Source organism: Sphaeramia orbicularis, chromosome 22 (genome assembly GCF_902148855.1).
Source record: "Sphaeramia orbicularis chromosome 22, fSphaOr1.1, whole genome shotgun sequence".
Taxonomy (NCBI): Eukaryota; Metazoa; Chordata; class Actinopteri; order Kurtiformes; family Apogonidae; genus Sphaeramia; species Sphaeramia orbicularis.
The window spans coordinates 24,450,112-24,594,290 of NC_043978.1; the positions used below are offsets into that span (position 1 = coordinate 24,450,112).

Here is a 144,179-nt window from a genome sequence, read left to right on the forward strand (position 1 = left end):
GCCTTTTTCCAAGTTGTTTGCTTCACTCGACCACCAGTCAGCTGCTAGTTTAGCATCATAGCTGAATATTTGAGTGGCATTTGGCCTCATATTCTATTAGATTAAAGTCCCTGTGTAATAACCCAGAGGTGGAGGAGAATAAATAGATGTGTAATGAGGCGAAATTGTGTTACCTGTGACATTCTGAGCAGGTTAATCAGCTGCTTTGTGTTCGTTTGGTGTGCATTTTTGATCTGCATGTCTTGGCATTTACTCCATGATGTGTACGTTTAAAATTATTTAGGAATATTGAATTGAGATGGTAGATATGTTTTTGTTGTTGATTTTTTTTTTTTTTTTTTTTCTGTTTATGGTGGGAATGATCGATGCTGTACACATTTAATTTAATGTAAGCAGTGTATTAGGTGAAAAGGATAGGCAAAAAAATAAGCTTTTGGTTCTAGCCTATTCCTTTTTTGGTTTTTATGTTCGTTTTAGTTATTGTGCTAAGAGCAATGATTTATGTACAAAGCAAAATAACTTCGTTCGTTCGTTCGTTCGTTCGTTTGTTCGTTCGTTCGTTCGTTCATTCGTTCGTTCCTTCATTCATTCATTCATGTGCTTGTAAACAACATACAGCAAGAAAATCCAATGAAAAAACTAAAAAAGCACCTGGAGAGCGCAGACCTCCACCATGAGAGATTAGTCCCCCTCCCCCGATCACCACCAAAATTTAATCCTTTGTTCCTTATGCCAGTATCAACATTTCCTGAAAATTTCATGACCCCCCCCCCCGATCACCACCAAAACTTAGTCATTTGTTCCTTATGCCAGTATCAACATTTCCTGAAAATTTCATCAAAATCCATCCATAACTTTTTGAGTTGTCTTGTTGACAGACAGACAGACAGATACAAACCAAAATAAATTAATTCATTCATGTGCCTGTAAACAACATACAGAAGCAAGAAAATCCAATGATAAAACTAGAAAAGCACTCGGAGAGCACAGACCTCCGCTAAGGCAGATCAGTCCCCCGCCCTCCCATCATTATCAAAATGTAATCATTTGTTGCTTGTTCCAGTATCAACATTTCCTGAAAATTTCATCAAAATCAGTCCATAACTTTTTGAGTTATCTTGCTAACAGACAGACAGACAGACAGACAGACAGACAAGAAAAGCACTCGGAGAGCACAGACTTTCGCCAAGACAGATCTGTCCCCCTGATCACCACCAAAATTTAATCATTTCTTCCTTGTGCCAGTATCAACATTTCCTGAAAATTTCATGAAATCCATCCATAACTTTTTGAGTTATCTCGCTAACAAACAAACAAACAAACAAACATGCACGCACACAAAGCAAAGTGATCACAATACCCCCTGGCGGAGGTAACAAACAAACAAACAAAAAACAAACAAACAAACAAACAAACAAACCCAGATGAAATCATAACCTCCTTGGCAGAGGTAACAAACAAACAAACAAACAGACAGACAGACAGACAGACAAACCCAGATGAAAACATAACCTCCTTGGCGGAGGTAAAAAAAAAAAAAAAAAAAAAAAAAGCATTAAAAAAACTGTTGCAACTTCTGTTTTGAAACCATGTTATTCTGTTTCTTGCCAGCTGCCTGCAGTCACTCTGGTCTTTTGGTAGTGAAAGAATAACTCAGAAATCTCTTTATCTGTATATACTGTATACAATATTTCCTCTCCATACGGGGGTCACTGAACTCTATCATGACAATCCCATCCCAACAGACATGACTGTGTATCTTAATCCACTGCCTCCTTGCGCGTTGCAGTGGCAGTGACAGTGACAGGCTGACACTTGTCAAAGTGGAGGACAACTTTAATATTTTCTGTCACTCTCGTCCACCATCGCAGAAGGAGAAGCCAAATCAGCAGTACGATGCTGGCATTTAATAACACTAAGCTCTAGATAAGCCAAATTGGCCACATTTTCAATAGCCGGTGATAAATCAATTTAAGGTTTGGCTGAAGGTGATAGGATTGTCAGAGTAAATTGCCAGTTTGTGTCGTAAACATCACAAGTTTCTGCACAAATCATGATGCTAATGTTATCAGCTATACAGGCATATTTAATAGAAATACCATATCCTGAATATTCTCACCACTGGGATAAGTCTTCTACTGCTGCACATGTAAACACAGTCTCATAAAAGTGCTCAGTCATTGTCACAGTCATAGTAAATTGCTGCCCCTGGAATGAACTGTTCCAACTATCTCCACCCCAAACAGTCATTACACAGTGAACTCTCTCAGCATGTGGGCTTGATGTTAGCCCAAATGCAAAAGCGTTCCCAGACTCAGGGTTGGGACCTAAAATGGGTCAAGGAGCTGTTTTTACTGGGTCATCAAATATCATAGGTAATGAGTAAAGCTGAGTGAAATTCAGATGATGACATAATATAAAAACATGACAAAAAAAAAAACAATGTTAAGACGTAAACAACATAAAACATGTAGAAGCTGAAAGGAGACAAAAAATACATAAAAGCAGTTTAGTAGAGAATGTAAAAGACGGATAGAATAGACTAGAGTAGACTAGAATAGAATAGAATAGAATACGATAGAATAGAATAGAATAGAACACGACAGGATAGAATAGAATAGAATAGAATAGAATAGAATAGAATAGAATAGAATAGAATAGAATAGAATAGAATAGAATAGAATAGAATAGAATACGACAGGATAGAATAGAATCGAATAGAATAGAATAGAACACGACAGGATAGAAGAGAAGAGAAGAGAAGAGAAGAGAAGAGAAGAGAAGAGAAGAGAAGAGAAGAGAAGAGAAGAGAAGAGAAGAGAAGAGAAGAGAAGAGAAGAGAAGAGAAGAGAAGAGAAGAGAAGAGAAGAGAAGACGACAGGACAGGATAGGATAGGATAGGACAGGATAGAATAGAATAGAATAGAATAGAATAGAATAGAATAGAATAGAATAGAATAGAACACGACACAATAGAATAGAATAGAATAGAATAGAATAGAATTGAATATCTGTATTGTCATTGTAATAAGTACAACAAAATTAAAAGTACTATCCAATCTGTACATCATACATACAAGTATATATAAAACCTACCATAAAAAGGTGAACTCTGCCAGCATTTACACTTATAATGTTTGTCAGTTTGAAAGATAATTTCACAAGTCAACAAATTCACAGTTTGTGACAAAGATAGCAAAGAAGCATCTATTTTTGTATTACATGGTTCAGTGGTCTGCGTCTTTCATCCCACCTGATACATTGCCACCGCCAAGACAGCCGCTGCCTCTGCACATTTTACCTACGAGATGAAAACGTAGGTCGTGATTAAGTTGCAGAGATACCTTCAGCAACTCAGAACAGACTGACTTTTGGGTGTGTACATTTACATATATTTACAGTCTACAGTTCAACAGTTTGAGCAGAAACTCCAACTTTCTCGGCTTGTATTATAGATAGATATAATTATCTGTGGAGGACCAAACATAAGGACCAGGACAAAGGTGGTAAAATTAGGAAAAATGAGAGTTTAATAAAGTTTAGAAAATGCTCAACAATAGTCAATTAACGAAATGAACAAAGATGGGCCCAACTGAGGTTAACTCAACGAAACTGCAACAGAACAAACACTGAATTAAAAAAAAATAGAAAGGGACGAATCCAAATCAAACACAAGGGGGAGGCATTACACTAAGAAATTAAACCAAACCATTAACTTAGTCAAAATAACATAAAAAGCAAATAATCATAAGTAGACACAAAATACTAACTATGTGAAACAAATGTGATTTAAAACAAGAAATTAAGAAACTAAACTAACACAAAAAAACATATAGTAACACCCCCCCCCCCCCCTCCTCCTCCAAGTCTTGCGGTAATAGTTCCTTCCTGCTTCTTAAATAATGGCCAAGCCCATTAGTCTGGGAACTCAAGAACACATGTATGTAAATAATTCAAACAAAACTAATACGTGTGCACCCTAATTACTATGTTTAAATAAAATAAACCGTGTGCTGTAATTATTAACTGTAACTTAAGAAACAAAAACTCATGAAATAACAAAAACTACTAACACAAGGTTGTGGTGGGTAAGGGATCCACCACATTATCTATTAAAATGACAAATATCACATGTATAAATGATGGCATAATTCAAAGGGGATTAAAAATGACTTGTCTCACCGTTGTCTCTAATGTAATATATTTTTCCATAATGAGGTCTCATGAGGAAAAGGCAGAACTTCTGTACTCTCGAATAGATGGTAAATAAGTATGATGTATCTACTCTTTTCTTGACTTCTAAATGACATCGTTGAAATCTCAAATAAAGTCAAAGGCCCAATTTTTGTCCTTAACCCATGAAGACCCAGTGGCACTTTTGTACACTCTCTTTTTAACCTTTTTTAAGTGATTTATCACCATTTGTCATAATATTATCCTCTCCATTTTGCATTGTTGTTGATGTCATCTGTGTTGTATAATGTTACTGTCTCTTTTTCTTGTAATGTTATGTTATCTTTTTCTTGTATGTTATGTAATGTCTTTTTCCTTTAATGTTTTCAGTCAGTGAAGAAGAATTTCCCCATGGGGACCAATAAATTAAATCTAATCTAATCTAATCTAATTTTTCAGTGAAAATCAGGTGTTTTCCAGTATTTATTTTACTGATTATTATATTTTAATCATCATGCTGATAATACATTTGAGCGTTCTCGTACCAAAAACAGGTAAAACTTGAAAAAATGTGACTCTTTCAGTAAAATATATCATTAACTGAACATAAAACAACTGTCTCCATCCACTGTCACTGATCCAACTTTTCTGGTGAATCAATGTTGTAGAAGATGACGATGTTTCCACGGTACCTACGGAGCCTCTGAACGTCCAAATGAGTCATATCTGACGACCATAAAAAAATGACAAACTATATTTTACACCAATTATTCACATGTATTGATAGTATTAGTCACTCTAAAGTTATTAAACATTTTAGATCAGTAGATGTTTTTGGTTACAGGTGTATATTTGGGTCTTTATGGGTTAAATAAATATCTGAACCTTTCACAGAATTGAATCAAATGTGAAACTACATATAGAAACAGTAACTTAATGCTACTTAACCCTTTCATGCATAAATTATGAAAACCTTAGTCAAGATTTTTTTCCTAAGTGTATTTATTCCTCTTTAGGCATGAAAAAAAAAAGTGATTGAAATTTTTTTAACCCTTTCAAGCATGAACTATAAGAACCTTTGTCAAGATTTTTTTCTTCAGTGTTTTTATTCCTCCTTAGGCATGAAAAAAACAATGCGAGCAAGTTTTTTTTTCTTATGGCATTACAAAAATATCCATGCATTTAATTTTTGAAGTAAAGAAACATATTTTTATAACCCAATATCAGAGTGATATGTGATATGAAAACAATGAAATAAAAACATTTTTAATGCTGCTAATCTGATGTCTTCTCACATTTTAACATATTCTAATGCCAGTAATTACTCACTTCATGGAGATAATATGCAAAAAAAAAAAAACTTCTTGTCTAACAAATAACAATTGATTTACACTTAAACATGTTAATGCAGATCAGGTTTATCAAGAACAGCAAAGTTACAGTAATGGTATGAATGTCAGTGTATGGGATGGTGCGTAAGTGTCCACTGTGTTGGCTGATATGGAACTAAAACATCAAAACCCATGAATATACAAGAGAACAGCTGGAGAAGAACTGTCCACTGTAGTGAAGTATGCATGAAAGGGTTAATGAACTTATTTTTTTTATGGAGTTACAAAAATGTCCACTCATTTGGACACCATACGTTTAATTTTTGAAGCAAAGAAACATGTATTTAAAATGCAATAACAGAAAGTGATTTACTGTGTGAAAACTATGAAATAAAACTGTTTTTAATGCAGTTAATCTAATGTTTGCTCACATTTGATCATACTCTAACACTAGTTATTACTCACTTCATGGAGATAATATGCAAAAAAAAAAAAAAAAATTTGTTTAAGAAAACGTTTAATTAAAGTCTAATAACAACTAGCAATTGATATACACTCAACATGTTACTGCAGATCAGACTTATATCACAACTGTAAGTGTTCTATCTGCACTCTTCTCTTTTATTTTATTTTAATAATTACACTGGGTTACAAAAGAATGTTTTTTGCAAGTTGTCTAGGTTTTTTCAACTGAATTAGGACCATTTTGCACCGCTAAATCCAAAAATGACATCTGTTTTTTTCAATCAGGTCAGGTTTTTTTGCTAATTTGATTTTGAAAAATTTGATCTTCTCCCAAAATTGATTACATTTTTGTGACTTTATTAGTTGATTTTGTATATAGTTCTCACCCAAAATAGGTTTTAAGAGAAAAAAAGCTCATTTTCTAACAGGATTCCTGTTAGGTACAATGGTGTATTCACCGCAGATGTAGCAGAATACATCAGGCTTATTTTTGCAAGATCTTCTAGTCGAAGCCATTTCATTCACCTGTAATATTAAAAAAAAAAAAACATTAATCATAAATTGGCAAAAGTAAAATCTTCAGAACTCGTTTATTGCAAGAAATATGAAAGAATTTTGTATCATATGGTGTGAAAATGCCCATAAATGTAAGCAAAAATGTTTAAAAAGCCAATATGTAGCATAGTTCAGAAAGTTGACCTGATTGAGCAAAATTAACCCTTTCATGCACAGTGGTCACTCCAGTGGACAGTTCTTCTCCAGCTGTTCTCTTGTATATTCATGGGTTTTGTTGTTTTAGTTCCATATCAGCCAACACAGTGGACACTTATGCACCATCCCATAATAATACACTGGCATTTAGACCATTATTATAACTGTACTGTTCTAGATAAACCTGATCTGCCCTAACATGTTTGAGTGGAAATCAATTATTATCTGTTAGAAAAAAAAGTTGGGTTTTTTTGCATATTATCTCCATGAAAAGAGTAATAACTAGCATTAGAATATGTTAAAATGTGAGAAAGAGATTTTATTTTATTTCATTGTTTTCGTATCACTTTCTGATATTGGGTTTTAAACATGTCTCTTTACTTCAAAAATCAAATGCATGGAAATTTTTGTAACTCCATGAAAAAAAAAAAAAAAACTTGATCACATTGTTTTTTTCATGCCTATGGAGGAAAAAAAACACTCAAGAAAAAATTTTTAACTGAGGTTCTCATAATTAATGCATGAAAGGGTTAATGTGATTTTTTGATTCAGCACACCAAAATTATCCTAAATCAGCTCAAAAAACTTAAACAATAAATTTGTTGTTGACCAGTGTTATTTATGTTTATTGATTATGTTATAACCGTAATTGTGTGTTTTTAACTTGCCTCTTTTCCATTTTTGTAAAGCATGTGTATGAATTGTACTATGCAAATAAATTTGCCTTATCAAGAACAGCAAAGTTACTGTAATTGTATGAATGTCAGTGTATGAGATGATACAACAAAAGCCATGAATATATAAGAGAACAGATGTAGAATAACTGTCCACTGTAGTGACCAGTATGTATGAAAGGGTTAAACTACTTTGTCCTGTAACAAGTGTTTGTAAAAGTCATTCAGCTCACACCTCCACAAAGGATGTGACACAAATCCACACCCCTCCACATCCCACTGATCACTTTAAGGGTTCATTCATATCGTATCGTTTCCATTCTTCGCACAACCCTTGTTTAAAGTTTCAAAAATGTGTCAATGTCACTTAGAAGTAAAGGTCTGTATTTATAGGTTTAACAGAGTAACATTTCTGACACTGAGCTCTATTAATTGAGCTCTCCACAGACATCTCCCTGCATCCAAAATAGGTATGAAGTCCATCGTGGAGGTGAAGAGGGACAAAGTAGGCCAAGGACTCTCACAGAAAATAGACTGCGACTCACTGAGGGAGCACAGCATCTTGGGAAGGAACAGGAAATAGGGAAGAATGTGGGTTAACAATAATCCTGGAAATTAGAAGAATATTAGTACAGTTCTCATGTGGTGTGATCATGTGAAGAGGTGCTTCAATTAATGTCTGAAAAAAGCAAATAAATTATATGTAATAATAGTTTCAATCCGGACTCAGTTATTGTCTTAGTGTGCTCTAAAACACAGAAAGGCCAGGTCTATCAAACTTAATGCTGTTATAATGTTAATTACATATTAATGCAACAAAATAATACAAATAACATCCATAAACTAAGCATTTTCTAGGTTTTCATAGAGCTGAAGTGTCTGCAATGTTTCCTAAGTTGGAAGTTCCCCTTAAGTGAAATGTTACCTTTTCTGTTGAAAATATGTAATTTTACTCAAGGTTGACTGATGGATTTTTACAAAGCTAATTTAACACTGATAGTTTCTAACAGGAAAGACATAAAACACAAGTCATTAATAGCCAAATTAAAATTAGACAGTGTTAGAAATGTGTTCTTGACTTCATAACAAAGCGGAAAACTGTAAAATTGAGCATAACATTGAACATGAACGCAACAAAAATACAGAAAATGCCTAAATTAACAGATCAATAAATATATATGATGAGTTATGTCTTTTTTTTGTGTGTGTGTGATTCACTTTTTATTGTTTTTTCGTTCTTTTCACCCATTAAACATTTTACAGTGAAACAACACGCTACAGTTACAGGGTGGGGAAGCAAAATTTACAATATTTTGAGGCAGGGATTGAAAGACAGTGTATGACCAATTAGTTTATTGAAAGTCATGAGAATTTATTTGCCACAAGAAAATTGACATAATAGAAAATTTTTCTATTCTATGTGTCCGCCTTCTTTCTCAATAACTGCCTTCACACGCTTCCTGAAACTTGCGCAAGTGTTCCTCAAATATTCAGGTGACAACTTCTCCCATTCTTCTTTAATAGTATCTTCCAGACTTTCTCGTAATAGTTTTGCTCATAGTCATTCTCTTCTTTCCATTATAAACAGTCTTTATGGACACTCCAACTATTTTTGAAATCTCCTTTGGTGTGACGAGTGCATTCAGCAAATCACACACTCTTTGACGTTTGCTTTCCTGATTACTCATATGGGCAAAAGTTTCTGAAAAGGTATGGATAATAGTGTTAGGTATGATTATGACATCAATATATGTTTGGTTTCAAAACAATTGACGTAGTGCCTGCTGAGAAAAAACAACTAAATGTTCATTGTAAATTTTGCTTCCCCACCCTGTATAAGAAAATATAGCAATAAAAATACAAAAATCAAATGTAAAAACAACAAACAAGAAAAGTTTGTTTTTGTGGGGTTTTTTTGGTTGCTATTTTTTCTTTTTTTAATGACAGACAGATAGATCTTAAAGTGAATATCCCTCTACCTCTTCCATTACCACTGGTATTAAACACTCAGTTGGTTTTGTTCGCCTGCAGTGCCATCATGTGGTGATACTGTCAATGACTCACTCCTCAGTCACCTCTCCAGTTCATTCCATGGACTTTATTGACAAAATCCCTCCAGAAACTTGTATTAACTTCATGAGACCTTGACAAATCCTGAACTCCTGCTCCAAATACTTATTAAAATCTGAATTTCTCAAGTTTGGCCCCTGTAGCTAGATGTCATCATTAGTATGTGTACTGGAAACCTCAGCTCCTGATGCTTATTTTGGACTAGATTGGGTTGGAATTTGCACCAAGAACCCTAAGGATAATTTGTAATATTACATAACTAGTATTTAAAATCTAATTAATAAACATGTGCCCAAATTGAAGAATTTTCAGTGTACAGATATGATTGTGGCTATTTTTTTTAATATTCTTGCAGCTGTACTTTATATTACATCTAAGTCATCAGCGGTTGCATTAAAACTGACAGCGACAGTGCTTAAAATCCCACATTTTCAGATTATTTCTCCGAGAAGGTTGATGTGAATTTCCTCGAAGCTCTATTTTCTGAATGGGAAAGTGTTTAAAATCCTTGCGCACATACATTTATATTACTCCATCATCATTTGATCTTTTCAGCATTTACTGACATGATTTTTGCATATTACTTTCTAGGGGCTCTTTGATTCTCAGTCAGAATAATTTCACCCCAATCAAGGGAAAGATAAGAAACTGCTGAGTCTTTAGGCGCACAAACTAATGATAAAATTCAGCTCTGGTTAAATATTTTAAAAATCTACATTTTTAGATTATACCTTCAGGTTTCCTATTCTCAGCTGCATTTGAATAGAGTTTATTCATCAGTTCAGATCTGCACTGTTTCTATTAAGCTTAAAGTTTTTTATCCATTTTATCCATTTATTGGTTTTTTTTCATGTCTTTACTTTTTATTGCTTCCCTGCTGTAATGCTTTTAATGTTTTGAGCACTTTGAATTGTCTTGTACATGTAATGTGCGATATCCTCTTCCTCTGCTTCTACTTGCTGGAGGGGTTGCAGGGACACAGAGGCAAACCACACCCACATTTTTTGATCCTGTACAAAAATTACAACTTTTTGGAAAGATGTTGGTACAAAAATAGAGCAGATTTTGGTTTTGGACTGCAGCAACCCATTTTTTTTCTCGCTTCTGCTGGGAGATTTTCTTAATGGTTCAACGGTGAATGACAGGTACCTCCTGAGGATTTTTGGCGCTACAGCTAAGAAAGCAATCACCCGAAGATGGCTCCGGCCTGACCCACCGGTGTTGGAGGACTGGATAAACATAGTGGATGAAATCCACAAAATGGATATAGATTTACATTTATGTTGAGACTGCAGGCAGAACTCTACATGAGAAAGTGGAAAAAATGGATTGCTTTTCTTAGGGACAATTAATGTGGGTGTTGACACACACAAAAAAAGATCTGCTGCTCAAATTTGATTTAATTTACATGGCTTCACTGATGCCACATACAGGTGCCAATTGTTAACCTTATTTTGAATAGTAACAAATACTTTGCCGAATGCTGTTTGTTTTGTTATGTTATTCTGTTTATGTTACCATTATGTCTTTGTTTTGTGTTAAAAAAAAAAAAAAGAAAGAAAAATGACAAATAAAGAATAAGTGTCAAAAAAAGAAATATGCTATATCCTCCTGAGACTCAGGAAAGTACAAGTTTTGGCTATTTTACATTAAATAATTGCCTTTATTGGAAACAGTACAATGCAACAGTTTTTTCCGATGCATTTTTAAAATTTTTATGGAATGTCCTTTGCAGTGGACAGCATTTTTTTTTCCTTAATAAAGTTGTGAAACTCTTGTCCCCTACAGAGAACAAAAATGCATTGCTGGGTCTCAGGAGGATATAAATAAATCTGCTTGCCTTTCTTCAAAAACTTAATTGCATTTTTTTTTTTTTCAGATGTTTTCTCTAGCTTCAACCGTTTAGGAATTGCAATCATTTCAAAACATCAGCCCATCTTTATTTACAAGTTCTTATCTGACAAAAAGTAAAATTTACAGGTTGTGACGGTACAGAGGTACAATGGTGACATACACTCAAACCAGATGAGAAACCAGCAGATACTCAAAACAAAACAAAAAATGTAATAGATGAACTAAGTATCGTGGCTCAATCAGGGCAGGTAATGCAGATGCTTGTGCATGTTATGTAAGGTAAAAACAGGTGCAGACACACAATGCACACACTTAAACTTGCATATAGTTTTTTTTCTGACTCACTGGTTTATATTTCATCACTACCAACCACAAAAAAATGTAAAAAGCAAGACATAACATACACTGGATGACGACATTCTTAATCAATCCAAACACGAGTTAACAAGCACAACTACTCTACATGGTTCCTAGTCATGAAGGCATAAACATGACATAAAAAAAAAACATGTGAGGGTTTTTTTTGACACGCATAACTGTATCTGTGTGATGAAAACAGGGTTGAGTGGAAAAGAAAGGGCACATTCAGGAAAACCAAAGGGTTTGGCTGGTTAAAACAAACCCATGGCACTTGGATCTAACAGAGGCTGTGGGGTAAGGCGTCGAAGAAGAAAAAGAAAATTCAATATCATCACACAAGCGTTTGTTTTTTTGTTTTGTTTTTTTAACAAAAATCGGCATACAGCATAATGTAAAAGCAACCAGAACTGAAACCACCTATTTAAATGTCAGTGACAAACGTGAAAGAGGTGGTTTCACTTCACCTCACGGGGGGAACTTTGTATCTAAAAAGACCTGTACCAGCTTGTATTGGTGGTTGCCTTAACTAGAAATAAAAACAGATGCAGATTTTACTCACACACTTCAGTAAATATATCCACTTTGTCATTAAGCATTCACTGGATCTACACACCACGCAGTTCAAACTATAGTATCAACATGTTCCCACTCCTTTTAGTCTTTTTAGAGAATCTGTCCTGTGGTTCAGTGACTATAGGTCTACGTTTTAATCACAGAGGACAGGCATTAACAAGTGCGCAGGAGCAAGCAACGTACATGATGCTGTACACATTTGCAAAACGTCTGCGCTGTAATGCAAATATCAACAGCAAAGCTCTGAAGTCATATTTTTGCTCCATATTCATAGCCTAAAAGTCCATATCTTCATTTATACTAGATCTCACTATTTGCACGTCAAATATTTTCAAGTATTGTGTAGGACCTCTTAAAGTATAACTGAAATGAAAACAAGGACTTTATGTGGAAAAAGTGAAAATAAAAGCTCAAACTGGACAGCGGTGGAACCGGTCGGATGATATATTCAGAATAAACTGACACATAAAAAGCCTTTTTTTTTTTCCCAGAGAGAACTGATCTGAACGCAGTGTTATTGTTGTCCCTCACACTGAACCAGCACTACGAGGTCCACGTTCGGTTTTGAGTGTCTGGAACCGAGTGTTTTGTTTTCTAACTCTGGAACGCAGCTAATGCCTTGGGTTTGACGAGAAAGGTTGTGGATCCATGCGTACATATTCCACAGGCAAAGGCCTAAAACGAAAAGACAGAAAACATACGACTACTGAGAACAAGGAAGATAAAAAATAGTTTGTAACTGAAAGAAACCATTTAATAGAGTGAAATGTAACACAACAAAAAAAAATCTTTAAAAAAAATCTAATGTGTTATCTGAAAACATACAAAAAAAGAAAACTAGAAAAAAAACAGCATTCTATCCTGACTTACATGGAGCAGCAGGATCATAGTGATCGCATAATTATACTACTTCCGTTTCACAGCAGCAGTATCCTCTTCCTTCAATACAAACTTTTTCCTAAGGGCTTCTGAAATCAGGGTGGCTGAATCCTCCTCTCTCAGGGATGTGCAGCCTCTGTTGTACCTACAAAAATACACAACAACATAATGGTTTAAGGTTGTGTCAAACAGTTTGATTATCCAATGAAATAACAGAAGCACTTCTTTCATGAGGATGGTTTCCCTGGTTTTACCACATGTACCGATAACACTTTGTACAGTTAGAAACTACACTGTGTCACAGACAAAACATGTTTTTCATGTTTTCTAGCTAATCTACTGTAATATCAGCCCAAAATGATAAGAAAATGCAAAGGGCTGTCCAAGGTCCAACATTTTAAGGCCAGATATTATTGTCGTCTAGTTGACTCTAGTTGTTGTAGTGTTTCTTTCACTAAATAGTAGGTTAATTATAGTCTGTCCTCTGTGAATAGTGCACTGGACCAATGAGAACAGTGCACATCGCATCATCTTTCAAAGCCCCATGAGAACGAATGTTCCAAGTAACTTTGTGCTACATTACAAAGAAGTAAAGAACATAATTATAAGCCTTTAAAGTATAGATAAAAATCCCCTAGAAGATGACAGAGTCACTTGATGAAAACACAAAACGGTTGATGATTCCGACTATCTTGCAAGATCCAGCTTGGAGACAAGGTAAACATTTTGTTAATTTATTTTAACAAAGTAAAACTTGAAAAGGTCTAAACTTCTCTAGCCTTAGTGCAAATGGCCTCAAAGTTCTGCAAAGTGTAATGTTAGGATACCTTCATGTTTCAGATGATAAGCAATGTTGGAGGTAAATATGTGAACAATGTATGAAATAATGTCTTTCATTCACAGAGTGGAATTTGTTTTTGTTTTTTTTTTCTCTTGCAACCAACCAATCAAAGTACTACCTACAGAGACAATTCTGATCCACTAACATTTGGCCAACCCAGTTTTACTCAAATGACAACGAATTTTTTTGAAGGAGGACCCCTAAACCCTACAGAAACCCCAAGACCGAGTCTGTTGAGTTCTCATACCTGTCTTTGCTCATCTTCATGCGATTCATATCCTTCAGGATGTCCATGACATCAGCAAAGCTGGTGGACTTGGAAAGTGACACTGTATCCTCCTCTGCCTCTCTGAAGTCCATGCTGGGCCTGTCCAGGTCAAATGTTGCCGATGCTGTCATAGAAACAGGCGGCAGAGGGTCAGGGACCAGCTCTGACACCATTGAGACGTCTTTCTCATCTTCCTCCTCCTCCTCTTCCTCCTCTTCTTCCTCCTCCTCTGTGACATCACTGATGACGAAGGAGGCAGCTGCTGCGGCGGCTGGCTGGTAGGGCGCCGTCTCGAAAGGAGCCAAGGAAAAACTCATGCTTGTGTCATCAGGGGAGAGCAGGTCAGGGGTCAGTGGGTTAGAACCTGTAGGACAAAAACATTAAAAAGAAATGTGGTGATGGTGCGTAATGTATGTTTAAGGAAACTTGAGAGACAGAATATTAAAGAAAACCAAAAAAATTAAGAGCAAAAAGTTGACACTCCATTACAGATTAAACAAGTGGTGCCAGGCAAACAACCCCCCCCCCGCCCCTCGCACGTATTGTAGCTTATTTTGGCATCGATTTAGCTGATGTCATCATGTCTAAGTGTGTAGTGGTGATGTCAGCATATCAGTTGCCTTTATATATGTGCCAAGTGTGAAGTAAATTGAAACAAAATTGATGTTTTCATAGACATCTGAAATTTCACCCATAAGTAAATGGGAGAAAAAAAGGATTTAAAAAAATTCATTAAAAATTTTAACTTTGACCTACTTTTCCCAAAAGGTAATCTCATCTATTCTGGGTCACTGGCAATCTATAAACCCAATTTGGTATGAATTCATCCAATAGTTTTGCTGCTAGAGTGTTAACAAACAAACCGAACCAAAAACAAGTTGGTGACAAAACATGTGCCACGTTCCTCCAACTCCACACCTAATCTAACTGTCTCTTCACTTTTATAAATGAAACAAGCTTTAACTGTTGTCCTCATGCATCCCGGTACACAAACACATTATAATTATCAAGAAATCTGGTCTATATGAGGTCATTCTTTTTAAAAATGGCTCATCGTATAGCTGCAAGTTAGCTGACTGCAGCATATCAGCAAAGTGAAGGTGTTTTAGACTCACTGACTAAAAAGAACATAATGTGATGCAACATATCCAATGTCAGCGTTTTGAGGGCTGGCACATCACCAGAAGCTTCAACACTTCAAACCTAATAAACATCACACAGAGGATAATGGGTAAAGTAAGCCAAGAAGAAAGGTGGGCTACATTCAGTGAACAAACTGAAATCACATACATGCTCAGTAGAGGATGAGACAGTAGTTTATGTGTAACAGTTTGATGTTACTGTTACACAAAATTGTTCTTTAAGAGTAAAACAGAATGCATGTCTAAGCAGTGACACTTAAACTGTTATGTGGAATTAATATTATCTCATGTTTAGTATATATATTCACGTTTATAATTCCATTTTATACTGAAACTGCCATTCATTTTTTCTTTTACGTGACAAGAGAAGGCAGCAACAAACCATCCTTACTATCTACACAGCTACTTAGATTGACAGTATTGAAAAAGTCCACATCACTACCTTAATATGTTCTTCAAAGCTACAATATTATATTTTAAAGGAACAGTATATGAATTAATTTCACTTTCTTATGTGTTTTTAGATGTTTAGCAACCTTGGCCAAACCTCCAATGAACCACAGAGATTATCTTTAGTCACTGACCTACAAAGTGATGCCAGAACATCTTAGTACCAAAACAGCTTTAGGAGAATCAGGGCAGCTGACTTGGCAACAAAGAAACACAGTCACATGACCGTAACTCTATGACAGTGGCTCAGTAAAAGCAATCCTAAAACTACATTACTCAAAGCAGGCAGTTTAAAGTAGATTAAGTTATAAATGAAGTCACTTCAATCATCTGACCTTGTGTCACAAGTTCCAAATTATTTTATCACCATGTAAATTCCACGTTTAAGACCTACAGTGGATATCTTGCTTAAGTTACCTACCAGAGTCACTAGCCACGATCTTAGCAATCTGAGCCCGCAGTCTGCTCAACTCATCCTGCAGGGCTGTTGTGCGGTTCAGGGCCGTCACCCCAGGCTTCCGAAGCCCCTCTACCCTTTTGCCTTCACGACGGAAATTGGGCACAGATGAGTTTCTGTGCAGCACCAGGAGAGGTGTTGGCCGCCATTCATGTTTCAGAGGACGTGTGTCACTCCTGAAATTGGAACAGAGGTGTGATTACCTTCATCAAATGCAAGCTTTTATTACTGAACCTTGACAGACTCCAGCTGAAGTATGACATCCTTCCTTTCATTACATGTACTGCCAACAAAACAATGAGTGAAATTTGATTCATCAGTCTACTTATGTTACCAGCCTATTAAGTACGCTCACCAAAGTAGGTAAACAATTTGCAGCCAAGTACTTATTTCATTGTCACTCTCCCAGCAGCTTCATTAGATGCACTGTCCAGAAAAAGTATGAGGTGAACATTTTCTCTTTGTTTTTATGGTGTTCAACATAATGCCAACGAAATGAAAGCACTATAATAAATCCTATAATTGAGTATCTTACAATGTTTAGTTTTCCCAATAGTGGAATCAGACATGGCCATAAAGTCATGTCTATAGGCTTCATAAAGACAAAAATCAGTACCAATCAAATCATAAAGAGCAAATATAATATGAGTCTTTTATAAGATAATTAGCAAATGTCACCTTTTTCCTGACTCCTCTCATCTCTCAGGGATTCATTATGTACTTACCGCACTCTGGCATATGTCTCCTCTTCATCTGCTACAATCCAGGCAATGTCTGCCAAGGTAGGGACCATGGGACCATCCATGGGGCGAAGAGAAGGCAAGCCTGGCAATTCCTATTGCATAAGGGGTTAGAGACAATATGTCACATAAGTCATGCACACAAGATCATTTTAGACACTAACAAGCAGCTATTTATAGCCCATACAGAAAGAAACACACAAGACCCATGGGTATGACATTCACCTGGAAACATGCCCTCTGTGGGGGTTTAAGAGGAAGAGTGGAACCTATTCTTCTCACGACACTACGAGTGGATCCATGTGGCTTGTTCTGCCAGATGGGAATAACTTCCTGCAAAGTACAAGGAAACAAACATATTTAGTCCCAACAATATCAAAGCGGTAATGGAGGAAAAAAAATGGCACTAAGTTGCTGTCATAACTCACAACTATAAAGCAGACTTACTGTATCTGTTTCCATTTTGATAGGTCAGTGTCATTCGCTGGGAAGATGCACACCAAAGCTTGGTGTTAACAGTGACTGAAGATGGAGCAGTTCAGCAAACAGATGTCATGTTAGTCCGATTGCCAGCTCCTGAGATAAGAATGATTAAGTGGTTAGGGCATCTGTTGTGTAGTGAAAGAAGCATTTGGTAAACTCAAGATGCCAGGTTTAGAAAGGAGGATTAACCAAATGAATGTATAAGCAGCTCACAAGTTGACTCAGTTGATAAATGCTTTACAGAAAAAGTAAAGGTGTATAGCAGTGTTGTTTTAAAAGAATAAACCAGAGGTGTGAAGCTCATTTTCTTTCAGGCCCAATTTCAGGCCCACATTCAGCCCAATTTAATCTGAAGTGGGCCGGACCAGTAAAATAATACCATGATAACCAATAAATAATGACAACTCCAAACTGTTTTAGAGCAAAAAAAATGACATTCAATTATGCCAATATTTACGTTTACAAACTATCCAAACAAAAAGGATATGAATAACCTGAAAAAAATGAAATTTGTTAAGAAATGGAAGTACAATCATCAATATTTTTGCCTCGACTTATCATTTATAGGCTACATGTGCATCACAGATCAGATCTACAAAGGCACAAAACATTTAGTAACAGGCATAATATTGTTAAAATTGTGCTTAATTTTCTTTCAGACATTTCAGGTTGTTCAAATGTGTTGAGGTTATTCACATTTAATGTAAACATTTTCATACTTTAATGTTTTTTGCACTAAATCAAAGACAAAAAATTGGTATTGTCATTATTTATAGGTTATTATGATACTATTTTTGAGTTTGATGCCCTAATTTTGCACTTTGCAAATTCATCCCACGGGCCGGATTGGAACCTTTGGCGGGCCGGTTTTGGCCCCCGGGCTACATGTTTGACACCTGTGGAATAAACTAAAGCTAGAAGATATAACCAAATATTATCAATTTAATTATTCTAAATATAATTACTGATTAGTAATTGATAATATGTATAATTTTGGTCCTGAGTTAAATTAAAGAAAACTGTTATTTGTGGTTATAAGCTCTTCTTTAAGTGAAGAACATGACAAACACTTAAATGTAGATAGATAAAATTAAGCAAAACAACAAAACTTATTGAGTCAGAAGACTAACTTTTTAACTTACCCCTGGACAAATTCTTTGGTAGGTTACCAAATAATAATAAAATCTAAATACATCAGTCATGTTTAACCTGCAGTTGTGTGATTCTTAAAAAGCGATAGAAGGAGACAAAACAGCCCCATCATCAGCCCCAGAAACAAAACAAAGCCTTTAATGTTTATCTGATCAGGTATAAGAGCTTCTGCAGCCCAGCGTAGTTTTTTACTTAACCAATGGAAAGACGGACAGACCTTAGAGATGACAATACAGACAAAATAAATCTTACAGTCAAAAGAATGTGTCACAAAACACACACGATTATCACTACAGATTTAACCCTCAGCCCAACGGTGATCATCTACATATGTCAGAAAATGGATGCTAGTGATTTTGCGACCACGGTAAAATTGAGTATATAAAGCCTTCAATTACAGGAAATGAGCAAATCGGCGTCCATTAGATTTGCACTCTCCACAACAAAAAAATGAACGAGTAAACAGCTCGACTGCAAAAACATAAAAGTGAGCACACGCTTATTGTAAGTAAACATTATTCCACCGATGCTAACATCAAACCAGAATAGCTAGTTTAATCGTTCTATTTCCAGTCTAAACACGTCAACACCTCATGCTAACACAACCGCTTTTGCTTTGCAGCGTTTTTGCAGCGACGACTGAAGTCAAAGAGATGCTTTAATTGGTAATATTTCTTGTAAATTAATTAGCCGGTTGCTAAGACTAACACACACAGGCTCCGTACTTTAGCCTTAGCTGTACCAGCAACGGCCCCAGGTTGACCCTCAACTACACAACACAGCACACATGTTTCTGCACGTTTCTTTCATATTTGTAAAATACAATAAAAAAATACGAAGCCGCACCTTACGGTAGATTCTGTCTGTATCTGAAAAAAGTGCAGAATTGAATAGTTTGTTAATAGAGGCTTCTCCTCTTCGTCTTTCAGACTTCAGTTGTGTTGTCGTTCTTTAGGCCGGAAGCCTGAGCCTCTCTGCTGTGATCTGATTGGCTGGAGGTGACACGCTTTCTTCAGTCTGGTAATTTCATCAGCGCCTCACAGTGGCGACAAGAAGAACTGCACCTCAGTCCAACATGGCGAAGGGTATGCCACAGAACAATTAGCTTGCACTTCTCTTTATAAGTTGTTGGACAGTAGCAAAAAAATATAGACAAAGAGATAATAGGATAAATATAAAAATAATTTGTTTTCAGTCAAACATGGCAGACAATTAATGTTATATGTACATTTTATTTTGGTGACTTTAAGCAGAAGAAATCAACAACAAACAAGAAATCATCTACAGATATGCAATACTTGTCAAGATTCCACAAATCGTCCTTTTCTGCTATGCTAAATATAATTCAAAATCATTTTTTAAAACTATGATTATGAATAAATGTAAGTAAAATAGCAATACTCAAATGACAAGTTGTTCAAGCAGGATTTTTAGCCAAAAATTGTATGACCCTTGACCAAGTTATAATCCATTGATCCTTGTGTGTAAGCGATTGTTTTTAAAGAAAAATCTTTGAGGGCATTCCTGGGATATGTGTTCATAAGCCTGAACATACATAAGTTTACAGTGACCTTGACCTCTTGCCATGTAATTTCTTCAGTCAATTTTTTCATCCAAGTGAATGATTAGATCAAATCTTTCTTTCCTGAGATCGGTTATTGCATTTTAAATACAATATAAATTCACCAATGGGTCGACAGACACGCCTTTCTTCTGAAGATGCACTGTACAGATGCATCTGAGATAAAAAATAAAAAAATTTCAAATTAAAAAATTGAAAAAAAAAAAAAAAAAATTAAAACAACTTTGTCCCTTCCAAAATTTGATTGAATTAAAATTTTTAAAAAAATTAATACGAAAAATCACATGTGAATGATCCTGTCAGTGTCTGTGTGTTTTGCTATATGAAACTGAGTCACTTATTTTATGAATATCTGTGAATACAATATTTCATGGAAGAGTGATGTCAAGGATTTTAAAGATTGTCTGTTCCGGTCATTCATTTAGATAAAAAGAGCCTTTTCATAGTTAAAAACAAGTGGAAATATATATTTTACATGTTGTACTGGCATTTTGTTTTGTAAAACATTATAGTCATAAATTTAGATGGGATTTTAAAAAAGAGCATATTAAAAATAAACTAGATAATTATATTGAAAAATTACGGGTGAAAACATTAAACATGGGTAAGGATATGAATATTTGTCTTTAATATTGTGTTTTATATTTGTTATATGACATGCACAATTTAATTAATGATGCTTTTTAATACAGGTCAAAAACTCATGCTCTTTGAATATAATTTCCTTAACGAAACTGTTTACTGACCAAATTGAAAAACATCACAGAACATTGTCTCATTTTACACAAGAAGTTTACGTTTTTTTTAATGTACTTGTAGCTAGGTATCAGAAGTACAAGAAAAGTACCTGTTTTGTACTTCCGGTTTTGCGGAATTAATATTTTCCGGTCTTCCGGGGGGAACTATCTTGACTCTTATCAATGAATCGGCTTGTAATCATTGGGCGGAGCGTGACTATCGGACTTGCACCGTTGTCTGCAGTGATATCATAACACTGCAATATGGAGAAGCGCTCAAATGACCGCCACCCGTCTCCATCCCTGGGCAACCGACAGGTCAGTGAACGCACCGCTTCAGTTAGCATGTTGCTCTTCACAGTTGTTGATCTGTGCGGCCTGAAGTGCTGATGTAATATATTTTTTTCTGCCATAGCAACTGTCTCGATCATTCTATAATGTCGTCTAGGAGATGCTCACTTCCTCCATGGTGATTACTGCACCTTGAATAGTTCCAGGAAGCTAAGTGTGAGCATTTTTAACCATAAGACTGGGGGAATTTCAGGAGCACAAGCTAAACCTTTTTTTGTTTTGTTTTGTTTTCTCAGAAACGACAGATGAAGGGATGTGAATGTTTTACAGGATGTAGCTTCATGCACCAGTGTCATCATATAAACATAGTCTTAGGTCATGTGCAAAAACAAATGTGTGATCACATGTAGTGGAAATAAACATGAAAGAGTGCAAAATGTATATAAGCTGAGATACTATAATAAAACCCATGTACACTAATAATATAGATTGATTGACAATCTGTTTGAAACCTGACTCCTTTACTCCACTGAGAGTCTAGTATACTTCCTTGTGTGGTCATGTGGCTGGAGGAACTGCTATTATCATCACTTTCCTCTTGTTAAATGAGCCTGGGAGTTTATGTTTCTGTCTTGCGTAGGTGCTCTAACTGGGCCAGAAAGAAGGCATGGGGAGTAAAAGGAGGAGGAAGGATGCCAGCTGAGCCCTTCATCCCACATCTCAAACCACTGCCAGCATCAGAATAAGAGGAAAGATCGGAGAAAAATGTCTCAGTCCGCTACAAGGCCGGAGACTTTAGGAGCCATGGATCATGAGCCTCAGAGGGACAAGACCAGGACCAGCTACTTTGGCAATGTCAAGACCAGGTCAGGCCTCTTAATATGTGGATTACAACAGGGGAAACAAAGAGCATGTGACAGGTTTGGCTCAAATTGGCCTCTCAGACTGAAATATGCTGCTCTGTTATGTGAGAAGGACGAGGTTGCATGATTTCTGATGAGCACAAAGCACGTACGAGACGACTAGATTCAATTGGTTGAGTGGTTTATTCTACTGTCTCTGAAGGACCGGAGCATCATGTCGATGAGAGATACTGTATCTTGCCAGGAACACCCACTCCCCTATAAATAACTCATATCACCCTGCAAATGCTGCTCTGTATGGTTATTCACACTTCCAACAATCACCGAATCTGTGTCATTGAGAGAAAAAACCTTCCAAAAAAAGAATTTATAGGGGGTGTTATGAAAAAAGGGGTTATTTTAGTCACTCACAGGCTAATGTGTACAAATAGACTAATATTTGACATAGTGGTATCAGAGGAACTTGAATCTGATGAAGGACTATGGTAATATTTGACGTCTTAACTCAAATTAAGGAGTTTGAGGGAAAATAAAAGGCCTGAAATGAATGGAATCAACTTGATTTTTTTTTTTTTTGCAGTTTCACATTGATTGACTTGTGTAACGTTTATTGATCCATATACTATTACCATTGCACATATACAATTAGACTGCAGCAAACATTGACTGGGCTTGCATTGTTGTATAGTGTTGAACTTTGACTTAAACTTTTATTGTTTTTTCAACAAACAAACAAAAAAAGAGGCCAATGCTTTGACTTACATATTGATATAGATACCTGTGCAAAGTGCGTAGAAAAAAGTACAAATAAAATATGAGAAAAAATACTACTTAAATGGAAAGATAAACAACCTCCAACATTTAAATCTTGGTTTCTGGATCTTTTACATCATTTAACATTGGAAAAAATTAGATATTCTATAAGGGGATGTGCCAAAAAGTTTTTCAATACCTGGCAACCTGTTCTGAGTCACATAAAATAGGTAGATCCCTCACTTGTTCCAGAGGAGTCTTATTAATACAAGTCTGTGACTAATATCTGTGTCCTTATTTATTTATTTATTTATTATTGTCAATTACCATCTTTTTTATGGTGCAACAGGGTGGGAATGTTCATAGGTTTGGGTTTGTAAAAAACAAAACAATTACTGTAATATGCTTTTCTCGATGACTTCATATGTAATAAAAACACTTTGAACAAAAAAAAAAGAAAAAAGAAAAAAAAAAAAGGTTTTTGAGCTTTGAATGTACTGCCGTGCATACATGGGCACTGCCACTTGGGGAATTCACATTATGCACTTAGGGATAAGCTTTTGCACTGGTTTCACTGGGGTGTGATGCCAACTGTCAGGTGGTCTAAAAACATCTCGTCTCTTTTTATGGCAATAACAATAAACTGAAATTGAAACTGAACTGAAATGATTCTATTTAGGTACTTTATTACTTCGACTTGAATATTCAGGCCAATGGTAAATTAATTTAGTGATGTGTCTCACAGTTAGTGCATGAATACCTCATTTGCAACAAGAACCATGTTTTGTTGGACCACAATGACCTTGACCTTTAACCTTTCATCATTTTAATCCTCAACTCCAAGGGAAGAAATTTTGTTTTTGAGAAATCATGTCAACAAGAATAGGATAGGATGAGAGGAGAGGAGAAACGGAAAACACAACTAACAGATTTGGCCTTGTCCAAAAACAGAAACATTTTATATCATTTTCTGCCAGGTGAGATTCAATAGATGCTCATAAGTTCAGAAAAGTGTTTGACTAGTATAAATATGACAAACACTGCCCACTGTAGCTAAGAGAATGGCAACAAATTAGGAGGAGTAGAGGGTTTTCAGCCTCAAACTACGCAATACTTTAGGGAAAAACAAATTTAGAATGACACCAAACTCATCATACATGATCCCTACAACAGGACCCATAAACTGTGCTCATACCTGAAAGAAAATTAAAAATAGGAAAAAGTGATAGAGGCAAGTTCTCCTAAATCACTTGGGGCATGTGGCATTTAAGAAGGATTTTGTTAGTATGAGGGATTTTTGCACAATGCTCTTTGATCCGTAAAGAAATCCTTTGCTGCATTAAGGTTATAGTAAAATATTTGACCTCCCAATAATGTTAAGAGGTAGACACACTCTTCATTGCTGTGTGTTTTAAATGGATTTGTTCAGAATGACTCCTATATCTTGCAAAATAACATAAATCAATAGATTTGACAGACATGCTGTAGATCATTTGAAAGTTAGCTAACAGATTAAAATTACAATATTGTATTTGAGTGGAAAATATTGAAGATTTGGGATTTATGTAAACTGACGGTGAAAAGATGAAAGGGACTTCAATAACCATCAAAACTGAAATGTCATTTAGGATCAAAAACAGCTTCAACAAAGGTGCATGTAAGTGAAAACAGTTCTGTAGGTTGTAATTTCCATTAATTCATTCTCATAAGAATCAGTAGAGTTCAGTTGTAAAGTTCACTCAGTTTATTATCAGTCATGTGCTCTGTAGACAGAATGAAGATATGGATATTTAGTCTTTTAGAATAATGTGGAATGGAAGTCCTTTCTATCACATTGCACTGTCATGCTGTTGCCTGTGAAACTGCTTCCAATAAAGAAAGCTAATAAAAGAAAAAAAAAAGAAAAACTTGAAAATTTGCTTACTCGTCTTTTTCATACCTTCAATCCTTGGCTTGAACTCCATAATGCTGTTTCATGACTAATGGCCAGGGTCATATGTGGGTCCAAACTAAACAAATTAAAAAACATTGTTTTAGGATTTATTATAAAAAAAAATAAAAAAAAAAGTTTGTATTATGAGTATAGCCATGGCCAAATGTTTTGGCAGTGACACAAGCTTTACTGCTCTAGTTTTTTAGGATTTTATATGTTTCTGTGGTACATTGAAGAACAATTACAAGCTCTTAATAAGCTCAGAAGACTTTTATTGGCAAATAAATCATTCATAAAGAGTCCATTTGTGTCAGTGCTTAAACTTTTACCCATGACTGTACATTTAGTCCAGTGGTTCCCAACCTTTTTTGTCTCGTGACCCCATTTTAACATTACAAATTTCTGGTGATTCCAGACATTTAAAACTGAGACTTTTTTTTGCAAAAATTAATTTGTTTTTGATCATGTAATAGTTTGCTCTACTATGTTGCAAATAAACATTAATTTTAGATGACATTTAGTCTATATAATGTATATTATTATGGACGAAGGCAGAAAAGCCAGGTGTAGATTACTGCACAAAGAGAGAATTTTATTTTCCTTGGTCGGAATATGTACAGTCTGTCCAGCTTGGATTTACAAGGCTGACAATTAATACTGAACAAACAAGAACTCAAACTATGAATTATGAAAGAGCTGCAGCATCTGAAACCGACCACAATGAACATTTGACAGATAAACAGTACCACAGTGCTTCAGTTTCAGCTTCATAGTTTGTCATGTCTTTTATGTATTGGGATTGTCTCTGTCAACTCAACATATATTTTTAATAGGAAGTTTTTGGTTTTTTTTTTATCAATTACTAGAAATTTCAGGCGACTCCATTTGAATTCCAGGCGACCCCATGTGGGGTCCCGACCCCAAGGTTGAAAAACACAGATTTAGTCTGAACGTAAAACCACAGATCTGTGTTTGTGCTGCTCCTCAGGCTGGGGTCGAAGCTGCCGGCGGGGGTCTCTCAGCCTCCACACTTCACAAAGAGGACATGGGAGATGCAGCCTCAGGCCCGAGCGCCACAGCAGCCCACGGCGAGCAGCCAGCGTCAGCACCAACCTATGGCGGGGAGGCCTCTGAACCACATCCCCTACATCAGAAATCCCAAATTGCGGCAGTACTACCTGCAGGGTGTGTTTGACATGCAAACATACTATTATTCCACATCTTTGCATAAAGTTGTTTCCATACCTGACGGAGCCATGTTGACCTTCAGTTCCTCTGGTTTTCATTGGACTGGCGCTGCTTCATATCTTGTTTTCCCATTATAGGAACCACATGGGATCAAAACAATGCAACGGTGAAGCAAGAACTGAGTGGATCATCAGATGACAGCACAAGCAGCACGGTTAGTTTCTGTGTTTGGGTCGCTTTATTTCACTTTTGCATTGTAGGCAAGGGAGAAATGGGAAAATGACATATATGGTTTAATTACTTCTTTATTTGCAGTATTATCTGTTTAGATTTGCAAGTTCCTGTGGTCATATCAGCAGGGACTTACACAATTTATGGTCTTTAAATTGGACGATAGTGAGTGTTCAAGGTTCAGAGGTGTGAGTTGAGTCTGAGTCGTCACAGTTGCTGTGTGGCATTATGGGAAAGCAGAGTCTATTTCAGAGCTTCTACAGCAAATACAGATGGAAAAATGCATGTCAGAGTTATGCTAAGGTATGTACATGTAGATTTATAATGGTTATAGTGAGGTATGAAGTTAAAAAGTTGGAAGAATTGGATTGTTTTTTGCCTTTGTTTGTGTAATTGTTCTGACTCCATGCAGATATTTATCTATGGAAATGTTGTTCATCATCTTTTCTTTGTTTTTGTTCTTTTCCAATGCACTAAATAATTGTTTCTTGTGTACAATAAGTGCATATACTCTTCTATTCTGCACTTATACAACACATATCCACTGTTTGGGCTTTATTCAGACATATCTGCACTTTTGCACCCACACTATTCTGTGGTGGAAGAATCTGTGAGGCACCAGTAATCTAATTTAAGTCAATGGATCCATCTGTCATTGCTGACGGTGGTGGAGCTGATGCTTGCCTTCATTTTCCCTTTTTGATTGGGTGGTTTTATTTTTAGATATTGATACAGATGGCTGACAAAGGGGGAAAAAAAAACAACATAAATGCGATATTCATAATGAAAATGTAGTCCTTCGGTCAGACTTATTGCTCAGTTTTGCTCTTTACATAATTTATAAACGTGGCCCATAATCAGATTCTGGTGTGAACTGGTCACGGCCTTGAGAGGTAAACACGAAGTGGTCAGCAAGGCACCATTCATGGTTTTAATATACACGTTAAGCTGCGGTGGATGGAAGTAAATATGTGAGCAGATGAGAGCTGGTTTTCCTTGTGGTGGTGCAGGGCTCTGACAAAAAGAGTGACATAAAAGCCTGAATTTTGACCTGAAAAAAATCTGTTCATCTGTATCTGTTTTCAGGCCACATGTGGAGTGCTCAAATCAGATTTATTGTTCAAATTTGATTTGTTTGATATGTCTCTTCACATTACTTTTGATTCCCCCATGAACAATAGACCTGCATGTATAGAACCAGTGGTGTTATATATACATCTGTAAAAGTACTAATACACATTAAAGAGGTCATATTTTGCTAAACCCACTTTTATTAGTCTTTGGTACATTTATTTGTATATTTGGATCCTAATAGTTCATAAAGTTTGAATTTGAACCCTCCAGGTGCTGCAAAGCTATCTTTATATTCATTCCAGCAAAAATCTAGTGGATTTGTACAACCTGTTTCAATTCCTGCTTAATTTGTTGCATTTTATAACTAGTTTCATCACAACATTTACACATATAAGGTCAAGACTTCCGACGAACATTTCTCAGAGTACGACATAATTGTTTGTCAGCAGCAGCGGTTGTAGTAAAAACTGAAAATATGTTGAAACTTCGAGCTGATTACCTAAAATGTTCAGCTGTTGGTTGTATTAACAAAAACAAGTGGCTGAAGGGGGTGGGTTGTGAAGTGGCTCATTTGCATTTAAAGGGCCAGCGCTCAAAACAACCTTTCTGGTGTCATTACTCAGGAATAGGGTTGAAGATGGACCTGTGGAGTTGAATTAATGAAGAATTCAGACCCAAGCATAGAATTTACAGTTTATGTAGACCATAGGGAAATGTTTTAAAATGCATAATTCCATTTAAAAAAGCAAAATATCACTCCTTTAAGAAAAGACTAGTGCATCAAAAACTTTATTTGGTAAAATTGTCAGTAATGTGTGAAGTAGAAGGGTCCCTGCATACTTGGTGTATTTGGATTTATCTTCCCGATCCATCGTTGCATTTTAACCACGATTTCAACTACTTCACAGTTTTTGACTCGCTTCCTCTTGTCTAGAGTTGTGAACCCAGTCTAAATCTAGTGACAAAAAGTCATATGAATTCTGATGCAACTGATCTGAAGTGGAAAACATCATATCCTGTATGATTTGTGATGATCACACTGCCATAGAGACAAACTGAGAGATGTTATGTGTCTCTTTTTTTGATTTGTGATAACAATGAGAAAAAACTGACATAACCTACGGAACCTATGACACACACCCACATGCTTTTATCTGTTTGATGATAATGAAGACTATTATTGTGTCATGTGATCATTGAATTATCCATTATTATCCATGATGCTTTGTCAACATATTCATTATGTTATTCTTGCAAACAAAGCACACTGAATTCCACGGATGAATAGCATTGAAAAATACTTAAAAAAAAAAAAAGGTAAAACGCGGCTTTATTTTATCAAATTAACATTATGTTGTGAAGAGGATAGCTCCTCTCGTCCCCTTTGTATACCATTTTCTACTATTTCATAGCTTTTATCACAGAAATGTAATTTTTTTTTGCTTTGGTATATTTCTCCTATAGAGTCACATGTTGTCAGAGCTTGACAGACATAGCGATAGTAACTATGGAGGGCGGGGCTTAGGGAAGGTGAAGGTCAGAGGGACAGAAAGCTCTAAAGGCCATAAAGAAGAAGCAGCAGATGACGAGGAGTTTAGGGAGGTATGTGAATGTGAAGGAGCTCAGGAAAGTGTGGAGGTGCAAGATTGTGAGTTAGCTGATGTCAACAAACACCTGGCATCTCACAGGAAGTAGACTACAAAAGAAACACGCAAGGAAGAATGCATTTCACGTGTTGAACCTTTAAACTACAGTTAGACCGTCCTAGTATTTACCCTATTGTCATTCACGTCAGTTAAACACACCAGCAGATTTTTTCGCTTCTTTTGGCCTATTTGACTTGATAATCTTTTAATGAACTCCTCCGAGTCATGTGTGAAATTCTGAGATCGATAATGATGTGATCTTTGAACTTCCGGATGACATGTCGATAGATTTTTGTATTGTATTCCTGTAGGGTCTCCCAGGGGACACCGTGTTCAGCATCTCATCTCAGTTCCACAGTAATGGTACGTCCTCAGCAGAGGAAGGCAAAATGGGCCACTGTCCTCCTCAAACCTCCTTAAATACGTCGTCCTCGTCTGCTACGCTGATCCCTAGAGAGGTAAGGGTCAGCTGTGACTATATGATAGTGTCTGATGGAATTATACACATATTAACCCGTAAATGCCCTTAAATCTCCAATGAATCATCTACGCATAACTTTTCTTGTGATGTACAACCATTTATTAGAATATTATTGTCTGCCTTTTTCATTTTTCAGTGAAAATCCAATGTTTTCCGACATTTCATTCACAAAAACTCAAAGAAAATCTACAGTTATTATATTAAAGCAGAAAAAGTGACAGTTTCAGCAAAATGTATCATTAACTGAACATAAAAACAAGAGTCTGTAACCACTGTCACTGGTCAAACTATATGGTTTTACCCCTCGCCTGTGGGGTATTGTAATCATTTTGTCATCTGTCTGTCTGTCCATTCAATGACATAATCGCATTATCTGAAGAACACATTAACATATCTGCACCAAATTTATACTGTGGATGCATCTTGGCATGGAGCAGAAGTCTATTGAAAATAAGTGACCTTGACATGCTTTTTCAAGGTCAAATGGCCTTGTGCATTTATAATATCTGAGTACTTTCAAATATAAATATGTATATAGTAAGTTTGACACAATGACAATCTAATCTAAATTATAGGGCAGTAACTTTCAACAGAATCTTACACTATATTTGGCCGAGGGGGATTAAAAGTATGCAGCACATTATGTTTAATAGTGAATCAATGTTGCAGAAGATGATGGTGTTTCCACTACTCATGAACATCCAAATGGGTCATATCTGATATCAATGAAAAGCTGTGAAACTGTATTTTACCTGAATTATTTCAACATATTGATAGGTTTAGTGGTTAAAAGATGCTTTTACTTGCCATTTCTGTGTTTAATGATTAAGTATTACATGGTAAAGAATAGAAGTTCTATACAATGAAAAATTTTTTTTGCTCTGGATTTAACATATAAATCAAAGCCTTTCACCTCTTCTCTTATGACTTCAGCTGCATATGTTAAACTTGACGCAGTTAATGTGTTGCTTCATCTTCTCAGGACTTCACTGATTTTTATCCTCATGGATAAACTCCATCTGGTGCTTAAAGGAGTGATATTTTGCTTTTTTAAAATGGAATTATACATTTTAAAACATTTCCCTGTGGTCTACATAAACTGTAAATGCTACGCTTGGATCCTAATTCTTCATTAATTCAACTCCACAGGTCCATCTTCAACCCTATTTCTGAGTAATGACACCAGAAAGGTAGTTTTGAGCGCTGGCCCTTTAAATGCAAATGAGCCACTTCATGCCCCGCCCCCTCCAGGTTGTTGACCAAGCTTCTTTGTCCCGTTCAGCCACTTGTGTTCGTTAATACAACCAACAACTGAACATTTTAGGTAACTGACTCAAAGGTTGGGCATATTTTCAGTTTTTACTACAACCGCTGCTGCTGACAAACAGTTATGTCGTACTCGAAGAGATGTTCATCAGAAGTCTTGACCTTATATGTGCAAATGTTGTGACATACAGAAACTAGTTATAGTATACTCCTTTCCCTTTTGCCCTCTCTGCCCAGCTCTATACACAGAGTTGTGGTGCATGTGGGGACAAACGACACAACCTGCCAGGAGTCAGAGTGCACCAAAAACAATTTTAACCTCCTCTTTGATGTTTTAAAGGATTGTGGAAAGACTGTTTTTATTTCCGGGCCAATTCCAACTTTCGGTCGTGGAGCTGGTTGTTTTAGCAGACTCCTCAGCCTTCACACCTGGCTCCAAACCACTTGCAGGAAACACAGCTTTGGTTTTATTGATAATTTTAACTTATTCTGGGAGCGCCCCTCATTGTTTAGCAGGGATGGTATCCATCCAAACAGGCAGGGCAGCTGAATGTTGTTAACTAACCTACAGTACACTATGCAGCACCCACAGGACTGACTAATCACACGGGAAACCCCACCACCCTCCCTTCCTTCCTCAACGACTCCAACCCCTGTTCCCTGTCACAGCTCCCCCCACTGCCCCTTCCCATTATTTACACCACACACCCCTACACCTGTGTTCTCCCCCACGCCCAGTAAAGCAGCTCACAGCTCCCCCCTTTGGTCAAACAGCATACTCCCTGCAATACCACACCTCGTCAGTCACATCCATGTTTGCATAACACACAGACTCCTCAGACGCCCACCAAAAGTACCCTGCTCAGTGGACCCAGACAACCTCATCACTCTCACAGACAATAACTCCAAAGCAACCACACCTCCAACCAATAACTCACCTGCAACCTTCAGTATGGCACTTCTAAATGTCCGCTCTCTGTCAAATAAGGCTTTTATTGTTCATGACTTGATTTTAGATCATCGGATTGATTGTTTATTCTTAACAGAGACATGGCTGAGCACGGACGCACCAGCAGTTCTCACCGAGGCCTCCCCACCAAATTTTAACTTTGTATTTTCTATTAGAAAGGGTGAGAAAGGTGGTGGTACAGCCTCAATTGCCTCTGATGCACTTTTGACTAAGGAAATTTTATTTGATCAGTACCCCACCTTTGAGCACCACGCCTTTGTTTTTAATAACCCTGTAGTTATCTGTGTCACTGTTTACAGACCACCAAAACAGTGTGCAGCTTTTACTGATGAGTTTTCAGAGTTTTTATCAATAATCCATGCCTCTTATAATATGATTTTAATTTCCGGTGATTTTAATTTGCACGTTGATAATTAGTCCGATAAGTTATCTAAAGATTTTATGAACTTACTTAATTTCATTGATTTTATCCAACACGTCATGCAGCTAACTTACAACAGGGGACACACTCTGGACCTTGTCATTAGCCATGGCCTGTCCTCGAGTGTGTCCTCTGTTGTTGATTTGGCTGTATCAGACCACTTCTGTGTGTTTTTTAACATCACTGGTTTTAACAAAAGGGAGACCTCGGTGAGGACTGTGAGGAGGCGCTGTCTGACCCCTGAATTGGCTGCAAATTTTATTGAAGTTTTACAGAAATACCCTCCAGTTCCTTTATCTGCATCCTGTGATTTTATTGTTGAAAATTTTAATAACAAACTAAAGTCAAGCCTCAATTCTGTGGCTCCGCTGGTTACAAAAAAGGTGAAAACAAAGCCTGCACCACCATGGAGAAATGAGGAAACAAGAACGTTGAAAAGAAAATGCAGGATGGCAGAAAGAAAATGGAGGAAGAACAAAATAATAAACCATCAGTTATTCTTGGAACAACTTCAAATTTACAACAAGGCAGTCAGACAAGCCAGAAACACATACTTTGGCAATATAATTTCCTCTCACAAAAATAATCCCAAACTCCTTTTCTCCACCATTGATCATTTAATTAATCTAGATATCACCAGACACTCTGCCACAACTGACTCCTTGTGTGAAAGCTTTGCAGACCACTTCAGAAGCAAAATTGATTTTATCAGATCTAGTATTTTACCTGTTCATGAAACCATTTTTAATAAGACTGAGGGTCTACATTTACCTAATGCAACACTGGACAGTTTTGCCCTGATTGATGCTCAGACACTTGGTAGAGTTTTCTCCCAAGTAAACCCAACCAACTGCCTTTTAGACCCAATTCCCACATCACTTTTTAAGTTATTTTATGGGTCCTTTGAAAGCGAGCTTTAAAACATCGTGAATTGCTCTCTTCAGACGGGCACCTTTCCCGCTGCCTTTAAAACGGCAGTGGTGAGGCCCCTTCTGAAAAAGAGCAATTTGGACCCTGACAATTTTAATAACTACAGACCCATATCCAACTTACCTTTTTTAAGCAAAATTTTAGAGAAAGTTGTTTTCAATCAATTGAATGACTTTTTAAACAAAAATACCATTTTAGAGAAATATCAATTTGGTTTTAGGATTAACCACAGTACAGAGAAAGCTGTCTTAAAGATCATCAATGATCTCAGGTGCAACATGGACTCACACAAGATCTCAGTCTTGGTGCTACTGGATCTGAGCGCTGCTTTTGTCACAGTAGATCACTCAATTCTTTTAAAGAGACTGAGACACCTGGTGGGCCTCTCTGGTACTGTTTTTAACTGGTTTCAATCCTATCTCACAGATAGAACATTTTTGGTAAGTATGGATACATGCTCTTCAGCGATCCATGAAATAAGATGTGGTGTGCCCCAAGGATCAGTCTTAGGCCCCATACTTTTTAACCTATACATGCTTCCAATTGGGGATGTTATCAGGAGACATGACATCAACTTTCACAGCTATGCTGATGACACACAGCTGTACATTGCCATGTCTCCTGAAGACACTCGGCCAACTGGTGCCCTTTTTAACTGCATTTTAGCTATTAAAACCTGGATGGCAGAAAACTTCTTACAGCTCAACCAGGGCAAAACTGAAGTTTTACTTATCAGTCCTGAGGCTACGAGAGTGACGTACTTACCAAAACTACAAGCATATTCTTTTAACCCATCTGTACAAGTAAAAAACCTGGGCGTTATCTTTGACTCTGAGCTCAACTTCATCCCACATATTAGATCCACCGTAAAAACAGGTTTCTGTCACCTTAAGAACACAGCCAGAGTCCGCCCGGTTCTCTCGAGCTAACACGGAGATGCTGATGCATGCTTTTATTTCCAGTTGAATTGACTACTGTAATGCCCTGCTTTCTGGTCTTCCCAAAGATAGAATCTCACAACTCCAACTCCTTCAGAATTCAGCCACTTGAGTGCTGACGAAGACCAGAAGGCAGGCTCACATTACACCGGTTTTAAAATAATTGCATTGGCTCCCCGTGTGTTTCAGGATAGATTTTAAGGTCCTTTTAATAGTTTTTAAATGTCTTAATGGTCTTGCGCCTTCTTATCTTTTAGACTTACTTTTACCTTATGAACCCTCACGGACCCTGAGGTCCTCTGGCACTGACCTTTGAACAGTTCCAAAAGCTAACACAAAAACTCACAGCGAGGCAGCTTTTCAGCATTATGCTCCTCGCCTTTGGAACAGCCTGAAGGGAACCTCAGGGCCACAGAGAATGTAGACATTTTTAAAACCAGGCTCAAGACCCACCTCTTTAATTTAGCTTTTAACTAATGCCTCTGTTTTATCTGCTCTAAGGTTTTATAGTTATATTTATATATATATATATATATATCTTAAGATTCTTTTAACCAATGCTTCTGTTTTATCATTTTAATTTTTAATATTTATATTATATTTATGTCTTACATTTAGATTCTTTAAATCACTTCTTTTATATCTTTTTAATGTTTCTTATCTATATTCTCCAGTGTTTCATCAGAGGGAGCCCTCCGTGCCAGGGGGTGGCTGTGGACTCTGGGGGCTGTGGTGCCTTCTTTCACTGGGGTCTGCTCCTTTCTGGTGGATGGGGGTCTCTGCCGCTGCGATGCGGTGGCAGTTGGCCCTCTCCCACTGGTTGGGATGCGGCGCTGTGTTGCTGGCGCCTGGTTTCCGGGGTCGGCGGCTGCCTCCTGGTGCGGATGGCACAGCGCCTCCTCTTTTACTCTTTTACTCTATTACTTTTACTTTCTGGTCCTCTCGTGCTCAGTTAGTCTTTTTAAGTATGTCTGTGCTTGTGGATGTGCGTGTGTGTGTGTGTGGGTGGGGGGTGGTACTGATTTATAAACTTATATGTAAAGCACTTTGCGCTACACCCTTAATGTAAGAAAAGTGCTATATAAATAAAGATTAATTGATTGATAAAACATAACAAATTAAGAAGGAATTAAAACAGGTTGAAGAAATCCACTAAGTTTTTTCCGGAATGAATATAAAGATAGTTTTGCAGCTCCTGGAGGGTTCAAATTCAAACTTTTGGAACTATTAGGGTCCAAATACACAAATAAATGAACCAAAGAATAATAAAAATGGGTTTAGCAAAATGTGAACCCTTTAAGTTTATATGGCGACTGTAATTTACACACAAGTGGTATATTGTAGCCATAAACAACTGAGAAAAATGCTCCACACATCTGCCATTTTCCACATTCCTCCATGTGTCACACGGAGCTAAGATATGACAACAAACAAAGAGAACTGGGGTAAATGCAGGCCTTGAAAAGAGGAAGTCACTCCTCTGAAAGTCACTCCTGTCGGTTATATCTTACTCACAGTCAGACCTTTTACTCTTGTCATGGCTTCGTTTCTAAAGCAGCTGGTCGTCCCAAAGGAAAAAGCTACTTCTGCAGCACAGAGGGACATGGACGCTGTTCTTCAGCCGAAGATGGAGGAGAAAGCTGATCCAGACTCTTTGGATCTCCTCCCTGTTCAGCCTCAGTCACCCTCACCTGAAGCAGAATATGACAAACTACTGGTAAGCAAATAAAACAGCAGCATTCACATTGGGATTTAGAGTGTTTTAGAATATAAGGATGCATGTCTGAACTGAAGAGGGAAGAATAAAGTCCAATTTATGTGTGTTTTAGCTGAATAATGCATTCACCTTGAAACAAAGTAGGTCACTTTTCATGTGAATCTGAAGACCTTATTGTTAGGCTCTATGCAAATGAAACCGAAACTAATGTGTTCCTTGCACCTTTGTTTCCTCTGTGACTTTCACTGGCGCATAATTTGACAGAATCGCTCCAGTATTTCCTCTCTGAGCCGTGATTTTACTACTAAATGAGATCGCAGATGTTCATCACCGTGATAACTTCATGAATGAATAAAAGAAAGAAATGTGTAACAAAGATATCATTGTAATCCAACAGAATTTATCACATTACTTGCTGCTTATCTTAATGGGATCGGCCTGCTTGTTTCTGCTGTGCCGAGAAAAAAAACAGCTGAGGAGGTTCCAAACAATAGAAAGAATGAATCCTTAGAAACAAGTAACAAAATATGACACAGGAAAGATTTAATTTTGTTTCTAGATGCAGGAAGACACTTGTGATAGCACTTTATGTTAAGATGCAATCATACACATATTCATCATTAATTAAAATATAAACTAGTTGTGTATTGGCTCTTAATTTGTACATTGATAGAAAAATTCTGAGATACCATCTAAGAATCAAGACTGAGTCACTGGATTCTGGAATCAGAAGACTTTACTTGCGACAAGGAGCCAAGTACATACAACAAGATGCAGCAGTTGACTGACAAACACCAGGAAGTCTAAGTTCTTATGAAAGAATATGGATATTACAATCATTGGTTCAAGTGCACAAACATAATGATGTTGATCAAGTTCACCATTGGCTTAGGAATCCAAAACACGGTGATACATGGGTTCAGTGACCACGTTTGTACTCTTCTCCCACCCACACTATGGCCTGATCTGCCCAAGGGCAACAGGCTGCTCTGGCCCCGAACTGGCACCACGAGGCAGAAAACATGTAGATAGAGTAGAAATGGTAGACATATCCTGGGTGCTTTCTCATAGGATACGTCATCACAACCTATCCATGACTCGTGCTCTGTACTCCTGGTATTTACAGAGAATAGTCTAATATCATATTTCTCCAACATCCAACATACATGTAAATTATTATTGACAGTGAATTATTTGTAATGTAAAAATGCAATATAAGATGAGTTTGTTTTTTTTTTGTTTTTTTGTTTGTTTGTTTTTTAACATATTACTGCCGTCCCTAATGAGGTTATACTTTTACTGGCATTATCTGTTAGCAGTCTCACACCCACAGTTTTTGGACAAATAGAACTGACTTTTTATGCAACACTTTCTGATGACACTGACCACAAATATTTACATTTTAGTCATTCCAGGTCAGACGTCATGGGCATGAGAAAGTTACACAATTCCCTTTTGTTAATGTAAGGGTGAAAATGAATAAATAAATAAATAAATAAATAAAAATAATTATAATCTCTTGCTCAAAACTCATCTGATCTGATTCTAATTCACCACTGACATGTACAGTGTTCAGATCAGGAGTAACGGAGAATTTGGCCTCAAAAGGTCAACGGTCAAGGTGACAGAAGATGACTCTCTAAAGTAGAATTTAAAAAAATTTCACAGATTTCTTTCAATTTTAACTGAAGTATCTTTTGACGATTGTCTAAAATATAATTACAATGGTCAAAAAAGCAAGATAAGGACCAATAGATGCAAATAGTAAAATCAATAAAATGCATAAGGAACTTGTGTAACATTATTTTCATGAAGTCTATGAGATTACTGAGGATTTTATGTTCTCCAAGTGGCTTATAAGGGTGGTTTGTGTCCCAACATTTTGCTGTATTGGAAAAAAACACTAAATTATCCTGTCTACTCTAAATTTAAAAAGTTAAAAACCTAATACTTCACTTCAATCACTGTATTGTGGCTGTTATATTTAGTTTCTGCTTATTTTAAAACTAGTTTCATCTACACACTGATCAGAAATAATCTTAAATTAAACTAATCTTTGTTGGTGAACCCCAGTGAAAGTGTATTTACAATGAAATTAAACCCACTGACTGATTAAATGTTTGATGCTGGCAGGATGTGGAGGCAGTGCCAATGCCTGATGGACAGCTCTGCTTATTGGCTCTTCCTCCAGAGTGCTGTCAGGGGGAGGGACCAGAGGCCATGCCGTACCTTAAACTGTTCTGCCGCTACATCACTGACCGCAAGGTGGGTTTCGGGAACGCTTCGATCACCAGTTTTGTCTTCGTGCTGTTTGTAGGCTAATGTCTATGCCTTCTCCCCATCTCTCTGTTTCAGGGTGTGGTTTCTGGGATCCTCTTGGTGACGTCTAATAAGATTTTCTTTGATCCGTGTAAAACTCACCCTCTGGTTAAGGAAAACGGTTGCGAGGAGTACCTTCTGTCTTGCTCTGTTGACAATCTGGCATCTGTTGCCTTCTTTTCTGATATCACACATGTTCACTTCAGCAGCTCTCAGCAGAGGTCAGCAGTTCAATTCAATTTAATTCAATTCAATTCAGTCATAATACATAAGTATCTCAAGGCTTTAAAAGACTGCTTTACTTTTTATAGAAATCACATACAGCACACAAGGAAAGCTTTTTGAAGTATCTTTGTTTTTTGCAATTTTTTAGGAGAAAAGGAAAGACGATTTTCCAGAAGTTTAAAGCAACTAAAAGCCGAGCAGATGGCCAGTCAAACCACAAAGGGGAAATAGTGCCAGCTCTGGTATCTGTTCCAACTGAATCCTCAAACCTGGCTTTGAGCCTGACTCAGGATGCTTCTGGAGAAGAGGAAGCTGAGAGCAGAGACATGGCCGAGGCAGAGCAGGAGATGGATAGGGGCATGTTGGACGTCCTGTCTGAGCCGTCTGTAGGCGCCCTGGGGGTGGCGGTCCTGAGCAGCGCCGCCACCTTTTGTTGTGGAGGACAAGAGGCGACAAGTAAAGTGAAGACAGAGCTGCTGCACGTTAATGAAGCAGAGAAGTCGTCTGTGAAGAGTCAGACTGAAGGTTCACAATGTGTTTTATCTTCAATCTTCTAATTTTTTGTGTATTTTCTAATCAAGAAGACTCAACCCCTGTCCTCTTTTTTTCTTCAGTGTGTCGAAGGTCATCTGTAGGGAGTCCTGGGAGTTTGATGTTTGTGCGGCTGCGGGTTCAGCCATCAGCAGGAAAGAAAAAAGGTGTCGGAGGCCTTCAGCTGGGGTCGGCCAAAACACTACCCAGAAGAGAGGCTTGGCTTGCACTTTCACAAGAGAGGTAAATAATGAGGAAAAGATAATATTTACAAAGGTGTGTGAAAACCCTTGAATTATCAGCTTACCTCTGCATAAAATGATGAATGAGCTGTAGTTACCTCTGGCAAGGAGGTTATGTTTTCATCTGGGTGTGTTTGTTTGTTTGTTAGCAAGATAACTCAAAAAGTTATTGATGGATTTTGAGGAAATTTTCAGGAAATGTTGATACTTGCATAAGGAACGAATGATTCAGTTTTGGTGGTGATCGGGGGGGGGGGGGGGGGGGGGGGGGGGGGACTGATCTGCCTTGGTGGAGGTCTGCGCTCTCAGAGTGCTTTTCTAGTTGTAAAATGTAATTAGGTACTTGTTCTCTAATACTTGTAGACGGATAAACTTCAGGCATTTATGCTTGAGTATTTCCATTTTCTGCATCTTTATACTTCTAATTTATTGCATTCGTCTGAACCACAGTTGTTTATCAGATTGCAACTTTTATCTCTGTCCTGTTCAGTTAAACATATATTTCCAAATGTGTTGATTCTAAAGGTTGAGGTTTTTGTTTACTGGTTGAGTGTAAAATTCTCTTTCTTCAGCGAAATGAATTTCTTAAAAACATAGAAAGTGTAATATGTTCCCATAAGCTGAGGTTCCAGGTGGATTCTGTGTTTATACTCACCCTCATATGATCCTCAGCAGCAATACTTTGGATCACAAGCTACTTTTAGCTCCGAAATGGAGTTGGAAAAGGTTCCAAACAGACAATAGAAACTCCATAGACCAGGCAGTTTGGCATAATACACGGTTGTCTAAGTAAAAACAGGAAAAAATGAAACCGTTAAGTTCCAGAGTCCTTTAAAAGAGGTCATCAGAAAATAACTAATCAGAAAACAGCTAAAAAAAAAAACAAGACATCAGTTCAAATGTCAGACTTCACACTTCATTAGAGCTGTGCTGATAGATGTGACACCCTGTGCTGTCCTTCTGGAGTAGGAAAAAATCCTCCCCAGGCTGTTCAGCTGGTTTGTGTGCCTTTTAAAAGAATCACACTTTTTTTGGGTGGCTAAGTAGTGTCAGGATAGAAGTTGTTTTGGTTGAACATTTGCACATGAAAACGTGAGCTGTGGTATTAAAAGAAAAACTAGCATATAAAATGATACACTGTCAGACTTTGAACTACCATGATTAAATGAAGAGAAGGGGGGACATGTACAGGGTGGGGAAGCAAAATTTACAATATTTTGAGGCAGGGATTGAAAGACAGTGTATGACCAATTAGTTTATTGAAAGTCATGAGAATTTATTTGCCACAAGAAAATGTACATAATAGAAAATGTTTTTATTCTATGTGTCCTCCTTCTTTCTCAATAACTGCCTTCACACGCTTCCTGAAACTTGCGCAAGTGTTCCTCTAATATTCGGGTGACAACTTCTCCCATTCTTCTTTAATAGTATCTTCCAGACTTTCTGGTAATAGTTTTGCTCATAGTCATTCTCTTCTTTACATTATAAACAGTCTTTATGGACACTCCAACTATTTTTGAAATTTCCTTTGGTGTGACGAGTGCATTCAGCAAATCACACACTCTTTGATGTTTGCTTTCCTGATTACTCATATGGGCAAAAGTTTCTGAAAAGGTATGGATAATAGTGTTAGGTATGATTATGACATCAATATATGTTTGGCTTCAAAACAATTGACGTAGTGCCTGTTGAGAAAAAACAACTAAATGTTCATTGTAAATTTTGCTTCCCCACCCTGTATATATTAAATGATCAAACCATTAAAGACACAATGGTGAGGTGAAGTGATAACAGCTTTCATTTAATATAAAGAAACCCAAATCCCCCCTATACTAGCAGAGCTCATGGACTGATCCATGGCTTTGGCCTCAGCATAAACTCAGTCTCCACCCTTTGCACCATCATTTGCCACATGAGGAAGAACATTCAGGTAAATCAAAGATCAATCAATCAATCAAACTGAATTCAAACTATTAGCAAAACAATGTAAGCTGAATGTGTAGAAGTAGTGTCTGTCAAAAGTGTTGATTGAAAAAAAAAATACTTTCACTATTAAAAAAAATCAACTAAATGTGCTGATATGGGTGAGTGACAACACAAGCACAACAATGTGCAAACATTACATATTGTACTGATAAAAATGATGAATTCAGTGGAAGTTGGCGTTGAAAATGGGCCTGATTTTCTGAGCTCATGAGAAGTAGAGTTATGTGAACACTGTGAATGAACATGATCCACTGCTGTAGGTTAAGCTACCCATTAGTATATAAAGTTCCTGTGAAGTTTATGTTGGGGTCTGTTGTTCATTAAATGTAGCTAATATTATCTACTGACACTGTAGAGGAGCAGATGGTAGAAAAACAGGCATTGAAGAACTTATGGAAAGTTGCCAGAAACCTTTATTTAAAAAGTCAGTGTATAGGCCTGTTTTTGTTATAACTTAAATTGCAGAAAAGGTGAGATGAGGACATGGAATTATGATTAAATGGAATAACAAGAAATGCCTATAAGAGGAACTACAACTGAACACAAAAAAAGAACTTAATAACAAAACATAAACCCAATGAGATTCAGTCTCAGATGGTTAGACTAAGTACATAACTTCATATTGGACAGAGCTAAAAGGTGCTTAGACAGGGTTCCCACAGGGTCTTAAAAAGTCTTAAAAGTCTTGAATTTCCAAATATACATTTAATACCTTAAAGTCTTTAAAAGGGATTAAATTTGATATGGTAGGTCTTAAGTTCTGTTGCCATAAATGTATTCGCTGTGTTGTTTAAATGTGTCTGGAAATGTCCAAGCTGCAAAGACTGTAGACCTAGTCCAATCGAACAATTTATACTGAAATTAGGAACCAATTTTCTCTAATTTTGCAGCCCCCGCTGAGAAGTGACTGGGAGTGGTGGGAATCAAGGCATTGGAGTAAATAAATACATTTTCCTAAATTCTAGGAGTCATGAATTTTACCAGTATGACTCTGAAATGGGCATTAAATTCAGTTCGAAGTAGTCTTAAAAAGTCTTAAATTTTAGTTGTAGAATCCTGTAGGAACCCTGTTATATTCTGTTGTGTTTGTCATTATAATAGATGAACTGATCAAATTAATCAAGTGTTGATCAAGTGTTAAGAAATCTGATGTTTAAATTTATGTGTCACCTGAATCATTCAGAAAATACTGTAATTTTATTGCCGACTAATCTTGCATATAGTGCTGTACGTTACACATCTCTGTTCTGGCAACATTGGTATGACTGCCTCTTGAAAGTATAGAGGTTTTTTTTTTTTTTTGTTTGTATTTCTCTGTTTGCTTTTTAACCCTTTCATGCATGAATTATGAGAACCTTAATGGGTCAAAACACAGTCACATTCAGTCAGAGAGCGAATTTTAATTGATTGCCATTCCAACATTTATTTCAATATAAAGTAGCTCCTTGTTTTGGATAATCCCTTATGGTCCAACTAAAGCAAAAATGAATTTAAACATAAACATGTGGGTCAAATTGTCTCTAAAATGTCCCTTCAGAGAGATTTTGAATACCATTTTTTTGACCCTAATCAAGTTATTTTTCCAGTGTTTTTATTCCTCTTTAGGCCTGAAAAAAACTATGCGACTGAAAAAATTTTTATGAACCTATATTTCATGGAGTTGCAAAAAATATTCACTCAGCTGGACATCATGCATTTAATTCTTGAAGCAAAGAAACATGTATTTACTAAGACACTGTGTGAAAAGTATGAAATAAATTTTTTTAATGCTGCTAATCTGATGTTTTGTCACATTTTAACATACTCTAATATTAGTTATTATTCACTGTATAGAGATAATATGCAAAAAAAACCCAAAAACTTTTTGTTTAAGAAAAATGGTTAATTACAGTCTGTTAACAATAACAAGCAATTGATTTGCTCTAAAACATGTTAGTGCAGATCAGATTAATCAAGAACAGCAAAGTTACAGTAATCGTATGAATTACAATGTATGGGATGATGCATAGGTGTCTACTGTGTTGGCTGATATGGAACTAAAGCAATAAAATCCTTGAATATATAAGAGAACAGCTGGAGAATAGCTGTCCACTGGAGTGACCACTATCCATGAAAGGGTTAATGTGGACTGTGAGTCTGTAATAAAGCTTATCTATCTATAATTAAAGACAAGAAGCATTTAATGTAGGTAACTGAGAATGGCGTTAGCTTAGAAACAGAGTTGGCTAATGGACAGCTAGCTCTTAACATGTTACAAATTGAACCTTTAATTTTCTACAGCAGTAAAATGCAGCATACCCAGTAATACACCACAAGCATCTTTTATAATACTAAAACACAGACAGGGACTATTTAAGTGCACTATAAACTATGCTTATTTTCCATACTACAGTAGTGCAGTACATAGGGTATTAAATGCACATCTGTTAGTGATAAAGGACTATTTTTGAAGCCTACTTGACAGATCTTAACACTTCCTCTAATTAGACTGACATCATATTCTCAGTTTTCTTGATGCTCACTTGGTTGATCTAGTTTGGTATTAACAACTGTCTGTATTCAGTGACTATTATCAAAACACCAACACCAACCTGACAAGAGGAAAAGTGCAAAGGTATCTCTCTGGGAAATGAGTAAGTTATGTATTATTGCAGTCGTTCCCAACCTTTTTAGCTCGTGACCCCATTTTAACGTCACAAATTTCTGGCGACCCCAGACATTCAAAACAGAGACTTTTTTTTTTTTTGCTAAAATTAATTTGTTTTTGATCATGTAATAGTTTGCTATACTATGTTGCAAATAAATGTTAATTTTAGATGACATTTAGTCTATATAATGTTTATTATTATGGACGGAGGCAGAAAAGCCAGGTGTAGATTACTGCACAAAGTGAGAATTTTATTTTCCTTGGTCAGGATATGTACAGTCAGTCCAGCTTGGATTTACAAGGCTGACAATTAATACTGAACAAACAAGAACTCAAACTATGAATTATGAAAGAGCTGCAGCATCTGAAACTGACCACAATGAACATTTGAAAGATAAACAGTACCACAGTGCTTCAGTTTCAGCTTCACAGTTTGTCATGTCTTTTATGTATTGGCATTGTCTCTGTCAACTCATCATATATTTTTTATTAGTAAGGTTTTATTTATTTTTTATCAATTACTAGAAATTTCAGGCGACCTCATTTGAATTCCAGGTGACCCCATGTGGGGTCCCGACCCCAAGGTTGAAAAACACTGTATTATTGTTACAGAAGCAATGAGGCATCGAAGCACAAATGTCATATTACAGGCAGCAATAAGTCATTATTATTGATGCTAAAGATGAGTTTCCATTTAAAGCTGTTCTATCTGCTGCAGTAGTGTGGTGTCTCGCCGTGTTGACGCAGCTGTTGGAGTTGTTTGCCTTTTCTTCAGTTGTGATTGACTGCTTCCACTTCTCTTCGCCCTGCAGCTCAGATGAGTTGTACGCCTACCTTACACACTGTCGACCAGACCTGTGCATTCTAGAGGGAACAGAGGAGGAGGGAAAGGCCGACCGTGACGAAGAGGAATTTGTTCTAATCGAGGATAGTCAGGAGGAGGAGGAGGAGGAGGAAGAGGAGGAGGATGTATTCCAGAGACACCGAAGCTCAGGGGAAGACTGGGAGGTGAGTGGCGAAGAATTAACACGCTCTTCAGACACTGATGCAAATAATGGGAATTAATAGGTTTGTTTGGTTTTGAACACATTACATGACTGAAATATATAATCAGCTGTAAGTTTTTGTGCTTTGGGACAGACTGACTTTTGTGTTTTTAATCTTTTTTTTTCTGCAGATGGTGTTGATGGAGGACAACGGGGATAAGCCGACCCTGGTCATAGACAGGGAACCTATAGGGCTCAGTAATATCGTAGAGCACAGCCATATTTTGGAAGCATCGCTCGTCAGAGAGGTGAGTGGTATAAACACACCGTTAGTCTGCAACTTTTTATAGATGGATCAATACGTTAATTAAATCTACATGTAAAAGGAAAAAGCTAAAAACAAGATGTTTCCATTAGAGTTAAAGATTTGTCAGGGATAGTAGGTTTGGCAGACACTAGTAATCCATGAACAGGTTGCTAGGAAACGGTTGCAGCCAATCAACTGTATAAACAGGAGCCTTCACCAGCTGGAACATAATGCTGAAAAAAGTTGCTTTTTTTTATGGGTCCGAGATATTGTATATTAAATTTAATTAATTTTCTGATTGCTTGTAAAGGTAAGTTTTTTCCTTTATATAGGCACAAAAAGAGATACGTCGTGCTGTAGTATTTGTAGAAATTGAATGACAGATGGAAGTAACAAGTTAATTGATAAAAATAAAGGTGATGAAACTGTATGTGTTGAAAAATTGAGCAGGAAGAATTGCTTTTTTGTAGAGGACACAAAGAGTAATAAACAGGTGTATTTATTTATTTAGTTTTTTCTTTTTCTTAAACCCGCCACCAGCACCTTTCTTCAGAGGGCAACTTTATTTTTAATTTCAGCTCTTGTTTAAGTTACAATCTCCAACTTCATATTCACATGTTCATCCATTCCTTGCTTGTATACATATACACAGAGGGAGGGCTCAGACAGACGAAAGTGGACAGGGACAGGATGAGACAAGACAGTGGGACAAAACAATGTAAGACAAAACAGACGTAAGACAAGACAGTGGGACAAAACGTAAGACAAAAACAGATTCTGATTACATATTTGTCATTATATAATGGTGTGTGAGGAGAGGGGCTCTACTGCAGAAACAGCTGTATTTTAAAACTTAAGAAATTAAGATGGCTACCTGCGACGCTAGTTGGTTGATGTATAAACTTCCTTTTACCTCATTTTTGTAACAGGGACCGTGCTAAGAAACATTAATCTCTAAAGAGCCATCGCTTTTAGTCAGTTTCAACCGTTACCTCATCTCCACCTACAGACCCTTTTCCTTATTAAAAAAAAATCCTCATATCTACTTGAGGCCCAGCTTCATTTACATAAAATACTGTATGTTCCAGTGGGTTTATTCTCATGTGCAGGTTAAATGAACTCACTCTCCTGTTAGTGAAAGGACCAGACTTTTAACTACGAACAGTTTTGTCAGAGAGAATCAACACTTTGTATCCAGACTGTATCACTCATTGAATAAACTATAAAGCTCATTGTTTCCACATAGTATTATATCATCAACTGTGGATCAACAAATGACAAACTTGGCAGAGATAATAACATCGCATAATAACTTTATACCTTCATAAGCCTCATAATCAAAGTCACCCGTGTAGCTGAAACGCTGCCATTTCAGCATCAAACTCCTTCTTTTCATTTAGAGCTGTGGTGAAAATAACAAGAATGATTCTAGCTTTTATCACAGTCACTTTCTTTGACTCTAAACGTTGTTTCTTAGTGGTTCTCATTCCATCTTGTCACTTTTAGATGCTTTGGTGTTAGTTTTCCTCACCATTGGAGACTGACAGAGTGGCTCACTACTCCCTCTAGTGGACACATAAATCCTGCCATCAGTTCATATTGTACAATCCAGTACAGTGACATAACTTCATAGCTATTTTTTCTCAATACGCTAAATATAATTTTAGGTCATTGTCTAATATTCAAAGGTAGAAATTCTACATATAGGCCATTTTAAGCCATTTGAAAACAAAGGGAATACCCTGGCATTTAAAAAAAGGAGTGAATTGACTGGTGACAGTGGCGAGGAAAAACTTCCCTTTAACAGGCAGAAACCTCGAGCAGACCCAGACTCGTGGAGGATGGCTGTCTGCCTTGACCAGTTGGGGTTAAAGAGAGAAAGTAAAGGAGGAGAAAAGAGAGAGCAATAGAGATAGAGAGAGACTGGGGGAGAGGGGGGAGGAAGGGGGAGATGCATGGATGCAGCTAATGCACAGATAACTGAACTAGAACATCTATGGAACAGTATAATAAACACTATCGTAACTATATGGATAAGTGAGTGATGACGATAAAGGTGGAGAGAGGCAGGACCACAGCAGCAGGTCCAGAGATGATCCTAGGAAAACCTGTGATGATCCTGGGAAAACCTGTGAGGCAATAAAGCACAGAGACTCCAGGGAAGAAGTCAAGTCAGTAACATGTATTCACTGGGGCGTAAACAGAAGAGAATTAATGAAATGCTTGTTTATAAAAGTGAGTTTTTAAGAGTCGCTTGAAGGTGTCTATAGAATCTGATGATCTGATGTAATGGGGAAGACTATTCCAGAGGGTTGGGGCCAGAATTGCAAAAGCACGGTCACCTTTTGTTGAGAAGTTGGAGCGGGGGATGGATAGGAGGTGAAGGTTTGATGAACGGAGTGGTCGTGAGGGTGAGTAGGAAACTAGGTGGTCAGAAATGTAACTGGGGGCGAGGTTGTGCAGGGCTTTAAAAGTAATTAGGAGTATTTTGAAGTCAGTGATTCAGTTAAAACATGATGTAAATACAGCTACATTTTAGCATTTTCCATCCTGTGTTCACCTCTCAACACACTGTATCATGTCAGAAATGAAACAAAGCTCAAATGATAAATGCTTATGGATTCAAAGTCGAATTATCCATTGACTTACCATACCATACCATACTAACTTTATTGATAAAGCGCTTTAAGAACTTTACAGCTGGCCAAAGTGTTGTACACAAATCATAAAAAACGAAATAAATAAGTAAAAACAGTGATAACACAGGGTGCAAAGCGGGCTAAGAACAACAAAATACAACCATCATAAAAACAAAGACAAATTAAAATCTGGTAAAAACAGCATAAGAAAAAAAACACAAAACATCTCACTCATTGATTAAAAGCCAATGAGAAAAAGTGTGTTTTTAGATGTGATTTAAAGACAGGCAGACTGAGTCTGTCTAACATCTGAGGGCGACTGCTTCTACAGCTTTGGGGCAACAACAGAAAAAGCACAGTCCCTGTGAAGTTTCTTTTTTGTTTTTGGAACCACAATCTGCAGCTGATCTGCTGACCTGAGAGCACGAGGGGGGGGGGGGGGGGGCGTAGGACTTCAACAACTAGATTTTTTTTTTCTTCTGCTCATAGGAAAATGTCATTCCTCAGGTAGTGAACACAGGCTTTTCTACAGATAAAAGCACTCTGCACTTGTATTTCTGCAGTTTTTAGAATGAACACAACCTAATTAAGCACATCTGGATAACTGAAGTTTAGACACATTTTGTTTTTTGAGTAAAATAACCACCTTATATTCATGTATTCACAGCTGGTCCCTGTGAGCCGAGCACAATATCGTAACATCTGCCACTGGTTACATCTGCAGCCTTTCCTTCCTTTAGGTTTTCGTTTTTATTGCTTTTGCTTCCTTTTCATCTTTCTCAGCTGTATAAGGAACTGCCACCAAAGATCATGTGTTATAAGTGGCATCTAACGTACAGCACGTCGCGTCACGGCGCCAGCCTCAAGTCCCTGTACAGGAAAGTCGGAGCCACCGACTCTCCCGCGCTTGTCGTCATTAAGGATGCACTCAGTGAGGTAAACACACACCTAATGCTAGGGTGTGTTGTGTCTGTCTACGGTCTGTTTGTTGGTCATTGTTAACGTCTTGTATGACTTTTTTCCTTCAGATATTCGGGGCTTACCTTTCTCATCCGCTGAGGCCCAGTGAGAAGTTCTACGGCACAGGAGAAACTTTTCTTTTCATGTTACATCCTCGCTTCAAGGTAACAGTTTTGTTTGTGTTGTGTGAAGGAAAAATATCTGACATTTTCACACCTTTTGTATGACATCCAAATGCAGCATCAGAATTTTAAAAAATGCATTTTTTCAGTGTCATTCATTCTTCTCATAGTGAAATAAGTCTAAAATTGGATAATAAGGGATTTGTCTTTGTATGAATCTCACAGTGAAAACTTAATTTAACCCAGTCCTGCTTTATTTCCTTTTTGACTTGAGAGTAAAAAATACATGACTGAGCTGGAATGTGATTGATAACTAGATGCCATTATAATAATCTACTTCTCAATTTTTAATGTTGGATTCTCAATTTTGCTTAAGAAAATCCACATTTTGTCTTTAAAATGAATTTGGTGGTCAAAGGTCTCAAAATTTCACTCAGCCAAGTAATCTGCTAAAAAAAATACCTTTCCTGGCCATTATTTAACACCATGCTCCTCTTTAACATCTTCACTGTGACTATTTTATGCATGTCAGTTTTAACAAGCGTCACCAAAGTGTCATGACTCATATATAATCTTTTCTATATGCAATCATTTATATCACAGTGGAAAAGTTTAGCTTATACTCTGCAGAGATCAGGCGTACACTTGACTATATAGAGAACACATTCAGTTGGATATCATGATGCAAAAGTAGTGCAACATGATATGAAAGAATGATATAAACAATTGCATATATGAAAGATTGCATATAAGATTATCATAACAAAAGTCTTCATCGTCATAGATGTAAACTGCAATGAAACTGTTTATTTTGATTATAAATGAGAAATGGCTCTAACATAATACAGCTTCTTCTATTTATTGTATTTACGCTGCATTTTTTGCATTATTTCTTTTATTGGACTTGTTTTTATTTTTCTACTGCAACTGCTGAGGAAAATGCTCCTACACTGATTTTCATTGTAGCGTAACAATGAAAAAGTTCTATTCTATTCTATTCTATTCTAATCTCACATACTTTTCTAATGACAATTCCTGCAGTGTTTCAGATGGACTGGAGAAAACTCCTTTTTCATAAAAGGCGACCTGGACTTCTTTGCCATTGGTGGAGGCTGGTAATGTTTTCCACTTCATTTCCTGTATCTGGAATCTACACTCCTCATGTGTCATATGAAAATGTTAAATGATGAAACCACTCTGTTTCCTTTTGTATTTTTTCCTTTCCACAGTGGTCATTTTGGTCTGTGGGTGGATGAGAACTTGTACCTGGGTCGCAGCAGCCCCTGCTACACCTTCAACAACTGTTGCCTCTCAGAAACCGACGACTTCCGGATCATGGAGCTGGAGGTGTGGACGTTCGGGTGACCGCCGAGTCCGTCCTCATTGACGATCAGCTTTATCAAGACAGCATTTATCACCGAGTACGAACATGTGGCTGCTCATTCATTTCATGGTGTAACCCATGTCAAATATCAACCACTAACTGCTGGATTCCTTTGTGATTAAATGCTGTGGACTTTAGCGACCTGAAACAAACCGGTCACTGTCCAAGATTGCTCTGTATTGAAGGACTGTTTCATAGTTGACTCATTCCTGTGGGTTTGGCAACCAATCTGAGGTCTGCTGTTCTCTGCTGTGATGAAACTGGATTCTTTGAGTCTGTATTTTTGAATGGAATGGGTTACAAATCTCAGAGACTGCACTTTGCTCTTCATGTGGATCAGTAACTCCATGATATCTAATCATTTTTCATGTCAACATGGTGGCACCTGTCTTCTGCATGTCTTCACATTCGCATAGCCGTCAAGAATCTCCAATTAGTCTAACAAATATCTCTAGATTTAAAACCAAACTGCACCTGCAATACAACAGCCTCACATGCACTGGATTCTTTTTCTCAGCCATAAATCGTCTGTAGGGGCTCAACAGCATAAATAATCTATAAATAAATGCTGTAAGATCACTCGGAGCTCAAAAGCTTCTCAACTCATGAACATCTGTACAAAGAATGAATCATAAAGGCTTAGTCATGATTCAAGTGCTGACTTACACACCACTGTGGTTTCTGAACATGAACGGAAGAATCTCAAGAATTAGACTGAGTTCACCATTGAATTGTATCTGTAAAACACTCACAGGGCTCTGATAAACCAATCCTATTTGCTTACATTGTACAGTATTGTAGGTTAGTTAATAAAAAAAAAATCTGAAGTATGGAAAAATGGTCAAATGTCTTTTCTTTTTAAGTGTTGTGTGCTGTGTTTACAAAGCGAATATGACACAGTTTGTAAAAAATGATTTATTTCACCTTATGAAAAAGTGGCACTCATAGGTTACAGAGCTGTAGTGTTTTCTCCCTAAAGGCTCCAAGCAGACATGGACTGAAATGGACTGAAAGTGAGTCACATTTTAATTCAGTGTTTTTCTCATATATCAAACATCACAGGTAGGAATTTAAATGAGTTGATCTGTTTCACACAAAACCCAACAATGAATGGCTCTGAATGCATAATTTTATTCTTTAAAACCTTCTCTTGTGCTCCTCCCTGAAGAGCTGCTGAACTGAAATGTTCCCAACAAGAGAGAATATTTTAAAAATTGAAATGAATCATCTGGAGTCCTGCAGTGAGCAGACTGATATTCTGTTTTGGCCTTCGGGGCTGTACTTCTTGTCTTGCACCTAAATACCTCAGTTTGGATACTTTTAATTAAATAAAAAACAGGATTCCCTCACATTTTTACATATATTAATTGTGCCTTATCACAATGACAGTCTGCTCTATTAATTTTTCAGACTAAATTTCAAAATACTGTCAAGGTCTCATAATTTCTGAGATATTCACAACCATAAATATAATTAGTAATTAACCGAGGAGCAGCTCTTCTCATTCTCTTATTGCCAGTTATTTTCATATTCTCTTCAAATACTAACGGTCCATTTTCTATTAAGTGTAATAATAGATGTAACATTATGCATTGTTTTTAGGCAAATAATGAAAATAAAATGGCATCCAAGGACCTAAGCATCCAGAAATCAAAGGAAAACCCTGAGGTTGACTCCATTTTTAACATTTCTCTTCAGTGTCTAAATCTGAAAGTCTTCTAAATCAGCTCTAACATATGATTTGCTGCCAGTTTTTGCATAATTTGACCTACTTCAATCTAAAAATGGTGAAGAGTTTACAGGCCTAAAAATCAAATTCCATGTCTTTTCCAGGTTTTTCATGACTATGGGAAACATTTCTTTGCAGACATGATGTGCAGTTTTGCTGGTAGCATCTTTTTTGTTCTGAATATAAAGACAGTGGAGGAAACACGTGAACCTGAATGAAGCCTAAAAGGGGATAAACACAATACATTGTGTCATCATGTGCCTTTAAAGTCAAGAAGCAAATTATTTTGCGTTCCAGACAGTTGCATAAATATGAACCACGTGGCAACGACACCTGCTCTACTGCGCGTTAAAACTTCTTTGGTGTGGTCGTGTGTGAACTGCCACATGGATACAAAACACTCAACATTTGGTTTCAAACTCAAAATAGAAGAAAACATCAAATAAACTGAATTCATGTCGTGATCTAATGTGCAACAGTCCAGTTTTCTTCAGCTGCCGTCGTCCCCTGACTCTCAGATGGGTGTTCCCTCCGGCTGCCACAGCAATAACATCAGGCGCCGCCCAGCTCGGAGACAGCTTTAGGGCAAGACCTTCACAAAATGCTGGAACACAACAGGAGGCAACAACCCACCGGCCCAGTCTTTGGGGACTCTCAGCAGCAGGAAAACACTTATACTCAGTCCTTAAATATTACACAAGCAACACCAACATATGGAAGGAAAACTAAACATTCTAATATATTATGATGCGCTTCATTTGTCATTCATGAGAACAACTTGGCAGGCCTGTATTTTGTTTTATACCAACACCAATCAGCAGCAGAAAGCATATCTAAAGATATTTGCTGCTTTTGGTGTATAAAGCCTTTGTACTACTACTATACGTCAGTAACCTTATATTTGAGATGCAGTATTTCTACCCAGACCTTTTCCATGTCACAATACAAATCAGTGTGTATTTAAACTAATGTAAAAAACTATCTCTGACCAGATACTATGCCTGAATAAATAGTAACAAACAGGATAGAAGGCAAAAATGTTTCTCAGCTGCCGGTGTATAATTAGTGAAGGGTTTTCTTATCTCGGAGCATTACCCTGAGGAATGATTATCACTTCCTCCAGTCGAGTCTCTCGGGCCAGGACGCACCACGAACACATGTTTTAGTGTGTCAGATACTCCTTGGCTTTCTCCAACCCTTCTTTCAGGAAACTGATATAAGTGGAAGTGGAGGGGTCCTCGAACCCCCCAGAAAAGCTGAAAGTGGCTCCTTCCTCTTCTGGTTTCATGGCTGTCTGGTCCAGGAAGAAGTTGGCATTGATGTGGTGGACCTGAAGGCAGAGACACAAACAGTCGACCATGTTTTGTGTTAAAAAAAAAAAAAAAGAGGAAGCAAAGTTATGTTGCAGTTTTTGACATATTGTCGCGAAAAAAATTATTAGACCATCAAAAGTCATCAAAAACAATGGTTATGCAACCAAGTACCAACTCCTGTGTATCATGTGACTAAAACAGGCAGAATGGGCAAAATTTCAAATGTCTGTAGCAGGAAAACTGCTGGGTATATTCATACTAAATTGGGTTTATACATTGCCAGTGACCAAGAATAGATGTCATTACATTTTAGGAAAAGTAGGTCACAGCTTAAATTTTTTTAACCCCCCCCCCCCCATTTACTTATAATGGGTGAAATTTCACATGTCTGTAGCAACAAATGTATTGGTTGAATTCATACCAAATTGACTTCATAAATTGCCAGTGACCCAGAATGGATCTCATTACATTTTGGGAACAGTATGTCAACATTCAAATTTTTTATGAATTTTTCAAATCTTCCCATTTACTTATAATGGGTGAAATATGTGTGAGGGGCGGGGTTTGTTGTGCCTGGCACCACTTGTTTAATATATTACAGTAATATATATTTTAGCTTACACATATCAAGACATGGGAATAATAAAAATCTAATTCCATAGTTTTCCATGCTGTGTAAGAACCCTGGTAGATGAATAAAGGATAAAAGTACTTACAATAGTTCCATTTGGCAGTGCCACCATCATCTCCACAGGAAAGTTGTACTTTTCCAAGTGTAGGCGGGCCTTTACGCTCAACACAGGGTTCTGCTCATCAGCCTGATTAAGAATGGAGACAGTGTGTTAGGAACAGATGCAGAACACTTTCATCATTCATTTGTATTTATGGTGAATGTGGAATGAAGTCGACGCTCACCTGCATGTTCTCCAGCTCTTTGACCAGGGACCAGCTGCTGATGAAGCTCTGGTTGAGCAGGGCCAGGACGGGCGAACTTTCCAGGACCGTTTCCCGGAGAGTTCGCCCTGAACCTGCACAGACACGACAGAAGCAGAAAAACATGCATTTTAAAGACATTTTAGACTGAAAAAGCAGTGTTAGAAACAAACTTAACTATGAGTTTTAGACAAATCCACTTTTTCTTAGTCAGTATTGTAACTACCGTACTTTCCGGACTATAAGCCACACCGGACTATAAGCCGCACCCACCCCATCTCCAACATCTCCCCATCGATTCATTGATGCCAAGCTTACGTGCAGCAGCTCTATTTCCTTCTTCATCAGCCGGATCGATCGTAAGCCCAAAAAACATAAATTAGCTGTATCATTTTAGAGCCGCAGGTCCAGTGTGTGGAAAAAAGTAGCGGCTTATAGACCGGGAAGTACGGTAAATATGAAGATAAGTAGATTAAATGGGAAAATGCAAGAATCAAGTATAAAGTGAAATGATAATGGGAAAGTTTAAAGCTTTTCAACATCTTCAAAGTGAACAGAAGTCAAGAAGAAGAGAATGAATCACAATAACAAAAAAGATATTAAAAAGTGATAAAAAGTTAGATTAAACATCTGAGATTTAAGGCCTCACAAATCCAAATTCAAGACATTTTAATGACCCTAATAAGTATTATAATAAATAGAGAGAAACAAAAAAAATTAAGTATTCCAAAATGAGGCCTCATTATGCACAACTCTAATTACTGATAGATCAATAAAGCAGGTCACTTAAATGTCATTTTGAGATGATCTGCATCAGCCAGTGCTTATTTCATGAGGCCTGGGACTGAAACATGAATTCAGACACATCTGCAGTGCGGGCAGCATGGACTGCAGCAGGCAGCCGTCTCAGTGAAACTATGACAACACTCCCTACTGCACCGTCGACAGAGCGGAGGACAATACTTCTACTTCAGCAAACACATTAAATGTAGATATTTTTTTCTATAACACCTATTACATGAATGTGAGAGTGGGTGGTTGTCCATCTGTGTATGTCATTAAAGTGTATCACAACAACAATTAAGTTTATTGAATGTGATGCTAATTTCCCTATCACCTCTAAATATCTGCATACACTGCAAAAATCCAAATCTTAGCAAGTGCATTTTTCTCATTTCTAGTCAAAATATCTCATCACACTTAAAATAAGACAATCACCTAAAGAGGAACTTTTCAGTGAGATATAAGAACTTATTTTCAGACAATTTATCTTGAAAATCTTATTTCAAGAAATCTTACCAAGATAAATTTCACTTGTTCCAGTTTTAGATTTTTTTGCTCAATTCAAGATTTTTTTTGCTTAATTCAAGCAAAAAAATCTGCCAGTGGAATAACTGAAAATTATCTTGGTAAGATTTCTTGAAATAAGATTTTCAAGGTCTAAAAATAAGTTCTTATATCTCACTTAAAAGTTACTTTTTAGGTGATTGTCTTATTTTAAGTGTGATGAGATATTTTGACTAGAAATGAGAAAAATACACTTGGTAAGATTTTGATTTTTGCAGTGTACAATTTAAAGTGGACAAAGTCATGTCTGTTTCTCAAGCTTTTGTCAACTCTCCCTCTCCATCATAGCAGAAAATGAATTGTTAATTCTGAAAATGAACCCACATAGTTTGTATTTTAATCTGCAAACACGTGAACTATGAAAAAAACCATTAATGATCTCACCTCAGCAGGACTGGTCGTCTAAAGCCCCCCAGAGCAGAATGGAATGCACCAGTTTATTTTCTGCTTCAGCTCGCTCAAAAGCTTCAGAAAAAGGCAGGTAGGTCACCTATGGAGAGGCACAAAGGGAAACATTTTAGTTTGTGGACTAAATGCTTTATGTCAGATGATGGGGGACTTCACTTGAAGATGTTTACCTTCTTAAAGGGGTAGAGGGTGACCTCCAGGCGGCGAGCAGCTTCCTGCCGACTGATCTCTGACGTCCAGTGGATGTCCTCGAAGATGAACTGGATGGGCTCACCGTTGATGTCTTTACTGTCGATGACGTTTCCCTGTTCATCGATGATAACAGAAGGAGTGGACGGGCCTGTGGACAGCAGCTCCAACTACAAACACATTAAGGTTGAGAAGATCATTAACAAAAAACTAATGAAAAATTAAAACTAGATGTGGAAAAATATTTTCAATAAATCCAATACAACTAAAAACAAGGCTTTATAACAGACAAAGCTAATTGAAACTGAAAGCTGTGTTTATGCAACTTCAATACTTAAAGTCTCATGTTGCAGGTGGACGTGGAATCTGTCTTCTAATTTATTTTATTTTATTGAAAAAAAAAAAAATCAACAATTAAAATGTACGAGACATTAAGACATCTTCACATGTTCTAATTGTTCAGATACGGCGGTTTTATGTTAGCAGATGACACAGTATTTCATGGATCTGTGTTACCAATCCATCCATGCTATTATGGTGACAAACATCAGAAATAGGTCCAAAATATGAATACTATGAATGTTGTCCCTAATAATTACCCTGTGTTACAGAGGAAAACAAATATAGGGTCAAAACACGGCATTCAAAATCTCTCTGACGGGACATTTTAGAAACAATTTGACACATTAGTGTTGCTAACTGACCCACATTTTTACTTTTAAATTCATTTTTGCTTTAGTTGGACCATAAGGGATCATCCAAAACAAGGAGCTACTTTATGTTGAAATAAATGTTGGAATGGCAATCAATTAAATTTCATTCTCTGACGGGACATTACTGTGTTTTGACCCTATATTGAATGTGACAAATATTAAACCAAGCAAAAAAAAAAAAAAACGAAAAAAAAAAAAACCACAACAACCAAAAAGACTAAAGCTAAACTAAGACTGAGGGTAAACAATACACAATGAGACATTTTCATGCTTCTGTGAAAAAATTAAAGCAAATATCACAGTTATGGGAGCTGCCATGTTACTTTTGTGATGAACCACAGGGTCTGTACAGTAGAGGGTAGCAGAGGAGAGTCTTGACAATAACTTTAGAAATGCCACAAAAACAAGAATGTGAATTACATGCACTTACAAAAACTGTTTTGAAGTGAATTATCTAGGCTGTGTTGTGTTGTCAGTAAGTGGAGCTACAGCACCAACACAATACACACACCTCTGTTAAATACAGCAGGAAAAAGCAAATAGTTCTGTTATGTTTTTCCATCTAAAATATCTTTTTTTCATGTATGAGAGTGAATTATGCATTCTCCTCATCAGTCTAAATGACCTGCTGCCATGACCACATGTATATGCATTTCTGCCTCTGTATTCAGATGCAATGTGGATATGGAAAGAATGTACACCAGTAAAAACTAAAGTTTCAGTGGAAAAAGCAGCCTCTAAAGTGGAAGTATTTACCCTGACCTCCCTTGGCATGTCTTTACTGAGACATGCACTAAGTTGTCATTTCACACCAGATTTCATTCAACACATGACAGATGTTTCTAACTGTTTGTGCTGCTTCTTGTCATGAGGTCAGGGGTCACAATAAATAGTGATTTTAATCTTTAGAAGTCATTTAGTTCGTTTTTTTTGTAATTTACCCACTTTTTTTTCACTTTACATATTTATTTATCATTTTTTGATGCAGATTTAAGTTACATTGATCATTTGAATTTTCAATTTCAGAGGCATTAAGCACATCCCATTCTTCCCATCCCCTCACCCTCCCACTCCTGGTCCTACATGACATACTTGATGATAGTAATAAAAATGACAAAGTACTCAAAGAATGAAAAAGGTAAAAAAAAAAAAAAAAAAAAAAAAAAAAAGAAAACAATAAAAGCAAAGAAAAGAAAAAAATAAATCAGCCTAATAGTAGACAAATCTGCTTATTTACAATTACATTATTTAGCATGCCATACAGGAAAAAGAGAGAAAAAAAAAGTGTGTATGGGAAAACTGCACTAAAAGCATTTTTTGTAGTTTAGAGTGTCTTACGTTTTTTTTTTTTTTTTAAGTATTTAACCATGGAGCCCCATACTACTTGAAATTTTGATGGCTGACCTCTCAAACTGTATCTCTTCTAAATTAAAAAAAAAGCATGAGGTCGATAAGCCATGAGGATGGTTTTGGGGTGGTTGCTGATTTCCATTCAAAAAGTATTTGACTTCTAGCTAATAATGTTGAGAATGCAATAACGTCCATTTCATTTTTTTTTTTCCCCCATCATTTACGGTCTCCCTGACCACATTTTATACATGACCAGCTGACAGGGAATATGGTCAGAGATTAAACTCTCTGAAGTGGTGATAACAAAACAAGACTGATGCAATAAGAAGAAAAGAAATAAACTAACCCTGTGGTTCTAAGCAAGGCAAGGCAGGTTTATTCATATGGCACATTTCAGGTACAAGACAATTCAAAATGCTTTACATAAAACATTGAAAGTATTACAGCAGGGAAGCAATAAAAAGTATAGGCATGAGAAAAACAAACAAACAAAACAAAAAATCAGATAAATAGATAAAACAGATAAATAGATAAAACATATAAGCAGATAAAAACTTTAAGCTTAAAAGAATAAAGACTCTATTCAAATGCAGCTGAGAACAGGTGCTTTACTGTGTACATCTTAAATTCAGCTGTACCTGTGGAAGATATCCTATGTCAACCTCCATGTTGCTGCTCTCACTCGCCCCATACAACCACTCCATGTCCACATTTAGAGACCTGAGACACAGCAGAACATGTCACAGTACAAAGTGGCATCATGAGAACAGTAGAAGTGAGTGGGAAGTGAAGTGTCAGCATATGACAGTGACTCACCTGTTACTGGGGACATAGAGGTGGAAGTGGCGAACATGAGATGCATCTTTAGAAAGGATGATGTTCCCGGTGAACTGACCCGGTGTGAACCAGAAGGGGAAGTCTGGCACATCATTGAGCTGGAATTCTGCATGAATCCTACAGAGGTAAACAGAACACGTAGTATTGTTTGTACTGGAACATATGGTCATTTTTTTCCACCAAATCCAAGCTGATCAGTCACAGATGGTGTATACTTTACATCTAGTGTTTTCAGCTGCTGGGTTGCATTCTGAATTGTATATGTTTATTAGTGAATTGATCTGACTTTGTGCCATGTTCACACTAAAATGGATATTTTTCTAGACACATATTTTCTTCAAATGTTAAAATAAAAACATTCTATCCACACAAACTTTTATAAAATATCTCTATTATTGTCTACATGACAACGTAAAAAGGGTGAAGTTGTTGCTTGTGGACTTCGATATCCAGATTAGTATTGTAGTATTTTGGTAGTTTTTTGGGGGTTTTTTTTGTTTCTTTTACATTTTAAGTCAACATTGTATTAAACTGTTATGTACTAAAAAATTAAATGAATAAAGTAGTGTGGATGGGACATTAATTTGACAAACGTGCATGTAAGAAGTGCAGTAGGTTGACTGTAGTGGAATCGTTTCATTAAATGGTTGGAATGTGGTTTGTTGGATGATGTTGAAGAGCAACCATGACCCAGAGTCTATTGAACATGAACATAAATCTGAAGTGCTCACAAAAGAACCATTAAAAAAAAAAAAAAAAAAAAATCTACAAAAGCTTATTTGTCAAAAGAGAAAAAGCTCATTTAACTAATGCATGGTCGCTTATTTCAGAAAAATTCTTATGAATTGGATAAAAATGTGTCGTGACTTAAGGATCAGAGGCCACTGTGGTTTCTGAGTAGTCTGTCTCGGTGGATGTACTCTAATGGAATAAGGGTGAATATGTCTGTCTCACAGTGGCAGATTGTTATTCTTCCAAAGTCCCTCTTCACTATAATAAAGAGCAACAGCCTCTGAGCTGCAGCTAATCGCTAAAAATGTCACGTTTTGACAGACACATGCCTTTTCAAGAGGAGATTTAGTCATTTTATTGTATGTATATGTATTCCACCAAAACAACTTATTTCTGGACAATATTTTGCAAATGCACTGCTGCAGCATCTTGTACTCAGTCATGCCCAAGAACTAGTTAAGCAACCCAGATTTACAACAGAATGATGGTACATGGAACCAGACCTGTCTATACCACTGGAAGAGCACTAAAACAATTGAGTAGATAAAATTTTTTAATTTAATTCTTAATTTAATTTTAATTCACATTTTTCTTCTGTAATTAAATTAATTCCTTTTCTTTAATTATTTATTTTTTAAATTGTTTATTTATTTCAAACATACAGAAGCAGAAGGGCAAAAGCTCGCTTGATCTTGATTTTCAGTATGAATACAGTCTGTGAAAGCTGGGCCTCACAATCCTTATGACTTTCTGGGTTTTAATTAGAAAGATATGCACAATTATGTCTCAAGCTCGACACAAGTTAGAAATCCCAACCTTTCTGGAAGTTACCAGCTTCATTTATTAAAAATTTCGCCATAATGAATGTTCCACAGTCCCATGGTTTGCTTTAATAATCTAATATACAAGAAAAATATCATGTCCTCACCTGAAGACAATGTCATAATAAAAGTCATTGCTGGCACGAATGCAGGCGACTGTGCCCTGAGGAGCGAAACGCGATTTGATGAAGGGCCGAGGGTGGAACATACTCAGCAGGGAGTGAATGAGAACCTGCACCAGGAGAAAAGCAATTAAGAAACTCAAACTGTCAAAAACTAGTCAAGAGTGAAACAGTGACTCATTTCTCATGTACCTCTTTGCCTTTTGGTGTGGGAGGGTGGTAGCGATTGTTGGGCAGGTAGCCAGTGAAGATGTTGAGTTCGCTCGGAATCACCCACCATGTGTCTCCCACTTCCCCTTTGTTCTTTGGGGGCAGGAAGGCCCTGAACTGGCTGGCAGAGAAGGAAGAAGAAGGCACTGCTGGAGACTTCCACACCCGCAGCCCACTCAGAGAGCTATGAGAAACCTGAACCAGAGGCGGAAAGAAAAGAAAAGCAACGATGAAATGCATTTGTTAAGATCCCTGTTGGTCCTGATGTCTTACATCCATGCATACATTGAAAAACAAACTTTAAACATTAGAATTGACCCAAATTAGTACTTTTAAAAGTGTAATAATCCACACAAGGACTATAAATGATGAATTTTTTCACCGTTGATTAATCTATCTCAACTGATCCATTAGGTGGTAAGTAAATAAACTGTCAGAAGGTGAAAAATATTCAGCAGTGTTTCCCAAAGCTCAAAAAGGTTGTGCCTAAATGTCTTGTTTGGTTCAAAGCCCAAAAATATTAAGTTTATCGTCACAGAAGAGGGGAAAAAAAACAATAGCATATTAAAAAGTTAAGATAGAATGAGAAAATTCTGAGTTTAAAAAAAATACTGTACAGTAATAACTATTCACATTGAGGTTCAAAACACATCCAGTCATCACAAATATCTTAAATCATATTAGACATTACATTCAGTACAAATGTCCAACATAAAACATATTGGAAAATAACATTAAGATATGTAAAAAGGATGTATCTTGATATTTACAGTATATGTATATGTGATTATCTGTGTCTAACTAATGACTTTCAACAAAGCTGACTGATAAATCACATGTTCATCATCGCTGCAATGTGGTTTGCAAAAACGGCTATTCTGGTTTGCAAAACCTTAGACAATGCAAGTTGAAGCCCAGTGGTCTTAATTTTTCTCTGTATTTAACCGATGGTTATTAGTGCAACTAACTTTTCTAAATTATGATACATATTCTGTGTGGTTTCATATTTTGAGTGCACTGCAGTGGCTAAGAGATTCAACACTAAGAGAATATATAAAGTAGATATAATGTTCCAAAAAAAATGCAATAATCTTAAAATCATCGCTGCAATAGAAACAAAACAAAAGCATGTTAAAGACTGAATATGACTGTGATTTTTCTGAGACTTCTTTATAAAGTAGTAGTGCTAAACTAATCAATCTGGATTCTTACCCCAAGGAAACCATCCTTGCTTTTTGTCATGGAGTCGAGCTGCAGAGGCTGCATTTTGGCCTCCAGGGTCAAAGTTTCTCCATTGGGGTCATGGATTACCTCATCCTCAAAATCCACTGGAGGTGTAATCCCTGCAGGAAAGTATCAGAAAGTCACAGTGAGTGTGGTCTGGATGTGACCAGGGAATGAGAAACTTTATTAGCAGAGACTAGAGAAGAACACAGTGCTGCATTGGATGTGACGTACCTGTGAGTTTCTCAACGATGGGTTTAAACTCCTCTGGACTGAGATAAAGGTCATGGTTAGTGTCTAAGGAAGAGAAAAGAAAAAGACCCTCGGCTCCCAGAGTCCGAACACTCTCTTCCTGGTGGAGAGACACGAACAGTATGTTAGGTTGAGTCTTATTGTCATATCACATGCTTCAGGGGTTTTCATTGTCATGTGGTCCATTAAAACTGGGACAAGGGGGCTGTCTTATCACATAAAAAACAAACTCGAGCATCATCAGAAATCAGAATGAGCGAAAAGACAGAACATATAGGCTAGTATGATAGAACAGTAAAGTGGTTCGTCCCACGCCTGGGCTTTCATTCAACCTCAGCAGCCCAGACTGGATAAACATCATCCCTGAGGCTACAGATTCCATGCATAATATGTATTTCAGTCAGACAGAGGTTTTCTCTCAGTCAGACAGATGCGTGCCTACTTGTACTCCTACAATGGAGGGAACAGGGGGAGGGAGGCACAAGGAGAACAACTTAGGAGACCCACTGTTGGCAAAGTGTGAATCTAAACAAGAGGTTGAGTTTTACTAGCTGGGACAAAAAAAAAAAAAAAAAAAAAAGAACCAGCCCCCTAGTAAAACACCAAGGGGTGAAAATAATGAGAAACATCCCCTTTGGCTCATGTAACAGCAAAATGTGTAAGGAACAATGTTTGACACCACATACTGACTATAGGAAGGTCACTGCAGATGAATTGATCAGACTGGTGCATTTAGCAGAAATATTATAGAAGAGTGGAGTTCTGCAGCATACAAATAGAACTAATATCACATCTTTTTTAATCAAATCACTTCAATAAAATAATCTTCCATATATGAAGTATTATCATTACAGATGTTGGACTTACATGACGTTTGAGGAACTGTGCATCTTGATAATACTTGATCCCAAAGGCGACCAGAGGGACGGCACTAACTACCAGCAGGGTCCACATCCGCCGTAACACCCAGGATCCAGAACCCGGACTCCGGTGCCCGTTTGGCGGTGAATTCTTGCCCTCATCATCCGGCTGTCTTTTATCCACGTCTGCGGCCATTCTCCACCACCACTACAGCTGTTTCAGAAAAGGCATGGTCGTCAGATAAAGTCCAAATCCTGGTTTCCAGCAGTCACCGCCTCAGATGGTGTAGCGGCGAACTTCGGCTCCGATAAATGTTCCGCTCGGTCCCGTCGTCCTGTCTCCGGGTCCCGGTGTTGTCTTCTTGTCCGGCCCGTGTGTGTCCGACTCGTCACAGCAGCTGGGAGTGTGGTGTTGGCTAGCTAGCAGAACAGATTTCTTATTTCCCACAACCAATCCACAAGCATATGGATGTGGTTAAGACGAAATAAGCGAACAAATAGTACACACAACGGACGATAAAATATTTCGAAATAAAAGCACTGTTTTTCTGCTGACCTGAAAACAGCTACGACGCATGCTCCGTGCTTTTATTGTGAAAAATCTTACCGGAAGTCTTACTTATAAATATCCCTGTCTTTGCAGTATTTCAATGCTAGACTGTAGACAGAGGATTTAAAGGGGTAGGGTTGTCCTAGTCCCAAGAATGTGTACTCTTCTAACTTCAATTATATGTTTCTCTGCCAACGGGGTCTTTCATTACATTTTTGTTACTCCTAATCTGGTTGGAAAAACAGTTTTGTTTCTGCTGGAGTGCTGTTGGTCATTGTAATAAGAACAGCATCTACTTTTTATCATACTAATTTGACGCTGAAACAGGAAATAGCGACATGATGAGGATTTATCAGCATTTCATGCAGTGGCCCAGAGGTGCAACAGCTTAAAAAATTATCCATTTAAGAAAAAAAAAAAAAAAAAAAAAAAAAACAGCCCAAAAAATTATCCACTATTAGAAAAAAAGAGAACAGCCCAAAAAATTATCAACTATAAGAAAAAAAAAAGAGAACAGCCCAAAAAATTATCCACTATAAGGAAAAAAAGAGAGAACAGCCTAAAAATGATCCACTATAAGAAAAAAAGGAGAACAGCCCAAAAAATTATCCACTATAAGAAAAAAAGAGAGAACAGCCCAAAAAATTATCCACTATAAAAAAAAAGAGAACAGCCCAAAAAATTATCCACTATAAGAAAAAAAAGAGAACAGCCCAAAAAATTATCCACTATAAAAAAAAGAGAGAACAGCCCAAAAAAAAATTTCCACCATAAGAAGACAAAAAGAACAGCCCAAAAAATTATCCACTATAAGGAAAAAAAGAGAGAACAGCCCAAAAATGATCCACTATAAGAAAAAAAAGAGAGAATGGCCCAAAAAATTATCCACTATAAGAAAAAAAAAATCATCCACCTTTTCAATTAGGGGGCGCTTTTTACCCAAAAGGTCTCTTGCTTTAAAATTAAGGCCACCACAAAAACATAAAAGCATAGGCTGAAAATTTTTAAGGCCTTCAGGTTCTTTTTTCTTACAGTGGATAATTTTTTGGGCTGTTGTCTTTTTTTCTTGGACTGGATAATTTTTTGTCCACTATTGTCTTTTTTTTTTTCTTATAGTGGAATTAGTTTTTAGAATGTTCTCTTTTTTTTTTTCTTACAGTGGATAAATTTTGGGCACATGGATAATTTTTGGGGCTGTTGTCTTTTTTTTCTTAGAGTGGATAATTTTTTTTCCACCATTGTCTTTTTTTTTTTTTTCTTGTAGTGGAATTAGTTGTTAGACTGTTGTCTTTTTTTCCTTAGACTGGATACTTTTTGGGCATGTGGGTAATTTTTTGGGCTGTTCTCTTTTTATTCTTATAGTGGATCATTTTTTGGGCTGTTGCACCTCTGGGCCACCATAATTTCAGGCTGTTAATACAATTGCAAAAAGTAAAGGTCCTGTATGAATAAAAGTACAAAATAATAAGGAAAAGTGCATAAAAGATAAATGGAAATCTCTAACATAGTCATTAGGGCTATTACTAATATGATATGCAACAAGTAAAAAGTTCCCATGTAAATAAAATACTAAAGTGCCAAAAGAAAAATGCAGAAAGGTCGATGCAGCTTTGGAAATGTTAACTGGACATATCTGTGAAAAAGCCATCAAGGTTTTTTTAAGGATTCCAATTTGCTTTTGGCACAAATTACTTAAAGTGCAGAAAGGCAGACACAGCTTTGTAAATAAACTGGGCATCTATGACAAAGCCATCAGGGTTTTATAAGTGCAAATACAGGTCAAATATACTTTTCTTTTCAGATTAAGTAAAGATATAAAAAAAAAAAAAAAACACCTCAATTTCATTTATAACAAGTAACCTATCATAGAAGAGCTGATATGGAAAACAATCCTAAAAATATTCCAAATACAGAACATAAAGAAGTTGTGTTGAAGAACTATTACACTGAATGAAGTCAACGATAGATATAGATTTCAGGGGGATGGGGGTTTGTATTAGAGGCAGGCTTTTATTCGCCATTTCCAGATGCATTTAACACTATAACAGAAACAGATTGTGCAGACTCCCTTACTTTACTGCTGTGAAAATGCCATCTCTTAAAGCATGAGTATTCAAATCCAGTCCTCGACGGTTGGTATCCTGCATGTTTTACATATTTCCCTCTTCCAGCACACCTGGAAGCCATTACACTGTTATCAGGCTTCTGCAGAGCTTGATAATGAGTTGATCATTAATTGAACCTGGTGTGCTGGAAGAGGGAAATATCTAAAACATGCAGGATGCCAGCCCTCGAGGACCGGATTTGAATAGCCCTGTGACTTAAAGTGTGTTTGCACAGGAAAAATTCACACAATTTCTGAGACTTTTTCTCCCAAATTCATGAGTTTGAATTTATGACTCCAGAATCTCATTAAATAGCTTAAGTAGTTTTTCCTCTTACAAATTTAAGGTTTTCAAATTTATGGCTGTAGTCTCAGAAATTATTATTTTTTTCTGGTAGATTTGCCATTTTAATCAAGAAAATTCAGAGCTATTTCCTTGAAGTATTGGGTACCTCACCAGCACCTCATTTTCCTTTCCTTTAAATAAAATTACCAGAACGTGTCATTTTATATAATAAGACTGTTGAATATTTTACTTGACCAAGGTTTGAAAAAGGCTGAGTCAGATTATTATACAGTATTACACAGAATAGTAATATGAATCTGCAAAGTAGACTAAAAGTACTTGTCCTGTACGATGTAGTGATCCTGAGAGGGCAGAAAATGGAAACAGTCTAGTTAAATTCAAATACCTAAACTTTCTTAAAAACAGCATTCGAGTAAATAAACCACTTATTATAGCTACATTCCATTACAATTATTACAATACTACAAACTATAATTTATGGGACTCCATCCACATAAGTCTAACTTAGTTGTTAGTCTGATTAGGTTCATACTGTCTACTAGAACTTAATAAGATTTCTTTTTCTTTTTTTGTCAGACAGAAGGAAAAAAGTTTTTTTTACCTTGACATGGAGACTGAGGAGGGCTACAGGTTGTAGCTGAAACACGTCAAGGTAAAAAAAAAAAAGTTTTTCCTTCTGTCTGACAAAAAAAGAAAAAGAAATCTTTGGAAGTCAGTTGTTTCCAGTCTTTCTAGTTCATTACTACAAAGTATAAAAACACATTACTGACCTCACTTTAACCATAGTAACTGAATCTAATGGCTTTACTTCTAAGAGCGTTAAACATCTAAAAATATCTTCTATAAACAAATATATACTTTTACAACAAATATAAACTCACATTTGTATTCACTACAAAAAACAGAACTGACAAGTACATGAAGTTAAAAAAATAAGACTTTTCCTCAGTATCTTATAAAAATTCGTTACAAATTTTCACTGAATTTTTGGTCAGTAAAACACTACACACAGAACCTGAGATGAACACACCAGTGAAGTGAAAAGACCACTTTTCTTACGGCAGGTGGAAAAGTCACACTGTACAAATACACTATTACAACTAAAACTTAATTCAGAATCTTACCTCAGTAGAAGTTGAGAGATATTTTCAGTAAAATGTACTTTAAGTACCACTTGTATCACTAAAACATCACAATCGGTCACACTTTCATTGACAAATATCTGTAGAATTCATTGCATTTTAATGTATTTTACTCTATTCCGTGGTGATTTGATAAAAAAGGTCCTATGACCAGCTTTTGGCCATCAAGCATCAAGCATTTTAGAAAAAGCAAGACTCAGAAACAGATTTTTGACAGATATTTTTCTTATTTCTTTATTACGTGGTGACCTGATTCTGAGATTTATCTTGGATTTCCCACCGGTTGGGAAATCCAGCACTAACCAGACTTTATCACATAGTCTCACTGAATCCACTCCATTTACAGTTTAGTTTCATTCCACACAGACTCAGTATTTACTCATCTTGCATTACACTGCCCTGTAATAAAAGGCACGGCCGTCCTGACTGTGATAGCCAGAGGTAGAAGAGCAGGCTCCAACACAAATGTTACGACAGCAAGAAAAAAATAAAAGCATTATGCATTTGGTTAATGCTTCTATTAGAGCATTCATCAGTCCTTAGTTTATGGTGGGTGCTCCTCAGTCCATGTCTTCCTCCACAGGCTGTGTCTTCACTTCAATAATTTTTGGGGGGATGTATGAACCCATACCCGCTGCTCTCTCTGCTTCTGCCTGGGTATAGGGCTCCTCTCTGAGCTGTTTCAACCTGGATTGAGAAAGAAATACAAGATGTGATGGTCAGAATGGCTCTAGGTATCTCAGTTGAGTGTCACTTAAAGGGGTCATATTTTGCTAAACCCACTTTTATTAGTCTTTGGTTCATTTATTTGTGTATTTGGACCCTAATAGTTCAAAAAGTTTGAATTTGAACCCTCCAGGTGCTGCAAAACTATCTTTATATTCATTTTGGCAAAAATCTAGTGGATTTCTACACCCGTTTTAATTCCTGCTTAATTTTTTACATCTATACGTAGTTACGTCATGACATTTGCATATATAAGGTCAAGACTTCCAACAAACATTTCTCCGAGTTCGACATAATTGTTTGTCAGCAGTAGCGGTTGTAGTAAAAACTGAAAATATGTCCAAACTTCGAGCCGATCACCTAAAATGTTCAGTTGTTGGTTGTATTAACAAGCACAAGTGGTTGAACAGGACAGAGAAGCACGGTCAAGAACCTGGAGGGGGTGGGGCATGAAGTAGGTCATGTGCATTTAAAGGGCCAGCGCTCAAAACGACCTTTCTGGTGTCATTACTCAGAAATAGGGTTGAAGATGGACCTGTGGAGTTGAATTAATGAAGAATTCAGACCCAAGCATAGCATTTACAATTTATGTAGGCCACAGGGAAATGTTTTAAAATACATAATTCCATTTTAAAAAAGCCAAATATCACTCCTTTAAGATAATAAGTCAACTAAATGTCTGTTTTAGGTCAGCCTCTACAATACAGAGTAACAAACTGGATGCAATAAAAAAGAAAAGAAGGAGAGATCTGAAAAAAAAGGTTCTTTTTCATTCTGGTCAGGTGAAACAAGAGAACAGCACATCCTTCCAGACACCACAAAATCAACCAGACAGATGGACAACAGACAGAATAGCAGAAGGTATCACTTCCACACATACTGTAGCTGTTAAATTACACTAATGTAATAAAAATTTGCAGCTTTTAACGTAATAATCCCACAAATGTAATAACTTTCCCACAAATGTAATAACAGTTGCCTACCACAAACCTAATACCTAATTTCCCACAAACTTACCGTAATAATTATTACTTTTGTGGGGATTTATTACATTTGTGGGACAGGAAAAAATCGTCAGTTTCCAAAATTGTAATAACTTCCCACAAATATAATAAATTAGTACATCACATACATTTAAGTACTGCATGCATGAATATTCATTCATCTTTCTTTTTCTTCCCATTTATTCTTGTCCTTTGAATACTTAACTTTTTAGAATGATCAAACGTTGCATTTACACCACATGGTACTAATTGCAGATTAATAGGTGTTTAATTACAAATACAAGTGGAGGAACAAAACAGAATGGGCAGAAATGATGTAAAGGTTTAGTTATAAAAGCTTCAGTATGAACTGAATATTATTTATTCTCATTAAGTATAATGGAAACCTATGTTTGCACCATGGAAATAAAATGTCTGGATATGATTATGATAACAATGGAGATGGTAGAAGCACACTGTGCGAAAATGAGGTATTACACTTGTAGAAGGTGATTGTTACTACATTTGTGGGAGTTATTACGTTTGTGGGGTTAACATCGTTCACCACTGGGTGACTGATTTCTGTTATTTTATTAGAGTATATTATGTAAACTAGATTGTGTTTGCTGTAATTCATGCACTAATCCCAAAAAATAATGATAAACTGGAGAAGGTCTGGTGGAAAAATAATGAACACTTTTGGTCCACAAACAAAAAAAAAGACAGATGGAGATATGTACAGGCAATTAAAATATATTCTTGTGTCAATTTGATTTCAGTGACAACCATTTAAATTAATGAAGGCTGTGAATTATCTTGGATGCTCACTGCAAATTTCACCACAATCCACTGAAAAACAAAAGACTTAGATCCCACATAATGATCTGAAGGTCCGACTTTAAAAATCACTGATACTGACTAGGAGGCTTTGGTGAGTTATGTGGAATAATGTATAAGAACCAACCTCAGTTACATACACTGAGAAAATACTACTGTACCTTTTCTTGTGCACTTTAGTTTTGAAGTGTTCTTTCAGGGCTTTCATGTCCACAAAATATCTCCTGCAAGACAAGAAGAGCCACAAAGTTAAACTTCATTTATCACCTCCTGATTCTACAGACAGGGCTACATGTAGTTTAACCCCTCAGAATGCAATGGGAATGTTAACTTTCTTTGTCGAGGGGGCCTGGCCAAGCAAAAGTGAACATCAGGGTCAATTTCTTTTTTCTCTAAAACAATATTTTTGATTACTCAGCATGAAAGACATATATCTCTAGTTTCTAAAACTGTGTTTATTTCATTTGTACCTGAATTACAACTATATATATAAGAAAATATATGAGAATACAGTGTAAATTAAGAACAGTAAAGGTTGAAAATGAATGTATGCAGCATAAATTCAGAATGTAAATAACAATGTGTCAATAAATATGTTCAAAATACACAGTACACCTGTGTCTAATCTTGTATTTCATAATAATCAAATACTATAATGATTTTGAATATTATTTATTATAAAAAAAACAGCAGAAAGATGTGTATTACAGATAGAGATGAAACATATGTGGCCAAAGACTGATGATTTTATCAGTATCTTCATAAAATCTTTGATTATTATTCTGATACATCACACTGAACAAACACTCCATTACCATGACTTAATGTCTTTTAAAACTAAAATAAAAATGATATCAGTTTCATTTTTGGATTTAATGCACTGTCATATATTAAGAAAAGTGTGGTACGCTAAATATTTACACTTTCCTTGAGGAACAGCACTTTTTGGCATTTTTTCCAAACCTTGAATAACTGCTGTATATTTTTCCTCCCTCTGTTACTTTGTCAATGATGATAAATTCATGTTTTTATTAAATATTTGGTCATTATTCCTTACTGGCATGTTAAAGTACTTGCTTAGACCTACAATTTGAGCTATTATGGTTGCTGCTAAATTAATTTCTAAAAACAGATATGGGATGATTAGTATTGCTGTACAGTGCTTTCTCACTCTGCTACTTGCTTGGTCAGACCCTGAGATAAACTGGAGAACTCACGCGCAGTGTAAACAGTAATGCTGTGCACATCCGGTCACATCAAAGTCAACTTCTTGATGAAGGAGCTTTGCTGCTGTCTCAGGCTTCATGTCTGAGTGGATCTGGTCTAGATCCTTGGTCCTGCGCTTTGTCTTCCATGTCTTTGAGATGTTCTTCTTCTTGTCACTCTTATGGTTTCCTGTTTGTTTGGATTTTCCCATCGTGGACACTGTTTAGACAGATTAGTACAGTTGATTGTAAGTTAATATCAATAACAATTACAAGAAAGATTCACTTCTGTCTCTCTGATTAATAATCATAAGTCGCTGTGTACACGCAGTCATAACATCTACTGAAAACCTTAGCTAACTGTTTACAAATCAGATGTCTGTTTATACCTTTAAATCCAGACCAACCCTTTCTTGCCACCAACTCCGGTTTTGACTTCATAAACAACTAAATTACAGCCTACGTTATACACTTGATACACACCTTAAAACACTCAAATTTACTGTTTAAATCCCACGAAGGGTCTACATGAGATTTGCTTACCTTCTGCACGTGTGACCGAGAAGAGAGAATTTACTTCCGGGTCACGTGAATGTGTTTCATACACCTCCTCACCATAGGAGGGCGCCAAACATTACTATGAAAAAGACAAATGTAGCAAAAACGCTTTTATCATGATGTGACTAAAAGACATCGTGACAAGCAATATTTTTGGAAAAAAAAAAAAAAAAAAAGATGGAATGAGACTGAGTTAAATGGTTAGATAAAATGAAAACGGAAGATTCAATGTAATTCTTAGATGGTGAGTTTTTTTTTTTTTTTTTTTATAATAGCTTATGTCTTGTAGAACTATGCATTATTTTAATCCATAAAGACCCAAACATCCACTGGAGACCAAAATAATTTACTGATATAAAAAGTTAAATACCTGTTGAACCACTAATTATATCAATATATGTAAATAACTGGTGTAAAATACAGTTTGTCATCTTTTCATGGTCATCACATATGACCCATTTGGACGTTCAGAGGCTCCGTAGTTACCATGGAAACACTGCCATCTTCTACAACATTGATTCACCAGTAAAACCTATGGAATTAACAGTAGATGAAGACACTTGACACTGATTTATGTTCAGTTAATGATATATTTCACAGGAAAAAGTCACTTTTTCTTCCGTTTTCTCTGTTTTTGATATAATAACCCAACTTTAATTTGAGCTTTTATGGACATCTACATGATTAGTAAATTAAATAAAAGAAAATACCTGCTTTTCACTTGAACAATGCAAAAATACTGAGCATAATATTAGCATAAATGGCGATAAATCACTTAAAAGTTTAAAATTGTGAAAATACCAGTTAAGAGCTGCCACAAAAGTAGCACCGGGTCTCTATGGGTTTAATTAAATTATTATGCTCCCTTAGTTGTGAAGAAATTAGTAATACTGGTCTATTTTTTCATAAATTGTCTGCCTCAGAGTTTAAATGGGTTAAATCTTATATATTAAATCTTATAAATTTTAATAAAAAATGAACAGGAAAATTAATAGCAAAAGTTATGTTTACCTCACGTTTTCAATATGTTTCACTACTTTTATGCAGGAGTAGTTCATAATCGTAGACCAGTGTAATCAGCTTATAACAGTGGTCTATTACATGTAGATTACACTGGTCTACTTCTTTGTGTTATACTCAATAGACCTATTTCTTTATTTCATTAATAGCCATGAAATGCAAAAGTTACTTGTTTGTTTATTTGTTTTGTTTTTGTTTATATATATGTGTATATATATATATATATATATATATATATATATATATATATATGTATATGTATATATATATATATATATATATATATATATATATATATATGTGTGTGTGTGTGTGTGTGTGTGTATGTGTGTGTGTGTGTGTGTGTGTGTGTGTGTGTGTGTATATAACTTTTATTATTAATTCTTAAACATACAATCTTAACACAAACACAATAAAAAGATACATTCACTTGACATATTTTTAGGTCAGAACTATGAAAGAAGAAACAAGAACAAAAGACAAACAAAAAGAAACAAACAAATCAACACTCAGGGGTCTGCTACACGTTAAATTTAAACTCATGACATAATTTAGTTGTTTTTGTTTAATTTATTGTTTTTCTTTTTCAAGTTTTCAATGTTGTTTCAATAAGTTTTGAGGTCTGTCATTCTACATTTATAGAAGGAGGGTATATATTTTTTTTGCCAAATCATTTTGTTTAAGTAATATTTTGCTAAAATAATGATTAGATTAATTATATATTTTCCAGTAGCCGATAAATTTGGATTAGTGACAATCACAAAAATTTCAAATTTACTCAGTAAGATGTTTTTTTTTTTGTTTGTTTTTTTATCTTTTGGGAAACATATTATTGTGGGTGAAACCAAAAGGAAGTAACATGAAAACAATCAGCAAACACCTGTTCAATAGTTTCACTCTCACAGCCACAGAATGTACAAAAGTTACTCATATTAGGGGGGAAAAAAAGTACAGACATTTCCTTTCGAAGGGGCGAAAGTTACTTGTACGCACATTGTGTTTCATAGTAGTTTAATGCTGAAAGAAAGGTGGGGAAAATGGGAATTCATTAATGAAATAACTGAATGTTGATTGAATTTATTCTCAAACCAGCATACTGATGACTGTGTTGTGCTTACTTAACATTACGTAAAACAACATAAGAAAAACTCCAGTAGCACCTCCTTTGTGGTCACCCACTTCCCCATTCAGGTGAAGTTCAAGTGACATTGTTGAATATTCCGACGGTACGTGAAGGCGGCGTTAGGCTGCACTGCATACGCGCCGTGGCGGAGAGTGAAGATGGCGGAGAATAATGTCGATCCAGAGCACGAATGGAGCGACCGGGCCCTGGACACGGCCGAGGACACCCTGGTTGCAATCGAAACCCTGTTGGCCACGCTAAGAGCCTTTGAAGACGTACTCAGGCAGCAAGAAATATCCATAGCATCCTCGACCGAGTACTGCGACAACTTCTGTCAGGTAATGTGTACATGCAACATCGAAGTTAGCATTAGCCTAACGTTAGCTCAGCCAGGATTGTTTTTCTCGCTAACCTGCGACGAATGCTGACCCGCTAGCTACCTGGACAAGTTGACAGTGGTTAGACATTTATATGAGGGTTTTATTAATGTTTGCATGTGCATGGAAGAGTATGTCAAAACACATTTACACACTGTCATTGTGCTCCAAAAAAAAAGCTACATTGACAGCTGAGTGATGCACGTCTAAGTTGTGCAGTATGCTCGCTTTGGTCTCATTATCATAAGCCAGAGCGGTTCTTCCTCAAAAAATACAGGCATACGAGCAAGCTTGCTAGAAATAATTGCATATGAACAATATTGCCACAGCTTGAGCATAATGCACTATTGCACTATATGTGTGGGGCGGGGCGGCATCGCGATATGTTTAGCAAAAAAATCCGAGCTTGTTTGGCTGTGGGAATGTAAAACGGGATCCAGAATTACATGTAACTATCTTAAGACTTAATGCTTCTGCTTCTGGAAACATAATTTGCACTAGTGGCTGTAGCTGCAGTGGAAAAAGCCTGTTCGTTCAAGCACTCGAGCATGTATTAAATGGATTTACAACAGGAAATCTGCTGTGCTATATTATGCACAAGAGGAAAGTACCTTAGCATCTCCTAGGTAGAGTTCCTATATTTACGAAAATCCAAGCAAGCTGTCATTTTCATTTCAAGGCAGATGTGTATAATGTACAGGGTGCTTCCAGTGAAAATTTGGTTACAAGCCAAAGTGCATAGTAGAAAGGAGCAATTCATGAACAAACAGATAGATAGTACTGTCTGTGTTTGGATAGTGGCAACCCCTTAAAGAGACGTTAACATCCAACTAAGTTAAATCATAGAACAAAACTTTCATGCTGTAGATGTTTACTTCTTTTCCCATTAGGATGGTCCAAAAATTTTTTTTAAAAGATTCTCTGGATTAGAACCCTGCATTTGGTGCCATATCTGGCCAAATTACTTCGGTTCAAATTTTATGCAAATTTATTAATATTCAGAGGTTGCACAAGACACGTGAAGATTGCTCTATGTACTATAACATAACTAACCAAGTGAATAAGGCATATTAGAATAATGTGTCATTTTATTTTCAAAATCAAACTGCAACTCGCATAAAAATGTTACTTAGAAAGTTCAGCAACCACTGTTGCTTTATTGAAATTACAAAAAATGTTCCTGTGTTCTTTGACAATTTGGAGCAAGTACCGTTTCTGATTTTCATTTTTTGTTCGGCTACAGCTGAAGTCTTGAATAAGCATCACCCCTCTTTCAGCAACATCATTGACAACTTTTCTGAAATGCACAATTTTAGCAGCCTTCTGAAAGTCTTCATCATCAGCCCAGTCTTCTGGAGGAATTCTTAAGAATGTTTGTGGCAGATCCAAAGTTTCAAGGAAACGCATCGTGCCGGTGGTGACAAAATCACTGATCTGCTTCCCTTCATAATCTGCTTGATTAAAGGCATCACAACACTTTAGTGGAACCTCTGAACCTTCATTTTCCATAATGTTGTGAACCATCAGCTGCTTCTGCTCTTGTATCACACTGGAGTCCAAGAATGCCAGGTCAACCTATTCTTCACTCAAGTACCAAAGATGTCAGTTGAAAGCTGTTAAGGCTGCTTTCTTGACAACTGAATTTTCATACTGTGACAGCTTTTTAAGGAATGCCAAATCATTTGCAGGGGCTTTCGCTGGTGATGGGGCTTCAAACCATGCTCTGATGTAGAGGCTTTGTGCAACCTCTAAAACATCTCCTTTTTCTTCCAATTTTTTTTCTAAGTCATCTTTTGAATGCCAAAACCTAATGCAGGGTTCTAATTGAGGTTATCTGAAAACTTTATTTTTTACCATGACTGTTGGACTACCCTAATTCCCATGTTCTTCCCTTTTGTGTTTACTTGTTGGTTTGCAATGGAGGGAGGCACTCAGTCAGAATTTCATACCAAAAACATAAATATCTATTGGATTTTTTTTACATCTTGCTTTTCAGGCATCTCATGGCATAAAAGAGAAGGAGCTTTAGAGGAGTAATTAAAATTTTAACCAAAACACATATGTCTATATTAGATGTTTCTGCACTAACTTGAAGGTTTGTGTATCATTCCATTAATTTCCATAATGGATGAGTTAAATGTTTCTTTACACATAACATGCTGCATTTGTCTTCAACTCGGAAGTAGTCCAGGTGTAATTAGCACACTGATAAGGGTCTCGGGGGTTCAGGCCTTATTACTGCCGTCCTTTGAGAGGGTCCTGTATATTTAGACAGAGGGGAATTAATTTAGGGCCCTGAAGGCAGCAGCAGCAGCAGCCAGAAGGGCTCCTGCTGTCTGGAAAATGAGGCTCCTGGGATGTTGATAGTACTATGATAAATTAATGTGTATACTTGCCAGGTGAGGACAGGTGACACACTGATGTTGACTCTTATACATGTGGTGACAGCTGAGACAATGTTTACTGTACAAACATTATAGTTGTAGTACATATATATTACATTGTTCTATGTAGGATCAAGAAATAAAAAGAATAGAGTTTACTATTTGTACAGTTTTTTTGTCTTTGATTACCCCAAGGAAAGTATGTTTATTTTGAGGATATATTGGTCAAGATATTGTTATGTCATTGATCACAGTGGCCAATATTTATTTGTTAGGATTTAACCTCCTGAGACCCAGTAAGGCATTTTTGTTCTTTGTAGGGGACAAAAGTTTAACATTTTTACTCAAGAAATGTTGTCCATTGCAAAGGACATTCCATTATTAGATACATAAATGAAAAAAAAAAAGTACAAATTTACTTTAAAAAAACTGGATTAGGATTGTGTCATAAATGTGTATGATCTAACTGGGGTGATGAGGAGCCTGAAAAACCGTTAAACCAGTCAAGAATTTGTTTACATAATGAAGCTTTCTTTGTTAAAATGGCAAATTAACAACAATAATAACAATTTAAACAAATAAAAAGTATCATCTCTTAGCTACATTGTCATGTTAACCATCATGTTAAGATTTAATCTGTTGGGATATAAAAGAACAAACATATAAAATAATGTTTTTTTGGGTCAAATATTAAACGTCAAATTGTGAACATGTTGACTAACAGATGATGGGGTGTCATATACTGTACAATGCAGCAAAGTCCCTCTAGGACCAATCAGGAGTATTTCATGTCCAATAGTGTGCCAGCTGGGATCAATCAGGATAAGACACGTTTCCCACAGGTGGAAAATCCCCATTTTCTCCTGACAGAATCCTCTTTTATCTGTTGTTGATTTACAGACCCCTTTGGAAGGTGTTCATGGGCAGCTGCTTTTCTATTGTTTACATTTCTGCTGTATATATATCTTTTTTTTTTCTTTTTCTTTTTTTAACAGGCGTTAATGCACTATGCTGGGAGCAGGAACTCCATGGATCATGGTCTACCTCTTCTGGAGGTTTACTGCCTGTCCATAAACTGCTTTGCTGCGGCCCGGTCCCACCTCACCGCAGAGTCTGATAGAGTGGCACTTGTTTTGAAGAGACTAGCTTTGTGAGTACTGGAGAACACTCCCAGGACAATATGTGTTATGAGATGAAGATGTCTTATAGAATACTGCATAAACTGTTTTTTTTCTACTCTTTTTCCTGACTGAGAACCTTCATATTTGCATTCTTTGTGAATTTACCCAGGATTCTGAACATTTCACAGTTCATGTCATGGATTTTTTTAAAAGAAATTATTTTGTCAGTTTATATGACCTGAATTACAACATCAATTAAGAAAAAATTAAAATAGGTTGAGACAGTATGGAAAATGCTAATTTAAAAATAAAGTAGTATGTAGATGATATGGACACAAAATAGTTATCGCTGATTCAGATTAATGTACATTTCGTTGGTAAATATGCATCCATTCCTCACATTCAAGCTGCAACACATTTAAGAAAAAAGGGGCCCTAAGGACAATTAAGGGCTAATAATTAGTTAAAACAGTTAGGTTTATTTGTAACCATGATTATAATTATGATTCGGTACAAATGCAGCATTCAGAAATGTCCAGTTCTTAAGGAGCAAAGATGAGCTGAAGATCACTAGTTTATTAATAAATATGTCATAAGATTATTTCACTGTTTAGAAACAGTCTTACTCAGAGAAAAATAGGAATATATTTTGGATATTTCACCTACATTACAGAACATAATTAATAGATTTGAGGAATTGGGATGTATTTTCATGTGTAAAACCATAGGCTTCAAGTCTTGAGCTGAACTCCATGATTCCTGGTCTGTCAGACATCACCAAATCAAGATCTGTAATTCATTTTTAACTGATGGAACTACACGAGTTAGGATTTACTTTGGCAAACTATTAAATCTAAATACCAGTTCCAACCTCACTGTGCCAGAAGAAATCTGTATGTTAGAGGTATCTACAAGTGTTGTCATCTGTAAATGTGGACAGTGGTTGGACCAATCAATATTACTGGGTCCTGGTCCAGAGAGTAGGTTTAGCAAACTATAAGCCTAACCCTTAATTCTGAATTCCTAAACCCTGAGATATGAAAATCTATATTTTCACTTCCAGAACAGCTGATCAGAGTTCTAACAGTCACCGTGGAGTATTGTTTGGGGCTACGTCATTATTAGAAGTGATTAGAAAAAATGATTTGCCATTCTGTGTAATCAAATGCAACAAAATGCAATGCAAATGTGAAAAAAATTGCAGTCTATATATGCATTTATCAAAAAAAAAAAGTAGAAGCCACAGTGAAAGAAGAGCTTGGAACCCATGAAACTGTGTGAGAGAAAATGATTTTAATAATCTTCAGTTAAAACAACATCTTATTAAGCATTATAACATTACAACTTATTAAACATGTATGAACTTATCAGTACCAACCTAAATTGCAACACCTGCTTACTTTGAAATACTCACATCATCCTGATAATAACAGGGATTTTCCCTGAGTGCACATCTGCATATCATAATACAGATCATTCTTTGATGAAATTTCTTTATGTTTCACAGATGTTGCAGGTAAACTGTCCTGACAGGTTAATTTAATCTGTACTACTCATAGCCAGTTAAATCATATCAAATAAACCTGTAAATGTGATACACTGGTCTTACATTATCCTCACATAAGACACAAGCATATACTGTGTGGTTTTCATCTTATGAGACTAATAAACCTATATTTAAGATATAGAGGCTCTAATCGTTCTCAGCTGATGTGACATTTTAGGTCACTCAATTCTCTTCTCTATCTCTGACATAAGACATAACATCAGCAGACCAAGGTGGCAGATAGATATTACACCCCAACTATCTTTTACTGTCCTCGTCAGAATTGTGCATACATGTGTTAACTGCTATTTTCTCTGTATGGTTGGCATATAATCAGGTCATAGATATTTATTTACACTGTTGGAGCTGTTATGGAGAGACACACTCCTTATCAGCTATCAATGACCAATGATTATATTAGATTTGTACTACGTAAGGTTTGTTTAATGGGAAATGCATTCATAACTGGATTCACCAGTGCCCTGTATTAAGAAATCGCTTGTGTTCTTCAGTTTTTCTACACCTGGTCACATAACATGACTATCACTCTAAACCTTTTGGGGGGTGGCTCAGATGGTAGAGCAGGTCGTCCAGTAACTGAAGGGTTGGCGGTTCAAATCCCGCTCTGTCCCAGTCATGTGCTGTTGTGTCCTTGGGTAAGACACTTCACTCTCCTTGCCTCCAGTGCTGCTACTCACACTGGTGTATGACTGTGTATGAATGTTTGGTGGTGGTCGGAGGGGCCGTAGGCGCAAATTGGCAGCCACGCTTCCATCAGCCTGCCCCAGGGCAGCTGTGGATACAAATGTAGTTTACCACCACCAGAGGGAGAATGTGAGAGCGAATGAATAATGTGAGCACTGTGCGCTTTGAGTATGCGTTCATAGAAAAGCGCCATATAAATCTAATCCATTATTATTATTATTACCTTTTAACACAGTCATATCGTGCTTCTGTGACACATTCAGCACAAATATTAACCTCACTGAATTTTTACTACTCTCACAGTCTGTAATAAGCATGTTGTTTTAAAGAAACAGTTCACACTTAGTACTTGTAAACCCTCTGACCTATAGATTTTTTTTTTTTTGCTTCTGTCAAAAGTAACTGAATTCACAGTCTTATTTATTTTTTTGTAGGAGCTGCTTTGAGTTGCTGCTGTCTGTGCCTGAAAATGAAATCCCATATGAAGCCTGGGTTCAGTTCCACCACTCTGTTCAGGTACATGCAACCGTTTCAAAACAGAGCTGACATTTACTAACAAAACAGTACTGCGTGTTGGGCAGAGAATTTAACAGTGCTTTTAGCTGAATATTGATAAGCTGTTGTTTGCTTCTGTAATTGTCGACAGCCATGTCAAAATCATTAACACCAGAGTAGCTTGCAGCTGTGATCAAGTTTAATTTTAGTCAACATTAATCACTATGAAACTGTCGTGTTCAGGAAATGTTCACTGTATCGTCAATGTTTTGTTAAATTTATGTGACCATATGAAACTGTCTTGAAATGGTTAATTTCTTAGGACAACTTTAGGAGCATCACTTCTGCCTCTGTGTTGGACAATCTTGTTTTCATCCTTTTTTTCTTATTTTCATGATTCCTTTGCTCATACAAGTCTTCAATTTGTCATCTTTTGCAGATTGCCCATGATAATTTGTTAGAGTATGGAAGCACAGACCTCCAAGCTCTTCTCCAGATCACAGGAGAGGGAGGGGCATGGAGTAATCCTGTCCTCACGTCTCTCCTCACTGGCCAACCCACCAACTCAGAAGAAGGTGGAAGTCTTTTTAACTTGGCTAGCTGGTTTTTTTTTTTGTTTGTATGGATTTGGAAATTTCATCAACATTCTGTATAATTGTTATTATAGTCTTACTGGCCTTGCTCATCAGATTTTTATTGTGAATTCTGTCTGCAGTTGATGCATACATCAGCTTGGAGGGCGAGGGCTTCATGGAGATGCGGGTGAAGCACCTGGAGAAGATGGGCGAGGTGGCCAAGGCAGTGGTTCTGGCCAAAGCTTGCACTGAATGCAGCTTTATTTCAAACCAAGCTACTTTTCGTCAAACATACGTCTCTCTGCTTTGTCATCTGCTGCCCAATGAAGAAGCCATCATAGAGGTATTACAACACTTCTGTACACTGAATTTGTTTCTGTAAAAAAAAAAAATACAATTAGAGGGTACTGAAAGACAAAAATGAAAAACAGGAGAGAATGCATGAGATTAAGAATAAAGTACATTTTTACAGCTGTGTGTAATTTGGTAAGGAAGTTATAGTACTGCGCTGTTAAACTTGCATTATATACTTTATACCGTCACAAACTTGAATGTAAGAGGGAAATATGCATGAACTTGACAAATGCAGCGATGTGTCAAAGGAAAGCAGCTGCAGATCTGTGGCTTTGTTGTAAAGACTGCTCCAGAGCAACCCCAAAAATAAAAATGAAAACTGTATGTTCTGCATGTAGTGGTCACAGATTCGCATGTGATCGTATCACAAACACACACACACACACACACACACACACACACACACACACACAGGACTATTTACTACTGACACTGTGGACCATCCTTTTACAATATTAGGAGACGTGTTAATGGAAGGATGCATTCAGCTGATTGTTGTTTCTCATAGTCACAGCAGCGTCTACTCTCAGTATTCAGATGCACACCACTCTTCTCATTTCCAAAAATAGTGCTCCAAATTCAAATGCAAATTGAGCTTCCTGCCTATAAATGTAAGATACAGATTTTTCTGTCTTCAGTTATTACAATGTACTGTATGGTGATTTTTAGAATTCATATCTATGTGACAGTAATATTGTTTTATTGTAGCAAGCAACGCTATAATCATAAATATGTATTACCTGGAACATTAACTCCAGATGTTTTGTTTTGTTACTAATGTATGATTTTATAAGTATTGCTTTGACAAACTGATGTGTTAGCTTATGGTTTGGTGTTTTCCTAAGTTTCATCCTCAGGCGAGCTCCTTAAGTCTGTTTTAGTGTCCTGCTTTCAGAGCTGCTGCAGGATTGTTTGTATCACTGTCATTTAAAGGTGGTTTTCTTTACCCCTCACAAATGCTCAATAACAGCTTTGAGAAATAGCATTAGATTTCACCTTAGATTGATGCATAACAGTTAGTCATTTCTAATTTTTTTTTTTTACAGAGAAGTGAGTTAGAATTTTACATATGCTAGGATTAATTGGAAGTGTTTTCTAAATATCTCTACTTCATATGAACTCCTCCAACAGATATCCAGACTTGACTGTAAGGATGTACTGGAGATCACATGTAATTTGGAGACAGAGGGCGAGGAGAATACAGCCTTTATCTTGTGTACAACTTTCCTCACACAGCAGCTACAGCAGCAGAGCCTTTACTGCTCCTGGTGAGTATGGCCTAAGGAGGGGATGTTGTGCACTTATGCCACTCTGTCTGCAGTTCACCTTTTGTATTAATTTTATTTGCAAGCAATAATATGTCTCAAGCATCTAATAACATACATCTTTTTGTATATACCTATGTCAGACTTGGTTAAGGGTGTGTTCATTCATTCATTGTATCTTCATAAAAATTTTTTTCTTTGACACATAGGGAGTTGACTCTGGTGTGGAGCAAACTTCAGAGGAGGATTGACCCCTCTCTGTTGTCATTTCTTGAACGATGCCTTCAGCTGGGTGCCATCGCTAAAACAGTCTACCATTTGCTTTATCTAGTCCGAGTCATTCAGACAGAGGTGAGCCTAACAACCTAACTCTTCTCATTTAACGCCGGCTTTTATTCACATTCACCCATGTGACAAGAAATGTAGATTTCCAAAACAAAATAAACAAACCTGTCAAAAATGTTATTAGTAATACTTCAAGGGTGCAATATCACAGGCAAGAACACAAGTGCAATATTTATTCTTTAAAACACGAAGGCAAACGGAGTGTGTATGTGATGTGTGTACAGAGAGCAGCATTTGATTAGATATACTTGTTTTAAATCTACCAAGGAGCCATAACACTGAATTCCAAGGGTCTGGCTTGTGTTTCTTATTTGCATTTTCTCCAAAGTCTGGAGTAATTTAACTCAGTAGCAAACTTTAAAAAGCTTTTGACTGACAATTATTATTTTAAGACATAATGGAACACTAACAGTGTGCGCTGCTAACAATCTTTGTTTTCTTAAACTTTGAAGCAGTAGATGTGCATGGTTAGCCAACAGAAATACTGAGGCATTGTGTTTGACAGTGGAAAAGTAATTATTTTTACTAATAACTGACAAATTGCTTTCAAACACTGACTTAATGCCTGTACTGAACAATGCCATCAGTGCCTTTTTTTAGTGTGAGATAGAATTGTTGAGCGCTGATTCTATTATTTACAAAGTTCAGAACTTGTAATTCTTCAAGAATTGTGTAATGATCTTAATATTGTCTTTTTAGGCAGAGGAATTGGGTGTAGCTCCATCAGTGGAACTCTGTGTGAAAGCTCTACAACTTCCAAAGCAGGATGACTCGGACACAAGAATTTCTGTCTGCAAGACAGTATCCTGCCTTCTGTCAGATGACCTGGAAGTCTTGCGTGCCTGCCTACTCACAGAGTTCCTCCTTGGACCCAGTCAGGAGGTCTTCAGCTGCCTTGAGGAGCTGTATTTGCGCCCAGACCACAAGTATGACGAGGAAAGCGAGGTTATTCCTAACTCACTACGTTGTGAGTTGCTGTTAGTGCTGAAATCCTACTGGCCTTTTGACCCTGAATTCTGGGATTGGAAAACTCTGAAGCATCACTGTATCTCCCTTCTAGGGTTGAAACCAGAGTCTGAAGGAGAAGATGAGGAGATAGTAGATGCACAGGAGAAGGCTAAACATGAGCCATTAGAAAACACAGTGAAACTAGACCATGAGCCCCAAAAGAGGTTTAATGGAAGTCGTGAGAGTAATGAGCAGGAGGACAAAAAGGGCTCTAGTAATGTAGCAGAAGTTCAAGCAGAATCTGAGACAAAGAGGCTTAAATTCAGCTGTCAGATCTGTAAGAGGTCTGTCAGTGACTCTCAACTTGTTCACCATTCCAAAAGACATGCAGAGGACAGCATCCATCCATGCCCTGTCTGCTTGGAGAGATTTAAGAGCAGAAAGGATCTTGTCTCCCACTTGAAACAGCACATTCAGAAGGAAGGACAGTCAGACAAAAAAAATGTAAAAGCAGAGGATTTGCAGAAACAGATTGATGAGGATGATGATATTGAACCAGGAGAGATCACCATTGACCCTTCTTTAATGCTGTATTACAAATCCACACATGACCCGGATGTACTCCATCACATTGTTCAACAAGCCAAAACTGGCAAAATGAAGCGTGCTGATGATGATGAGCATGTAACATTTGATTACATTGACCGTCACTTCAATCTGCAAAACAGGGATGACTATCCATGCCCTGGAACTGGTTGCACCAGGACTTTTAAACACTCTAAGTACTTATATGTCCACTTGAAGTCAGAGCACAAAGGTGATGACAATGTAAAATACTTTCATCAAATGAGGGACAAGCGGGAGAAGTGTATTTTTTGTAGACGCCATTTCGTCTCAGCCTACCACCATCGCAAACACCGTAGAGTTCACTATGGTGATTATCCTTACATGTGTGTGGTTATAGGATGTGGTGCTCAGTTTGCTACTTCCAATGAACTTGTAACACACAAACAGACACATGGTTATCAGCTCAACTACCAGTGTGAACTCGATGGCTGTTATGTCACTTACTCTGACTTGGGACAGATTTATCACCATGAAGCACAACACTTCAGAGATGCAGCTTTTACCTGCTCTGGACCTGAATGTAAAAAATACTATTTCTCCAAAAAAGAATTCATAGAGCATTTATCAACACACAACATAACCTTCACTGAAGAAGACTTTGAAGCTCAGAGGAAGGCCAAACGGAAACTTCTGAAGACTGTTAGAGAAGTGCCAGCAGTTCAAAATAAGTCTGGTGACTCAGAGCAGATTCTGAATGGTGAAGTCATTAATTCTTCATCTGTGAGTTCCATATCACATACGCCAGTATCTGAATACAAGGAAGCCAAAAGTACCTTGGTGGCTGTGTGTTTTGATGGAAGTAAGTTCACTTGTGGGTTTGAAAAGTGTGGTATGACGTTTACCAGAGCCAGAGATGTCCAGAGGCATCTGAAATGTGCCCACCCAGAACACCTTAAACTGGAAAACAAAGAACACAAACATGACAAGGAACACAAACACGACAAGGAGCGAGGATCAAAGTCAAAAGGGATAAAGACTGAAAGTGAGGGAGGCACCGAGGATAAGGGAAAAAACGAAACGGCTCCTCTTTCGTCTGTGGAGGCTGGAAAAGAAAGAAAAGCATCTAGTCATCCCAAAAACAGTGAGACAACCTCGTCAACTGCTGCAAAAAATGATGGTTTGAAAGAAATTCTTATAGGGCTCAGTAAGCTGAACCTCAGTTCTTCTGAGTCAAGTGAGCCCCCTGACCCCATCCCAGAATCTAATGCATCTCAAATAGCTCTCCACCAAGCAATCATGGAAAAGCCGCCTGTTGTATTACTTCAGAAGAGAGTTCCACATCAACATGAAGAAAAGGTGAACCTCGGACTCGAACAAACATCGTCGACTGATGACGAAGGGCATTGTCTGGAATCACTCGCCACTGCCAAGCCTTATATCTGTGAGATGAAGGGCTGCGGATTCAGGACTGCACAGAGTTTCAGCTTACTGCGCCACTACAACACCAAACATGGCCGTACAGTCGAACAGGCTAGAAAACTGACTTCTTTGAAAACCACATCGTTTAAGCCTTACGTGTGCCAGCTCTGCTCCAAGAGTCACAGACAGAAAAATGTGTTGAGGGCTCACTATATTCAAATACATAACCTAAGTGAGGCATTAGTGGACAAAATAAGCTGTGCATCCGTACGGCATGAGGGAAACAAAGCCACAGACGCTGCAAAGGATACTTCTCAGCACTTGACAAACCATTCTCTCAAACCGAAGAAGAAAGAAACCCCCAAGACTCCACCACCTGCGAGAGAAAATGGACAAAACTCTGACAATCATTCTCTGTCTGAAGAGGAAGGAGAGGACGAAGCAGTGGCAACAACAGAAGAAAAAAAGGAGGAAAAGGGAGAAACTGAGGATGGGACCACACAGCAGGTTAGAACCACAAGACGCCTGGTAGCCAAAAGTAATCTCTGCTATATTCTGGATAAATTCAGTAAACCTTTTCATTGTGTAGCAAAAAACTGTGATGCCGCTTTTTCCACCCAGGGAGGCCTTGTGCGCCACCTACAGTTGGTACATCATTACAACCGCTCGCAGCTTTTGTTGGAACAAGACTTTGATGTGCTTCACGGTCCAGAAGTCAGAAAAGAACCTGCCAAGAAAAGACATCCCCCAAACTCAGATGAACCTCAGCCCCAGTTCAAATGTCACTTCGCCAACTGTCCCGCTGTCTACCACCTTAAAAGCAGCTTAGTGCGCCACACCCGCGATATCCACTCGCAGCCACCAGAATTAATAAGGTGCAAGTTTGAGGGTTGTGCAAAAGTTTTCAGTCATGACGATGCACTTAAAAAACATGTACTGTATAGCCACTGTGAGTACTATGATTCACTAGTGGTACGTCTACAGAGCACTCATAAGAAGTCAATTACTGGATGCCAAAAGAAGCTTATAGTTACTCCACAGAGTCCACTGAAAGAAGAACCTGGATCACCAAATACACAGAGTATGAGGTCAAGTCCCAAGCCTGAGGTGATGGCCCAGTCACTGGAAATAAGCAAGAAGGAGCCTGAGGATACCAAATTGGCAGAAGAAAAAAAAAACAAAAAATGTCCCTATGAACTTTTTGTGTTCAGGTCACATGAAGAGGCATTACAAATGTGCCAAGATCGCTGTTTGCGCGTGGCCTATCCATGTATGGTCCAGGACTGTGATTCAGTGGTCACATACCTCAAGAGCTTGCACCGTCACTACTTAAATGTTCATCGCATGCGTCGGGAAGATCTTTGTGAGAATGAAGATAAGCTTGTTTTTAATGCTGAGCAGCTGGAGGAGCTTATTCAGAGGAAGTCGGCTAGGCCCACTGGTGCATGTAGTCCTAATGGAGTTCTCAAAATGGAGTATCAGGCAGAGCTGGAAAACACAGGGGGGCAGCCTACACCCATGAGCCTTCATACTATCAAGTCAGAAACACCAGATGAGGATAACCATAACCCACTGGGATTCCCAGAGGAGGAAGAGCAGGAGCAGCCACCTGTTGAGAGAACTGGAGTTCTTGTGGGAGCAGATGAGGTGTTGTATGGTGAACCGAGCACCGGAAGACCCGCTGAAGATTCAGCTGTTGTAATACAGGAGGAGAGGTTAAGCTTGGAAAAAATCAAACCTCTTCTGCGTCCTCTTACTGTTGATCTTTCACCCCCATGCTCACTGCGCTTAACTGCCGAGGAGGGTTTTCAGGACAACAAAGATGGCGTTAAAATGTTGAACGGGTCGGCCCCTTTGCCCACTCCTCCTGTCCGCCAGCCCCTGAAGCGAAAAAACGAACTGCCCGAACAGCCGTCAAACTTGATGGACACTCAGCCTCACAGCCCCTCTCCGCGCTCTTTTGACATTGCTGCTTACAAGCCCATAGGCTTCGAGTCCTCCTTTCTGAAGTTCATACAAGACAGCTCCCCAAAAGAAAACAACGGACCCTGCGCAAAACGGCGGGATTCTTTCAGACGCAGTTGTTCTGTCAAGGAGAACAACCAGTTGGGAATCTCACACACTCGCAGCCGACGCACTCATTCCCCACTGCTGAAGCCCCATGCGATGACGGGGGACTTCACATCAATACAAAACTTGAAGTCCATCCTGGACGAAGCTCTGGCTGGGTGTGGGGACCTGGCCATTAAGCAGCTGCAGTACCTCAGACCTGTTGTGGTCCTGGGCAGACCCGTGTGCACCACCACCACCCTGCCAGACCTATTCCCAACAGACACCAACAACAGCAAACTGCTTCTCGGAAGTTAGTTTATCCAAGCACCTTCTTACATGGCTTTGGCAAATGACTTTGTATTTTCACAAGCTGTGTACCAGTATTTTTCTTTTTCCAAAAATGATAGTATTGTTTTGCAGTTTGTTTTTTTTATTTTGCCAAACTGATGAATTATATTAGCATAGAATACAAGCAAGCTTAAAAAGCGCACACTCAAGTTAATTGTTTCTTAGACATCTATCTACATTAAGATAACACTTAAGTCATGATCACTAGTGTATATACTGTAGTTTCTGCGGTAAATGTACAGATTTTCAGATTGTTAGAAATGGTCAGTAGCGTATTGCAAAGCCTTTCACTTAAGTGAAAATGTGACTGAAAACATTTCCTTCCTCCAAAGTTCTTTAGGAATATGTTTGGTTATTTTTCACCTCAGTTTATATTCTGTCAGTGTTGGGGTGCAGTGGACAGATGTTGGCAGATATGTATGTAACACTTTCTAATAAAATAAATGTGGTAACAAATATAAAGGCCTTTACATTCTGAACTGTGCAAATGACTTTTTTTTCCCCATACTATCGAAGTCATGTTGAAACGATGTCTGTATCATGTTGAGATAAGTGGCTAAAGGATGTTGCAACAGTGCAGGAAAGGGTCTGTTAACAGTTACAGATTAACTGTAATGTCTGTACCCAGTGTATGGGTCGACGTGTTGAAAGTGTTATTTACCTTTGGGGACACTTTAAAATTAGTATTTACAGTACAGATATATGATTAAATGGTAAAGAATAGTATACATTAAGTGATAAACTGTTTCTAAGGAGTACAATTAATTGTAGATGTAGAGCTCTCAAACACTCAGATTTTATACTTTCTACTGTATGGGTCTGCTTACAGTGGTGGAAAAAAGTATTTGGACACCCATTGCATTTTTAATATATGTCAATAATCACTTGTAAGTCGATGAACTCTGCCAAGTATTGTGCTATTCTGTCAAGGTCAAAACTGGACATTTCAGTAGGATAATGCCCCTTGAAATGCATCCAGGGCATGACATGCTGAAACTCTGATTTTTTTTTTTTTTTTCATGTTAGCCATAAACAAAAATTCTTTGCATTTGTGTGTCTGATGCAGCCACATCTTTTGAAACACAAAACATATTTTTCTGCAAATATTTCATGATAATATTTGAAATTGATTACAGTTTTAAGGGTATCTTTTCTTTTTTCCACTATTGTAGATACCAGCTGCTTCTGGGTTGGTCCAGTATATAAAGAGCCACTGTGCAGGTTATAGTTTTTTAAAAGAATACTTTGTGTCACTGGTGAACTTTGCTAATAAATGTGTGTAAACAGATGACAGTGCACAAAACCTGTTGCCATGGAGTACTGCAATAAATGAAAGAAGAACCAATGAATGAAAGGAGGCAAATAGGGCTTCAACATTTCATTTTTGTTCTTTTATCTGTAGTTACTGAAATAACTTAATTATCTGCTGCATTTATTGAAATAAATGCCAACCAATGGGCTGAGAACAATGAATAAACACATTTATGTAAATTATATAAAAACCATGCATTGTATCACTTAGACATAGGCCATTTGTATTTAACAAGTATTTTAGACATTGGGTGTGGCAAAATTACAATGCAGGGCTCATAGCGCCGCTTAGAGGCTGCAAGTTTTAATTTATGGCTCAGGATACAAATAGTTCACGTACTCCCACTTCCAGCTCTAGTGACGGAAACTGAACTGCTTGTATGTTTAGTAAAATTGTAATACTGTCAAACCAAAATATTGATTGGTAAATAAATGTATTGATCAGTAATTGTTAGTTATCGTCATTTAGTTTTAATTACCGTTTCATAAGCAAGCTTATAAATATCCTACCTAATTACCGATTTTGTTTACACTAAGAAAATCATATTATTTTTATTTGTCACAAAATGATACATCTATCACCGGTGCGGAACTAAAGTCGGGGCATTTGTTTCACTGGGGGCTGAATTACTCGCCGTACTTCACCGACAGGCTCGCATGAATGGAATAATTGCCAGTAAAAATTCTGGACTCAGAAATGGAAACTGGATGCAAAGATTTACAAGTTTACCTTTTTAGTCAGTATCTTTAGATTAAAAGTAGGAACGGCTTTCTCTTGATTTAAGTTTAAAGTGTCGTATGTTTGTTTGTGTGTGAAGCGGAAGCTAGGTAGCCGCTAGCCTGAAACTAGCAGTCAGGCTCCATTTACATCTCTGTTAGCCTGTCGAGCTAGTCAGCCCCCTTTCGACATCATTAACCAAAAACACAGCAAAGATGTTGGAAATTATACTGGACCTCCCGGTGGAAAAGCAGATATTTTATGCTGTTTTGGGGTTTTCATGGACAGTGTATTTATGGGAGGCATACCTTGCACACAGACAGGTAAGTTCACCTTCACTCTGTTACAGACACAAAGTTACCGCTTTGTCATTAAATTGGGAAGTTAGTTGGTTTAACAAACGGCTTCCTGAAAACAAGTGACTATTATTTAATGATCTAAAGGAAGATTATCCAAACTAGTATAAATGAGGTCAAACAATGAGCATTCGATTATTATTAGAAGCGGTTACTCACGGTAAAGTTATGAAGATAGTGTTGACTCAGTTTGCTGGGTTATGTAATGTGTCCACATATATAAAAATCTATTAAATAGTATTTGAATTTACATTTACAGTAATGTGCATGATGAGTAATTTTTAAGTCTGGTGAAATCACGATGAGATGGCGTTTAGGTAACTTCTAGCTGAGCTGGGTGCATTTCCTCTAGATAACGAAACTGACTTAATGTAGGATCAGAGTAACATCATAAAATCATAAAGAAAATGATAAACCATAAACAGATTGTACCAAAGAGTTTTCATTAAAATTTTCCAGATTTTTTTTTTTTAGTTATTTTCTGAAAGATGGCTGGCAACATTTCCACATCAGCATTTCCCCATTTTTTGAAACTACATATTTATTTTAGATTTCCTCTTCTTATAGCTGCGTCGCAGAAAATGAACGCAGACAGATTAAAACTGACAAACAGAGACTCTAGGTCAAACAGAAGTATTTCACAACAACACATGTACAAGGTTATTAACTATGGAGGGAGGTAACCATAATAGTTGGAACAGTGAGAGAAGTACTTGTACAAAATCACTATCATGCCTGTTTCAGGATCCAATTTCAGTTTTTCGGCACAGTTCGTATGGTGTAAATTTCTTTAACAGTGTATATCCACTCTGAAATTACTTGTAGTTCTGCACAAAGCCATTTGAGGGTAATGGCTTTCTTTCCCCCCAGCTTATAGCCTTGTATTTATGTCCCTAAGTTTTTGTGGAAACTTTGACACACAGCTGGAGGAGCTTAGAGGACTTTTGAAGTACAAAAAAAATTGTTTCACATCATTTTGCATCATTATTATTATTACTATTTAGGTGTAAAAAAAAACAAACAACTGAAAAGGTGCAGTAGATACTAAATTAACTGCACCTAAAAACTGAAATAGGTTGATGCTTACCACATTAATTTACATAAATTTGGCCTGGATGTAGCATCTAAGCATCACACTGGTAGGTGAATTCCTAGAAATGGTAAAATGTGATCAGGTCAAAGCATTTTTAAGCCCTTTGAATATCCTTTTGCTGTTTCATTTACACATTCATGGAGCAAATTAACTCTCTAAGTCTCTAACATTTGACAGGATATTTTAAATGGATTTCCTCTGTTTTTTTCTCTGCAGAGGAGAATATACCGATCAACGACACATGTGCCGCAAGAGCTTGGGAAGATCATGGACACTGAAACGTTTGAGAAGTCCCGTCTTTATCAGCTGGATAAAAGCAACTTTAGCTTTTGGTCTGGACTCTACTCTGAGACTGAAGGGACGGTAAGAGAAATAAGTGTTTTGACAGTGAACGTTCTTCTTCTCATCCTTTCACAGTCAGTTTTCTTACTGAGGATACAGAGATCTATGTGGATTGGTTATAGTGAGGTGGTTGGACAAGTCTGGGTGAAATCATTTTTGCTCAAATGTAAAGGCTGTTGTTCATAGAACTCATGAAACTTTTGGTGACTTTCTAGCTCATCCTGCTCCTGGGTGGAATCCCGTTTTTGTGGGGTGTCGCTGGTTCTGTGACAGCTCGTTTTGGGTTCAGTTCAGAATATGAGATCACCCAGTCCCTGGTGTTTCTGACCCTCGCCACCCTGTTCAGTGCCTTCACTGGACTTCCCTGGAGCTTGTACAACACATTTGTCATTGAGGAGAAGCATGGCTTTAACCAGCAGGTACATGGACTGAACAGCAGTTATTAGACTTTAAATGTGTTTTCCTCAGCATGAGTTTATTTCCATATAATGTGTGCTCTTTCTCTTAGACACTGGGGTTCTTCCTTAAGGATGCTGTAAGAAGTTTGCTGTGACCCAGTGTATCCTGCTTCCTGTGACCTCACTGCTTCTGTACCATCATCAAGATTGGAGGCGACTACTTTTCATCTATGCCTGGCTCTTTACCTTAGCAGTTTCTCTGGTTAGCGCTCACTCACCTTGTCCACGTTGAAACTTTTACCTCTCTCTTATGAAGTACCAGAGTTACTATACTTGGAAATTTTCTTTAGTTTTAATTTAGTCTCTTACTTTTCAGCTTTGGTCAGTTTTATAGGAGTTTGACTTTAGAGGCAGTGACTAATTTTTACTTTAATTTTGTTTTTTTTTACAGTATTATAGAATAAGCATGATAATAATACTATTTTTTTTTTTTAAAGATGCCTTTGAAAACACCAAAGGCCACTGTACAGCGAATAAGAATAAGATGAATACAACAGTAACACACACCTACAGGGTGTCCCATAAGTCTCCATACATAGGAAAAATAACGTTTCTTGACATAAACCATTTTTTATTTATATAATATGATCTATATGACTGCCATTTTGTTGGGAACACATTTCAATGCGTGTCCTCCACTGCTGAAGAACTATAAAGAAGAATATAAAGAAATACATGTTAGAACCATATGTATTATGTCTCCTATGTATGGAGACTTATGGGACACCCTGTATTATACACAAACAAGAGCATAAATAATAAACTGAACAAAATCATGAGTTACCCAGTCTACCAGTCTACCCAGTCACTATGTACTTTACAATTATGTTTAGTGTTTGTTTCTGCTATTCATTGTAGTTCTATAAAAGGTTAACTTTTTAAAAATTTTATCACGGCTAACTTTAATTGTAGTCTTTGCTTCCATTAAATGTAATAACCCTGCTATCAGTTTACCACATTGTCTTCATCTTCATCTCTGCTTTCAGGTACTTGTAACCATCTATGCTGACTACATCGCTCCTTTGTTTGACAAATTCACTCCACTGCCAGATGGAGAGCTGAAGGCAGGGATTGAGGCTATGGCCAGCAGTATTAGCTTCCCTCTGACTAAAGTCTATGTAGTTGAAGGTAAAGTATTTTCAGTCCAGGTTACTCTCATGTTACACTCACTGGGTTTCATTTATTTCCTTTTTCCCCTCATGTCTGAAAAAAAACCCAACAACTTTCCGTGTCTTCAGGTTCCAAGCGTTCATCACACAGCAATGCATACTTTTATGGGTTCTTCAAGAACAAACGCATCGTGTTGTTTGATACACTTCTGGAAGACTACTCCCCTTTGAACAAGACTGCAGAACAGCAGGCCGAGCAGCCAGAGAGCAACGAGATGGATGGAGAATCAAAAGCCAAGCCCAAGGTTACAGATGGAACCATATTATGCACAGAAAAAAATTAGTCCCAGTAACTGGATTGTAAAGGTGTTCTCTAAAGCAGGTTTTGTGAAGGGTACATTTTTCTTCAGCATCGAACCTCCTCAAAAACAGGCTATAATGAAGAAAATATTCTAACTTTTCTGTTTAAAAATGATATTGTTTTTTACTCACAGTGACACAGTGGTAGTGATGATATTGGCTCCATTTGCACTAACAGATACTGACCATAACTTTAGCTGGATGGAAAAATAAAAAAAATTTAAAAAAAAGTTGAGATTAGCCGGTACCATGTGATGATGAAGTACCATCTATCATATTGCTAGTTAAGAATCCCTGTTACATGACTGTCTTCCTTTAGCCAACTTCATGCATGTAAATTCACTTTTCTATTTTCTGAAATATTTCACAGAACAAGAAACAGGGCTGCAACAACCCAGAGATCCTTGCAGTCCTGGGTCATGAGCTCGGCCACTGGAAGTTGGGCCACACTGTGAAGAACATCATCATCAGCCAGGTATTGATTTTTTTTTTTTTCTTTTTTAACCGTTTCTACTCCAACATTTGCTCCCCTAACCATTGTTTCTCAAGCTTTTAAAGAAACTTTTCACATCATAACACAGTAACTATATAATTTTACTGTTGTATGTCATTGGAATTATTTGTCTTCTAAGTGTTTTTACCCTAAATACTTCAGACCTGTGTCATAATGGTAATCAAAAGACTGCAATGTTTCAGTTTACATCATTTTAATACTGCTTTTAGATGTTTACACAGAAAGTTCTTTCATTTAGTTAGATAATTAACAGTGGCAAGACTCGAATAATCCTAATAAATGCATGTGTATAAAATAATTCTTTGCTTGTAAATTAATAAACACCTTAGTCAAATTGTTAGTTGAAAGCTGTGGGAAAAAAATCATAGCAGATGTTGAAACTGTGGCACATCATAGTAATTAAACCTATATTTTCAGTAGATATTTTTCTGATTGTGAAGTAACTGATTCATGACAGATTGATGGGATGTGTTTCAATCATATCAGAGTTTGTGCTGTCTGGTTCAAAGCTAACAAGGGTGGACCCAGTGAATACAATACACTTGTTTGACTGGTGCTAATGATCCCCAGATGTTGATATGTTATTATTTCACTAACACTGGAGTGTTTGTTTTCTTGTAATAGTAGCTACACTGAAGCAAAGATCACACTGACTTAAAACAGATTTGATCAAGTATCAAATGGAATCTCTATGTTGATTAAGTACATTTAGTTAATGTGCAAATAACATCTTGTGGTTCTTCTTTCTCCAGATGAATTCCTTCCTATGCTTCTCCCTATTTGCTGTTCTGATTGGACGGAAGGAGCTGTTCGTAGCTTTTGGCTTCAATGACAGCCAACCCACATTAATTGGCTTAATGATTATCTTCCAGTTCATCTTCTCTCCTTATAATGAGGTGATTATTGCACTGACAGAGTTTTGATTTGCCTTTGAGGGTTTTTATTACACATTTTTTTCATACATCTTCTTGAATGTTGTGTTTGCAGCTCCTGTCCTTCTGTCTGACGGTGCTGAGTCGCAGGTTTGAGTTCCAGGCAGACGCCTTTGCACGTGGCATGGGCAAAGCCTCCGAGCTCTACTCCGCTCTCATCAAGCTTAACAAGGACAACCTGGGCTTCCCCGTGGCCGATTGGTTGTTCTCTATGTGGCACTACTCCCACCCTCCCCTCCTGGAGCGCCTCAGAGCACTGGGCAACATCAAGCAGGACTGACGGGCTTGGAAGGGGGAGCAGCGGTCGCTACCTCCTCCAAAGGGCCTTCGCAGACCACTTCTGGCCCTGTGATGCATCCTGGTCTTTTTCTACCCATCTCTCCCCATCCTCTTGTTTTATTCTTTTAGGGATTTTTTTCACTTGCCATACTTTTCTTTGTATTCTCTTTGAAACTTTGTTTTAAATGAAACTGAAACATATCAGCACAAGGCAGCCTAAAAAGTCTCAAAACTGAACCGAAGTTCTCCTTAAAGTGTACACTCAATATGCACTTAATGACAGCAAAACATCTGACCGATGTGGATGTAAAAAAAAATTAAATAAAGAAAGAAATAATGTCAGAGGAGTACGGGTCACTTTTTGCACATTTTAGTTTTTAACTTTTATTTCTACATTAGTTTATACTATTTAGTTAACTGCAGCTTATGGCTATTGTTCAGTTATAGAACAGAAATAATTTATCTTCAACACCTGAAACTTTATAATAAACGTGCAACAAGCGTCATTTTAAAGAAAGGCTTATACGGTGGTTAATCCTATAGTATACTGTGAGTTGTATGAAATCAAGAAAAACTCAGACATGGCTGTTTCTCACATTTGATGTTTTTTTTTTAGACCAGAGGCCAGATTGTTTTGTTGTCCTGCAAGTGCAGCTGCTGCTTTTGTAGCATATCCACAAGCATGTTAAGTCAAGAGTACACACATTAATCTTGTGGTTAAAATAATATGTGCAGTTCTTTTTTTTAAGTGAAAAGGAACTGTGTAGATGCTTTACCATAATGACAAAATGTGAGTGCCTCTAATTATCTCTCTGTTTCAATCATGGATGCCAGTATGAACAGAGAAGAACAGAAAGTTTAATTTAACTTTAGGTTTTGACTTGTGTTTTTTTTTTTTTTTTCTTCAACATTCAAAGGGGGGGGGGGGGGGGTTGTGTTTTATGTTTTCAGGGGTACTTGCTTGTATACAGACAAGGGTCCAACCATAACTGTACATACTGTATGTAACTTTTGAGGAATAGTGTAATAGTGTATGAAGTGCATTTGTGGAGAAAAAAAAACATGTTGAATGTGATTTGACATTTTAAGTTGAAGTCGTACCTCTTAGTTGAATGAATTTGGGCTTGTGAGCTCAGAGTTGCCTGGCGAAGTATTTATAGGGGACTTGGGGAAGGGGGTACGTGAAGTTCCGTGCACCACTTAAACCAGTGGCTGGTTGGTTCAAAGAGGGGCGTATACTTTCTTTGCAGCATTAAATAAAAATCTTCAGAGCACTTGTCTTTATGTTTTTCTTACATTTACATTCTCCCATTGAAACACATTTCATTCTGCTACATATATTTGCTCATTTATAGTTTTTGAATAACTAAAATATGAATAACACTGTTATACCTCATTTAGATTACACATTGATGCTGCTTACTTGCTAGAGAGTTTACAATAGTATGACATCACTGACAGAGGACATTCTGTTGCCTTTTATACCGTACTATTAATACATTTTTATTAATAATTTGACATACACATATTGCATGTACATACAAACATTTGCCCATATATATTAAAAAGAAACACCCAAACTCTAAAATTGCATAGGCTTTTCAACATCTATTTATGTAAACCCTTGCATTTGATCTTTTTTTTTTGTAACCCTTTTTTTGTGCCTCTTTCTGGGGAACTTGGCTTGATATTGTTTCTATAAATCTAGTGTGTGTTTTGTTATGTTTTTTTTTGTCAAAACAATAAAGAATAATAATGAAAAAAAAAAAATGCACATACTATTTTTACTCTTCTAAATAAAGCAGCACATTTTTACTGCAATATTATTCAGCTTTTTTCTGTAAGGACTGTCTTTGAAAATGCTAAAAAAAAAAAAAAAGGCTCATAATCTAATCAATAAATAAATACTACTAATAAGGATAAGAATTATAACGTATTTATTCTCACGATACAATACACAAATTATAAATAGTAAAGAAAGTAATGAAAGGTTCAGGGTTCAGACAAGAAAAAAAAAAAAAAAAGAAATATATACATAAATGAGGACGTGTCAAAGTAATGCTATATTCATCAGGAGTAAGCAAGTAAAATATTGTGGAGATCAAGAAAATATTACAAAACTTTAAAGTCAAACCCAAAATAACGTCTTTAGGTAACGTCAGGTCAGCCATTACGTAGAAGACGTAAATTAGCACGTTGTCCAGAATAGGACCGTACCATTACAAACAAAGAGCATTACATTTTACTTAAACAGTTTTTCATAATTTAGAAGGTGTATACGTATTTAGATGTGTATTTTAAATGCAAGAAATTATATAAATCTATGTTTAAGTACTAATGTTTTTATATTAGACTCGCAGTGCGCGTGCGGTGTCTACCCCTCAGAGGAAAATGGTTGTGCCCTGTGGTGTGTTTTTGTGGACAAGGGCACCCGCCGCTGTCACAGTCAAACGTTATTTTCTCACATGAGAGTCAAACATGGCGAGGTTTCTGAGGCCTAACATCAGGAGCTTTGTCACGTCACAGCTGAGAATGTCATCCGACCAGGTAAAATAAACCCCCGTGGGTCCGTCTCTTCATTAATAAACCAGTGCTCTGTGTAGCCGCTTTGTTTTTGTCTGTAAATCCTTTTAATGAAGTGTCCCAATCATTCTGTGACAGATGGACAAGTGTTAAGACATGATGGTCATAGGTCAGACTTTTTTTTTTTTTTTTTTTAATCACTATAGTATACTAAGGCACAGATTACATAAATGCAGTGCTGTCAGTTGTATCATTAATGAAGGATTAAACTTAAGCAATCATTAAGAAGATTAAGCATTTCCTGTTAAGGCACTGTTTCAGGAAAATAATGAAGTTCTATACCACAGTTTGTTCTCTGAGGATATTGTGGTCACACAGACTGTTTCTGGTCACTTCCAATGCTCTATGTTCAAACAGCAAACAATGAATACCTTTACCTGTCCTGTGTGAACTAAACTGACCCATGACCTTCAGAAAAGTCTCCTGGCACCGCTACAGGTGTAATGAAATCTAGTATTTAGTCCAGTGTGTGAGACTTTCACAGATTTATTTATAGAGGATCCAATTCAAAAGTGGAATGCAGTATTCATAATTCTAATTTCTTTAGTGTATCATCACTTGACAATATGAATCTTTGGGGTATTGTTACCTTAGGTTTTAATAAAGATAGGCTGAAGTAGGAAAAAACTAACAGCTGATTAACTGGCAGAACTTAACCTCTGGGGAAAAAAATAGGCAATGGCTACTGTCACAGTACTGTGGCATGAAATATTGGTTTGTTTATTGCCACACAGCCAATCAAATGGTCCAAATTCTGCACTCTGAACATTGTCCCAGTGGCTGATTTATATTCATCAGAAACCCGGGCAAATTCTTTATATGAAGCAAAACAGTTGCCACATTTCATGTTGTTTACCTGCATGCTGAAACTGAAAGTGTGAATAGGCGCACAAACCATCTTTCGATAACTGGTACCCTAACCTCTTCCTGTAACCAGATGCCTATTTCCACAATACTGTGGCAGCAGGGTGACAGGTTACCAGTCTACACATGATATATTGAGGGCACTGATTGTCTCTGTGGCAATAGACAAATGAGAAAGTTGTCCCGCGGTACTGTGGCAATAGCCACTTTGAAAAAATTAACAATGACGGAAACTTATTATCTTTGTTATTAGTTACCAGGTACTGGAACTGAGAAAGTCATGTCACACTGAGCCCCTAAAATCTTAAAGGTCATACTTCTTATGCTACTATGACTATTTCTAGGTAATTTTCTTTATAATTGTTTTGTGTGCACATGATATCTTGTTTGCACATTGGATAGTTACCATCACAGAAATATACCTAGAATATCTGCCATGTTGCACTGCCGTGTTTCTGTGGCTCAGAATGGTGTTTCTTTTCTTTTTTATGTGTCTTGTTTTCATTGTTTCAATAATGTCACAGAGTATGTCAAAGTGTGGACCCAAGCGAATATCCCCTTAACTAAAAAGCCCTCAACTGATAAAACAAATACTAGCTGTGTCCAAAATCCTTTGGTGGCCACTATAGATTATGGTGCTGGATATATTCCGTTGGCCTGTAATGTTAAACTTAAACATTAGATGTCCACTAAACAGCTCAAAGCAGCCAAACCACAGTGTGGTTTCTGTCCATTATTTTCATTTCAAATTTGCACATTAAAAGTGCCAGACATTAAGAAAAAAAATATTCTTAACTTTAGCAGAGGTGTAAAAAAAAAAAAAAGTGGGTTGTCAATAAAAGCTTAAGAAGTGCAATAGGGGCAGATTTTGTAAGTGACTGAATGTGCATGTGTGGTGTGACGAGGAGACGTTCACCGAGATTAATACAGAAATAAACTATAGATGCCATATTAGATTGAAAACAGCGATGAAAGTGTAGCATATGAGGAGCTGCAGAAAAAAAATGTTAGACAAAGCTTTGACACCGAGGAAGAGTTTGGAGCAACACTATATAATCTAGACCAGTGTTTAGGGTCAAAACACTTCTGATGTTTATGTTATTGCATAAAATATTCATCTGATTGCCAAACTTCTCTGTTTCCAATTTTTTGAAAGAGTGGGTAAAATGTGCACTATATTTGGACTTTAACCCAGGACTTTAATATTTTAGCTTAATGGGAAAGTGAGACGAAGTCAGAGTGGTGTTATCCACAAGTTTACCACAAGATATCACTAAACATTACACACATCTTGACACCAAACCCCACAACAGAAAGCAGCACTGAAGCTGTAATTTAAAGGACCTTAAGAAGTGCCTACAGAAAGAGGTTCCACAAGGTTTAGTTGTTATTGCTTGCTGACTGCATTACTAAACATTTCCCTCTGACCTACTTCTCTGCCCTGTCTTAGTTGGTGAACTGGGTAAAGGTGCAGGGAAAGGCGGTGGAGGTGGAGGGTCCATCAGAGAAGCAGGTGGATCCATGGGAAAGAAGCAGGCTGCTGAGGAGGAGATGTACTTCAAGTAGGTCCTTATTATTTAGTCAGTTTTCTTCTTCATTTTTTTCTCACTTGCTCATGGTTCTGCCCTTGTTCTCTCTTGTCATTGTATCTGTCCATCCACACATAAGGCGTAAGGAGCAGGAGCAGCTGGCTGCATTGAAACAGCACCACCAGACGAAATTGACCACCACAAGAAAGAAAATTGAACGTCTGCAACGGGAGATTGACCGCCATAAGGGAAAGATCAGGAAGCTTAAACACGATGACTGAGTGAAACTTTCAAAGATTCCAGTTTCAGATTCCCTTACCATCCAGGCAGACGCTTTGGTAATTATCAGATTGCTGCATGCACTGTCACCGGACAGTCATGAATGTGTGAGTGATTGTTCTGTAAATGCTTGAAAGTATTAAAAATGGTCAGAAGATAATTTAAGCTAAATTTCCATGGCATGCTTGACAGCTTTTCCACCTTTTCACTTCTTTGTTGTGGATCAGTGTGTTTTCATATTGCATGTCAAAGTTAAATAGTCAACAATAAAATTATTTTCAGTGCTTCATAAGGCAAACACTCAACTCGTCTTATTTGAAGTGTGTATAAATAAATCTGTACTGTAAATGGTAATGAGAATTCCTTTCTTCGGTCTTCAAACACTCAATGATATATTAATCAACAGTACCGATGGATCATATTCTCAGATATGAGCTTATGCTGCTTTTCTTTGTTTTATATCAATGGGAAGTGAATATAGGTTGCTGGTGAGAAAAGAAGTCACATCACCTTTGAGTTTTTTCATTATTTTCTGACATTTTAAAACTAATAATAGAATAAATTTGATGAATTAAATAGCATGTTTTATGTTAAAAAAAAAGTGTCTGCTCATACTTAAAAAAAAAAAAAAAAAAATCACTAGTTCAGCATACACTAAACATAACCTAACAGCCATCTTAATCTCCAATGGGGAGTTTATGGTAATCAAATTAAAACAATACATTGCACCATACTGATTTTATAATCACAATACTAATATTGTACTAATCAATATTTTAAAAAGAACAGTTACCAACCATTCTCATTCCTTCATTCTGCCAAATGTGTCACTATTTCAAGCTTCATACTTTGGCAAAAAATGAATTTAACTGTGGTTACAATGAAAGGTTATTTCCATGAGTTTGGAGAAATGCTGAATCAAGAGTGAAGACACATTGTGCCTTTAGCAAAAGTATAATACTTCACTGTAAAACCAACATGGAGTCAACTAGTTACTTGAGATAACAGGGAGCAAGGTACAAAACCTTTTCAGATTCTACGTCTGAAATGTCTTCATTCTTAATAATACTTATAAACCAGGGTGTCCAAGCCTGGTCCTCGAGGGCCGGTATCCTGCAAGTTTTAGGGCGTTTCCCTCTTCCATTACACCTGGAACCATTATATCATCATCAGGCTTCTGCAGTGCTTGAGGATGACCTGATCATGAATTGACCAGGTGTGCTGGAGAGGGACACGTCTAAAACATGCAGGATCCCGGCCCTCGAGGACCAGGTTGGACGCTCCTGTTCTAGACCGGATATTCCATATATTTGTATATGTATAAATTTTGCAGTGCAGTAGTAATAAGCACAAATGCTGCTAGATTGAGACCAGGACCATAAATCACCACAAAGGTGTAGGAATTATACCGAAGACCCCATTTAGCATAGCACAGGGCTTCTGAGAAATCATGAGTGCAATGACTGTATCAATACGCAAGCTGCGAACGGGGGTGGATTTTCACATTATTTTATGGCCGTTATCTTGTGATGACGAATTATCAATTCGTTATTATTTTTTTCAAAGTACTCCACGCTCACAGAGGAAATTTATTTGTACACTTGTCAGACAATACTAATTACAATAGCTAGTGATGGAGTAAAATACATAAAAAGAAACAAACTAATAACTTTCGTTGTTTCTCGTTCAATCACTACTGTCCTGGTGTGGTGTTAGGGTTATCATATTTACACGACACGAAGAAGAATCTGTGTCGTCACTTCCGCTGCCCCTGCCTTTTACCACGAGCGTCCCCCGTTCATCTTTCTTTGTCGCGCATCATGGCGGACCGGTTCAATAAGGTGAGTGAATGCAGCGGGATTAAACTGTTATTTTCTGCTCATTAACGAAAGCTAGACGCTTCATTTACTGCGATTTTGCCGGTTCTACCTCTACGATATAGTGTTGTGCCGGAAAATTACTCTGTGGTTTCTCTTAAAGTCAGATTTTAAACCATGTTTTAGAGGGCTAAAGCGTAGCAGAGTGGACATGCCTTCATCATGGCAGCTTCCCCGACTAGTCAACGTTGTTAGCTAGCTAGCTAGTTAGCTGAGTTTGTGTTCCAGCGGCGTCAACTCGTGTAGTGGGAAGGTGGTTGAACCGTCCTGGGAAATATTTGTAACATTACAAACATTTCGTAAAACGCCAAGTAGCTATATTCTAGTTCTACCTACGTTTCTAAGCCTAAAGCTAAGCCAACCGTTCAGCTAGCTGTGACGTTAGTGTTAGGCTAATTGCAGCTAACCGGCAACTAAGAGTCCATGTGCCTATCGCCAGGCTCACATTTTCCCACTTTTATGTGTAGCGATTAGTGAAGCCGTCGACCATTATCTCAGTCTTATGGAAGTAGTGTTAATGTCAGAGTCCAGACCTGTGACGATAGTATGCCTAACACCTGTATGTCTCTTAATGCTCCGGTTGTAATCGGTAAACCCTCTCTTTTGCAGGTTCTGCTACTTGATGGCAGGGCCATCTACTCGGCCGGCTTGCTGCCATCGTGGCTAAACAGGTTCTGCTGGGTAAGTACTAAAAATGAATAAATGGGACTGTTGGAAACGTGAAAACCATGTGCAATGGCCAGCTAAGATCCAGCAAACTTAGACTGATCAGCACGTTTGTCTGCCATTCAAATCACCAATGATGATACTATTTGTCTTGTTTGAGTTTTAACGACCATGACAAAACTCAACATGCACTACCATCTGAGACAGAATACAGGCTGTCCATAGAGATTTTCTTCCTTGTTTCAGTGTCTCATTGTCTCCCTTTTGCTCTTCCAGGACACAAAGTTGTGGTCGTAAGATGTGAAGGGATCAACATCTCTGGCAACTTCTACCGGAACAAACGTGAGTACTTGTGCACATGTTAGAAGTTTCATTGTGCAGTCAGTGCTGACATGCTTGTCAATGATGTTTCACACTGTATGTTCGAGTTTAATTGACCATGAGAAATACTTTACCATGCACTACCATCGGAGACATCAGCATTCACACCAACAGGTTTCATTGTCAATGCTATTAACTAATTTATATTAACATAGTTTTTTGTGCTCTTTCTTACAGTGAAGTACTGGCTTTCCTGCGCAAGAGGATGAACACCAACCCCTCCCGTGGACCATACCACTTTAGAGCTCCCAGCCGTAATCTTCTGAGGACTGTCAGAGGTGAGCTTTATAGTACAACTCTCAACATGCAAACATCTTGGAACATTAAACTACATTAGTACTTGTAATGTTATGATAAAGAGAACAATGGTGGATGTGATTGTGACTGAAATTGGGGTTTAAATGTGTCTGGATGTTCAAAGTACTACTTGGTGAGCTTTCAGCTTAAGTATTGCATGCAGGCTGCCTAGATTGATTTTACTGCTTGAGTTCAGTTGTATTTTGATTTGCCTGAAAGTTGACAGTGGATTTTCATAGTCGTAACAGTGGAGAAACTAAGAGCCGATTTCCATCCCCATGCCTACTCGAAAAATTGGCACTGAACTGTGTTATGTATCTTAAATCACTAATTTCAGAAGAAACTGGATGAATGTTAAATGTGGGTCTTGGGGTAATGTCTCAATATAACAGAATCATTGAAACATCAAGCCTCTATAATTCTGTATGGGAGTTTTATATCTTAAACTATTCTCCCTTAATTCTCAATTGGATGACTGTCAGCCACTGTTGGCACCATTTGTACTATTGCTAGTAGGTAGTCCACTCTTTTCCTAAACACCTGTCCAGCAATTATAAGTATATAAAGGCTTGGATTTAAATTAGAATCAACACTTTTCACTGAATTCCGGTCTTCATTTGACCTTGATTGGCACAAGTCAGTTCATGCTTGACAGTGTGAGCTCTTTATCCCGAAGCTGATCATCTTCTGATGAAACAAACTTTACGGATCTGACTACTGAGTTGAGTTGGGACTTGTGCCTCAGTCAATGACTCTTCATACAGCTTTATATTTGTTTTGAGAATGTTCTTTTTCAACAAGATGTTTTTTCCTCCTGCTACTCAGGTATGCTTCCTCACAAAACCAAGAGAGGACAGCTGCTCTGGAGAGGCTGAAGGTGTCGATGGTATCCCCCCACCATATGACAAGGGAATTATCAATGACAGTGTTTCATTGTATGGCTGGTCCATACATGGAATGTGTTTATCATCTCTCTGTGATGTCAATTACCTTTATATTGCCTTGGTTGAATATTCATGAGAAAATCTAAAGTAACTGAGACGAGTTGCTCCTTCAGTGTTTTAACCTGCTATTTTTTGTTTTGAGCTAATTTTGGATTTCTTCCCACAGAGGAAGCGCATGGTTGTCCCAGCTGCTCTTAAAATTGTGCGCCTGAAGCCCTCTCGCAAGGTGAGTCTATAGTGAAAGTTAACATGATGCTTTAATCAAATTATAGCTTCAATTAGCTGGCCACAACAGTTCTTACTTGACAGTGATGAGCTCTTTATCCCGAAGCTGATCATCCATTGATGAAACAAACTTTACGGATCTGACTACTGAGTTGAGTAGGGAACAAGTTGTGCCTTGTGTTGAAGCTGTGATCTGATGTACATGTTAAAATTCATTTTGGTTGAATGACTAGCAGAAGTGTATAAATAAGCTCTACATTATAGCAAAATCTGAATATGTTTATCAGTGTTACATGTCTTGAAGTCATCTTAATCTCCTTTCCTTCTTCAGTTTGCCCTCCTCGGGCGTCTGGCTCATGAGGTCGGATGGAAGTACCAGGCTATCACAGCCACCCTTGAGGAGAAGAGGAAGGAAAAGGCCAAGCTCCGCTACGCCAAGAAAAAGACAGTGATGAAGCTGACCAAGCAGGCAGAGAAGAACGTTGAGGCTAAAATTGCAAAATACACAGACGTTCTGAAACAATATGGAGTCCTTGTTTGAGCTGGTTTCCTCTGGCCAATAAAGAAATAAATGTTTATAGAAATTGTATGGTGTTTTCATTCTGTAACTGGAAAAAGCATTTAAATTGAATGAAGTTGTATTCAGAATGATCATTCTAGAAGTTACACTGATAGTATTAATATCAAATTGTTGGATGAGGTACAACTACAGTCAAAAGAAATTATCTAGAGGCAACTAGGAATAGCATAACTGAAAATTGTTATGTTAACCTGAAGGGAAGTGCCATCAGTGTGGGTAATGTATTTTATAAGTCACTTAGTTTTTGGAATAATTTGTGGGATAGTCACCATTGGACCCTGCAGCACTGCCTACTCTACTGTGAAATTAAACGGCACATTTCCATTACAGCAAGACGAAAGTATGAAGGAGAAAAACTGCTGAACACACTATTTTTGCTACCTGTGCAATCTGGGAATGAGTCTTTATTGCTAAAGCCAGAGGCATTTGTCCTTTAGAAATTGGAATGTAGGGAAACAAATGTGTGGAGGTGTGGAAATGGACCTGAAGAGCGCCTATGACTGTGTACTTGACTCCAAATATTCTATCTTGGCTACAGTAATGATTGTGCTAACAATGTGATTTTCATGTCACAGATACTACAAGTTGAGTAGGTGGAAAAAGTTTAGAACTTTTTTTTTTTTTTTTTTTAGTTGGTAAAGGCTTTTCAATCAGAGTTGTTGGTCCTAATTTGTCTTATAGATTCACATCCAATACTTCAATCACAGAGGATTTTCACGTCCAAATACCAGATTTCTGTAGACACTCCACTATGAATACATGCATACAATTTAACAAGATTAGAAAATAATCAGAATAATGTAATTCCAAGTTGTCATCGTTCAATTATTCGCAGAAGAAATATGCATATTTATTCACTGTCCTGCAGTTGTATATTTCTACCACCAGGGAGCAGTATTACACTATTTTCAAGTAGGAATATTAATTTAGAGAAGCACACTTAAGCCTTAATTGTCAACTATCATAACTGTGTTATCACAGGCTGTGTCATATCAGCCTAAGTGGGTTTTTTTTTTTTTTTTTATAACTAATAAATCCATCAAATGAGCTGATTGTTTGACATTTTCCTGAAGAATTGTCATACAGGGGATTATTCCATGTGTCATTTTTGTCCCATCATGATTAATTAAAGCAGAAGCACTGACAGAACCTCTCTTTGCACCGATGTGGCCATCTATAGCCTAGTTTAAAAAAACATCTTTAGGGAAATAAAGCTATTCAAGTTTATTCTGTTTCGGCAGTAATCATACTGGACTCTATTGATTTTTCTTGAAATATATATTCCATCTGGTTGAAAACATTCAGCCCTTTAGCTGCACTTTTGTGCTGAAACAACTGACTCTCCTGGGGGGGAAGTTGGTGACCTTCTGTGCCCTTTTGTTGAGTTTTCCTTTTCTTCTCTACCTAAAGTAGGACACACTCTGGGGTTATTATTAACCTAGTCACTCCCACTTTGAACAAGATTTTTTTTTTTTTCTAAAACCAGCACTCTCATTATGTATATATCAGTGACCCAGGCTATAAAAAGTAGTTCTAAAAGACGGGCTTTAGGTGGACTGAGAGAAGCTGCTGAGATATGATTGACAGGGTAAATTGCATTGCCCTAGATGAGACCCTGTGGACTTGTCTGCTCTGTCAAAGCCTCTCTATCACACTGAGCACATATAGATTCTCTTAATCACATCTGTATTGACATGAATCCTTTTACATCAGACATGGCAGTGTTCACTAAACATGTTCAGACAAGTTAAGCAATCCACCGCTGTAGAGGGTAATCGCTGAAGGTATGGATATAGATTTAAAGTAAAGAGCAGTAGGAAAAGTGATGTTTCATTCATTCAGGTCAGTTTCACTTGTAGATTTTTAAGACAGTAACTCAATACAGAACTGTCACATTTCCCACAATAACAAGGGTGTCAGGATGCAGTGCAAAACTTGATACACTGTCAGTCATCTACAATATATTTACTAGTATAACACAAGAGGACAAAATACCCAGAAAAAATACAAAAAGCAGATATTATGTATTTACTGACAGCTCTTTGTTGTCAGTTTCAAATAATGTGACAAGTGATAGGAAACAATGTAAGAAAAAACAACAACAAAATGCAGCGTAGTCTCAGCACAGTGTTTCTTCAGCATCTTCTGGAGCTGCAAAAACCTGCAGTTCCTCAAATGGCCATTTGAGGTAGCCTCAAAAAGTCAGTCCCCATAGAGCACCATGTTAAAAAAATTTTTAAAGCTGCGGGAGACTTTCGTGACCAATTTTTCATCAAAACTGTAAAACCCCAGTCATAGCCTGAGTATCATGAATCTGTAAGTCTTTCTGTGATTATCCACCTGAATCTCGTGCATTACGGTGAACAATTTCAAAGTGCCATCCACCATAAACAAACCATAGGGCCATTCCATCCCAAATCAACCAGATTTCAGAAAGTGCCCCTCATGATCCCTCCAGAAAATTCTGAAAAAATTCACACTTGTTCACTTATCAGATAAACAAACACATCCAAAATTTTAATGTCATATCTGTAATAGTTTAGTAGATACAGCCCTGTGAAAATTAATGTTTGTTTTTTTTATTCTGCAAATTTGCTTTTCAGCCAACTTTGAGGAGCTATATCTCCTTAGGTATTCAAGCCACACTGCTGAAACTAACTGTCTGGGGTGAAATCCCCCTGAAAAGACCACATATTGCATTAAAATAATTGTAAGTGCCTTCATGTTTGGTCCATAAGGCCTTGAAATCAGGCGAAAAGGCTAATTCTTCCAAATGTCCTCTGTCTTCAGGCTTGCACTGTGCCATAATGGGTGAATGTAGAGACCTCATTTTTTGGCATGGATTCTTATGGTCCAGATGCAACAATATACTGCAAAAAGACTACATTTCAATGAAAAGTGTTGCTGTGAGGCAATGAATAAAATGGGTTGATTTCAATTTTTCATTCACAAAAATACTCTTTATTTGAGCACCCAAATTACCATGTGGCCAGTTAATGAAAATTTTTGAAATTTTTACCATGTCTTCATATATGTTTCAAGATGTTGTGCACAAAGTTTTAGCTTTGGGATAGAACTGGTTTTATTTTATTTTATTTTATTTTATTTTTTTACTGCGTGACTATATTTTCTTCAAATTGTATACAAACATAGGTGTAAATGGCATTTTGAACAGTATAATGGCACTGGAACTAGGGTGTGGAACTGCATGATGATTCAGATAGAATAATTATAGATTTCCCAGAACTGGCTCAGGTTGATGCCTGTAGTAGAGACTTCTCAGAAATTGGATGGAGCTGGTCATTTGACCCAATTTCACCAGGGTCAATGACATAAATGGAGCTAAGATTTCCCAGAATTTTTATGATGCTGGCCAGCCTAATTTTGGGAATTCTATTCATAATCCTGAACAAACTTATTCATCATGGAGGAAAAATGTGTTGTTGGATTGATCTTAAAGGATGAAAGTCACAGAAAGATTAGGCTGACCTACTGGCTCTGTTTGTAAACACATGGTTTTGTTTATGGTGGATGGCACTAAGAAACTGTTGTTTCTGTAATGCAAGAGATTCAGGTGAGTAATCACAGAAAGACTTACAGATTCATGATACTGAGGCTATGACTGAGGTTTTACAGATTTGATGAAAAATTAGTCACGAAAGTCTCCCGCACCTTTAACGCTACAGGAGAAATCATCATTTGCAGCCTGGTACAAGCACAAATTTGACTTTAAAAGTTAATTTACAAGGGGTGAATTTACTTTTTTTTTTATTTATACAATGCTTTCTGAATTTCTGATAAAAAGCAGTCCATGAAGCTAAAGTTACATTTCATTTTACTTGCTATATTACTTTACTTCATTCGATTGAATTAGATAAATAATCATTAACATTTTTCTTAAATTTGACCATGTTTGTTTCTGGTGGCAAGATGTGGGTTGGTAGAGTATTCCATAAGCAGCGTGCCCTTGGTATGTATGTGGTTTGATAGAGAGTTGTGCAAGATCTAGTGAGGTTTACGCTGTATGGATTTAGAAGTCACAGTCAATCTTGTTGTTTGTGAGCTAATAGACACTGGGGGAAGAATAGCATCTAGCTCCAGAGACAGTCGGAAGAAAAAAGGCCTGTAAAAAGTGCAGTGTTGCCACATCCCTTCGATGCTCCAAGGGAACGATACCAGGTAAAATTGGATTATCAATCATCATTATTTAATGGACTTTGCCTTTATTTACCTCAGCTCCAGAAGGTACCAGGTCTTTAGTCCATGGAGGCTTGTATTAGACATAAGCTTTCATTTCTCTTTTCCTCTGTTTAATAAGTGGAAGTGGTTGTATTTATCATGAAACCTCATTTGGACAAACACAATGCTCAAAATAAAAGCAATCTAGTGTTTCACTGGATAAAAAATGGTTTATATCCAATGAAACGCTAGACTGCTTAACAGGCTTTTATTCTGTTAATGTTGACTTTCTATTCTATTCTATTCTATTCTATTCTATTCTATTCTATTCTATTCTATTCTATTCTATTCTATTCTATTCTATTCCCTGCTGACTTCTGGAATGTAACACACACCTGCAGTGACACAGCTTGGACAATAACACTTCAGATGAGTGTTCTTGTTGAAAATAGCCATACATAAAATAACCATTACATTGTTGAATTCACTAAACTAAACACACAGAGGCGAACTTTGTGCTTAACAGGCAACACATTACATGACAGACATCAGTTGTTTTTTTTTTAACCTGACCTATAACTGAGAACCAGCTTTTATTCATTTATATCGACCTTGACATGAGCTATTATTAGATAACCGACTTGTAACTGACTGTTTTTAATAGATGAAATACGGTAACTCATGTGTTTAACTTGTATTATGACTCAAAGTTATGCAAAATTATGTGCATGGTTGCTTTGAGTGACAGGTATCTGCCACGTAGGCTGTGACTGACACCGCTAATTTGGCATTGCACTATATGGTTGGTAAGCCTGCTAATTAGGCATGACTGAAGCATAACTGTTATCTAAAACAACTGTCTATTTTTTTAAGATGTATTAAGTAGTTGAATCTAATTGTTGGCATTTTAAATAATGGGGTTAGTTAGCAGTGTTGTCAGTTGTCAGGGTTTTAAGTTAAGTCACAAAGTTTAAGTTAAATTAGTGAATTTTTAGAATCTAAGCCCCGTTTTATGTATTTGGCTGAAGCCGCTCAATCTGAGCAGACCTTCCTATATCTGCTATGTTTAACAGTTTTCTTCCAGTATATTATGACTTTGTAACCAAAGTGATGTTTGTTATGTTAGTCGTTTGTCCAGGACAACAGATGGAAATTAGCTTCTCTGCTAAATCTGGTGCATGCATCTCGTTCTTTGTAACTAATGCCAATACACACTGTCCTGTAACTAAATAAATAAATACAAATACAAGTATGTTTCAAGTTTCACCCCTCTTCTTCAACTTCATCATGTCCAAATATACAGTCACGGAAAACATTATTAAACCATCAAAAGTCATCAAAAATAATAGTTATACGATCAAGTACTGACTCCTGTGTGTATCATTTGACTAAAACAGACAGAAAAGAAAACATGGAATGCCTAAAAGCACTGTTTTTGTCGGTACAATGCCATAGATATTGATGTAAGAACTGAAGTGATTTTGCTTATTATCAAGAAAACATAGAAAATGGATAGATATCAGCTCTGAAATTAAACTCTTATGAGCTATTTTTGTTGTTATCATTATATTTGTCCAAACAAATATACCTTTAGTTGTACCAGGCATTAAAATGAGCAAGAAATTAAAGAAAAAAATGGTGGTCTAATAATTTTTTCAGCAACTGTAGGCACTATAGCAAAAAAAAGATTTCCTTGCCTTAGACTTGCAACTTTTAAGATCACTTTAGAACCTCTTTCTCATAGAGACGAGGAGAACAGCTTTAATTGACCAATCATGAGCTGCATAGACGTGTGAATAGGCTGTGAATGGATGTATCATATATGCAAATATGTATAAATAGTTACGCAATGATGTCATGAATATGCAGATTATAGAGTGACATAATGTGACTGACTTTTCAAGTGATCTTCAGCTTCTTCAATCTAAGTGCGCCATCATTCTCCGCAGTAACTGGTGAGTCATATTTGCAGTGGAATCCATTTCAAGTGCCCGAATGTTTTTATAAAAATATTGATTTCTGGGGCCAGTGTATCAATAACATTTGTTCCACCTTACTCTTAGTGCTGCCACCATTTTAAAATAGATAAAATTGAGAGAACTTCTTATACTGTTTTTCAGCCCTGTCTTTAGTGTGTAAAAAGAAAAACCCTCATTGAGATAATCGGCCTGTTTATCTGCATATCTGCTGAGTCTTAGAAACCCTTGAAAAGTACTGCCAATTAACTCTGACTTCTTTTTAAGCTGATAATCTGTATTCTGAGGTTGCTTCCTCTCTTTTCCTTTTCTCTCCCTCCTCCTAATCCCATTTAAAATAATAGACCGCGTGTAAGGGAAGATTTTCCTTATAAATACACCACAGCATGACAGCTTCAGACCCACAATGTAGCTCCTGTCCATCAGCTGTAGTTGGATGACGATACCGAGAAAAAACGCTGAAGGACATCCTTCAACGGCAGCATCTGGCTCGACAGCTCCCTCCAAGCGTCTCGCTGTGTTTTAGTGACTAGCTGTGTGTGGAGGCATTGTATTTGTGTCACATGGTGTTTTTCTTTTAATTTTGAGTGATTACAACTGAAGCGAAACATTGGTTATGTTACTGATTACAGCATATGGTCTTTGAAGGAATTCTCGTGTTAAAACTACAGCTGGCGAGACATCCCACACTCTGTCTTATAGATATACATGGACCATAAAGACACATCAAAACAAGCCCACGAGGATCAGGCAAAGGTCCAATTTGACGCCTGTCTACCTGTGTTTAGGAGGGACGTTGTGTTCTATCAAACAGATGGAGGAATCGCTGTGACGGCTCCAAAAATGAGATTTTTTGGATGATGCTGCCTGCAGTAGATCGCTCTGTAATCACACCATCTGAGACAGATTGAAAAGACCATGATTTTTTTAAACTGCTTCTTCAGGCCCAGCCTATTATAGGCTCCACCAATTACAGAAATCCCCCTCCTGCGACTGGCTGGTGTTTAGTGTTGGGTTTCAGAACAGACCTGCTCATCTGTGCAGGAGCCAAAATTAAAAGACTCACTTCTATTTATATGTAACCACACAGAACTTTATCTCACTGACGTTTCATCGCTGAGTGTATTCAAGATACACATGAGTAATGACAACAATAAACGGCTTCCCTATGCCGGCGTGAGCTGATTAGTTTTTTAAAGCTTTCATTTGATGTTTCAGTAACGTCTCATGTCTGCTGAGTCTGTCTCAGGCTTATGCTGTTGAGTCATTATTGAACCCAAGATAGCTTTAAAATCAGATTAGTGAAGGAGCACGTTGGGGCGCACAGTTTGAATAACAAATTTAATTCATTCCTAAAAAAAAAAAAATGCTCTAAATTCTGGGTTTATATAGAAATGTTACCCAACAACTAACTTCCTCTTTGAACAGTTTGTGTAAAGTTTTCTCCGAGTCTCTGCCGCGTCACCCTTGAATGGGAACAAATTTATTCTGAACCTCAAAGGCTAGCTCTGAAAGAAAAAGAAGAAGATAAAGGCAAAGGGATGGAGTTAGAGTTTGGTCAGACGTATAATAGGCTACCTCTGAGAGAAATCATGAAAACAAGCTTTTGACTGAGAAGCAAAGTGCTGACAACCATAAATCAATAATTTCAGCTTTTATATATGGGAATAATGCCTCATGACAGATTGCATGTTAAATTATTTATCCACATATAGACCAGCCACTATGCTCAGATTAATAGTTTTCATTCTTCTCTATAGAATTGCGTTCTGAAAATCTATACTTTTTATTCATGCTATTGATCTTCAGTGACTGTCTTGTGCTCTTTTCCTCGTGGAAACAGACAGAGAATTGTCTTGGTGGCCACAGAGGTACAATACTTTATCACATCCAGCCTTGATGCAGTGATGATACCAGACATGAAAAACAGACAAGGTGCGTTAAATTTCCTTAGTGTGATTCTCCCCTGGCTAAAACTCTTCACAAAATAACACTCCACCTCAGAGATAGAACACACATTCAATGATATTTATTATCATATGCAGACGAATATGCATACACTCGACTTATGGATGCAATATAAACAAACACAAACATTTTTCAGCCTACACAAAGCCGCTGATGACAGGTCATAAGTACCTCTCAAAGACGCCTTTTAGATGATGTATGTGCCAGGTGTGCAGCACTGTAATGCATTTTTATTAACATGTGATGGAGAAGGGCATGTCAGCACCTTGCTTCCATTCGTCGACCTCTGAGCGTAATTGAAGTGATTTAAAACAACAGTGACTGGATTCATTTGGTCGTGCTGAAGTCGGTCTCTTTTACAGACAAGAGCAGCTGTTGAATTCAGACAAGGAGAAGCAACGTCTGAGATTGCTATCGGACTAGGAGAATCACTAACTGAATTCAGAAACAGAGGTAGTGGAAGAGAGAGAGTGGTCAAATACAAAGGCTTTAGTGTTGGGACTGTGCTAAGATTGTACCCTACTGGTCATCAGTGATAAAGGAAATCAACAATATAATAGGAATGGACTTACCATTTAATTTTATCCTGAATTACTTGGGTAACCTACCACATGAGATGAAGAAATCTGACCGATGTCTTTTGTTAATATTATTAACAGGGGCAAAAAAAAAAAGCTATAACTTGAAAATGGTTGTGTGAAGATTCCCCAACACTTCTGGACTGGACACATGTTGTAAATGAAATTTATGACATGGAAAGATTGACCTTCTCATGAAGACTCACTACTGATAAATGTAAAAAATATTGGGAAAAATGGAATGTGTATGTTAATCAAAGAAACCCTTGAACTTGTATAATCTTATACAAATTTGTCCTGAACCTGTCTGTATTTTGTTTGGCTGGAGTTTGAACCTGAATGTTCTAATTGTTGTGGTCTGTCTTTTTTTTGTCTACTTTGTGTACCATAAAATGTGGAGATAGAAATAAAGTAAAAAAAAAAAAAAAGCTATAGTGACTGCAGTTATAATGAAGGACACAATAATCACATTAACATGCTTATAACAGGGTCAAGGGAGACTATGAAATGTTTGTAAAATGTGAAATATCACTGTTCTACAAGTAAACTGCCTCCAGAATAAAAGTAGTTAAACTTACTTTACTTTAATTTAGAAAAACTTTACTACTTTAATAAAGAAAAATTAAGTCTAAAGTGAATGTTGGTTGTAGTTTCTAAGAAACAGTCTTGGGCCAAAATGTGAAATTCTGTGAATTACCCCTTTGTGCAAGAATTATGAGAGCCTTAAAAGTTTTTTCCTGAGTGTTTTTATTCCTCTTCAGGCATGAAAAAAACAATGTGATTGAAATTTGTTTTAAAATAACCCTTAGAGGTCCATGGTCACAGCCCCGTAACTGAATCACATGACATTTTCAACATGTCATAGCATTGGAAGTCGGTCACGTAGACGACTGGAGACAACTGCATTCAAAAGTGTGGACTTGAAACACTCTTCCACTTTTTATTTGATATTGATAGAGCAAATACAACTGGAGATATGATGGTTTAAAACCGGAGCAAATAAACGTGAATAAAAGTATGAAAATGAAGTGGGGGGGTGGTGTTATATTTCTGACCATATCTTTGTACTTTTTGTCCTTTTTCAAAACGGGAAAAACTGGCCAAATCTGCGGATTCTAATCCACAGACTACATTAGTATTACAGGTAAGGGTGAGGATGACCCCCACCTGAACCAGATGCGGAAACTGGGAGGACCGGGGGTGGGGTGGGGTGGGGGGTGGTGGGGGTGAGAAAATCGGAGCTATGCTTTTATGTCAAATATTTGAGTCCAGTTTTAATTTGTTACAATTTTAATTTTACATACCTAATATTTGGAACCAATATTCATGTTTAAAGTCTTTGAAAAGCTTCATTAAGCATCTAAGCATCTTTGTGTTATTTATGCAATAAATAATATAATTTTTTCAAATCAGATTTGAGGTTTTTTGTGTGTTTTTTGTCCTTTTGTGTTGATATTGTAGGTTAAAGTGAAAAAATAATAGCCAGATGAGATAGATGAAGTTGTACTGAAAAAAAAGATACCAAACATGGGTTTGATAAACATTTATTTATATAGTATATAAAGGCAAACTCAAAAGTACTCAAAAACAGTCAAAATAGGCTCAGACCCCTAAGGGTTAACCTATCGTTGTGTATTCTGTTGCCACTCCACAGCCTAGGGGTCGCTGTAGGTCAGTAATTCTGTATGGACTGTGTGCTGTTACTGTATGTGAAGAAGGAGAAGTTAAGCAGTAAATCAGTTCAGTTCATACCTGAATTTGCCATTTTCATTTTATCTACTGCTGCTGATTACATGAGCCCACAACACCTATTTTTCATGGAGTTGCAAAAATGTCCACGCTGCTGGACACCATGCATTTAATTTTTACATTTTTTTCAAAAAACTTTATTTATAGAACTTTTCAACATTTATAGAACTTTTCATTTAAAAAGTATAACAATTATAATTTCAGGTAATGTATTCATGATACAGAGACTGACACCGGACATGATAAACAAACAGAACCCAAGGAAAAAAAGAAAAGAAAAAAAAAAAAAGGCAATACAAACAAGACATAAAGACACTCAAGACAGTGAATTCTGGTACCGTTAAAGGAGGAAAGTAAATAAATAAATACACAAAACAAGTCAATAACAATAAAAAAGCCTAAAATGTATTTAAAGTTCCAGGCCAGGCAACATATTCACGCAGTGTAAAAGAGGCTCCCATAAAATAAAATAATAAATAATAAAATTTATTGATAGAGTTTTTTAGGGTGCACCTAATTTTTTCTAACTTTATTTTAATGTGTTTAATTTTTGAAGCAAAGAAACATGTATTTACTTGCATACTGTGTGCAGTGTATTTAGCCAGTGTGGGTCCAAATGTCGTTGAACAAATCAGAACTAATGCAAGACTGAATCCTATTGATTAGATGAACGCTGCCACTGCTTTAAACACAGCAGAATACAATATGTTTAAACAGTTTAACATAGATTTAGTGACCACTACCATATTTCTCTTGTAAAAGCACACATACTAATGGTGATGCACTAGTGGACCAGATTCACCGTCCAGGAATAGAAGAATATATCTGACTCCTTTTCCTATAAGGATAGTTCCAAGGATAGTTCAAAACCAGTGCCCCATATCTCAAACCAGACCAGAGATCCGCACCTAAGTGTTGGTATTGAAACATTTTTACCATGACCTTCTTCTTTACACAGTGCTGTAGTTTTAACATGAAGATAGAAATGCTGTTTTTATATAATAGTCTGAGAGCTGAGAGGCTTGACCTTAGAAAGAGTTTCACATCCTCTATTTTAACACCGCAGTAATTCCACTCCCCCGACCTGTTCAAAAACAACCTTTGGCCTGCATTTTGAATTTATTTATTTTTATTTAAAAGTAAATGTCATGCGATGTTTACACGGCTACAGGTTTCATGCTGTTTACAGTAGGTCATGCCCACTCCAATAAAATGCAGGTTTTTGAAGGTTACAAAGCTGTATCTGAGGCTGTTAACAAAATCCATTTATTCACTTATGATTTCTAACATCTCCATTATCTGTATATTTAGGGCATGCTTATGAAATGTTGTCTTTTAGAATAGAGTAGAATAAGCTTTAATGTCATTGCAAAATATAACTGTACAGTACAATGAATTAGTTTTTACCCTCTGAAGGGGTGGCAAGAGGTATGACTTTTGGTGTGGTTTGTTTGTTTTTTTAACACTAGCAGCAAAACTATTGGTTGAATTCATACCACATTGGGTTTATAGATTTCCAGTGACCCAGAATAGATGTCAGTGCATTTTGGGAACAGTAGGTTAAAGTTAAAATTTTTAATGAGTTTTTTAAATCTTTTTGTAACCCATTATTTATAATGATCAAAATTTCAAATGTCTGTAGCAGCAAAACTATTGGTTGAATTCATACCAAATTTGGTTTATAAATTGCCAGTGACCCAGAATAGATGTTAGTACATTTAGGGAAAAACAGGTCTGAGTTTGAATTTTTAATGAATTTTTTTTTTTTTTTTTTTTTTACATTTTTTTCCCATTTACTTATAATGGGCAAAATTTCACACATCTATAGCAGCAAAACTGTTGGTTGAATTCATACCAAATTTTATAGATTGCCAGTGACCCAGAATAGACGTGGTTACATTTTGGGAAAAGTAGGTCAAAGTTCAAAATTTCCATGCATTTTTTAAAATCTTTTTTTCCTCCCATTTACTTATAATGGGCAAAATTTCAAATGTCTATAAAAACATACATTTTGTTCCAATTTACTTCAAACTTGATACATATATAGAGGGAATTCCTATGCTGACATCAGCACACACATAGACATGATGATGTCAGCTGGATCAATGCCAAAATAAGATACAATATGCGCAAGGGGTGGGGTTTGTTGTACCTGGCACCACTTGTTATGATTGTGTAAACTGCTCAAGTGCTTCATGTATTTATCATCAATAGAACTTGGTTGCCTCAAATGTTTTTTTTCTGTCATAAAAAGTTCTTAAAAGGGTTTTTTATTAGTGGTCTGAGATGTAAGAGTTGCTATAATCTTGTTGTACAATGGGAACAATGCTTAATGGTAAAACATACTGCTTTGTACTGACCTCAAATTTCAGCCAACACGTTATTTGACTGGCAGTCAACCTTTATTTCACTCTTATGCATATTTAATTTAATTTAATTTAATTCATTCACTTTTTGGCAGGGGCAGTGCATATTAATTACATTTCTAAAAATATACAATTATTCACCCAGAGCCTAATTTTAATCTGTAGTCTGTGCATGTAGTCTGTAGTATAGTCCCAGACCGTCTGGAAATAGAGAATTTGTGAGAGGAGGATAAATGAGAATTGAATAGGTTAAAAAAAATGTCCTTTATCAATTTAACAGTCTGACAGCCCAAACAGGAGAAAATGTTTTTGCATTCCTCCCTCATCATCTGGCATCATCGATTTTTCTGTGCTTACTACTTTCTCTGCAGTTCCACTGATTATGCAACTCATCTTTGAACATGATGCTACAGAGTAGTAGCTGTACCGGATTATCAGAGTTGATAGAAGCTATTTTCAACACTGGCCTCTGAATAACAACAATAAACAATAGAAATGTATTGATTCTTGGCTCTGCATTAACAGGCTGCAGCACATATACATATACCAAGCACAAAGGAAATACACATCATATTACACTTCTATACTAGGACTGGTTGCCGTTAATGGTTTCCTCAAACCTGTGTATATGCAGTAAAACGCCAGTGTAAATAGCTGATCTCTAATGAACCCCGGAGCCATGTTCACCAAATGTATTTCACATGGAGTTAATGGCCATGCATGCCAGAGGCTTCTCAAAGGATTTCCCGCTGCCTTTTTGGTCTCTGTCAGCATGAGCAGAGCTTTGAAACTGGCATTTGAACAAGTACTTAGGTATGTTCTTTCCTCCTGCATACCAGATATCTCAGCAATACAGCACAGACTCCATTATGACTTCACATGGAGCCGTCCACTTGCAAACACCCTCACTGATGGAGCTCACACAGAGCTAATTCCATCTTTAATGAATCAATTTCAACCCTGCAATGTGGACTGTTAAACTGTAAGTAATTTGTCTGTTTTGGTGTGAAATTACTTGTAATGAACAGAGGTGGTGAAGGTGCATATAGTAAGCATTGGTGTTAGATACTGGTGTAAAAGACATGCAAAACTGTAATATAGTCAAAATAAATGAAAATCAAAGTGTATAAGTGAAAAATAGGCCTTTGTTTCAAATATTTTTTATTAAGAGCGTGAGTTACATTTACTATGGTCATTTCCCTCCTTATTTTTTTTGCTCTTTGCTTTGTTTTTTCCCCTTTTTTATTGACAGTGCCCAAACAAGAAAAAAAAAAAAAAAAATCATAAATCAGTACAAATGAGACAAACAAAACATCCCCCCCTCCACTCCCACACCCCTCCCACCCAGCACCCTCTAAGCAACCCCTCCTCACCTGTTACTGAAATAGACCTCAAATAATGTCCAAATCCTTTCAAACTTATATAATTTATCCTTCAAAATGAAGTGAATCCTTTCCAAATGTAAAAAATTCTGACATTTCCTGAATCCACAATTTCAGTGATGGACCCTCTTCATCTCCCCAAACTTCGATATTAGTTTTTTGGCCACCATAAGGCAATATGACATTAGTTGTTTTTGTATTTTTTCTGAAGTATCCAAGATTATTATTTCTGAGTCCGGATCTAAATGGCACTTGAATATCTTAGATAAGATCCCAAATATTCCAGACCACCAAAACTAAGCCTTTGAAGAGTCCTTTTACCCGTTGTTTCTGTGCAAAGCTAATTGAACTTCACATCATATTGATATAATACCAAGACTATTAAAGGTTTAGTATGTAATATTTTAATCAAGAGAGACTCAGAGTGGGATAAATGAGAATGAAAGGATTTGTAGTATGATTTAATTTGTTGTATTGTTGGGGCTTAAACCCAAACAGATGAAACACTAAGAAACAACTGCATGACTCGCTTTTTCTGTTGGTGGTAGTGAAGATAGAGCTTGAAGAGGAGGATGTCCACATGAGAGGGATTGATTTAGAGGTCCAGACGTTTATGGTGAGGTGGTGAAGGGGTCTAGGAGGGCAACCAGACAGGTACTGAAAGGATACCTGAGTTAACAGGAGAGTGACAGGGGACAGGCCTGTTATAGTGTGATGGTTGTAAGTGGTCGACTAAAGGGGAGTGAGTCAGGCTGTGATTGGGTGAAGCTGGAAATCAGATGATTGATGGTAGAGAAAGTGGTACTAGTGACAGGACTGAAAGAGATAATTAACAAAGTGAATGGAGCTCCTTCTGAAGCCTAACCTTCCTATAAGAACAAGGTTATACTTAAAGGATACAGGCTCAGCCACTGTTCAGTGTTTGGACTCAGAAATGGTTTTTATGACTTGATTACATCAGATTTCACAACTGTACAGTCGGACGATCTTAATTTGTCGTGCTTTCCAGAGAGCTCATACAGATTGTGTCATTAAAAAATAAATCACTTTTCATCATATTCACTACTAATTCTACTTAACATAAATTTTAGATGTTGTGTTTACAATTGGAATTACAGTATTTTAATGTAAGTGTTGCACTAACTTATGGATTTGTAGTATTAATGTCACTATACTAGTGGCTTTGCTTCAGTCCATTTATAGCAATACTTTAGTGCAGTGTTTTTCAACCTTGGGGTCGTGACCCCACGTGGGGTCGCCCGGAATTCAAATGGGGTCACCTGAAATTTCCAGTAATTGATAAAAATAAAAAAAATTTACGAATACAAAATATTTTTTAATGATTCAATATATATTTCTTTGTCATTAAAACACCACACACTTTTCCTAATAAAAATCAAGTTCAAATAAAACAGGACATAATATCTGAGAGGTCATATCTTGATTGACCCGATCCTGTGACTTTCAAATGTTCATTGTGGTCAGTTTCAGATGCTGCAGCTCTTTCATAATTCAGTTTCAGTTATTGTTTTTTCAGTATTGATTTGCAGCCTTGCAAATGCAAGCTGGACTGACTGTACATATCCTGACCATAATCTCAACCTGACTTTTCTGCCTCCGTCCATAATAATATACATTATGTAGCCTAAATGCTGTCTAAAATTAACATTTATTTGCAACATAGTATGGCAAGCTATTACATGATCATAAACAAATTAATTTTAGAAAAAAAAAAAAGGTCTTCATTTTGAATGTCTGGGGTCACCAGAAATTTGTGATGTTAAAATGGGGTCACAAGCCAAAAAAGGTTGGGAACCACTGCTTTAGTGTCTCTTTATAATAAATAATAATAAATAAAATAATAAAATAATAAAATAATATAATAATAATATATATAAATATAATATAAAAATAATAAGAAAATAATAATAAATCACTTCTTAAAACACATTTTTATAGAATTGCTTTTATGTGATGTCTACTGCCTTTTTAACCTTAATTTTTAGTTTTAATTTTAAATTTGATCTTGTTTGATAATTAACTTGTTCATACATCTCTCTAATTGTGTTGCTTCTGTTTTAGTGTTTTTATTTTATTTTCTTCGTGTATCCTGCTGTTGTGCCCTCTGTCAAAGCACTTTGTAAACTTTGTTTTTAAAGGTGCTATACAAATAAAGTTATTATTATTATTAAGTGTTGAGTTTTAGTCTGTATTCACTTGCAGAGTATATGTATCATGTTGATGTTTTCCTGCTGCTGAAGAAATAATGACTAAGTATCAGTCCATGAGTTGCTGGTCTGGCTTCTGAACTCTGCAGTCACTGCAGTGAGTTGATTTACACAGATGCTTTAGAGTCCTGCCAGTTTGCAAAAACAGTTTTGATTGATTATAAAAGTTCAGCAGGACAAACTAGACTACCAGAGTCTAGGTATTTAATGTACCGGAAAATGTGGACTTGTTTATATCACCCTGATATTGTCTAAACATTGTCATAATGTAGAGTATCTAGTCAGACAACATAAAAAAGCCATCACACAGTCTAAGTCCCCAGAGGAAACTAGAGGAACATTTGTTTTAGTTTGGTTGCAACTTGCCTGTAAATTTTCTAGGGGATGAGAAATTGTGATTTGGTTTGTGAATAATGTTTCTACCTCAAAATACCACCAGATGATCTTTTGGCTGGATCGGCCACCTCTATGTGAAGAGGAGGAAATCCAACACTCACTCCTGAGTTCTTCAATAGCACCTCTGTTATGGGAATATTTCACCTTTATTCCAGAACGACGTCTGTGTATGCAAAATGGTGGATCATTTGGTCCCACCTCTATCATGGTTCTGGAGATAGTAACACAGCCATGATAAAGGTGTAATCATGAATCCTGAATACTATGTAAAGAGAACACTTCTTGTTCCGCAACCAACCCGTGGCATTTTGATGACATATTGCGTGTGCGACCCCCACGCTGAGGGGATTTAAAAATGAGCATGGGCTGCGTACAGTAAACATATGCCGCGTTTCCACTACGTGGAACCAGCTCGACTCGACTCGGCTCGGCATTCCTGCAGACCATTTCCATTACTGGATACTACTGACTTTACAGTACCTGGACGTCATAGCGATGCGGCGCATTATTTTCATGTTGTCTGTTCAGAGAGTTGCTGAAAACTTGCTCGTTGCGTGTTGCCTTGTCTGAATTTTTATGTCGGCCACCAAAGACTGAACCTCCTCGACTGACCACGGTGTAGTTTTGGGCTTTTATCATGTGGATTAACGTACCGCTATATTTACTGTCAACTTCCACGTCTGTTTTTTGTGAAACGGCGGGTCACAGAGAAAACCGTCTGACCAATCAGTGGTCTGCAGTGTCATATGTCACTGTTTAGTATCGCTTGGAACCTCAGCGGCGGTGATACCAAAAAACTAGTACTGGGTACCAGATTCCAGGTCCTTTTTCGTAATGGAAACACAAAAAGGCCGAGCCGAGTCGAGCCAGTACCACACAGTGGAAACGCGGCAAAACCTATCAATGTGACCAGAAAGATGTCAAACTGGGGAGATGCCGAGATCTGTGAGCAGAGGACTCTATCCAAGCTAGCATTTGTGGAAAGGTGAAAGAGGGGCGACTCTGGAGAGGTTACCAACACCGCTATGCTTGGGGTATTTCCGACATGGAAGTGATATGTCACACTATACGCTGTGCTTCGTCACTGCCCCTTTGATTCCGGAACGCAGGTCCACTTTGTAAAAGTCCAGCCTGTGTCACCTCTGTTACTCCTTTGGCTTGGCTGTGGAAATCAGTCAATGGTGGAAAAAAAGTGGGATCACCATCTCACCTTTTTTCTGGGATCTCTGTGTAAAAGTGGCTAAAGTATCAGTTCTGCTCCTCTACAGTGGCAACAGTGTGCAATAGTAGCTACAGTTAGCTCATGAATGCATTCAATTAATGTTAAAAAAAATAGCTCCTAGCACAACACAGACCCAAACATCAACTTCTTATACGCACATTAGCACATGCAAATTCCTGTAGGGAAACTTTAACTCTAACTTCAAATATAATAAAATAAAAACTGTATGCTGAAAATAATGAACATAGATTTTGCTCCATTATGCAAATTGATTTCCAGCAGCAGCAATACAACTCCAAACATTATGACATTTTTCTCCACAGTCCAGTCTCCATTTCATTTCTTCATTTTTGTTTTCATCTTGTTTTCTATTTTACGCCATTTTCATCTTATTACATTTCCCATTCAGAATAGGCGCTGATTAATACACCAAGGGATTGTGTTATTGCCCCGTCCATTTAGATCTAAATCGGCATTGATGCTATGAAGGCGTGAAATGATGCAAAATAAAAAATAATTCCAGACAAATGTGTTAAAACTAAGGTAATGAGCCTGTTTTGAAAGTGCAGACTGGAAAGTACAGATATTTGTGTTAAAACTCAGGAAGTAAAAGTAAAAAGCAGCCAGAAAAATGAACTCTCAAGTACAGTACATATACCTGAAAAAAAAAAAAAAAAATGTCATGCATATATGGCAACTCAGCGAAAGCCTCAGTTGAATATTAATAAATATGGGAATGGCTGTTGCACATGTTTCCAGGTATGAGATAAACAACAAGTATAAATATGTATTCATCTCCTCCTACTCTCCCTCTCCTTTACATACATCCACACACTTGGGAATAAAATGTTATGAACGAGATATGGCATTGCTTTAAAGGAATACGTTGATGCAAGAATCCCTCCGAGAGCACCGTTGAGCCACTGCAGGTAGACAATCCAAACAGCAGCCTCTTCCTTTTTTCACTGAGGTCACGATAAGCTGCAAAAGTACACCCGTCTTTTTAATATCTTTCAGCCATCTGTTTTCTGCTGAGTCTAATCCCTGTCCACCCTGTCCTTATACAGTGACTAATAAGAGTTAGAAAGTAGCTCCATTCTCAAAAAACAGCACGTGAAGGGTGGAATTTGCATAAAATCCCAAGTGATCGATCCAGGCAGCAGATTGGAAATCAGTTAGGTGTTTATGTTGAGTATAAAGTGTGCTGTATATGGTTTATACATAATACATTTGAGAAGCTTAGACCGGGAACAGAAGGCCGTGATATATTACAAAAAGGATCTGGTATTTTATTAAAAGTCCCAGTGAATATGTCTGAATTCTAAACCTGTATGGGATTTTAATTAGATTAGATATCGAGGCACTAGAAGGAAACAGGCTTTCCTAAGGCTTTTGCTGTTTAATGAGTGGAGTTTAACCGGCTTCAGAATAAATGGAGTTTATTTCTATTCACCGCATAAAGAGGGAGAAAGAAAACTGCATTTGCATACAGAATCCCACACAGTGATGAACATCTCTAATGAGGCTTTCAAGGCTTGAGTCCCGCTGTCGGACCAGTGTCCAAGAACAGCGGTGTATCCGTGTACTTGGAGCTGATAAACACCCACATATCCAAGTGAAACCTGGAGCCGGAAGAATATAGTTTGAGAGCACAATCTCCTGTACTGTTTTGCACATTTATAATGAGGAGGGACATTATATATAAATAGGAAAGAACAGGAACGAATGAAAAAGCGCTGCCTGGATCTTAAATTGATCATGATAAGCATTAATAAAACTCTGGCTTGTACATTCAGTATTGATTTGGTTTCCTGTAACACGCTTTACACAGTCATCTCCAGTCATATTCAAGCCTCTCCTTGACAATCATTGATGGTTCTATGACGGAATAAGAAGTGTCTCTATCGCCGGTGTGTAGTGCTGTGAAGTCACAGGGGACCCTCTGCTTTTTCTGTGTTCTTGGAAGCACCATTAATCAATTCTCCAATAAGCACAGTGCTTGGCTCACAATTGCTTTCAACATCTTTTCCCCCTTATTCAGTTTTCCTTGTACCATTTTCCTGTTACTGTATTTTTTTCTGCCTCTTTTCATGTTCCTTTCCTCACTTTTAGTCATATTTAATGATTAAACTTTGAGAAGTAAAGGGATTTTTCCATTCTGCTAGGTTGTTATTTTTACACCTTTTATACAACTTCTGTAAAATCATGGTCAGTATCTAGACAGTATAGTATATCTTATCATTTTCTGATATAGCGAGGACAGCGTGGGCCTTTACACTGACCTGAGGAAGATCCATGAAGAATTGAAATGGTGTCCTTGTCTTTATGTGGGTTAAGGTTTGAACAGAGAAAGACACTGCAGGCTGTCCTTTAATGAATGATTCACTGGCTCATATCTGGCATGCATGCTGTTTTCAGAAAATATAATAGACAATTTGATGCAGGAATACAAAGTATATGTACCAGTTTTTGCTACCTGCCAAGTACAGTAGCATTAACAGTCTTTTTTTCTGCTTTGACAGAGACTTTGCTTTTTGCTTTCTTTTTAATGTTGATTTTTTTCTTTATAGAAGTACTAAAACAGTTGCATTTTGTTGCTGACAGTAAGGTCTGTGGGTGGCACTACATCTGTGATGAATGCCAGGGCACTGAACCTTAAACTGCCTTTAGGATGGTGGGCAACCAGCTGTCCGGATCTGCTGTATGTGTGAAGTACAGTTAAGTGATCCCACAGGACATATTTTGGGGAAAAAAAGTCTTTCATCTAAAAACTTATGCATTAAAAATTCTAAAAGTTTTAAAGTTTAAATGAAGAAAGACATGAATTGGGTATTTTCAGAAGTTTCACCAAGTGTCATTAATATTTAGTTTTGTTGGTACATTGGCAAAGAGTGGATCCTCATAATCCGTGTATCATTCGTTCTGTTCATATTCAATTGAGAATCCAAATCGGAAAATGAAAAAATGATTCGTTTTTTCATTAATCATGTACAAATCGAAAAACAAGTTGTTTTTCATTCTTTCGATTGTGCGCACAAATTAAAAATTGGAAATAAGTACATGGACCAAATGTTGGGTTTCATGTTGACATTTTTACCTCCGCGTATTGTGATCGCTTTGCTTTGTGTGTTTGCGTGCATTTGTTTGTTGCCGTGTTTGTTTGTTAGCAAGATAACTCAAAAAGTTATGGATGGATTTTCATGAAATTTTCAGGAAATGTTGATACTGGCACAAGGAAGAAATGATTAAATTTTGGTGGTGATCGGGGGGTGGGGAGATCTGTCTTGGCGGAGGTCTGCGCTATCCGAGTGCTTTTCTTGTTTATATCTGATTTGGTATGACCTGGAAGTTACTGACTTCATGTGTTATGCGAAGTGGCTTGACTACCATGGCCACACTGTATAGACAAAACAACAATACCTGGAAGATCCTGCCGATTTTTTCAGTTGTCATGTCATCCTCCTTGAGAGTAATGCGTTTGCTGCCTCTGAATAATATGAAATTCTCCATGACTGCAGAATGCATTAGGCAAAATACTAGCAAATCCATGATTGTCCAGCTCAACACACGAAGAAGTCAGTAACTTCCGGGTCATACCAAATCGGATATCAAAAATGTCAACATGAAACCCAACATTTGGTCCATTTGCTTATTTCCAAGTTTTAATTTGTGCGTGCAATCGAAAGAAGGAAAAACAACTTGTTATTTCATTATTTATGTACAAATCAAAAAACCAGTAATTTCATTTTCTGATGTGGATTCTCTATTGAATATGAAAAGAACAACTGACATACGTTCATTCTCTCGACTTTACACACAAATTAAAAACTGGAAATAAGCAAATGGACCAAATGTCGGGTTTCATGTTGACATTTTTGATAAACGATTTGGTATGACCCGGAAGTTACTGACTTCTTCGTGTGTTGAGCTGGATAATCATGGGTTTGCTAGTATTCTACCTAATGCATTTTGTGGTCATGGAGAATTTTGTGCTATTCAGAGGCAGCAAACATGTTACTCTCAAGGAGGATGACATGACAACTGACAAAATCTTCCAGGTATTGCTGTTTTGTCTAATACAGTGCGGCCATGGTAGCCAATCTAAGTGGAAGCCACTTCACTTAACACACGAAGAAGTCAGAAATTTTTGGGTCATACCAAACTGAATATCAAAAATGTCAACACAAAACCCAACATTTGGTCCATTTGCTTATTTCCAATTTTTAATTTGTGCGTACAATCGAAAGAATGAAAAACAACTTCATTTTTTGATATGAACAATGAAATAACGAGTGTTTTTTTCATTTTACGATTGTGAATTCTCTATTGAATATGAAAAGAAGGAATGATACACGGATTGTTCATGATTTTCAACTTTGATTTTGGTTCCTTTCCCTTATATCATCTGGCAAAACAAATTTTAGGCTTAATGGCGTCTTGATGTCTTACCAATGACAAAGGAGCACAGATCCACAGAAGCTGTAGAATGATTAGGAGGCACCATTTATCTATGACAGAGATACTTTTAGAAATAGATTGGTTTGATTCATTCAGGTCGACCTCACCATGCACTTGTTAAGTCACATCATTATCTCCTGTCTCCTAGTCCACTTATGCTACTTACTTTATATTCAATCTGCTGCTGTACTGAGGCTGTAAAACACATCCAGGTGTCCTTCTACCACTTCCCATATGATGATGAAGTGCACGGAGAAGTGGAGGAAGATGAAAAGTAATAATTCTCAAATGAATTAGACAAAATAACAAAGAAATAAAGCTGAGGTGTTTCACATCTTCACATTTGGTGTTTGTTTGTCAGCCCTTTCTTTACCTGTCTATCCAGTTCAAGGTAAGATACATAGAGAGCTGAAGGCCCGCCCCTTTTGTTTGTGCCCAATCTGACCTTATTTAAGAAAAAAATGCATTACAGTCAAAGGTGAGACAAGTAATTCTATGATTCTGAATCACAGAATCATGGTCTCATTTACACATATGATGTTTGTCAGTTTAAAACATAATTTTACAAGTCAAGAATGTCAAAGTCTGTGGTAAAACAGTGGAAATATCAAACTGAAAATACGTAAATAGAAAAACTACATACCTGAAAGTCACTGAGGTGATGTCATTGTACCTGTCTCTCTCCATGATCTGTTCAGAGTCACTGAAAATGTCTCTGTAGCTTCAACATCAGCATTCAACATGCTTTTTCACCTCACCTTCAAAGATTAACCCATAAAGACCCAGTGCTACTTTTGTGTCAGTTCCCAAATGAATTTTTCTCTCCCATTTAACCTTTCTTAAGTAATTTATCACCATTTATTATAATATTATCCTCTGCATTTTGCCATTTTTTCAGTGTAAATCATGAATTTTCCTAACGTTAATTCACTAATTATGTAGATGTTCATAAAAGCTCAGAATAAAGTTGTGGGTTATTATATCAGCAACAGAGAAAACTGAAGAAAAAGTGACTTTTTCAGCAAATATATCAATGACTGAACATAAACCCCGTGTGTCCATCCACTGTCATTGATCCAATTCCATGGGTTTTACTGGAGAATCAATGTTGTAGAAGATGACGGGGTTTCCACGTTCACTATGGAGCCTCTGAACGTCCAAATAGGTCATATCTGATGACCATGAAAAGGTGACAAACTGCATTTTACGCCAATTATTTATATGTTTTAATAGGATAAGTGGTTCAACAGTTATTAAACATCATAAGATGAGTAGATAGTTTTGGTCGCCAGTGGCTGTTTGGGTCTTTGGTAAGATAAAATATTCCAAGGCAGCAGCCCTTTTTGTGTTGGTGATGTGTATCACATGCAACAAGAAATGTAATCCATTAAGCTGTTTAACACAAAACTAGATGCTTTAGAATTATCTTTTAAATCGACAAATTGTGAGTAGTGGCACAATTCAAAGGCATTATCTGTCTCTTGCCACTGATCATTGTTAACCCATAAAGATCCAGTCCTACTTTCGTGGCAGTTCTCAAATTATTTTTTCTCTCTAGGGATTTATCACCATTTATTATAACTTTATCTCCTTTTTTTTTGTTGTTGCTTTTTTCTGTGAAAATCAGGTACTTACCAACATTTAATTTACTGATTGTGTAGATGTTCATAAAAGTTCAGATTAAAGTTGAGAGTGATTATATCAAAATCAGAGAAAACTGAGGAAAAAGTGACTTTTTTCAGCAAATATATCAACAACTGAACATAAAAACAAGTGTTTCCATCCACTGTAATTGATCCAACTCCATGGGTTTTACTGGCGAATCAATGTTGTAGAAGATGACGGTGTTTCTCTGTTCACTACGGAGCAAGGTTATAATACTTTTGGATTTTTCATTATAGTTTAGTTTTATTTAGTTTTGACTTTTTTTCTCTAATTCAGTTAGTTTTAATTAGTTTATAGAACAGGTTTGCTAGTTTTTATTAGTTTTCATTTTTTTCTAAATGCTTAGTTTTAGCTTAGTTTTAGTATTAATTTTAGTTTTTTTTATATCTTTTATCTTTGCTGTTGTATTCAAATAAATCCCAGACAGGACTCTGCAGCTTTCTCCCAACTTTAGTCTCCATGTTTCCAGGTAGAGTGGGAACGAGAAGACGACTCTAAACCACAAGTGACGAGAAGTGACGGACCGTAAAGTTCCGTACGCTAGCTAAAATTGCTAGAGCAAAATAAATCGCTTTTGTATCAATCCGACATTGACAAAGATGAAAACAAAGGGAATTTTATCCATAATTTTTATACAGTTTAGTTAGTTTTGTAAGCACACAATACAGTTTCAGTTAGTTATTGTTTTTTTTCTTTTAATTATAGTTTTTATTTGTTTCAGTTAATGAAAATGTTTTTACAATTCTAGTTTTTGTCACTTCGTTAGTTTTCATTAATGATAATAACCTTGCTACGGAGCCTCTGAACGCCCAAATGGGTCATATCTGATGACAATGAAAAGATGACAAACTGCATTTTACCTCAATTATTTACATGTATTGATAGGATTAGAGGATCAACAGATATTAAACAGTTTATATCATTGGTTTTGGTCGATAGTGGATGTTTGGGTCTTCATGGGTTAGTAGCACAGTGGGAGGGAAAGGACTTTGACTCTTTATAAAGTGACAATTTGTATCAACTCACACATTTAAGCACAATGTGGAACAATGCACTGCTGTAAACAGACCAAGACCTTTAATGTGACTTAAGGCACTCAAAATCATGACCCACTGCAGATAAAACACAGACTATGGAAAGTTGCAGAAATCGCTACTTTTGGGTTCAATGCATTTAGCCCCTTTGGAGTCCTATCTGGTACCTCACTAAAGAAAGAAGTTACAGTAAACAAGCATACAGGCTGTGCTGTTATAGACTCTTTGGACCCAGAAATGACTTTTATGGCACCATGATGTCAGCTTTAACAAGAGGATGGGGTTGATATGTGACCAACAGTGTGGCTCAAATGACAGAATCAAATAGTATCGACTGGCATTTTTATGACAAAGTGGGCCATTGATGTTTTAGAATTGCAGCAGATAATGCTTAGATCTTTCATGACAGGGGTGTACGTTAAAATGATGATCCATAATGAGATACTATTACTTCTAAAAAACAAACAAACAAAAAAATCTGCCTTAAACTGATTCTTTCAAGTTAGCATGTTTTCATACAGTCTACTATATATGCCACAGGTGTCAAACATGCAGCCTGGGGACCAAAACTGGCCTGCCAAAGGGTCCAATCCGGCCCGCAGGATGAATTTGCAAAGTGCAAAATTACCCTGAAGATATTAACAGTCAAGGGCATCTATCTCAAAAATAATAGCATAATAGCCTAGAAATAATGAGTCCAAATTTTCTTCTTGGTTTAATGTGAGAAAAATAATGGCAACACCAGTTTTTTCTCTTTGATTTATTACAAAGAACATTACATTCTGACATCCTTTAACTAGAAAATGGCAATAACCTGAACAAATATGAACAACCTGGAATGTCTAAAGAAAAATAAGTGCAATTTTAACAATATTCTACCTGTTTTGTGTCTTGGTAGATCTGATTTGTAAATGCACACATAGGAGTCATAAGTTGAAACATACTATTGATAAAATTGTACTTGTTTTTCTTCAGAAATTTCATTTTTTTTTTTTACTGTTAATCACATCTTTTTTGTTTTGGATAGAAATAGTTTCATCATTTAATGTTGTTTTTTTGCACTAAAAAATCTGGAGTTGTCATTATTTATAGGCTATTATGCTATTATTTTACTGGTCCGGCCCGCTGGAGATTAAATTGGGCTGAATATGGCCCCTGAAAGAAAATGAGTTTGACACCCCTGATATAAGCTGATCAGAACTGTTCTATGGTTCCATTCATTAAAGACTCAGCTGTGTGTATTTACCTGCCGTCTTCCTCATGCTTTGTCCCTTTTCTCGTCATGATGAAAGACACGCAGAGTGGGCAAAGGCCAAAGACAGAGGGAGTTTTGAAGTGTTCATTTTAAAGTAATTGGAACTACCACAAGAGCGGAAAACTAAGTCGTTGTGGAAGCCAATTACTTCACCACATCCAACAGTTTGGCAGTTTCTTAGGTAGAAACAGGGCTGACCCTAACCTTTATTGGGCCCTAAGGAGAATCTAACATCCCCCACTGCCTCCACACTTCCAGCGTTATTGACTTCCATGTGTGATGTTACTAATGACTAATACCTGTTATTAACCTTTTTACTTGTATCCGTATCATATACAGTGTCAGCCTGCTATGTTTTCATTCTTCAATGGTCTTTAATCTTAAAATGTTGGTCTCATGTTCATTTGTGCTTTAATATTCAAAGGGCTACTTCAGTAATGCAGCATATCACCTCGACTCGCCTCGACTCGGTATCTTCCGCATGACTGCAGCTACGAGCATTACAACAATGACTATGTTTATATGCACTCTAATCATTTGGAAAAACACAAAATTCTGAGTAAGCTGTTTGCATGACCAGTGAAAATGAATGTTACTCTAATATACCTGTTTAAATGCAGTCATTCGTATCCCATTAAAAATAATGTTTGGTTTCCTCTTTATTTCCTTCAAACACCATCTGGAAATAGATCAGCTTTTTGATATTTGCTTATTTCTATAATTCTCTTGATATTCTATGTCATGATTTTCTCCTTCTCCTTCTGACATTCCTGGCTGGAAAGACAAAATTCTGAGTATTGTCAATTTTGGAATAATAAAACACTCAACAACACTGTCTTGCACTGACTCCTTGTGGAAATTCACAGTGTTTTTAACTATTGAGTTTTTACTATTGTTGTTTTTAAGTTTGTGGATATCGCTGGAACCTGTAAATTTCCCTATGGGACGAATAAAGTATCTATCTATCTATCTATCTATCTATCTATCTATCTATCTATCTATCTATCTATCTATCTATCTATCTATCTATCTATCTATCTATCTATCTATCTATCTATCTATCTATCTATCTATCTATCTATCTATCTAATAGCAGAATATCGTTGTGCATTTACAGGTACTTAGTGGCATTAAAGAACATTTATCCACGGTTCAGAATAAACTGTGACAGTTCCAACCTTGTTTGGATGTTTCCAAACATTCTGTGCAGCCTTTGATAACACAAACCGTACAGAAAATGGAGGTGATTTGTGGTTTTACTGTGGCTGTTTTCTGTCTAAAAACAGAGGTATGCTAACAGAGCTATAATGTAAACTATCAGCTGTCACAGCACTTGAAGGTCATAAGACAAAGAGACATTATGATTGTCAATATAACTGGCTATGAGTTTGTTTGTTTGTTTGTTTGTTTTAAATATGTTCTCATATTTGGGGTTTTATTAGAGATGTTAGTCTAAAATCTTCCATAAGTTTTTTTTTGTTTTTTTTTCTTAAACCCACCACCACCCCTCATCGGGTGAACAACTTTATTTTTAATTACAGCTTGTGTTTAAGCAACAATCTCCAACTTATTATTCACGTTATATATACACATACATAGAGGTGTATGGCTATGAGTTTTTGTTTGAAGGAGAAAACATGATGACACTATAGTACAGATGTGTGAAAACAATCAGTTTTATTTCCGTAACGCCATTAAAAATACACGGTCCAAACGTGGTGTAATTTCCAGAAAAAGATTTTCTCAGGTTCCTATTTTGCATATGTTAACAGCTGTAATTTTTTCATTCCCGATGCATGCAATGTCAGCGTTTGGACTAATCCCTTGATGTTGGACATTGAGTTGAATCTCTTGTACAGAGAAACTCTAGTCTATTTGTTGACTTTAATTTCCACTGTATTTTGACCTGTATGATCACATCACTGACCTTCAGAAAGATCAGAGGAAGTTCAGGGGAACTGAGAGGCTCAAAGCTGGAAAATAACATCACCTTCATCCAGCAGGATTATGTCTTTTGTCATTATTTGGCTCATGTCAACTGAATGGCAAGTTGGCAAGAAAAGGTTCAAGAACACTTCAAACTAAAGCCAGTATTGAGGAAACAAAGAAAGCTTTCTACAAATACAGCATGTAATCCACAGTTTTCAGATACATTATTCTTAATAAATACAAATAAATATTCAGTAAGTGCAGTCAGTGTTTTTGGCATCAATAACAGCCCAGTTTTACTCTGCCACGATATTCATAGGATCAGTTTTTTTTCCCATTGATGTCAAATGTTAGATCAGACACTCTTTTTTACTGTGAGCTTGCACTATTTTATTAATGTTTTTCCTCAAATCAAAAAAGATAAGGAGTTCATGTCGGTCAAAATCTGTTAAGTTCAGTTCAGTCTGATCCACAATGTATATGAATCACTCCTATACTCAGTTTGCAGGTTATAATAGAAAGGGTCAGAGTTTAAAAAAAACACCCACTGTACCATGCTTTTTGCTAGATAGAAGTGTTTACTTGAATTAAACTTTCAGTGTTGCGTTGCTCAGGCATTCGTCTCTATATAAGCCTAACTTTGGCTGAGAAATGTAAATGTGGGTTTCCACCAAGGTTATAATAGTTTGGGATTTTTCATTATAGTTTAGTTTTATTTAATTTTGACTTTTTTTTCTCTAATTCAGTTAGTTTTATTTAGTTTTTAGAGGAGGTTTGATAGTTTTTTTTAGTTTTCGTTCTTTTCTAAATGCTTAGTTTTAGTTTTTCCACATCTTTTATCTTCCTTGTCGTTGTATTCAAATAAATCCCAGACAGGACTCTGCTGCTTTCTTCCAACTTTAGTCTCCATGTTTCCAAGTAGAGTGGGGACCAGAAGACGACTCTAAACGACATGTGACGAGAAGTGACGGACCATGAAGTGTCATATGGTGCCATCAGCTAAAATTGCTATAGTGAAATAAAACAATTTCATTTCAATCCGACGTTGACAAAGATGAAAACGAAGGGAATTTTATCCATAATTTTTTATACGTTTTAGTTAGTTTTGTAAGCACACAATACAATTTAAGTTATCATTTTTTCTTTTAATTATAGTTTATATTTATTTCAGTTAATGAAAGTGTTTTGTCAATTCTAGTTTTCGTCATTTCGTTAGTTTTCGTTAACGATAATAACCTTGATTTCCACGTCCATGTTTTTTATTGTGGGACTCTTAAAAAAATCCTCCTGGTAATGCAACCTCTGTCTGAACCAGGCTGTTTTAGCTCCAGCCCCTTCCCTAAAAAAGCCCACTCTATTCTGACTGGCCAGTTTCCAGAGAGGCTGTCAGCACAGGGTTAGCACTGCTGCACTCTTCTGAAATGATGTGGGATAATTTCACTTCTGTTTCTTGTTTAATGTTGAAAATGGATGCACTTCAAAAGAGGAAATATTTAAAGAGGATATCTGTATTGGACTGTGATGGTATAACATGCTCTGTTTACTCTGCTGCATTTACGTAAGGTTCAGTGCATAATATTTTAGGATTTAGGAGGATCTAAACGCAGAAAGGCAATATAATATTTATAATTGTGCTTTCATTAATGCATAATCGCCCAACAACAACAAAAAAAAGTTTTTTGTTATTTTTTTGCCTTAGTCTGAGCTGTTTCTGCAGTAGCTAAAGTAATTCCACTTCATTTTCCTATTTTATTGCAAATGCAGTCAATTTTAAAAAACATTATCATTACCTGCTTTGTTTGAGTGTGGACCAAAGTCAATATTCCATTAACTAAAAGCCCAGAATGGTAAAAAAACAACACTGAGGCTAAAAAGAACTCACTTTTGATTGATTTAATTATTTATTTGCAGCCCCCATAGATGATGGTATGGGGATATATATTTGGTTGTAATCTGCAACTTCAGCATTAGACATCGCCATATAGCACTGGCCAGTTTATTAGGTACACCTTAAGTACCGCTTGTGCCTAATGAATTGGCCAGTGAGTGTATATATGCTGTAACCCATCTGCTTAAACTTTTCAACATACTGTGCATTCAGAAATGATCTTCTACATTCCTTCTTTGTAACCGGTGGTTTTTTGAGTTACTGTTACCTTTCTATCAGCTTGAACCAGTCTGTCCATTCTCCTCTGACCTCTGGCATTGACAAGGGATTTTCAGCCAGAAAACTCACTGGGTATTTTCTCTTTTTCAGACCATTCTCTGTAAACCTTTGAAAAGGTTGTGAGTAAAAATTCCTCTAAATCAGCAGTTTCTGAAATACTCAGACCAGTCCATCTGGCTCCAATAACTATTCCACGTTCAAAGTCACTTAAACCATCTTTGTTCTTCATTCAGATGCTCAGTTTTACTTCAGCAGATTGTCTTGCCCATGTCTACATGCCTTAATGGATAGAGTTACATCCATGTGATTGGTCTATTAGATATTTGCACTAATAAACAGCTGAATGTCTTGCTTTTATCCTTTTTTAATTCAGTGTACGTTCAGTTGCTCGCTCATTGTCAGATCGATGTGCCAGAATATCTCCCTCAGCTCGACAGAAGCCACACCCCACCCTCCGTTTCCATGGTTCCACCTGGAAGAGAATAGTCATGACAGAATTAACAGCGGGAGTTCTTGATTCTGCACTCACCCGTCAACCAACAGTTCATACACATGGAATGAATGATGATGAAAATGATGATAAAACATGACTGGTACAATTTGCAGTGTGATATACAGCCATTTCTTCAAAGTATCGCCTTTAGTCAGATCCTAAGTTACTCATACAGTGCTTGGACTAGATCAGCAGAACACAGCAAGGGTCATACATTTTCTGTGACAATTCAAAAAGACCTATTGAAGTTAGGGCTGGGTGTGTAACAGAATTAAGGTATATAGTGTAGGATTCCACTTGCCATTGCTGACTTTTGTTGTGTTAATTCCAGTTTTATTTTGGGGACATGAACCCCACACCCCTGCAAACTGGGGTCGTGCACCCCAGGAGATAGCAGCAGTTTTGTCGTTCTCTCCTGGTGAGTGCACGCATGTTGGTCCTGTCTTTATTTTACATTTTTTAATTTTCTTTATGTCATATTTGAATAGGTGTTGTGTGCCGTTGTGTTGGTGTCATGATTGGCTTTCGGTTGAGTATGTTTTTTTTTTTAATTGCAATGTTCTTTGTGTATGTTTGTGGAGTTAGCTAACTGTGATTTTTATTTATTTATTTATTTTTATTTTTAGCCTCAAGATGGACTGCAGGGTTTTCATTTAACGTATGTTTTTTTTTTGTATGTGTGCTAGGTATGTATTTTATTTACTTTATATTTACAGTGTTAGTTAAAAAGCAGCAGTTTTGTCGTTCTCTCCTGCCTCAAGACGGACTGCAGGGTTTTCATTTAACGTATGTTTTTTTTTGTATGTGTGCCAGTGTGCCAGAATAAACTGGAGAACAAGAAAAAAAAAAGGGTTGTGTGGAAAAAACTCTTTGGCAACGCATCTGTACAGCCGCTACAGGTGCATCAATCTAAATATCAACAGTATTGATACCAAGGTGAGTATCAGTGTCGGATCGATACTAGTGTGATTAAATCAATACTTTTGTTGCAGTTTCTGTTCTATACGTCCAGCAAATTACTGGAATTTCCTCACAGAGTTCATGCGAGCGCAGCTTCTCTCCAAGTCTGTCTGTCTGTGCAAACAGTGCACCTCTCTCTCTGCTGCTCTCTTAGCCGCCCCCCCTTCTCTGCCAGAGAGTGGGGAGTTACAGCACTGACTGAGAGCAGCCCGTGATGGTGGAGAGAAAGAGAAGCACTGTGTGACGCTTATTCACCGCAGCTGACAGGGAAACTGCCACATGTGATGTGTGCAATAAAGTCACTCACCACTATAGTAACACCACAAATTTAAAAGAGGAATTATTTTATTATCTTTATACTGTTAAATTGTTTTATATTGTAGTTAATTAATAAAAAAAAAACATGTTTATTTGCCTAAAATCTTTGTCCTGTGTTTTACCATAATCATAATCAACTAACTAAAGGCAAAATCACAAAATTATTCAATGATCATGACATTTCAATTAAAAAGTATCAGTATCAGCGATACTAGACCTGTATTTACTTGGTATTGGATCGATACCAAAATTCCCAGTATCGCCCACCCTTAATTGAAGTACAAAAATAGACTTAAGTCAGTGATTTAAGGCCTGATTAAAACCTGTTAATCCCTGGGCCATTTGTTTCCAGTGGGAATCATTTCAATGTAACACAAAACAATGGATTAGCCAAGAGAAGAAGCTTCATTCATATAAAACCAAGTTATGATCAGAAAACAGCAAAGGTAAGACAAAATACTGTACATAGTCATTGCTTCATAATAAGACCTTTATTTTTGCTCTTCTTTGCCTTGTTCAGTTGAGTTTTAGCAGTAGAGAAATAATGCTTGTACTGTTGGATCTGCTTAGTGTTAAATCCGTGCTGCAAACTTCGTCGCATTGGTCTTTTGTTTTATGAAATTATTCATGACATGCTGGTCTCAGACTGTTAACTTGTTTTAGATATTGCTCACTAATGTGCTTGGTGTTCTGTTGTGAGACATTTTGTTTTGCTGAGCATTTAGCTGATGTTCTTCTGGTTACACTGATATGATGCCATGGTAACACAAATGGAACTGTGGGCACTGGGGGAAACTGAGCTTAAGAGGCTACATTAACTTTCTTCCCCATTCCTATGTTTAGTTTTACGTTTGTTTAGTGTGATGATTAGTTCAGCAGTCCTTCTCGACCATGTCTACATGCCTGAATGCAATGAGTTGCTGCCATGTGATTGCCATAACAGATAATGTGCATTATTGAGTGGTGAACGCATGTACCTAATATAGTGGCCAGTGAGAATAACTAACACAAGTGAGCTCAGATATTTCATATTGAACCATTAATGTCCAATAATGTGACACAGTTTGACTAAAAAGCACAAAATTTTAGACATTCAGTGAAAAAATGTGAGCTACAATAGTTATTCTAGAGGCTGGACTGTAAAATACTGGCTGTACCTAATATAGTGGCCAGTGAGAATAACTAACACGAGTAAGCTCAAATCTTTCACATTGAACAATTAATATCCAATCATTCAACACTTTTGATTTAAAAAGCATAAAATTTTGGACATCCAGTGAAAAAATGTGAGCTACAATAGTCATTCTAGAGGCTGGACTGTAAAATACTGTCTGTACCTAATATAGTGGCCAGTGGGAACAACTAACACAAGTGAGCTCAAATCTTTCGTATTGAACCAATAATATCAAATCAGTTAACACTTTTGGTTTAAAAAGCATTACATTTTGGACATCCAGTGAAAAAATGTGAGCTACAATAGTCATTCTAGAGGCTGGACTGTAAAATACTGGCTGTACCTAATATAGTGGCCAGTGAGAATAACACAAGTGAGCTCAAATCTTTCATACTAAACCATTAATGTCCAATAATACAACACATTTTGATTAAAAAGCATAAAATTTTGGACATCCAGTGAAAAAAATGTGAGCTACAATAGTAATTCTAGAGGCTGGACTGTAAAATACTGGCTGTACCTAATATAGTGGCCAGTGGGAATAACTAACACAAGTAAGCTCAAATCTTTTATACTGAACCATTAATATCCAATCATTCAACACTTTTGATTTAAAAAGCATAAAATTTTAGACATCCAGTGAAAAAATGTGAACTACAATAGTCATTCTAGAGGCTGGACTGTAAAATACTGGCTGTACCTAATATAGTGGCCAGTGAGAATAACTAACACAAGTAAGGTCAAAATCTTTCATATTGAGCCATTAATGTCCAATAATGCAACACATTTTGATTAAAAAGCACAAAATTTTGGACATCCAGTGAAAAAAATGTGAGCTACAATAGTAGTTCTAGAGGCTGGACTGTAAAATACTGGCTGTACCTAATATAGTGGCCAGTGGGAATAACTAACACAAGTAAGCTCAAATCTTTTATACTGAACCATTAATATCCAATCATTCAACACTTTTGATTTAAAAAGCATAAAATTTTAGACATCCAGTGAAAAAATGTGAACTACAATAGTCATTCTAGAGGCTGGACTGTAAAATACTGGCTGTACCTAATATAGTGGCCAGTGAGAATAACTAACACGAGTAAGCTCAAATCTTTCACATTGAACAATTAATATCCAATCATTCAACACTTTTGATTTAAAAAGCATAAAATTTTGGACATCCAGTGAAAAAATGTGAGCTACAATAGTCATTCTAGAGGCTGGACTGTAAAATACTGTCTGTACCTAATATAGTGGCCAGTGGGAACAACTAACACAAGTGAGCTCAAATCTTTCGTATTGAACCAATAATATCAAATCAGTTAACACTTTTGGTTTAAAAAGCATTACATTTTGGACATCCAGTGAAAAAATGTGAGCTACAATAGTCATTCTAGAGGCTGGACTGTAAAATACTGGCTGTACCTAATATAGTGGCCAGTGAGAATAACACAAGTGAGCTCAAATCTTTCATACTAAACCATTAATGTCCAATAATACAACACATTTTGATTAAAAAGCATAAAATTTTGGACATCCAGTGAAAAAAATGTGAGCTACAATAGTAATTCTAGAGGCTGGACTGTAAAATACTGGCTGTACCTAATATAGTGGCCAGTGGGAATAACTAACACAAGTAAGCTCAAATCTTTTATACTGAACCATTAATATCCAATCATTCAACACTTTTGATTTAAAAAGCATAAAATTTTAGACATCCAGTGAAAAAATGTGAACTACAATAGTCATTCTAGAGGCTGGACTGTAAAATACTGGCTGTACCTAATATAGTGGCCAGTGAGAATAACTAACACAAGTAAGGTCAAAATCTTTCATATTGAACCATTAATGTCCAATAATGCAACACATTTTGATTAAAAAGCACAAAATTTTGGACATCCAGTGAAAAAAATGTGAGCTACAATAGTAGTTCTAGAGGCTGGACTGTAAAATACTGGCTGTACCTAATATAGTGGCCAGTGGGAATAACTAACACAAGTAAGCTCAAATCTTTTATACTGAACCATTAATATCCAATCATTCAACACTTTTGATTTAAAAAGCATAAAATTTTAGACATCCAGTGAAAAAATGTGAACTACAATAGTCATTCTAGAGGCTGGACTGTAAAATACTGGCTGTACCTAATATAGTGGCCAGTGAGAATAACTAACACAAGTAAGGTCAAAATCTTTCATATTGAACCATTAATGTCCAATAATACAACACATTTTGATTAAAAAGCATAAAATTTTGGACATCCAGTGAAAAAAATGTGAGCTACAATAGTAATTCTAGAGGCTGGACTGTAAAATACTGGCTGTACCTAATATAGTGGCCAGTGGGAATAACTAACACAAGTAAGCTCAAATCTTTTATACTGAACCATTAATATCCAATCATTCAACACTTTTGATTTAAAAAGCATAAAATTTTAGACATCCAGTGAAAAAATGTGAACTACAATAGTCATTCTAGAGGCTGGACTGTAAAATACTGGCTGTACCTAATATAGTGGCCAGTGAGAATAACTAACACAAGTAAGGTCAAAATCTTTCATATTGAACCATTAATGTCCAATAATGCAACACATTTTGATTAAAAAGCACAAAATTTTGGACATCCAGTGAAAAAAATGTGAGCTACAATAGTAGTTCTAGAGGCTGGACTGTAAAATACTGGCTGTACCTAATATAGTGGCCAGTGAGAATAACTAACACAAGTAAGCTCAAATCTTTCATACTGAACCATTAATATCCAATCATTCAACACTTTTGATTTAAAAAGCATAAAATTTTGGACATCCAGTGAAAAAATGTGAGCTACAATAATCATTCTAGAGGCTGGACTGTAAAATACTGGCTGTACCTAATATAGTGGCCAGTGAGAATAACTAACACAAGTGAGCTCAGATCTTTCATACTGAACCATTGATGTCCAATAATACAACACATTTTGATTAAGAAGCGTAAAATTTTGGACATCCAGTGAAAAATGTGAGGTACAATAGTCATTCTAGAGGCTGGACTGTAAAATACTGGCTGAATTAACTGGCGGAGAAGCTCCAAGAATGAAACATGCACATGCTGTGAACAGTAACACCCCTCCCTCTTTTCTCAGCCGTGTATGAACAGTTAACTCTCTGTGAATTTATTCATGATGTTCCCCAGAAATGCCTGGGAATAAATCACTTCTTCCCAGAAACCTTTCTCCTATGGCCCCTGTCCTCCTTCATTTCTCTGGAGTTTTCTCTCAGTACAGTTGGAGCTCACAGGGAAAGCGAGATAAAGGGCAGGAGTTAAAAAAAAAAAAAAAAGAGGAAAGAACTCATTTCACTCAGAGGTGGAATTAGTTATCAAACTGAAAGCACAATACAATAGCTCTTGGATGCATTAGCAGGTAGATGTTGGGTAACTCCTCTTTGAGATATGGACATATATTAACCCAGATGGTGTAAAGTCTGCAAATAGGGGAAAAGAAACAGGGAAACAGGAGAAACAAATAGGTTCAGGTAAGTTTTATTTTGGGCACCACATGAAAAGAGACTACAGTTATCCGGATCAGTGTGTCCGACTGCTGTCAAATGTGTCTCATTAGGGGTTTTTAATGCTAAAGGGATCATGTGGGTTTACTTGTACGACATGTCACGGTAAACCTGGCCCAGACTGGTGCAGGGTTCAGTGGGCGTGGGCTAGTCTCCTCAGCATGAAGTGGCTGAGGTGGTATAAACCTCCGAAAGCCAATTAGAACGAATCAGAGATGCATCATTAAGACTGTGAAAAGGCTTTAGTGTGGGCACCTTATCTGTCTTGGCACTTAATTGGGACATAAACAGAGATTGTGGCCGACAGAAAGACAAAAATGAGGAGACAGGGCTGGTTTTCGAGGTGGTGGAAGTAACAGATAATCAGATGGGTGTCAACGTGTGACTTGCTACCCGCCTGATACTTGAAATTCCCTGCGCTTTTTAACTTTCCGCTCACGTCTCACAGCCACTCTGTTCTTTGTATCTGGTCTCCTTTAAACGTCAGTCACTGTGAGATCTGAGTAGAATCTGTGAGAGTCTGTTGACATGAATCTGAACTCTTTTAAATCGGAGAACACCCACAAAAACGAGAGCCCAGGTGAGAGTGTGAGATGTAAGTACATTATGTGCATCTGAGAGCTCACAATAATGTAAATTCATGATGTTACATGTGGCTGGAATACACATTTGTATTCCCATGCAGCAGGTTATTTTATGCACGTAAATAAATGATGATAATGCATTTTCCCCAAGTCTTACGATTCAAATCCATCCCTCTGTTCACACGAATTACGTCATGACATCAGTGGGTTTCTCCCTCTGTGTTGCCATTCTTTTCTATATGAATATCCTTTGAGACACTGATATTCTACTCTAACAAGCACAAAGGCAGGAACAGTATGCTCGCCCGAGGCTCCCCGTAGGCTAACAGTGACTGAGGTCAGAAACAAAGAAAGCATCACAGTGCGCGCTGCCATGAAAAGACGAGCCGCGATGCCAGCTGAGCACAATACAAGCACGTCAGCCGCCTGAGTCACTGAATACAGGACGCTCATGCAGCCAAACACCCTCTGCACATTTGTCAGATTATTTTCCAATGTGTACGCCAGTTGTAATTTCCTTGGGGATGGGGAGGACAGGGAAGTAAAGTCAACTTTTCGAGTCGAAATATTTAGAATCACCTCAGTCGCACTCGCTGCTTCGCCAGGCAGAAAATGCTGACTAGCGCACACACTGAACTAGAAACACCCCCAGAGAGTTCAGCGATATGTGAGTCCACGGCTCAACACAAATAAACTTTCCACGAATATCCAGCGGTAGCGGCAGTGCTGTGAATGAATCTCATCTGGAAACTTCTTCTACAAGTCGGGGTGA

At 37.0% G+C, this 144,179-nt stretch overlaps 8 protein-coding genes, 1 long non-coding RNA gene and 4 other non-coding genes across 20 annotated transcripts; 10 read left to right on the forward strand and 3 right to left on the reverse strand.

The window, feature by feature from the left end:
- Nucleotides 1-11,342: 11,342 nt before the first annotated feature.
- mtfr1l (mitochondrial fission regulator 1-like) lies at nucleotides 11,343-19,608 on the reverse strand. 2 transcript variants are annotated; one of them, XM_030126886.1, is made up of 8 exons: nucleotides 19,470-19,608; nucleotides 17,436-17,564; nucleotides 17,214-17,321; nucleotides 16,974-17,083; nucleotides 16,213-16,424; nucleotides 14,179-14,563; nucleotides 13,082-13,235; nucleotides 11,343-12,886 (listed from the first exon to the last, which is right to left on the reverse strand). In XM_030126886.1, the coding sequence occupies exons 2-7, from the start codon at nucleotides 17,448-17,450 to the stop codon at nucleotides 13,118-13,120; spliced, it is 948 nt and encodes a 315-aa protein (XP_029982746.1). In that variant the 5' UTR covers nucleotides 17,451-17,564; nucleotides 19,470-19,608; the 3' UTR covers nucleotides 11,343-12,886; nucleotides 13,082-13,117. The 2 variants fall into 2 exon arrangements, with proteins under 2 accessions (XP_029982746.1, XP_029982747.1); XM_030126887.1 differs by having other exon boundaries at nucleotides 19,475-19,605.
- Nucleotides 19,609-21,130: 1,522 nt separating this feature from the next.
- Nucleotides 21,131-50,830, forward strand: LOC115413666 (oxidation resistance protein 1). Of its 5 annotated transcripts, none has more exons than XM_030126679.1 (16): nucleotides 21,131-21,260; nucleotides 21,874-22,099; nucleotides 25,771-25,967; nucleotides 26,108-26,184; nucleotides 29,233-29,379; nucleotides 35,483-35,644; nucleotides 37,778-37,909; nucleotides 38,000-38,184; nucleotides 38,337-38,713; nucleotides 38,803-38,962; nucleotides 44,407-44,602; nucleotides 44,772-44,888; nucleotides 48,310-48,462; nucleotides 48,555-48,650; nucleotides 49,650-49,723; nucleotides 49,838-50,830. In XM_030126679.1, exons 2-16 carry the CDS (start codon nucleotides 21,999-22,001, stop codon nucleotides 49,971-49,973), a joined length of 2,310 nt encoding a protein of 769 aa, XP_029982539.1. In that variant the 5' UTR covers nucleotides 21,131-21,260; nucleotides 21,874-21,998; the 3' UTR covers nucleotides 49,974-50,830. The 5 variants fall into 5 exon arrangements, with proteins under 5 accessions (XP_029982539.1, XP_029982541.1, XP_029982542.1 ...); XM_030126681.1 differs by having other exon boundaries at nucleotides 35,486-35,644; XM_030126682.1 differs by lacking the exon at nucleotides 29,233-29,379.
- Nucleotides 50,831-50,892: 62 nt separating this feature from the next.
- On the reverse strand, nucleotides 50,893-63,503 carry selenon (selenoprotein N). The gene is made up of 12 exons (XM_030126685.1): nucleotides 63,040-63,503; nucleotides 62,155-62,272; nucleotides 61,909-62,039; nucleotides 60,679-60,891; nucleotides 60,472-60,596; nucleotides 58,791-58,928; nucleotides 58,613-58,694; nucleotides 55,893-56,081; nucleotides 55,699-55,804; nucleotides 53,950-54,062; nucleotides 53,751-53,852; nucleotides 50,893-53,051 (listed from the first exon to the last, which is right to left on the reverse strand). Exons 1-12 carry the CDS (start codon nucleotides 63,226-63,228, stop codon nucleotides 52,884-52,886), a joined length of 1,674 nt encoding a protein of 557 aa, XP_029982545.1. The 5' UTR covers nucleotides 63,229-63,503; the 3' UTR covers nucleotides 50,893-52,883.
- Nucleotides 63,504-66,278: 2,775 nt separating this feature from the next.
- LOC115413215 (uncharacterized) lies at nucleotides 66,279-66,889 on the forward strand. Its single transcript, XR_003934442.1, has 2 exons — nucleotides 66,279-66,507; nucleotides 66,710-66,889. It is a non-coding gene; the product is annotated as an uncharacterized LOC115413215 (long non-coding RNA).
- A 487-nt stretch (nucleotides 66,890-67,376) lies between these two features.
- On the reverse strand, nucleotides 67,377-71,457 carry znf593 (zinc finger protein 593). Of its 3 annotated transcripts, none has more exons than XM_030125889.1 (4): nucleotides 71,430-71,457; nucleotides 70,899-71,106; nucleotides 69,843-69,905; nucleotides 67,377-67,822 (listed from the first exon to the last, which is right to left on the reverse strand). In XM_030125889.1, the coding sequence occupies exons 2-4, from the start codon at nucleotides 71,096-71,098 to the stop codon at nucleotides 67,696-67,698; spliced, it is 390 nt and encodes a 129-aa protein (XP_029981749.1). In that variant the 5' UTR covers nucleotides 71,099-71,106; nucleotides 71,430-71,457; the 3' UTR covers nucleotides 67,377-67,695. The 3 variants fall into 3 exon arrangements, with proteins under 3 accessions (XP_029981749.1, XP_029981748.1, XP_029981747.1); XM_030125888.1 differs by having other exon boundaries at nucleotides 71,370-71,446; XM_030125887.1 differs by lacking the exon at nucleotides 71,430-71,457 and adding an exon at nucleotides 71,276-71,390.
- A 2,255-nt stretch (nucleotides 71,458-73,712) lies between these two features.
- On the forward strand, nucleotides 73,713-88,567 carry rlf (RLF zinc finger). Its single transcript, XM_030126048.1, has 8 exons — nucleotides 73,713-73,925; nucleotides 77,344-77,498; nucleotides 80,155-80,236; nucleotides 80,655-80,790; nucleotides 80,931-81,133; nucleotides 82,276-82,412; nucleotides 82,619-82,760; nucleotides 83,454-88,567. The coding sequence occupies exons 1-8, from the start codon at nucleotides 73,746-73,748 to the stop codon at nucleotides 88,053-88,055; spliced, it is 5,637 nt and encodes a 1,878-aa protein (XP_029981908.1). The 5' UTR covers nucleotides 73,713-73,745; the 3' UTR covers nucleotides 88,056-88,567.
- Nucleotides 88,568-90,010: 1,443 nt separating this feature from the next.
- zmpste24 (zinc metallopeptidase, STE24 homolog) lies at nucleotides 90,011-96,834 on the forward strand. Its single transcript, XM_030126049.1, is given in 10 exon segments — nucleotides 90,011-90,440; nucleotides 91,783-91,929; nucleotides 92,124-92,327; nucleotides 92,417-92,441; nucleotides 92,444-92,568; nucleotides 93,353-93,494; nucleotides 93,605-93,780; nucleotides 94,206-94,310; nucleotides 95,102-95,245; nucleotides 95,337-96,834. Coding segments are annotated over 10 exon segments (1,401 nt in total). The 5' UTR covers nucleotides 90,011-90,332; the 3' UTR covers nucleotides 95,562-96,834.
- A 1,124-nt stretch (nucleotides 96,835-97,958) lies between these two features.
- On the forward strand, nucleotides 97,959-101,169 carry atp5if1b (ATP synthase inhibitory factor subunit 1b). The gene is made up of 4 exons (XM_030127545.1): nucleotides 97,959-98,107; nucleotide 98,200; nucleotides 100,458-100,569; nucleotides 100,676-101,169. Exons 1-4 carry the CDS (start codon nucleotides 98,039-98,041, stop codon nucleotides 100,815-100,817), a joined length of 324 nt encoding a protein of 107 aa, XP_029983405.1. The 5' UTR covers nucleotides 97,959-98,038; the 3' UTR covers nucleotides 100,818-101,169.
- Nucleotides 101,170-102,613: 1,444 nt separating this feature from the next.
- Nucleotides 102,614-105,792, forward strand: rpl13a (ribosomal protein L13a). The gene is given in 10 exon segments (XM_030127463.1): nucleotides 102,614-102,656; nucleotides 103,302-103,317; nucleotides 103,320-103,373; nucleotides 103,635-103,710; nucleotides 103,917-104,017; nucleotides 104,862-104,891; nucleotides 104,894-104,914; nucleotides 104,917-104,963; nucleotides 105,147-105,206; nucleotides 105,537-105,792. Coding segments are annotated over 10 exon segments (636 nt in total). The 5' UTR covers nucleotides 102,614-102,635; the 3' UTR covers nucleotides 105,747-105,792.
- LOC115414417 (small nucleolar RNA Z195/SNORD33/SNORD32 family) lies at nucleotides 103,486-103,566 on the forward strand. Its single transcript, XR_003934625.1, has one exon. It is a non-coding gene; the product is annotated as a small nucleolar RNA Z195/SNORD33/SNORD32 family (small nucleolar RNA).
- Nucleotides 103,754-103,836, forward strand: LOC115414418 (small nucleolar RNA Z195/SNORD33/SNORD32 family). Its single transcript, XR_003934626.1, has one exon. It is a non-coding gene; the product is annotated as a small nucleolar RNA Z195/SNORD33/SNORD32 family (small nucleolar RNA).
- Nucleotides 104,686-104,760, forward strand: LOC115414421 (small nucleolar RNA SNORD50). Its single transcript, XR_003934629.1, has one exon. It is a non-coding gene; the product is annotated as a small nucleolar RNA SNORD50 (small nucleolar RNA).
- On the forward strand, nucleotides 105,284-105,359 carry LOC115414420 (small nucleolar RNA SNORD50). The gene has a single exon (XR_003934628.1). It is a non-coding gene; the product is annotated as a small nucleolar RNA SNORD50 (small nucleolar RNA).
- Nucleotides 105,793-144,179: the final 38,387 nt, after the last annotated feature.

Bases quoted from the DNA above. Each gene is read 5' to 3' on its own strand.
- mtfr1l (XM_030126886.1), bottom strand. The intron at 14,564-16,212 runs GTAGGTAACTTA...TTTGTCCTACAG, and splicing joins GATCGTGGCTAGTGACTCTG to GTTCTAACCCACTGACCCCT. The intron at 13,236-14,178 runs GTATGAGAACTC...GTATTTTTGTAG, and splicing joins ATGAAGATGAGCAAAGACAG to GTACAACAGAGGCTGCACAT.
- LOC115413666 (XM_030126679.1), top strand. From the start codon at position 21,999: ATGTCTCAGTCCGCTACAAGGCCGGAGACTTTAGGAGCCATGGATCAT. The intron at 25,968-26,107 runs GTGTGTTTGACA...TTCCCATTATAG, and splicing joins GCGGCAGTACTACCTGCAGG to GAACCACATGGGATCAAAAC. The intron at 38,185-38,336 runs GTCAGCAGTTCA...GCAATTTTTTAG, and splicing joins TTCAGCAGCTCTCAGCAGAG to GAGAAAAGGAAAGACGATTT.
- znf593 (XM_030125887.1), bottom strand. From the start codon at position 71,327: ATGAAGTCAAAACCGGAGTTGGTGGCAAGAAAGGGTTGGTCTGGATTT. The intron at 71,107-71,275 runs GTATAAACAGAC...CTGTCTAAACAG, and splicing joins GGGTTGGTCTGGATTTAAAG to TGTCCACGATGGGAAAATCC. The intron at 67,823-69,842 runs GTACAGTAGTAT...TTCTCAATCCAG, and splicing joins ACTAAAGTGCACAAGAAAAG to GTTGAAACAGCTCAGAGAGG.
- rlf (XM_030126048.1), top strand. From the start codon at position 73,746: ATGGCGGAGAATAATGTCGATCCAGAGCACGAATGGAGCGACCGGGCC. The intron at 77,499-80,154 runs GTGAGTACTGGA...ATTTTTTTGTAG, and splicing joins GTTTTGAAGAGACTAGCTTT to GAGCTGCTTTGAGTTGCTGC. The intron at 81,134-82,275 runs GTATTACAACAC...CTCCTCCAACAG, and splicing joins ATGAAGAAGCCATCATAGAG to ATATCCAGACTTGACTGTAA.
- atp5if1b (XM_030127545.1), top strand. From the start codon at position 98,039: ATGGCGAGGTTTCTGAGGCCTAACATCAGGAGCTTTGTCACGTCACAG. The intron at 100,570-100,675 runs GTAGGTCCTTAT...TCCACACATAAG, and splicing joins GAGGAGGAGATGTACTTCAA to GCGTAAGGAGCAGGAGCAGC.